Below are 144,179 nucleotides of genomic sequence, written 5' to 3' on the forward strand. Positions count from 1 at the left end.
GTAATCCGTCATGCCTGTTTTTCTCCCCACTGATTGATTGGTTGCCTGGACATTGTTGTTCCAGGAATTGTTTCGTTTGAGGTATTTTCTGCCTGCAAACAACGTGGAGTAGAAATATTCTATCTAGTCTTTGCAAGTAGTAAAGGGTAGGTTATGCCCCTTTGTGAATTCGTCAGTCCTACCCACTCCCCACTGATTGGTTATTTGGGGGGTAGCTCGCATGGTCCGCCCAGGAGACTACCCTTATGGAGGACATATGCTCCCCGCTCATGGGCCATTTAGTGGAAGTAGACCATCTGGTCCGTCCAGGAGGCTACCCTAGTAAGTGGAAGTACATCGCTTGGTCTGTCCAGGATGATACCCTAATGAAGGAATATATGTTCCCCTTTTGATCGATAATCTCGTTCCACCCCGGACCATTTATTGGAGGGAACTCGTCTGGTCCGTCCAGAAGTACCCCCTAGTGAAAAGGACACATAAAAATATGAAGTGATCACCGTTCCCTACTAACAGAAAACTTTAGCTCGAAACACGCTAAGGAAAAGAAGGAAAAATAAAACGAAATCAGGCTAAGTCAGTAACCCCCTGATGAGCTTTTGACTTCACTAAAAATAAGAAACATTAGAAACAGTTCGTAATAAGAAATATAAAATGGCGAAAAAATCGACAGCAAGATAGCCACGAGGTAGTTAGGCTCCACTGCCTACTCCTGCTCCAAACATGTCTGCCTCATTGCCCACCACGCCCAAATAACGGTCACATGAAATAGAAACAATTTAATAGGTACCTACCCCCATTCCGGAAGCTCCCGAAGTGCAGCGGGTCCGCGGTTACGCCCATCCGGAAGGCGAGGCCTCGAGGCATGCGGGGCTCGCCTGGCCGCGGTCAGTAGGAGATGCTGTTGGGCAGGCGGCCCAAAGAATGATAAGGACCTCTCCATCTCTCCTCTTCTGCTGCCCTGCAGGCCACGGGGGGAGGGGCTGTCTTGCCTCAGCCTCCGACCACCCCCCCCCCCCTCTCACTCTCGCCTGATCCGGTCCGCAAAGAAGGCCGAAGCCGAGGCGAGGATGGCGGCATTTCTTTGAGCTATAATGGCTGCAACTACACCCAACGCCTGACAGTTGCAGGTAGTCCCGCCACATGTCGGCGCCTGGACAATTACAGGTAGTCCCGCCACATGTCAAAAAGGGGGGGGGGGGTGTCTTGCCTCAGCCACCGACCCCCCCCCCCCCCCCCCCCCCCATCTTCATCGCCTGACACGGCCTTACCGAAACGCTGGAGCCGGAGAACGGCGCGGGGTCGCTGGAAGGGGGAGGCGGCGCAAACGAGCCTCCCCCAACTCCCTCCAGGTGGAGGCTTCCAGCGACACCCCAATGCTCTTACTTAAAGAGGGTCAACATCGAAAAGCGGTCTTCTGCCCAGGACGGGCACACGCCTCATGCCTTCTCTCCTCAACCTTGAAGATTCTATGAGAGCCGGGGGGCACCCCGATCCCTCCGCATGGGCGCCCCCGTCCCCCTCACTGGGAACCGCGACATCGGTGCACTCCTGCCGGCGCCAGCCTTGGTTTGGAAATGGCTAAAATGCAGCCACGGCACAGACTTGTTCAGTTCCGGTGGAACACCAGAATGACCCGGTAGGAAAATTGTTGCCGCCCTCCCCACTCTTTGACTAATGGTCCATATTGTTAGACTGTTACCACATTGCACAAAACTTTTTGAACTGCCAACGGAACGTTCTGGTCCAACCATGAGTCATTGGAAACATTCTGACTATACCGGAACCTGCCTGACCTCGCCCAAAATGGCGCCGATACACGAAACGAAAATTTCGAACTCTCTGTACACCCGGATTGCTCGAATCTTGATGCTCTGAGATACGTGTGCATTTTTGGAAAAAGAAAGTTGATAAAATGGATAGTGATTATGTGCTTAGAGAAGAAAACAATACAGATATTAATCATGTGTTTGGACAATGAACTGACTTAGGGTGGGTATTAATTATGATTTGAAAAATGAATTGGTGTAATTTAGACAGTGAATGAGCATTTGGATAATGAATTAACGAATCAATTGAAAAACTGAATTCTTGACATGCATCATGCTTGCTCTGTAGGAAAGCTTAACACGATTTTATTGCACTGCTGCACTTTATGCAATGAACTGCCACCAACTTCGTTCTTCTTATGTACAGTTTCAACCTACTCCGTGGCCGGTCCACTGGGTTGTAGGCCTGTATTTATACATCAACACTTTTTATTAAAAGTATTTTTACAAAGAAAGCATAGGTGTAGCGGTTGCATTAATGAGTTTTGGATGTTTTGCTACTGTGAGCGAAGAATAAGTATGATGAAAGCTGAAGGTTAAAAAGGACCAGATATTCAGCAGCTATATTATGTGTCACAAGCAGCCGGAAAAGTGTTTTAGACGCCCTTAAAACGACATCACAGAAATACCACCTGACCGCCACCCTTGCACCCAACAAAAGGGGTTGCGACCAAGTAACTCAAATAGATACGCGAATCGTCAATGATTATCTATCTGACATTACTGGTCCCTCTGGGCTTAAACGCCGAGATGGTAAAGAAATGCAGTACGTGGAGATAGGTCGAGTATGTGGTAGGTAAAAACGTTTTCGGACTACTGCATGCTGATGTGCTTTGAATGCTGCCCCCCACCCCTTCTTTCTCCTCCCTTCTGCAGGTCACGTCAGAACGTCGGCTGAAGTGTGGGAGAGCGATGGTCGAACCACCGACGAAAAGGGAAGGAGGGAATATGTGCATAGTCCTTATAACGATAAGTTTTTAAAAGACGTAGACTTAAACATGACTGTTCCTCCTTAGAACATAGCGACTGGGAGGATGGACTGACATAGAAACTTGACGGGTACTGTATGACGACAATTGACTAGAAATAACACATTAGACAATGTAACTAGACATTTGACTAGGTAGGGAAAGGACAAGGAAAAGTGTGTGGGTAAGGGTTACCACGGCACCACCCGTCTGGGAAGTTAGAAATGTTGCTGATGTTCAAAATGCACTGCCCCCTTTCTCACACTCTTATAGATATAGCCAAGCTGTCCGACTGTTCTCCCGATCAATACTTGCCGTTGCCTCAGCCTGGAGAACTTCCCACCAAAGGAAGGAACTGAAAAATGGTTTAAGATCCAACCATGGGTAAATAGCGCGACCAGGTTAATTTCTGATCGACTAACCAAGGCGTAAGTATTGGCAATTGAGAACGCTCGCAGAGATAACAAGCGAGAAGGAAAAGGAGGGAAGGGTAGAAAGAGCTAAGTACGTAGATAAATAGGATAGTAAAGATACGTAGGATATAATATGGATTTTGTTGGCCACCTGTTGTTTTCTGTTTTGTCATGAATGTCTTATATATATTTAATACATGTGCTGTCTTCCTTGTCTGAGTTTGTGTGTATGTGATGTACGGATTTATGTCTTCCCTCTGTCTGTATTTGCGTGTTACCTGACCTCTACTGTTCTGTGATTGTGAGCGCACTAAATGACCTATTTTCGTACACGTCTCTCTCTCTCTCTCTCTCTCTCACCACCCCCTTATCTCTCTCTCTCTCTCTCTCTCTCTCTCTCTCTCTCTCTCTCTACATGTCATACGTGTACCGAATGGCTCGTTTAGATTGCGGACGACTCTCACTCTCTATGAGAGTCTCCCTATTTTCTCTCCCTCTTTGTGGTAAAATTGTGCCCCACCGGCACCAGTTTGATTGGATATTTATTGAACGCGAAGGTGTTCAGCGAAATTGACCGAAACTAAAATGATTGTATCTCGCCATATTACTACCTCTCCTTTCTGCAAAATGAATGAACTCGAATTGGCTGAGAAGGAAAGGACAGGTAAGACGACTAAGGTCCCCCAGATCTGGCCATTTATGGGGGAACTGTATGTCAATGGCACCTCATTTCTGTTCATCAGAGACGAACGCCAACGTCTAGATTGACCCTCAATGCCCAGATTGCCCACCCCCTTTTGCACCCAAGCGCGAGCGCCCGAAGCATCCCTGCCCCATTTTGATAGATCCCAGCTGCCGTCCCGGATATAAAACATGATGACCATGAATAACTGTTGTCCCTCGAGAAAACCTTGTTTTACCTGACTCTCGATGATGGCACCCCCGCCCTGTTTGAAAAGGTTAGCCAGCCTTGAAGGAAAATGCTAGAACTGTTAAGGCTAAGGTTAGAAAGACGAGTCTCCCTGGAAGTTCCGAAATGTTGAATTTGATGGAATGAACAGTTGATAAGAGTCTGACTTTTCTCTATAGGTGGCATATATAGATGGTGAATAAACTTGGCATGAACTCAATAAGAATGCCGACATATGCACTGCCTGGTAATAGACCTCTGACTGTGACCGATGAGCGTATCTCCCAAGTATGTAGGATTGAGGGAGGAGTTCACATACGTAGATATCTTCTTCTGCCATTTCTCTAAAACCTTGTTTTGTACCTATTCAAAGATTCACGATCACCAGGAGAAGGGTCAGACGTGACGTACAGCCTGGCTGCAGATCTTGAGACACGTGTGACCTCGACCAAAGGTGGAGCTGCAGAGCAACAAGATACGGGACGAGACAGCAATTTCAACGTGGGAAATGAGAAATGGCGGGCCGCCCTGAAGCCCTCCGTCTGCTAACCCACGTGTGCCTGGAGTCTCCGTCCCCCTTCTTTGGGCCCGATTGATGGGCCTGCCTGCTTGTTATCCTTTGCTCCCTTGGTCCCTTTTGCGTGTCCCAGGAACTCTGACCCAACTCCGCTCTCTCTCCTATCGACTATTTGAACCACGCTCACCCTCTTTGCCACGTGACTTTTTGCCAAAAGGAAGAACTGCATTCAAATGGGAATAGGGTGTTGCCACGGAAACATAGGTGCCGAGCATAAGGCGCCACTAAACGAATTGTTTAGGGAACAGGACTGTGGTCTAACAGCAGAGGACTGACCGCACCCTGCAACGTGTAAGGATAGACCCGAGCTGGACCTATAGCTCCACCGACCGGTGCTCAACAGCGCCAACGAAAGTACCCGGACTAGAGCCTACCAGTGATGGCTCACTGATAAAAAGACACTGTGGCGAAGAAATCTTGTGTATTGAACTGAATTCCGCTCTCAACTACTTGGTCAAAACTGTTCATTGGTCACATTTTTACGTCAGAAACATTTATGCTATGTAGTGCACTTAATTGCTAGGAACTCAACGAAATGCAATTTCCTATGTGCTGCATTCTGCCAAACACATCAACTGTCCATGATTATATGCCATATGCTAATATTGACAATGCTAATTCTGCGACCGCGCCTGTTTATATGTACCATCATCGATTACGAAAATGAACTTTTGCTATGTAAAAAGGGGCGACTGTAGAAAATTAGAGATATTGATGTACATAAGCAACGTTCATTTCCCTTTCCCCCTCCCCCCCCCTGCGCGCACCATGAATACCGTAAAACATTGACTGCATCCCTCTGTCAGCAAAGGCCTGTGCCCATGCGTACATGACAGCCATTTTAGGCACCCTGGCCTTTTGCCCGCCTAAGATTAGAATCACCGGCTTCCCTTCTGCGTGTATTTGAAACCACCCCCCCCCCCATCTCCTCTTGAAGAGGCATCCTTCGCCTCAGCTGACACAGCCCTCCCCAGCTGCACCTGACTGCCCCCGCTCTCTCATGTACGGGTCATAAGATCTCTCTCTCTATGCGACTCTGCCCTTGTGTCCACTCTGGCTCCCCCCTCCCCCTCCCTTCTCCTCACACGGGCCAGTCATAAACCTTCTTCTGCAAGACCCTGTCCTTGAGAGTCACGGCCGCGCCTGACCAACACCTCCTTTCCTTCCATGAATGCCCCTCTGTTGACAAATCTTCCCTCCGCGCCCGATTGTCCACGCGGCATGAATACCACTCCTTTGATGACCCCTTCCCCCGAGTCCGGCTGACCACACATGTCCGAGGCCATCGCCTAAGCCAGGAGATCCCATTTACTGCCCTTATTGTATGAAGTCACTCCTCTTCAAAGGACCCACTATTGATCCTGGCCACCCCACCCCCTGGGCTATGATCAGGCGCACACATCCTAAACAGTTGACGGAACACTCAGCTGCGTGATTGCCCTCCCCTCTTATCAGCAGATCAAGGGTCCCTATTGTGAACATATGTGGGGTAGGATTGACACGAGGATTATAGGGATGTCTTTTCTTTTGCGTCACACTGTCCTGATTGTAATGTCAAGTGTTTTGTAAGGTATAAAAGAAGGAGTCTCAGCTCACTTGTTAGAGCACCTCCTGAAAGACACCGTGTTTCGTGTCCGAAATGACAGGCTCTCCTCATGAGAAATAAACTCTGTTCTTGATTCCTGCTTCCAGCGCCCGTCTCTTTATTTGGTAACTATTCAACATGGGAACTAAGAGGCGGTTTGCGCCAGCGGCCTGGGCATCGGTAGTAATCTGGGCTCCTGTTTTACAAGTGCAGGGGGAATCAACAACAGGAGTCTCAGAGTCTGGGGTTGAGATTCATCGAATTCCTCTGCATGAGGGGTAAACAGCTGGAACTTGGTCATTGGATAACACATTCATTAGACATTATCGTCTTAAAAGTGTTGATAATACAAGCACAAACTTAGGTTCTGATGTTTTGCTTTCTTCAACAATATACCTGTGTTCTTGCATGATGTGTATGAAATAGTAATGGGTTTGGGTTTTTGGTTCACATCTATGCATTTAATGCTATAGGTGTTGCAATATATAGTGTGCAGCTTCTTCTGAAATCAAAGGCAAGTTTTGCATTGTTATACCTCATGAAATAATGACTAGGACAGGGACGAGGGACTAGAGGTAATAGCCTAATTATTTACAGGTAATCTTCATTACTCTTAGTCATAATCATCCACATTCCAGTCAATATATAAACCCACTTTCTGGTTTCTAGTTCTTTGGTAGAACCAGGGAATACATGAAGATGCTGGAAAAGCTATTTCTTTATATAGAACCAGCTGAGGGTGTGTGGGACTTAAATTTAGCATCCCTGTCTGATTTACTATCTTTGGAGGTGGGTGTCACCTCAAGAAGTAATGACGTGATGAGTAGGATTAGGAATAATGAAAATTACTCGTAAGTTATCGGGCCATTTATTTCCCATGAGCACTTCTGGGCCAAAACATTGTCTTGTATAAAGTTATATGATTTTCTACGATGTCATCATCGGTCCAAAGGCCTGCCATTTTCTGATTACCTCACTATTATGTTATCAGTAGTTTTAAAATCTGAACATTTCTCTTTTTTTATTAGAGGGTGTTGGATAGCATGAAAGTGCAGTGACAATTTTAAAACTCCTGCAACAGTAACAAAGTTCTCAAGTTACCCAAATCTATGTGCGAGGAGCTCACCCAATACATTGCGTTTTCTGTGCATTTTAAGACTAGTAGTCTTGATTTTATATTGGAATCAACAGCAAATACATGCCAACATTTTAGAAAATGATAGTGGGAGATTTTGTTATGTTATGTTATGTTAAATTAAATTTATTAAGCGCACGTACGCCCGTAGGCTTCATGGCGCTGTGGAAGACTGGCAAAACATAACATGTAACAGAAAGAAACGGAGTTAACTAAGGGTAAGCTTGCTTAAAGAGCCAAGTTTTAAAAGCCTGTCTAAAGGCTAACAGATCTTCATGAAGCCATAGCGTCAGTGGCAGAGAGTTCCACAGGGAGGAGGCCAAGAAGTGGAAAAATCCGCCTCCTTGGCGTTCTTTCCTGATCCGAGGCACCACTAACAAGTTCTTTTGACCTGAGCGGAGAGCACGAGAGGGAGTGTAACTGACAAGCAGGCTGCTAATGAATCCAGGGCCCTTGCCTTGTAGAGCCCTGAAGATAATGCATCCCGCTTTAAATGCTGCTCTCTGCGCTACTGGCAGCCAGTGGAGACTGGCCAGTCCCGGTCTGATGGACTGCCACTTAGGAATCTTACAAATCAACCTGGCCGCTTGGTTCTGGACCAGTTGAAGTCTCTTGAGCTGCCCCGCTGGAAGACCCAAATACAAACTATTGGAATAGTCCAGACGGGACAGCACAAGAGCAATGATGACCTGAATCAGAGCAGGGTGGGTTAAAAGGTGGGCGATCTTCTTAATCTTACGAAGTTGGAAAAAACTTGCAGATACCACGGTCCCTACCTGACTTTTGAGCGAAAGATCTTGGTTGAAAGTGATTCCTAGGCTTTTAACTGTTTGGGACTTAGCTGGGGGGGTTCCCATTTCTGGAGGCCAAAAGTGTGGCCCCCAGTACAGTTCACTCTTCCCAGGCAAAATCAATTCAGTTTTGCCTGGGTTGAGTTTCAGGTGATTTAGGCCCATCCATCTCTGAATGTGGACCATGGCCTCCCGAAATTCGGTGGCCGCGCTAGGGGAGTCCAAACAGAAGATCAGTTGCAGATCATCTGCATAATTGAAAATTAAGGCTCTAAACTTTTTTAATGAAAATAGCAGGGGTCGTAAGTACAAATTAAATAAAAGTGGGGACAGGGACGAGCCCTGGGGGACTCCGCATTCGTTTTTGATTTTGGGGGCTGTAAAGGTTCCTAATCTCACTGCCTGGGTGCGTTCCGAGATAAATGACTTCAGCCATCTAAGTGCCGAGCCTCTCAGGCCTGCCTGTTCGACACGGTCGACCAAGATGGTATGGTCGACCGTGTCGAATGCGGCCGACAGGTCAAGAAGTACCAGTGCTTGGGGGATGTCCTTGTCTGCATTGCATCTTAGTACATTCTGGACCGCCAGTGTCACCATCTCAGTAGAATGCCCCGGTCGAAACCCTGCTTGATTGGGCTCCAGGTATTCAGTGGTTTCAACGAAGCTAGAGAGACAGCTAGCAATGTGTGCCTCCAGAATTTTTGAAAGGAATGGCAACAGGGATATCGGGCGATTGTTAGATGGATCGTGAGGATCAAGACCGGGTTTTTTGATCAAGGGAATCAGTAGAGCATGTTTAAACCCTGCAGGTACCTTTCCCTGATCAAGTGAGTCATTAAGCAGAGAAAGGATCCCATGAGGGATGGAGTGCCCTATCTCTGTGAAAATGTGGGGTGGGCAGATGTCGTCGGGTGAGCCAGACTTGACCCGTGCCAGGAGAGTGGAAAAGGTTTTAGGGTCTATAGCAGGAAGGGTGTCTAATGTAGTAGGGTTATTAAAAATATCATCCAAAGGAGACGATTTAGGAGAACTAGCAATGTTGCGTTTTATGGTTACAATTTTCTCTCTGAAGAATTCATTCAGAGAGTTACACAACTTCTGGGTGGGGGCTATTGAGGGAGCTGTCCTATCATCGTCACAGAGCTCATTAACTATGTTAAAAACATCTTTAGTTTTGTTGGAAGAGGTTAAAATTTTTTGGGAAAAGTAGTTGGTTTTGTGTTGGAGCAAGATTTTTTGGAACTCCTTTCTTGCGGTACAGTACACTTTCCTGGCTTGAGGGGAGTAACTTTGTCTCCATTTCCGTTCCTTTTGTCGAACCCCCAGTTTAAGTTCTTGGGAAAACCATTTGTGGGCTTCATTCCCTCTAATATTAGGGACCAGTACCAGGGGGGCTGAGAGGTCAGCTGCGTTGCGTAGCCAATTAGACAGCGCTCTCTCGCCAGTGTCCAGGTCATCGTGCGGTGGTGGTACGGTTTTACTTAAAACATCAATGAATCCCGGAAGGTCCATAAATTTCCATTTGCGGAATTCTTTGCTCTTGCAGGGTCTGGACTTGACATTTCCTCGTATTTCTAGTGTGAAGTAAATGATAAAATGATCCGACCATATACATGGACTGATTACAGGGTTGGGTAGAGATAAGTTATGCGTCCAGATCTGGTCCAGGCTGTGGCCTTTCTGGTGGGTAGGTGCATGAATGTGCTGGTTTAAATTGAGATCTGTAAGCAGGTCTTTTAGTTCAGCAGCTTGAGTGTCTGTGTCTGTGCTGTCGAACCAATAGTTTAGGTCCCCAATAAGGATGATTTTAGAGTAGCTGACTACGTATGAAGCCAGCTGCTCCGCCAGAAGAGAAGGATACTTGGCCATATATTGGGGAGGCCGGTAAATCAGGACCAGGATGAGGGACCCACTTTCAGTGTCAAGATTAATCACCAAGTTCTCGGTGTCCGGAAGGATCAGAGAAGGTAGTTCCCTAACATGAAGGGATTTCAAAATTATAGCTGCTACACCGCCTCCCGCCTTCCCGGGTGTACGGTTGGCTGTCAAAATATAATATTCAGCGGGAAGTGCTACAAGTACATCAGGGAGGGAGTGAGGGGTTAGCCAAGTTTCAGCCAATAAGAGAATGTCAGGTTTTGCCTCCTTCAAGAAAAGAAAAATGTCTATCTGGTTTTTAACCAGAGACCGAGTGTTAAGGTAGTAACAGCGTAAACTGTGCTTTGCAGAGGGTACAGTTTGAGGCTCAGAGATGGATGGTATGGGAGGCTGAGCGTGAGGCACAGGGTTGAGGAAGGGAGAGAGTCCTAGACGTTGAATGCAAGTCAATGTACGTGGAGCTAGTGAGTGCTTGCAGGGACCATGGGGAGTGTGAGGACATAGGTTTAAAAGTTCCAGAGACGAGTACTTGATAAAATGGCCAGGGGGAGTAGGCCCGGGTCCCGGTCGGCCGCGGACGGGCGCAGACGGGCTTAACTCAGGCGCAACTCCGGCGCCTGAGTTAAGAAAAAAAAAGAGTTGAAAAAAAATCAGGGGGATGTGTCTTCCCTGTTGACTTCTCTTCACGTAGAGGAAATTTCAGACATTAGACAGATTTAAAAAAGCAGTTTTTAGCTTAAAAATTAATTGGGAGTCTCCTGCTTGAATCCGGTCTTTTAGCATGTATGACACTACTACAAGTTTGATAAAAAAATTGACTGGATGTGCAACTGCCAGATAGTGGGACATGGAAACTTGGCAGCTCTACCTAAGATTTAGCCAACTTTGACAGGAAGGTAGCTGAGAACCTCCTGTGACCGCATACATGCCAACATTTTAGACTAAGAGCATAAGAGAGTTTGAAAAACTATATTTTCCCCGTTGACTTCTATTGGAGCAGATGCACTTTCAGGAAGTAGACAGCTAAAATAAAGCCATTCTTGGCTTGAAAAACTGGAAGTGTCCCGTCTGACTTGGCTCTGTTGCTATGTATGTGACCAGTCTTTTTTCCACTGATTTTGCTGCTGCTGTTCCTGCATCTGTACTTGCTTCGGTGTCTGTTCAAAACTTTCCATAAACCATACTTTATAAATAGCTGCCAATTTTTCTTCATACCAACACCTGGGTGAAGATCAAGCTTGGCGATGGTGCTCATTTTTCAAGGGATATTCCAACCTATGACAAGGGTGCGTGTTTGACCCTACCCACTTCAACCTTTTTCTTGCAGAACTGCCACCCAGCCTAGCAAAAGTGAATTTTCACACTACTACCGTGCTTGATGTACTCTGATGACTTGGTACTTCTTAGATTAACAAAAATTGGCTTCCAAAGGTTTCTGGAGGCCACAGCCTAATACTCAGACGCCAATGCTATGGCCATAAACTTAGAAAAGTCTAAAACAATGACCCTGGGAAAAACAAAGTGATGCCAAAATCGGTGGTACCTGGGTGGTGATACAATCGAAGAGGTGCAAGAATACAAGTAACTGGGAATTCTTGTGGACAGCAAAGACTCCTTTAAAACACACCTGGAGCTCTTTCGCCAGAAATCAGTCACCCTCACAGTTGCTTTTAAGAGCATCAAAGCAGCCAGAGGATCTTCCAATTATCTACCTCTGTTGAAAATAATCTAGGCAAAATGAATTCCCACCATTGCCTATGGAAGTGAAATCCTCAGGGGTAGAGAAGGTGCTCACCTGGACAAAGTCACCACCAGGCTCTTCAAAGCTGTGCCCTCCATGTCAGCATACTCTCCCCCAGCCCAGCTAGACTTTGAATTTGGCCTAGTCAAACAAGCGTTTACAAGGGAGAGGGCTTTTATTAAACTCTGCTACAAGCTAACGGAGGCCAGCACTGCAACACTATGTTCTCTGCTTTGGAATAAAATGAACGGAAGAGCCCACTCTCCAGCCAGATACTATCTAGAAAGCTCTCTGGCATCACTAGGCCAAACTGATCAATGGGATTTCTTTGGCACCTATCTTACAACTAAGATCACGGTCACCAAATGTGTTAAAGCTCATTTGCTGCGGGTTGACAAAGAGACATTCGCTAAGAGACTGACACTGGCCTTCTATACCAAACTAACACCTAAGCCATACTTGGCCATAGCCACCAAAACACAGTTCAAAACAGCTTTCATGAGGTACTGAATGGGCTGCTTGCCATCACACCACCATCTACCACCATGGAAGCGTGCAAACATGACACAGCTGTGCAGCATATGTTGAAAAGTCCCTGAGACACTGGTCCACCAGGTCTGCGTTTACAAAGCAACCATGGAAGAGCGGAAAAGCATTCTGTGGCCTGCCTGGAACCAGTGGGGCTGCGCCGCTGCAGGCCAGCAATTCTAGCCTGTTTCAATGGGATGGACATACATCTGCATGCTCACAAAATATCTGGTTAGGCTGGTCCAGAAAACTTTAAGCACATTGCAGTCCTGACTACCGCAGAAAGCAGAATATCAGAATAAGTACCTCGCGTTATCAGTGCAGCAGTGAATAGTAGCAGCCTGGAGCAGCACATGGACAGCTGAGATCAATTGGTCGGGTAGCCTCAAAATGATTTACAGACTCTTAGCACCTAGGGACTTTAAAGCGTTATCTTTTAAAACTATCTTTTTTTAATCTACTTCTTCTGTAGTCTTTTAAATAATGGCACTTCATGGAAAGGTTTTAACTATGTGCACTTAACAAAACAAACTTGAAACTACATGGCTGCCAAGCTTCCCAGGTCATGTGTAACTAAATAGGCCAGTCATGTTTTTCCTTCGAATTCTGGAACTTGCAGACTAATTTGAGCAGTATTAAAGTGCGACTACAATTGCCAGAATTCTAATTATATTTCTAGTCATACATGAACCTGAAAATGTTACCAGCTTTGTTCCGGAACAAAACTGAACTCGTTTTTAATTTATCCCAGATGTACTCACATATGCGACTTTAATCGTTTTTGTTTACATTATAAAGGGATTCATAATTTTAAACAGTGAATACTGAAATATTAGAAAAAAACAGTGTAAACAAGTTTAGGGTTTTCTCAGTTCAGACGCCCCTTTACTTTGAAAGTGCCACTGTTTTAAGATGGCCGTCCAGTTAGTTTTGCCCGGCCCTTCGTTACTGGGGCTTCCTGGAGTGCTTTCTCATCCGGGTTGTAGGTGTCAGCTTCCGGTGAGGCTTCGGCACATTACTTCTTGCATCGCAGTTGCTTTCTTCCTGCAGCATGACCGGGGGGAATCAACTGGAAAACGCCAACCCGCTCATCTACCAGCGCCAGGGCGATAGGCCGCTCACTGCCCGCGAACAGGACGAGGACCTGCCGGACCAGATAGACGAGCGAGAGATCTTCGATATCCTTTGATGCCGCCTGTAGGATCAGGGGTGCGTGGGAGCCTTCGCATCATTCCGATGCACCTAAGGAGTTTGCACGCTCCTGGTAGAGGTGGGATAGCCTGCAGATTAAGAGGGAGAGTTTAGCCAAAAGCCTGGCTTTGCTGTATGAGCCGGCACACGAGCCGGCAACATTTTTGGCACGTGCCTCGTGCAACAAATATCATAAAAATGTGATTAACTTTGCAAACTCAAAAAAGTGTTCTTTAAAATACAGAAATATTTCAACTTTAAAGCATTATATTATAGATGGATTGAGTGGCATTTCTTCGTAAAGAACAAAAAGACGAATTGGTAGTCAAGTTCACCCTATGTGTTCCTTTGACTTTTAATGGAGAAAAATATAGTTACAATAAAACAAGTGAGGTTTTTGATCGCCACGCACAGTGAAGTAATGTATTTCAAAGTGTTTTCAAACGTAATGATAATGGCAAAGCGGCTTAGGTGAATACGTTAATATCTAGGATCACATAGTATGTCTAGATGGGAAAGTAGGATTTTTCCAAGGTTTCCTGGTTGTGCAGTCCAGCCTCTGGATGGATATCAATTTCTCCTGTTTAAGGTTAATCCTTTTGGAAGCGACTTCACTAGATTGGTTTATGGAATTTCAGACACTAAAATTAAGTTTAAACAAAAATACTTTCTAGAAAACGGCGAGGGTGGGTGACAGAAACCACATGAAGACTCGGCTCATGTTTAATCTTCCAGTGAAGTCTTAAGTTACTTGTACAAGCATTCTGTCTAGTAATATGTAAATGTTGTTATAATGTAAAGTGCGCTGATATCATTTGGTGAAGCAGCTCTACAGAAAAACACAGTATAAATAAATACATTGCATACCTCCTGCTGAGCCGTACTACCCATTTGGCTGGAGCCTGTGGTTTGAGCTGCCAGTTTATCGCGCACCTCTAACTCTTGGGTGAAGTGATCATTGCTGGGTGACCGTTTGATATATACATTTAGCCTTATCTGTTCCCTCGTTAAGAGATAAACGTAGGATGTAAAGGTGGCGAGCCCAACGAGAAGCTTTTGAAACATTGTTTTTGCTCAAGGGTTGCACTGTTGCTCAAATCTTTGATGCACTATGAACATAGTGGTGGTTCTGTAAACTGTCAATATACTGCACTTAGTTCCCATAATCCATTTGTTAGTGCTACTTATTTCTTTTTAATATTTACAGAGAAAACAAATAGGAGCTTTTTCGGGAAATTGAATGTTTTGTGCATGGCTACCAAATGGTTTCATGTAATTTCACAATATTCTATATTTGAGCTTATAACTCATTGACATTTTTTTTTTTTTTAAGTTTTTGAAAACCTTTATTGTGCATAGTAAGCATACAGATACGGGCCTACAACCATACAGGCCGGCCTCGAAAGCAATCCGTAGCACAAAAAGTAAGGATAGGCCATCTCAGCGGTCCCTAAGAAAACCCAAACGATAAGTGTCCAAGGCATGTGAAATGAACAGGACCGCTAGGCTGAGGAGAAGTGAGGTTAATTTTTAAAAGTTTTGTAGGTAAGAAGGATCAGATGCATTCAATCCACCAGGAGCAATTGGCAGGCAACGAACCTGCGAGTTAGCAACAATACGAAGAAGAGACATGATATGCGACAAAGAATAACAATCATCAGAATATTTGCAAAATAAACAGTACATATTGGCCATCGCCCGCCCACGGACTCAGTACACCCGAATCCACTAAAATGACAGTATCAACAGCGGATAGAATAGGTATCACTACCCCAAGGCACCTGAAAACCCAAAGGGAAAGAAAGAAAAAGGAAGAAAGAGGAGATGAGAAAAAAGGGCCCATAGAAACTGAAACTAAGTCCCTACCCCCCACCCCCCACCCTGCACGTCTGCCGAGGCTACGGCCGACCCCCCCCCTAGCAACGTGCCTGTCGCCCACAAACCGAACCCGAAATTTAGAACAGAGAAGGGAAGAAAAGAAAAGCAGGAAAAAAGAGAAGAAAAGAGAAAAAAACCTGTTACACATAAGACCGGGGGAGGGCCATCGGATATTTCTAAGACTACCATCACATATCACTCCGGCCGCCCGATCCCAAACCCCGCGACCAATACAATACCAATATTCACTATCTCCGGCAGTCCATCAGTGTCCCAGCAGTGCAAGCAAAAACAGTCCGACCATATGAAGAGACAACCTCATCCCTCCCCTCTGCGGTGCGAAGCAACGACATAGTCCAGCCTCACGGTAGACATCTTGGGGGAGGCGAGCGAGCAAAGTGACCACATCCGAGCGGGGGGGTGTCCATCAAAGTACATCCAACACACAGCCGTGTTGATAACCACAGTACAGGAGGATGTAGCGCCCTTTAGTGAACCACCAGGATCGACAAGCCAAGTCAGTAGAAACCATTCCAGGATAGATGAGCAAGTCGTGTCAATAACCCCGCGAGGAGTCGCCAAACGTGGCACCCGGGTATCGTTCCTCAGCCACATTGCATCTCCAGAGATTTCAAACCTCCTCGAAGGAGTAACAGCTGGCACTTCAGCAGGATTAGGGTCTCGCACCCCAGGTGTGTCAGTAGCAACCGGAGAGGAGGGAAGGAAAGTAGAAGCCGGGTGTGGCACAATGTCCTGCTCCCGGAGGTGTTCAAGCAAGGATGTCGTCGATAGAATCTCATCCAGCCGATCCCCCAGTTCGCGGCCAGCAATACCAAAAGCTTCTCTTAAAGTACATAGGGCTACCAGGATGTCGCCAAGCAGTACCGGTTTATCGGGGAGAAAGGACATAGTATATCCACTGGGCAAATGGTCGCAGTACTGACCCGGGATATGGCCGCCATCCCCCTCCACAGTCAGCTGGTCCCTTAGCCGATATATATACCATGGCACCGCCCGACCGAGGGGACAGGGGAGGCAGACTCCATGGCCACTCAGTGCCGATGCAGTGTGGGCAGACGTCCGCGGTTTCAGGAGCAGCCCGGGAGCCGCCGTCCCGGGAGAGAAAGGCAAGCTGCAAAAATGGCGATCGGCACTACTCGCCAAGAAACAAAGTAGCAAGGAAGTCGTCCCCGGACTAAGGATGAAATACAATGTTGCCTCTGCGGCGGCGGCGCCCAAAGCCAGCAAAGCGATAGAGCAGGATCCAGGGGGCAAGACGCGCTTGCCACGCGTAGTTGGTCGATTCCGATCTGCCAGGAATGGCGGCCGTCGTTGTGGACAGGGCCGGTCAGCGGGAGAACAAAGAGCCGGCACAGCCGCGCAGCGTCAGGAGGAGGCAGAGGCGTCTCAGCACTTTCACAGCCGGGATCGGGCAGAGGAGCACATCGGCAGGTCCGGGTTCGCCTCCCGTTTCCACTACCGCCACTCGTGTGCAGGATGAGGTACAGGATGAGGCGGAAAACGGGAGAAAGGCGAGATGGTCGGCGGAGCCGAGAGATCAGGTTCATCATGGTTTCGAGCTAGGCTCCTCCTCCCTCATTGACATTTTAAAGCTTCAGGTCAGTTCCCCTGACCCAAGACCTCTACCCCTAGAATGCACTGGTAAATTCTCTGGGCTGGAACATGCTGTCCCTGATGACATGGCGTTATTTGGTAACCTTATTCTATGTCAGGACAGGAGGCTCCGATTTATGCTTTCTCATTTCTTTAATGAAATGCTCAGCAGCCAATAAAATTAACCAAAAAACTACATTTCCCATGAACACCAGGGAATGACCATAGAGAGTAACGTATAAAAGGTCCTAACATTAGTCCTTCTTCCTCTTTCTTTGCTGCTCCGCAGCCAGTTAAGTGCTTTATATCTTTCTGCTTATGACCTCCAGCTCGTCTTTGATCTTTCATCCCCAGCTGACTCTCTCCCTAAGTTTTGTTCCACTCTTGTTTTCATTTCCCAGTGGATGAGCTTCAATCACTTGAAGCTCAATCCCGATAAGACAAAGCTCGTCCTCACTGGTGGCTCGTCTAATCCCTGGTCCTCAGCTCACTTGCACCTTTCTTTTGGCCCTCCCCTGTTTCCTCTGTCCGGACCTTGGGCATCAAGATCAGCAATGATCTGTCCATGCATGCCCAAATCAGTTCCGTCGTGTCTTCTTGTTTTTCTTCCCTCCGTTTAATCCGTAAGATCTCCCGGTTCTTTTCTGTGGATGCTCTTAAAACCATTATCACGGCCCTCATTACATCCCGCCTGGATTATGGAAACTGCTTGTACGTAGGTATTCCTGCCTACGAAACTCGCCGTCTCCAGGCCATCCAGAACCAGGCGGCCCGCCTTATTCTTCGTCTCCCCAAATTTTCCCACATCACCCCTGCCCTCAAAACCCTCCATTGGCTCCCGGTTCATTTCAGGTCTCATTTCAAACTAGCTTGCTTGGCCTTTCGGGCGCACGCTCGCTCTGCCCCGTTTTTCATCAACTCACTTATCTCTTCTCACGCCCCCAGCCGTACCCTCCGCTCTTCTTCACTTTCTCTCCTTCACGTCCCCCGCTTCCGCAAATCTCGCACCGGGGGCACCCGATTCTCTCTGCTGGCCCCCCAGATTTGGAACAATCTCCCTCTTTCCATTCGCTCTATCCCTATTTTTTTCTCACTTTCGTAAAGCTCTTAAAACTTTTCTTTTCCTTCAGGCATTCCCCGGCTAATCTCCTTGGGTTTCCTCTGTAGATTCTGATGTGCTCCTCAGCGCCAGGAAGCCGCTTGGCCGCAGTGCGCTTTAGAAATTTCTTTTTCATTTCATATTGCTACTTGCTTACTGTTTTGCTTTGTTGAATTGTTTGTATATCGCGCCTTGCCATTGCGCGTTGTATTCCGCGTCTTTGGAGCTCGGTCTCCGTCTCTTCGCGTGTGTCTTTGCTTCGCTGTCGGTGCGCAGCTTGCATTTTGCTCGGAGCGTGTGTCTCACCTCCGTTGTTGGTCCGGGCGCTTCCTAGCTGCTCGCGGACTTTTGTGGAGCGGGAGCAGGGGTTTCCGTCTTGTTAGGGGAGCGCGAGCGCTCTCGAGACGGTCTTTGGCTGACAGGCGGCGGTCGCGCATGTGCGCTGCCTTCTTTCTGGTTTCTGGGGTTTCCTCAGCGCTGGTTGAGTGATGACGGTCGTTTTTGGCGTCCCTGCCAACAGCCTGTCTCCAAATATTTAACCCCGTCAGACACTGGAGTCTGGTGAAGGCTTCGGTTGCAACATTGTCGCATAGGCTCTGCCTAGAGTGTTTTGAGCTGCGCAGGCTTTGGCTCCCTCCACGCTTGAACTCTTTTGAAGTCAGGTTTGTTCCTGCTTCTTTTCAAAGCCTGCTTTGGGGTTATAACACTCCCCCTTGACTTGTGTTTTGACACTCCATATTGCTGTGGTCGTCTTGTGGGCATTAAATTCCTACCCTTGTGTAGAATGGCTGATTACTACGACGCAGATGACGACTATTACTATGATGATGAGGAGGAAGGCTCCTTGGAACATAACTTGGTGGAGCAATTAGATAAAGGTGTGCAACAGTCGGTTAACAAAGCACTGGTTCGTGCAATTAACCCTCTAAAGCGTCATTTAAATCTCTATGCACAGCAACAGGGTTGGCTGCCTGCTTCTAAGAAAAATGCAAAGTCTCCTGTTAATCCTCATAAGACTGACTTTCAGCGACTGGCTAAAACATTGGCGGCTGCGCCTTCCACTGCTTCTACATTGCATGATACCGAGTCAGACAACGCTCAGTCTTCCGCTTCTTCGGACCATGCTTCTCCTCCCCCGAAAAAGCGTGTCTGTAAGGAGCATTTTGTGGACGCCCCAGAACGCCCTCCTGTACTCAATTTTGAACCCGCGGATATTGTTCATCCAAATTCTTCATCATGGCTACCTTCGCCTGCTGTGGCCGCCTATATTCAGGCGCACATTAGGCAACCTTTTGAGGCATCGGTTCGTGCTAGGTTGCGTTCAGAGTGCCCGAGGCCTGATCTATCTGACCATTTGGCCGAGACTCCGGAGGTTGACCCCATGATGGTCACGTATTTGAAAAAATATGCAACGGACCCGAAGAAGGGCCTTGACAGATCTTGGCGGTCCTGTCAAGATAAATTGCTGGACCTACTTGGACCTCTCACCAAGATTTTGGATCTGGGCTTTAAGGCGAAAGAGGCCTCAGCCCTTGTGAACCCAAATGAGTTAATTGAGTGGGCCCAACGGGCGATCTGCCAATTGGGGAACGCCAATTGCGCTATGTCTGCGGAACGTCGCAGGTCAATCCTTTTGAAACTTGATCCTAAACTGTCCAAATTGGCAACTTCGGAGTCTGGGCCCGAGGAGCAGGGTCTTTTATTTGGTCAGCCTTTTCTAAAAGAACTCACACGGTTTGTCTCCACCTTCAGTGGTATTGACAAGGCGCAAGGAGCTATGCGTCCGGTTTCGGCCGTGGTTCCGCTCACCAGTCCCAGAGAGGCAACACCTCTCAGCGAGGAGGAACATACGACGCCGGATATTCCACCAGGGCCAACTTTTATCCCCCACGAAAAGGAAAGGGCCAGTATGGCAAGGGCCGTTCCGGTGGACAACAAGGACACTTCCAGGATTCCAACTCTGCAGGTGAGCCTGATTCGTGCATGCAATGTGATGTTGGGGGGTCGCATTCAATTTTTCCTCAAAAATTGGCGCATGATCTCCAGCGATGCATGGGTGCTACAAACAGTTCAAGGGTTCAGGATAGAGTTTTATCACCCTATGCATCAGACCCGTCCTCCCCCTTGTTTGCATTTTTCCCTTCAGGATCAGGCTTGTCTCTCCGGCGAAATAGACGCCCTTCTCAAGAAGGGGGCGATTCTTCCAACCGTCCGTCATCCGACGGGGTTTGCCAGCTCAGTCTTTCTGGTCGAGGAAAAAAGGAGGCGGGTCCCGCCTGGTTCTCAACCTGAAAGACTTCAACGGAGGGGTAGTCTATCGGCATTTCAAAATGGAGGGTCTCCATCTCTTGAGGGATCTCCTGCGCGAAGGGGACTGGATGGTCCGCCTAGATCTCAAGGATGCGTACCTGTCGATTCCAATCTACAGGCCTCATCGTCGTTTTCTCCAGTTTCAATGGCAGGGAGTTTGGTATGAGTATCAGGTTCTCCCGTTCGGTCTCTCGTCGGCACCATGGTGCTTCACGAAACTGTTGAGACCGGTTGTGGAACGTCTGCTGTCTCGGGGAGTCAGGTTGATTATTTATCTGGACTATATTCTCCTTATGGCGGATTGTCCTCTCACACTTCTGCAACATCTGGAGTGGTCCATCGATCTTTTACAGTCTCTCGGTTTTCTGATCAACGTTCAGAAATCGGTTTTGGTTCCGACCCAATCTATAGATTTCCTGGGTTTCCAGATCGACTCGGTTGCTTGCCAACTTATCTTACCCGGTCAGAAGATGCGTTCCATCAAGAGGGAATTGACATCTGTTATTTCCAGACAGACTGTGTCGTTGAGGTCGTTGGCACGTGTAGTAGGTCTGTTAGCATCTTCCATTCAGGCGATCTTTCCAGGCCCTCTACATTACAGAGCGATGCAACGGCTAAAAATCCAGCATCTCCGGAAAGGTCTCAGGTACTCGGACCAGATTCCTCTTACGGAGGAAGTGCGATGGGAGATGCAGTGGTGGTTGGACCACATGGAGGCCTGGAATGGTCGAGCCCTGTTCGGTGCGTCGCCGGAACTGGTGATAGAATCCGATGCCAGTCGGTGGGGTTGGGGAGCCCGCTGCGGGTCTGTCTCGACGGGGGGTCGTTGGTCCCCTCAGGAATTGTCTCTCCACATAAACTGCTTGGAACTCCTAGCGGGTTCGTTTGCGATCAAGTGTTTCTCTCGCCTTCAACCAAGTTGCTGCATTCTTCTCCGGATGGACAACGTGTCCGCGGTCCGCTATGTCAACAAGCTGGGCGGGACTCGGTCCAAGGTGTTGGCGGAGATAGCCAAGGATTTTTGGCACTTTTGTCTTCAACGGAAGATCACTGTTATTGCGGAGTATCTTCCGGGTTGCAACAATCAGATTGCGGATTGGCACTCCAGACATCTTCGGGATTTCAGCGACTGGAGGCTTCACCCTCGAGTATTCCGTGCCCTCCTTCGGCGTTGGGGTCAGTGTCATTTAGATCTGTTTGCCTCTCGCCTCAACGCGCAACTCCCGCGCTTTTACAGTTGGAGACCGGGCCCTCAAGCTCTGGCCACGGATGCTTTTCGTCAACAGTGGCGATCGACCCTGTGCTATGCCTTTCCACCATTCCTAATGATCCCCAGAGTTCTGGCTTACACCAAACGTTTTCGAGCGGATCTGATTCTGATTGCTCCTCTCTGGAGGGCTCAAGCGTGGTTCCCGGTTCTCCTGGAAATGTGTTGCGCTCCACCGCTCCTTCTTCCCCAGCAATGGAATCTCTTGCTGGATCCTCTCGGAGATCCACATCCCCTGATCCTATCCGGCTCTCTTCAGCTGCTGGCGTGGCGGATCTCTGGGATCGCTGGACGATCCCAGGCATTTCTAGCGACGCTTCCAAATTCCTTAGTGAGGCATGGTCTCCCAATACTCACAAACGATATAAAGGGGCTTGGAAGCGATGGTGTGATTGGTGTGCTCAACGGGAAGTTGATCCCGTTTCAGCGGATATCAGTCTGATCATTAAATTTTTGGCATCCTTGGCCACCTCAGGTCTGGCCTATACGACGGTCAATAGTTTTCGTTCTGCAATTTCAGCTGGCCACATCCACATCGATGGGAAACCTGCGGGTGAACATCCCTTTATTTCCAGATTACTTAAGGGAATTCGTTTTGCGAAACCTCCCACACCTAAATATGTTTCTTTATGGGATGTTTCTGTTGTTCTCAGGTTCTTGGAGGCTTGGCCTTCGAATCTTTTGTTATCCCGTAAACAGTTATCTGCCAAGTTGATGATGTTACTTTGCCTGGTTTCTTGCAAGCGTGTGTCGGATGTCCGCGCTTTGGATCTTGCAGGTCGCAGTTTCACTCCTGAGGGAGTTACTTTTCGTCTTTCCAGACGTACTAAATCTAATACACCTTCCATTACATATCCTTCTTTTCCTGCTCGTCCCAACCTTTGTGTTGTACAATGCCTTAAGGATTATGAGGTGAGTACTGCTTCTTTCCGCTCAGACATGCAGGGTCAACTGTTGATTGCCTTAAAGAAACCTTTTCGCCCTGTCACTCCAACTACTCTGGCGCGCTGGGTGCGGTGGCTTATGTCTGAGGCAGGCATTGATGTATCTGTGTTTGGCGCGCATTCTGCACGAGGGGCAATGGCCTCTAAAGCTTTTTCCATGGGTGTTACTCTGTTCGACATTATGAAGGCTGCAGACTGGTCATCTGATTCTGTTTTCAAGACGTTTTATTATAAACCTTTTGATAGTGTTGCTTCTGTGGTGGTGGATCAGCTTTAAAAAAACATAATCGGAGCCTCCTGTCCTGACATAGAATTCAAAATTTGCAAACATTCGTGACAAGAATTTTCAATTCTATTAAGGACTAGGAGGCGAGGATTATCCCACCCATTGTTCTTATTTGCATGCTAATGTATTGTAATCTGTTTACATGACATTGCAAATATATCACTCCTTGGTTTTTTTCCCCCCCCGGATTGCTTTTGCTTCTCTTGCAATATTTGGATGTTACGGCTCTGTATCTTTTTCAGGTTCAGATCCGAAGTGATGTTATTCGTCCTCCTCCGGAGTGTCGTTCTCCTCCTGGCTTCTGGACCCACAGTTCTTCTGCTGCCTACTTCAGGATTCTTTGGATTTCTGCAGCGTGTTTGGAGTTATTGTTGTTAATTTACTTGGGATTTTATTTTGAACTGGACATGTTTCCCCAAAGAAAGATGAAGAAGGACTAATGTTAAGACCTTTTATACGTTACTCTCTATGGTCATTACCTGGTGTTCATGAGAAATGTAGTTTTTTGGTTAATTTTATTGGCTGCTGAGCATTTCATTAAAGAAATGAGAAAGCATAATCCTCGCCTCCTAGCTCTTAATAGAATTGAAAATTCTTGTCACGAATGTTTGCAAATTTTGAATTCATGGTCAGCCTAACTTCTACCTTCTTTATGTTTTTCTGCTTCTATATTTGATTTTAGCAGTTTGAATTTGCAGCATATGTTAATCGCTAACCTCCCCGATTTTAACCCTAAAGTATAGTATTGTATCTTAATGCTTTTTTTCTGTACATGAAAGTTACATAATGTTACAAACATAGGTTGGCATGGTTTTCTATTTGCTGGTTTTTAGATTTAGTAAGCAATCCATGACTTATTTTTGATGTATTTTTGTAGAACATAGTTTGTCTGTGTGGTAATGGAGTTCTTTAGATGCATTAATGTGTTCTTTCCACAATAGTGGGGAGAAAACAAGAATAGAATCATGGCATCTTCATTAACCCTAGGCGTAGGACTATGCTACGCTCGCCTAGTTTGCGTAAGTACACGCTACGCGAATTGCACGTAGCACAGTGCAAGGCATTTTTTTGCTTGCTCGTGGCCCTCCACGTCAAGTTGGCGACTGCGAGCGAGCAAAATAACATCCCGGCGAGACTTTTTCCTCGTTCGCGATCAGCAACATCAAATTGCCGATCGCGAGCGGGAAAATAAACCTCCTGGCGAGAATCTCAACGCGGGGAGGTCAGGTTTCTCATTGCGAGTGGTTGCGTATGCTCGCGACCGCTCGCAATAAGAAACTACCAGTCCGCTTTGAGAAAGCTGCTGCTCAAGTACAACGACTGCTTGCACTGTGCAAGATGCGATTTGCAATAATTGCACAGTGCGGACAAGCATCCGGAACTGTGCAATCAGTGCGAACAGCATTTTGCACAGCGCACTACGCAGTTCGCGTAGCTCGCGAAGTGCACTTCGCGTAGCTATGCGTAGCTCTAGTACGTGAACTACGCTCAGGGTTGATCTTCATAAGTCATACTTTCAAATTGCAGCATACAAGCAAGCCTACATTTCCCACCTACGGTCCCCCACATTTATCTAGTAGTAATCACGCAGACCGTTACATCCACCCATTATATGATTTATTTTCCTTCCTGAAAGACCAGTGCATAACAACAACAAAAGTCTTTCGCTGTAACATACATAGAAAAACAAAGATAGAAGCACATCAGTACAGCCCTGCACCCTAGCATCTAACATTAACACAAGCATCCAATCAAGCAATATTTGCCTTGTCATCTCATAACAACACTTCCACCATCTGAAGACATATCGCAGTTGAGTATACTCCCAGATAAAACAACCACATGAATGATTGCTCCCATATGGTGGAACATTCAGTTTCCCTTCATCATGATATATACTGTGCTTCCCGTGTATCATCCTGGGTATCTGTTTTTACTACAATATCAAAGGGACTTTCCTTCCGAAACCCACTGGAACCATTCTAATTATAGTACAAAACCGGGGCTGACTCAGCACAAGTAACAGTTAACCTCATCGCTGCTGCACATATTCCCCTCCGGTGCTAAAGGATAATGATAATGGGTGTGGTCATGACGGAACGGTTCCGTCATCGGCACAGCTCCACTGTGCCTCATGACAGAACCGTTCCGTCATGAGCATCGAAGGGGTTAAACCTTCCTCTTATTGTGCAGCAAATATAAAACAATACAGCCACTCTTGTGTAAATAACTAAACGTAAACAATGCACATTGCCACTCCACTTCAGTTTCCCTCCTCTATATAAAGAAACAGACATCCGTTTGCTGTGTAGCAGAAATAAGCAACTGAAGCAGCATTCATGCTGTGTTCACCTAGCTAATCAAAAGCAATTCTTTGGTCCGTGGTTGTGGGGGTAATTGATCTGTGAGCAAGACTTGTAACAAGAGGTCATAAACCTAAAGATTTACATTATTCAGAATTGAAAAGTGACTCTGACTGTCTGCTTACCCATATGGCTGTTTATTTTTGTCCCACTTATGCTCAGTTAGATTTTTCAGTTTTCTGCATCTATCTTGCTAGCCAGATAGTGAGTTAAGAGTTCTCTTCTTAGCAGCACTGTTTGATTAAAATCATGCCTCGTCCATGTCCAAAAATTAGATGTTTTAAGAGACAGAACATTGGATACACAGCCAGGCAAAATAAATTTGCCCCCAGTCATAAGTGATATTTTTCTCAACCCCTTGCATAAATAATCCCTTTCAGAGGCTCTCTGGTTGCAATTTGAGTGCTACAGATATTTTGATCTGGCTGACATTGTATCTCCTGGGACTGTATTTACAATGGCATACATCACTGGTACAGAATGGACGGTAATACAAACTTTACTAAATTAAGCATCACATTTTTAAACTTGGCTGTGTTGGTAATGGCCGTAATGTTGGTTGTGTTGGTAATAGCAGCCTAAAGGAATATGTATCTTTCAGAATATGTATCTTGCATACGTTACTATCTACCTCAACAAATAGATACCTTTCTGGTTGCCTATTTAAAAATCCAAGTATTCCTCATTCCAACAGACATGTTTAAGGGTTTGGTTTTAGACTTCTTAGGACTAAATGTATTAACCCCTTCCATGCTCATGACGGAACGGTTCGGTAATGAGCGTAAGGTGGCCTGTGCTTATGACGGAACCGTTCCGTCATGGTTCCATAGGCCCAATGGAACGTTCAGCACCGCAGCAAAATTCGCGCAGCACAGAAGGGGTTAAGAAAGAACCACTGTCTCGCTGCATAATCACTTTTGTGGACATTGATTAAGTTATTTTCTATATAGGCTTGGCGTTTTTTGCGGGGGCCGGTTCATCTGTCGTCTTTACGTGAGATTCATTAAACTGTGCAGCTTATCAAGGACTGCTTTTTTCCGTGACATTCGTTATAATAGTCGATATGAATATAAAATAAATGTGACATCCATAGGAACTTGCATACTATTGCCTTTTGACTGTCATTTACCTCGGCCCCTGTGACGCTCATTGGACTTACAAGTGGAGAATTTAGTTATTTCTTCCTTTGCTTCTCTGAGTAATATCCTTGTTCATCTGGATTCCACTCGAATCAACATACTGATTTTGCGCCTATCAAGCCATATTATTTTGACCCAAAAACCCACACAGGCTTCAGATCACTTGACCTTGCCCTGACGAAGCTCCCAAGTTTCGGGAGCGAAACGCGTTGGCTGTCTTGTGCACCTTCAAAAAGAAAAAATCAATAAAGAAAAATATATTTTTTACATGACTCATTGCTTCTGGAATTTACTTTGATTTTGGTGCTGCCTCCACGTGTCTTTGAACTTTTCTCTGGAAATCCAGTGGGACCCAACCACAGCAGGTCTCGGAGGTTGAACAGCACAAGAGACTTAAGATTACATGGGATTTTGAAGTTTGAGGTGCTTTCTTTGTTGGTCCGCAGTGGAAAATTGTTTCCTATAGAGGGCTGATTATGAAGTACTAAAATACACGGACAGTGCTTTTAGAGCTGATTCATGCACTTGATAATATCTTTATTCCTCAGTTAATGGCTCGTGCAGGGTTTAATGCTACCCACCTGTGGTAGTCTGCAATATATGTCATGTCTGACATAATGTCACTTAAAGCACACAATGTGAGTAGTAATGTATGAAAGACTGCATTGATGGTTAAGAGTTATGGTTGTAGGTTTTGACTCTTGAGCGCTAGAAAAAAAATGTAGGAGAGAGGAATCTTACTGGTAAGGATATTTAGTTATCCAGAAACAGCTATACAACATATAAATGGAGTGTAGACCAAATTTTCGTTATCCAACTGCTCTCACCCACTTCTAATTACATGCAAGTTAACCAGAGTACAATAGTAGATCCTTAATACTTTCCTTTGTCCTACAGTACTGTACATTTTACATTGGTCTTCTCCTGAATTGTTTCCTTAATTTGGGTGCTTCTGTATACTACGTTGTAATTATTTTTTTTTAAGGCAATGTCCTCTAATATTGTACCATGGTCTGCCTGGGATATTTGCATTAATGTGCTAATTTATATGAGACTACTTGGAGTTCTTTCTCTTAGTCATTCGCCTAATAGTTTCCATTTGGGGAGGTGCTTTCATGCCACATTTTCATGACATAAATATTCTTATTGAACATATTTTTTTTTTGATTAAAGTGAATAAATGTGTATTTCCAGCATGGGAAAGATGATCATTGCCTTCACAGGTTTCCAGCCGACAAATATTTAACACCTATTGACTTCTAGTAAATGGCTGGCTTCATATTTCTTATCTTATATTGAGAAATGTTAGCCTGGGTATTACTGAAACATTGTAAAATATTGATTTATGTTACATTGAAAAGGTGTACATTTTATTATCACTGATGCAAGGAGGTACTGTTCCTATAGTAGAAAGGGAGAAAAACATGTTATTATAATATTCGATCAAAGCTCTTCACCATAGTTCAACACTTACTTCCCTTCCCGCCTCTTTATTCCATTAAGTGAATGCGTCTTCTGTTTTGTTTACAGGAATTAGATTGATTGTGACACATGCTTAATCACTTGTTCCTGCATATTTGCTACTATTGTATTTTCTTGCTGTATGATAGATGTCAGTTTCTGACCAACAACAGAGTAAACTTGCATGGGTGTTAATTCATTTTTGCAAAGTCCTCTCTATCTGGATGAAGCTTTCATCTGCACATAATATTCCACTTTAGTTAATTCTTCCTTCTTTTTCTATAGTCCATTATCCTTACTCTTTAAGACATTTGGTAAGTGCTCATTTTCCTATATTGGTATATATTGCACCAGATTTAAACCTTTTAAGACCTCTGTTTTTATTAGCCAAAACTTCGGCTGCACTTTGCCTTGATAATTAAAAAAGCTTGGGTGCCCAACCGGATGGAGGCATCCCTGAGATTCTCTTCCTCGAGTTAATGGTAAGTGTTATCATTAACACCAGTGATTAAATGGTAAATCAATTTAATAGTGGAATACTCTTTGCAAATTTGTATTCAGTCTTTCCCAGCCACCTTTTGGTTTCCATCTAGTCAGTTCTTACAAATCAACCACTGGATCTTTTGTCATTCAGTTAAAAAAAATGTTTTTAATCTTCAGCGTAACATAATATTTACGTAACAAAATATTTACGTACAATAGGCAATGCCACCAATTTCATTATGAAACGGAATTGGGGTAAAATTGACAGGCTTATACTATTAACTAGGCCTAACTAAGACATTTGTAAATTGCCTACTCCTTGTTTATTTCGATTTAATGTTAGTCTACTTAGTTGTGCAATCACCTCCCTTTTTGCCATCCTTCACTGAGATTCCAAAATATTACATTTTTATCAGACTTTGAACATTTCTTGTTTATATGTCTATATTAGTTACCGTAGTTATTTATATTTTCTTAGTTTTCAGGTTCTCCAAATCCTATTGCAATTTGGTATTTTCCTGTTAGAAATTTTATAACGTGCAACGTTCACCTCACAGGTGTTATGGCGCCAGCAAACCACCTATACACAGAGCAACCTTCCTAACTATAAACTGCAAACAGAGAGGGTGCTGGTTTAGAAAGTCTCTACTTAGGAAGAGCCAGCCACGTTTTTAGGTTCTTCCTAAAGCTCATAATATTTTTTTATTAGCTCTAAGGGAGTTTGCCAGACTGTTCCACAGCTGAGCTGCCTTGATTTGGAAGGACCTTCCTCCAGACCATGCTTTCTTGAAGCTTGGAGCACAAACAAGGATGGTTGATTAAGACCATAAGGGTCGTTGAGGTCTACAAGAATACAATTTCTTTTGCATTAACATTGACCCTGTGCCATTCACAACTTTATAAACCAAGCACCTAGCTTCAAAAGTCGTTCTTTCTCTGGCTGGTAACCAGTGGAGCTCCTTCAGAGTACCTGAGACAGAGTTGGGTCTAGATTTGTTCTGAGCCAATTTGGCCACCAGCACCTGTACCATGTCTAGCCTTTTGAGTAAATAGTCTTGACCTCCCAGTAGCAGAGCATTGGAATAGTCCATTTTGCTTAGATTTGTTCATTGCACCACCAGTTTTCTAGTTCGATGTGCTAAAAATTGAACGATTTTTATTGAATTCCTCAACTGTCCATGGCACGTAGCCGCTGATTTGTTTGTGGGTTTCCATAAATAGTTTCTCATCCATATGAACCCCTAGGTTTCGAACCGTCCGAGCTGTAGTAAGAACCTCGGTACTGGTCCAGGGCTAAAAACTATCTGGAATAGAATGTGGCACTTTGGAAGGGGAGCAGCATATAAACTCTGTTTTACTTACATTAAATGTTAATGTGTTCCTCCTGAGCCAGTTTGCCATCTCCATTAAAAAGGAGCATAGTCTGTCTGATTCGTGCTATTATCTAGTGCCAGTGTTATATAGGTGATCATCTGCATAATTTATAAATGACATCCCAAATGATTTATTATATTGTTAGCAGTGGGCGTAGATAGACCTAAAAAATAATAGGGCTCTAAGCAGAGTCCTGAGGTACCCCATTTACAATTTCCTTAAATTCTGACCGAAAAGGAGGCAAGGAGATTGCTTGGAATCTGTCCGACAAATATGACTTGACCCATTTCGGGAAGGTACCTTCCACCCCTATCTCCTTCAATCTACTAAGTAGTATTTGGTGGTTGACTGTGTCAAAATCAGATGATAGATCTAGTAATATCATTACTGCAACCTGACCTATGTCATCCTCAGCGCATCCATCACTAAGATTAAGGCTGTTTCGGTCCCGTAGACTGGTCTAAAGCCCATTTGTTCCGGTTCTAGTGGTCTCTAGTTTTCTAAAAGTTTGCTGCCACATTTCTCTACAGTTTTTACCAGGTAGGGAAGCTGAGAGATTTACTTGACAGTAGTTACCGGGGTCATTGGCATCCACCAATGTTTTTTTCAGTAGAGGGGCGACTAGAGCTTTTTTCCACATGGACGGTACCATGGACAGGGATTGATTACACACTTGGGTCGGGGTACAGTTCATCTGCTCTGTCTTTCCATAAAGTGGGAGAGATTTGGTCCAGCAGAGAACCTGAAGAAATTGACATGGTCAAAAATCTAAAGTCCTCTTCATTCAGTCACAATTTTTTCTAATTTACAGCAGGCTTCTAGTGTTGCTATATTGCTGGGCGCAAGAGTAATGCTAGTTAAATCATTGACACCACCAGAATCACTTCCCAACTGGCAATTATTGTCCTTTTTGTATATCATTATTGATCAGATCAACTTTGTTATTAAAAAAAAGTCAGATAACTTATTGCACAGTTCTACCTTTTTGTTTTATGCAGTCTGGATTTGCTAGCTCTATCACTATCTCAAATACTTTCTTTGATCTATTGACAGCTTCAGTGTTGCACCTAGTATTGTAGTTTTTTTTAGCCTTCCTAATTTCCTCTTCATAGTTATTTAATGCAGATTTTAACTGCATCTTATCATGTTCTAGATAGGTCTTGTACCATAGCCTCTCCATCTTCCTACAATTGGTTTTATTGTAAACCAAGACGCTGAGGGTCTTCATCTTGGTTTCAATTGTTTTTACTGGTATTCGTTTTTCTAGTGTGTCTGTAATTGACTTGTATGTTCTCATCATTCACATCCACTGTTTTGCTCTTGTGATAAGTTTGAGGTGTCAAATAGCCTCCCCCCCCCCCCCCTTTGGTTTCATTAGTTTGGCCCATGCTCTTCCTTGTACTATTTTCTTGATGTTTTTACCATCTTCCTGTAATTTGGCCCTGTCTAAATCAAAGATCATTAATGCGTGGTCCGACCAGCTTACTGGGGTCGGTTCCCTGACTTCAGTAATACCTGGTGGGAAAAGATTATATCAGGGGTGGGGCCTCCCTGATGTGTTGGGCCTTTAATCTTTTAATGTAGAGCTAAAGCTTATCAGGAGCTCAAAAACTCTCTACTTTGGTAGTGTAAGCTATCCTCAGTCCAAATATTGAAATCCCCCTAAAACCAGAAAGATAGTGGCTCGGGTCAGATTTGAGACTGGTTTAAAAAAATGGTTTCAAAAAATCCTGGAACGTCCCTGGCAGCCTGTGGCATAGCATTCTTGATAGGGCTCTCCCACTTCTTTCTTTCAGGGAGAAGCCCAACAGTTCTGCTCTCCTGGAGTTGGTCAATTTGGAGAGTCTCCAATCTCCAGGTTTCTTTGAAAATAATTGCCACCCCCATCTCCTCCTCCTCTTCTTTTTTTTTTTTTCTCCTATTCTAGATTGGTGTTCGACTTTATATCCAAGTCGGCATGTAAAGCCCACGTTTGTGCCAGAGTCCAGCGGAATCCATGTTTCTGTGATGAAAAGAATATCACTTTAATTAGAATCCAGCAACAAGTTAATTTCTTGCGTGTGTTTTACCAACGAGCGTGCCTTAATTAGCTTACACTTAAGTGCTTCACTTCCCATCTTTCCCCTCCATGTCAGCCCCTGTGGAGGGTATCATGTTGGGTACTTTCTTCCCCTCTTGGTTCTGTCACACTCATTTCCTTGATTGAAGTAGGTCTAGGCTTCCAGAGTTCTTTACTGGAGTATGTTAGTCTGGGGGCTGATTGCTGCCTACCTGAATCAAAATTAGCCGCATGGCTGGCACTGGCCGCTTCCGGGATGTTGGTGGGTGCAGGCGAGCTTGCCTTTGGTGTGCCTTCAGCTTGCCAGTGGAGCAGTCACGCCATGTTGCTGCTTAATTAGCCCTCCAACTAAATCAACTACCCTCTGTGCCCGAAAAATGGCAGTCTTAAAGCGGTTTTGTCAAAACAAAGGGATGGCAATGGTTGAAAATTATGTCTTAACTAGCAGCACTCTGTGAGCAGTAAAAAAATGTTTCGGAACAATGATCTTCCACTAGTTAAAAACAATACTCTAGGCTCTGTGCAAAATTTCAATTAAAGTTTCCCACTAGTTAAAACAGTTCCCCAGGCTCTGTGCAAAATATTTCAGTAAAAAAAACAACCTACCACTGATTAAAAAAAACAACATTAACCCATCATGAGATTGATCAGAATATTTTTTAATGCACAATCAGATCTGCATAGAATTCTTGTGTTTATTCCTATTTGTGCAAGATGAGTTGTAAATTATGGTTGAAAAGGAGGAAGATGCATTGAGGTATAGAGGAAAAGTGTCTGCACCATCGAGGGTGAAATTGTAAGGAGTTAGGCCAGTAATAACTTAAATCAGGAGGAGTATGATATATATTTATACAAGACAACCTACATTGAAAAATGCAAACCAGAATGTAGGATATTGTTCATATATAATTAACATTTTACTCTTTACATATAAGATCAAAGCATGTTGCAAATTAGACATCACCAAGCACCTCCCTTGAAGGATCTTGCAGGTTTGAATATTGACACATTTGTTTTAACTTTACATTCTACGAACATTGTTAAAATGAGGTCCCTTGATTTGGGTAATCATAATCATAATATTCAAATACTCCAATGCAATCTAGTTTGTGATATGTGCGAACTGCAAAAATGTGATATATTACAACGATTTTACCACTGAGGAGGAAACTTCGAAGCAAGCATGGGAAAGTAATTGAGGGAGGCCAATACAATCTTACAAGTGAGTTGTCTATTAAAACTAAATATTTAATCAATTTGCTTGTTTTCCTAGATATTTGTACATACATTGCTCTTACCCCTACAGGTCAAACGGTTGTTCAGGCTCACATAAGTACAGCATTACTTCTGAGCAAATACTTTTTTTATTTCGTTTTATGTTCGGCACCCTGCCACGTAGCAATCTGGACAGACATATCCTTGTTGACATATAAATACATATAGGTATTTGGGTGTCTGCTGAGCATTTATAACATGCGATGTAAGCAATGTACACACTTATCCGATGGTCACAATCTGACCTATTACAGTTTTTGATGGACACTTTATAACTTTAGCACATGTAGCTGGTACTCAATGTTTTTTGTAAAGCTTGCTAATGTTGTGAGCATTTTATTGTGATCCTGGTTTCATTTCATTGATACTTTAGTTTGTAGGAATAAATATTTTATTTGGATGTTTTAATGTTTTTATGATATCCTGGTGCATTTGTTTTCCGCAGCCAAACATTCTACACCTGCCATTCTAAGGTATGACTTCACAGATGCTGAAAGGAATGTATGTCACACCTATCACTAAATTTGTCAACTGCAACAGTACCTGGAAAAAATAGCCACTAGCTGGAATGAGGCATCACAAGCAAGGCCGCTTCATAAACAGTTGATGCAAGAAGTGTGTGTGCGTGTAAACAAGGTATGAGTTGCATCCATATATAGGTGTTAAGGGTATACAAAGGATGAAATATTAGACCCACAGAGATTGCATGTATGAAGAAAAACGAGGGGCGAACATAGAGACTAGATCCTAGGACCTGGGTGTTCAACAGGAGGACACAAGTGAATTGAGCGCAATATGTCCAGAGCAGAACGCTTATTGAAAGTTGTGGCTGACCAGCATGTCTAATGAGGCAGATTGAGCAGGTTTAATATTGAGTACCTTTTGGAGTGTTGCTTAGATGTGAAGAATGAGCAAGGATGGTTTTTGCAATTGTTTTGATACTTGTGGAAGTGGATGTTAAAGTGAACTGTAAGTGATCATGCAATGAGGAAACTAATTATTTTTGGAATATCTTTATGCTCCTCATTTGTATATGGTTCATTTGTGAACTAGGCTTTAATGGTTTTTTTTCTTGTTTCCTTTTCTGTAAAAAAAAAATCGAGCCCAGTGGTTGAGAGAAAAGTAGTGAGATCTGGGGTTGAGTTTACTTCATTCATTGGCAAATTGTTTTTTTTTTTACTTCTGAAGTGGTAGCAGCAAGAGCACTTCCCACTCTATTGCCTTACCTTCTCCAGTGTTAATTAGGTATTATTCAGCTCTAGCAGAAAAAGTGTTTAAGTATCACAGTAGTGGCACAAGCTAATTATGTTTTTCCAAGTGTAAAAAGTTAGAAAGTGGGAAAAGTGCACTAATGCCAAATATAATTTTTCAGGAATTCAGAAAACAAACTTTATGATTTGCTCTAGTGTCAGACTATAATCCCTCTTTCCCCCCTGACTGTTTGAGCAAACCTGACAGCAGTTAGGCTCAGAACACCAAACCAGAGACAGTACATTTCTAATCGCCTCTTTTGGCCATAATCGGTGCATCAGTTAGTATTTTCACTTGGGGCAGAGTTTAGGGGAGTGTGTACAGATGTTAAGTAGTTTTAGGAGACTGCACAGAAAACCTTAATTACAAATGAGCAGTTGTGCGTCTCGCTGTTAAAGTGAATTCCTAGGATGTGGGTAAAGAGGAACATATAACTTGTAAGGAGGAGGCAGAGTTTTGATGCTGTATGTATTGATGGTTTTAGCTTAAGGAACCCCAAACCCACCCAATTCTAAATAGTTGGTAATTGGATGATGCTGTAGAGGTTCAGTGTGTGGTAAGAGGTGTGATTGTGGTGTCCTCTCTCACGAAGAGAAGCCATAGTAAGAGATTGTATAGCCATGGAAGGTGGTGTGTAGCAGAAGAGGATTGGTGGGATAAAAAAGAGCCTTATTGACTACAAAGTAAGGTGTGGGTCTTAAAGTAATCTTAAACCAGGAATGTGGCATGGTTTGTGGGTGGTTCGACTTGGATTAAATTAGTTTTAAAGCTATATTACCTGGCTTAAAACAGTTTTAAGATAGTCGGGCCTGATGTACAAAGTTTTCCATGATCTACTGTAGTCTTAAAAAGTTAGGAAAAGGGAACACTGTTGTAAATCATGCCCTTTCTATACTTGCATAAGATGATCAATTTGGGGTCTCAGGAAACCTTTTGTTAATTGTTACATATGACTTTTTCTTATGGGTCATGATTCTGTTTTTGTGGAGTGGAAATGTGCCTAAATCAACATTATTTGGAGGAGGAGCTTAGCGCGCATCCAAGATGGTCGCGTGAGCTGTGATCTCCCGAAACCCTCGCTGCCTTCACCGTCTATCCTGGTGTAAATCCTGTTTCTGACGACAGGTTCTACTAGCCACGACTCTCCTGATCTGAAAGGCCTTTTTCAGATTTTGATTCGGATGCCGGACGCCCGACTTACTCCTTCCTGAAGCCTAGAGGCCTACACCGTGGCTCATCCCGGGACTTGGTCATCAGGAGCAACCCGAAAGTAGTTGAATAACAACGGCCTGTGGTAGGGGACGGCTACCCGGGGTCTACTTTCGGTTTCGTTTTCTCTGGTTACGAAGATTGGAGGTGGCTGCCCAGTGCTCGAGCCGGCCTGTGAATGCAGTCACTTGATTGATCTTCACCGACGCCCAACATTTCAACCTCTCGTGGTTTTCCTTCGGGGGAGCCATTTACACCAGGTCCCAAACGCCTCTGAGGGGCGGCGCAACCCACCATGGCGGCCAAGTCTGAGAGTGACAAGCGGTCCCTCAAGAATGCAGCTCGTGGTGGCGGGACTCAAACCACCATTATGGATAGATTTGCGCGCAATAAGAGCTCGCCCAGCGGGACTGGTAAAACCCCGGAGGACCTTGGTGGTGGCCCCCCGGAATCGGAGGAACCAACACTTCGAGATGTGATGGGCGCCATCGCCAGCATACAATCGTCGATGGGCCAACAATACGAGACCTTGGCAGCCAAGATCGACACAGTGGCGGTGGATGTGGGCCTGATCAGGGCGGACTTGGCCAAAACCAACGAGAGAGTTAAGTCGTTGGATATCAAGACAGCCAGTCTCACCACAGATGTCTCCGAACTCCAGACTGAGATTCGGACTCTTCGATCCTCTAGTGACCAGTTTGCCCGCCGGCTTGAGGATTTCGAAAGTCGCGCTAGGCGCAATAATATACGCATAGTCGGAGTTCCGGAGTCATCTGCCGATCAATCGACGGACCTGCTCGTTGAAGATCTGATCGTCAACCACCTTGCCCCAATGGGCCTGAGTAACTTATTTGCGGTGGAGCGCGCCCACTGAATTCCGGGCGGCAGACTCAAGCAGGGCACGGCTCCGCGACCCATCATTGCGCTGATCTTTAACTTCAGAGACAGGGACCCCATTTTGAAAGCCTCGAGGACTAGCGGTCCCACTATATTCGAGAATGCATCCATCAACTTTTACCCTGATTTTACCCCTTCGGTGCAGAAGCGGAGACTGTGATTTACTGGAGTGCAGCGGAGATTAAGAGATCTGGGCATGAACTATGCTATGCTTTTCCCCGCCCGTCTGCGCATCGAACATAATGAGCGGGTGCTCTTCTTTGACATGCCAGAGGTGGTCAGTGACTGCTTGGACACGTTATCTATGCCACGGGACAATGCGGAACAATCCAGAGGTGCTGAAGGCAGCCAACAGGACCAGGAGGAGTAGGGGCACCGGTGTTTGCTACCATCGTATTGTGCTACGGTGGATTGTTCTCCTTTTTTTGGGTCGATAACTTTTTTACTTCAAGACAAGCTCTGGGGCGGCGGGCAGTTTGGGGACTTTTCCTCCTCCGGAGGTTTTTGCCTTTTCTTCTTGTAGTTTAGTATCTGGGGTAGGGCGACAGGCACACTGCTGAATGGGGTGTTTTTTTGATTTATTGCAGGGGTGCAGGGTGGGGGGTTGTTGTTTTGGTGTTCAGAGGGAGGGGGGATGGGTCTTCTTATTTCTTGTTTGCATTGTTCTTGAGGCTACGTATTGTTGCTTATTTGGTGTTTCCTTCGTGGGGTTTGGGGGACCCGACTACTTACTTTCGGTATGGGGGGTAGGGGTTGAGAGTCTTGAGTTGGAACGTCAACGGTTTGGGGGACAAAATTAAACGGGGAATTGTACTCCAATATGTGAAGCGCCACTCTCCCGACATTGTGTTGCTGCAAGAAACGCATCTGGTGGGGAACATGTTCCATGCAATGAATCGTAGGGGCTACAGGTTGGTGGCACACTCGGGGTTCACTTCGGGCTCTAGAGGGACTGGTGTTATGATCCGTAGTTCCCTTCCCTTGGAGATTGATGAAACGATATTGGATGACAGGGGTAGGTATGCAGCGATTGTTGGGAGGTGGGAGGGGAGAACGGTAGCCATCCTCTCGGTATATGTCCCCCCGGGTTTGCAGGCCACCACGTTTGTCGACCTGGGGAAATTGGTACTGAGACTTCCTGAGGGGCTTCTGGTGGTTGGTGGAGACTTCCACTCGGTGGTTGATGGCCTGGTAGATCAACATCCTCCCAGGGCTCTTACACCATTGCAGTCCTGCCTTAGTGGTTTCTTGGAAACGTTTGGTATGGTGGACTGTTGGCGGATACTTCACCCAGGACAGGCCCAATATACTTTCCACTCCGGGGCCCATGGGAGCTTGGCCAGACTTGATTATCTCCTTGTGCCCGCAGCCCAGGCCACGACGGTGCAAGAGGCCCGACATTTGCCTAGAGGCATTTCGAATCACTCCCCGCTATGGACCCATATAGATCTCCATTTGGACGCAGAGGGCCGGGTCGCCCCAATTAATCCCTGGCATCTCCGTGTTCCAGAGACTAGGGCGGGGGTGATTAAAGCTATAGATCACTACTTCGCTGACAATGTGGGATCCGTGTCATCATCCGTGTCCCTTTGGGAAGCTTTTAAAACTGTGATACGGAGCCAGACACTGTCGCTGATCGCCAGCTCTAAGAAGCGCCACAATGGGGAGGTTGAACAGTTGGAGGCTGATATAGTGGCTTTTGAGAGGGATCTTGAGAGTGGGGTCACGCGTGAAAAAGTGCATGTTTTGCAACTGAAGCAGTCTGATTATAAAGCCTTGGTTACGAATGCTGCGAAAGCTATGAGTCGAGAACAACAGGGCCGTCTGTATGATGTGGGCGACAAGGCGGGGAAGTTGATAGCTTGGTTGGACAAAAGGGAGAGATTGAATCGTGTGGTGCCTGTGATCGAGCGAGTGGATGGTGTACGTGTGACAGACCCGCTGGAGATTGTGGAAGAGTTTGCTTGTCACTTTCAAACGGTGTATGCGTCGGTCTCAGACCGGCCAGAGGAAGACTACCATCTTTTGATTAGAGATATTGCTTTGCCTTGCCTGTCCGATTCTGATAGAGAGCTAATGGAGGCGGTTTTTTCCACTGATGAAGTAGCGCTCGCTATTCGCTCCATCCGCTCTGGAAAAGCTACGGGCCCAAATGGTATACCCATCGAGCTGTACAAGTTGTGTCCGGACAAAATGGCGTCGTATCTTCGCTCGTTGTTCTTGGAGTCCAGGGAGAGGGGCTCGCTTCCCCGTGATCAGCGCTTAGCGTCTATCGTGGTGATCCCTAAAGAGGGTAAACCCCCGTGAATTCTGTACCTCCTATAGACCTATTTCACTTCTGAATATGGAACCTAAAGTCTTGGCGAAAATATTAGCTAACCGTCTGATTAAAGTGATCGGAGATTTGGTGCACCCGAACCAATCTGGCTTTATTCCAGCCCGTAATACCGCGTTGAATTTACGCCGTCTTCATGGCGTGCTGGCAAGGGCGGAGAAGTTGCGTGAGCCGGCCATTTTGGTTTCGTTAGATGCCACCATGGCATTTGATACAGTGGAATGGCCATATCTGTGGGCGGCTCTGGCGAAGTTTGGCTTCGGACCGGTGTTTATCGGCTGGGTCCGACTACTGTATGAGGAGCCCTTGCCCAGGTGGTCGTCAACGGTAGAGTGTCGGCTCCCTTTGTTCTGGGAAGGGGTACGCGGCAGGGATGCCCCCTTTCTCCGCTGCTTTTTGCCTTGGCTCTCGAGCCCTTGGCAGCTTGGTTGCGATGGGAGCCATCCCTCAAGGGTATTAGGTGGGCCCCCGGTTTTGAAGATCGCATTTCACTTTATGCGGAAGCTATTCTCCTTTACCTCACCTCCCCTCGGAAATCTTTGGGGGTACTGTTTGACGTCCTTAATTCCTTTGGAAGGAACTCTGGACTGGTCACCAATTGGGCCAAGTCTTGTGTGTATTCGCTCACGGACGATACACCACTCGTGCCGCGCAACTGTCCTATACTGACGTAAATAATTAATTTACTCTCTTAATTTCTATGCAGGTAAGTACTTAATCAATAATAACTCAATCGGAATGAAAGAAAACAGAGTCCGTGGTGTTAGAGTTTCTAAGGGTTTTTATTCCTCATAAAGGAATCAAGATATCATGTTCTGACCACCACAGGGGTGTCAGAAGGGATAGAGCGCTCGATTTTATTCATAATACATAGCTTATATACTTGATTTATACCATGAGAATCAATGTAAGAGGCGTAACAGCTGAGAAAAGACAAGATAACAGTATACACGTGGTACTAGTACATCATCAAGAGGCGTAACTAGGCGTGAACTAGAGGCGTGTGCTAGAAACGTCACTGATAGGTGACGCAAGTGGGTGGCACCAAGGGGTGGTGCTAACAGAATGTTGCAATGTCAGCAGAAAACGGAAGCTTGGATGCGCGCGCAGCTGCATGACGTGTGATTGACGGGGTGCAGGGGACTTGACATTTACACTGACGGAAAGAGACAGAAGTCTGGCATGTCAGATCAACTTGTACTTCTATCATATCTGATATCTGGTGTTTAGGAACTATACTATCTGGGCGGAAAGGTCTCTAGGGCAGAAGCTGTTCTACGCTAACTGTGGATGCGTGTATAAGCGCCTGAGTGTCTACAAGTGAAGCGTGGGGGCACGGGGCCTTCCATGGAAGCATGGCAACAGAGGCTATGAATTACTTGCATTAAGACAGATCGGCCCTTTTGGCTCTGCAGCTGGAGAGGATGTTTACAGGATCTAGTAGGCAGGAATGTATTCTCGGGGAGCGGAACAGATAACTCGAAGGTTATAGTCAGTCTTGGCAGAAAACAGGCTTGAGCTGAGCGCGAGGGGCCGCGCTGAAAGTAGGACAGAGTTCACGAGTACAGAGGTAGCCTGGGCAGAGTCAGGAGCCACAAAAGAGGTTCAGATGGCAGGAATTCAGGGCCTACTCTTGCTAGAGCAGGAATACATGAAAAGTGTACTACAAAAAGACGGTGGCATAGCATACTTAGGAACGGACTACATAATCCATTCAAGGTGGATCTGAAAGAGGACAAGTTAACGGTGGACGCAAATGTATTTGCGTCTTCATAGCTGGCACAGGAGGGAAGTTACATGCACTTTAAGCTGGTACATGGAGTCGGTGGGGTACGCGCTAGGGAACACAACATGGCCAAAATTTAATTTTCCTCAATACAAATATCATCCACCGGGTTTAAATATTTAGGAATCCATATTTCGCGTGAATCGGCTGTCCGGTATCGACTCAACTTACTCCCCTCGCTTACTTGCCTAAAAGCAGATGTGAAAGCCTGGAGCAGACTGCCTCTGTCCCTGGTGGCTAGGGCAGCCTTATTCAAAATGATGTCCCTTCCCAGATTTTTGTATGTCCTTCAGAATATTTTAGATCTAGTGCCTTCCAGCTATTTTCACGAGATCGAGTGCCTACAAAGGAAACTGTTGTGGGCCGGACGTCCCCGGATTGCCTTGGCCAAGCTTACGCTGCTTTGGTATGATGGCGGTATTGCGTTGCCGGATATACGACGAAATTACTGGGCCTCTCAACTGAGCTCCGTTAATCATGCGATGTATGGTCCGGCTTCTAACCCGGCTTTTGCTATGAATAAATGGCTGCTTCCGGGCGGAGATTATATAGGGCGCTTTATTCAAAACGGTCCGATGTGACATTGACTGGGCCTACCAGAGTTGCGGTGCGGGTCTGGTACAACGCTAATGCTGCTATGGGCTGGTCGGATACCCTCACTCGTGCGACTCCACTCTACGCTGCTGAGAGGTTGGGCAATTTGTGGACGACTAAGGGGTTCGATAAATGGGACCTTATTGGGATCAGTAAGGTGGGAGACCTTTGGCAGAAGGGCAAGATAAAATCCTTTGAGGAGTTGCAGCTAGAATTTAAACTTGGTCCTCGAATATTTTCGATACCTACAAGTCCGACACGCCCTTTCCTCTGCTTTACCGGCTGGCAGAGGAAAAGAATCCAGAATCCTCACCCCTGGAGGACAGAGTACTCGATGGACGCGTCCCAGACAGTACGATCTCTCTAATATACAAAAAGTTGATAAACGACCGAGCGGACCTTCTTCTACAGCTACACATGGCCTGGACCGGCGATGGACTGGAACTTGATGATGAGGACTGCCAGGCGGCGATATCCTCCCCGAAGGAGGTGGCAATCTCGGCCCGGCCGAGATTGGTGCAGTTAAAAATCCTACACCGAGTGTACATGACGGGTCCTTGCTTGTTGCGTATGGGGTATGTCTCAGATGATTTGTGTAAACGTGGCTGTGGTATGGTGGGTACGTTCCTTCATATAATGTGGGAATGTCCTGCGGTAGCGTCATTTTGGACTCGTGTGCATGGTGTTATGTCTGAGGTGACGGGTGTCTCGCTTTTGCCGGAGGCCCGAAGGTGTCTCTTAAATGTGTGGGAGCCCAATGATTATAATGTGGCCCAGACGCAGTGGGCCACTTTGGGTAACATGATTGCCAAGCGTGACATTGCGCAATTGTGAGGGTCGCCTAGGCACCGAGTCCGTCAGCCTGGTCTAGGAACATGGACTGGTGCATGTTCCGTGAAAAAACTGTTTACATTGCTCGGGGCAGGCCCAAGAAATGGGGGAGGATATGGAGTCAGTGGAACCAATATCGTGGTGAAATTTGTACCCCTCCTTTTGAGCCTCCACCGGCGGTGCTACAATCCCCTTAGCATGACTTTACTTCTAGTCTGGATTTTGTCTATGTGTTGCTGGCTACCTCTTGTTCCCTCTTTCTCCCCCTCCCAGATGCTCTTACTGTTGACTATGTACAGTTGTGGATGTGGTATCCCCTCCCCAGAAGGATCACTTATGTTTCTGCCTTTTCGTTTAGCCTCTGCAGTTATTTCCTTTATTTTTTTGGTTGGTGGGTTTTTTCAAAATACAAAATTAAAACCTTATTCCTCCTGTACAGTGAAGTATGACAATATGATTGGTTAATTGCCGCCGGGCCCTAGGGTTGTCGGCTGAAGGGCTGTGTATTCTTTCATCCTGATATGATATTGGAATTGCTGCCAGCCGACCCGAAGTGGCTATATGACTGCTATTGTATTTTCATGTTTATCAATAAAGGTTTAAAAAAAAAATCAACATTATTTGGGGAACTTTGCTGTTCTGTGAATGTGGTAAAGCTCTGGCTACATGGTGGATCTTTTTCCTTAACATTTCTACATCTTATTCGTTCAATCAATGATCCGGAGCATCCCCTGAGTTTAGAAGAATTGAATGTCGTCGAACAAGTTCGGGTCAAAGTAAGTGGGATTTTATATTTTCTTTCTTCCTTAGTCTCTTCAGACTTTTACATGTGTTCCTGAACTCCATAGTTATCCAGAGAAGTTCTTTGCCTCTACTTTGCTTTATCCTCCCATGCTTTCACTTGTATCAAAATATTTGTAAACAAGGAAGATGGAGAACAAAGCTATTGGGTTCTTTTTTTGGGGTAGGGGTGGTTGTTTTTAGGTTGAGCCTAGCGCGCAAGCGCTGCTCTATGAGATGACCTTTAGGAATCGGTCTGCACTTTTGTTACACTCATGCTTGCGCTGGCATCCACCTTGCGGGAGCGAGCAGCGGCACGCAGGCCCCAACTGTTTTCAATTTGCTTGGCCGCGAGCGCTTGTTTACATTTGTCTGTACAGCAACCAGTTCAGCGGAGCAGGTAAGACGCAGACCTTACTCTTTCTAACCTTTTAGGGAAACATACCTCCACTAAAATCTTCATAGGATAGCACATTTAAGAAAACATTTGACCAAGTTATGGCCCTGTTGTTGTAAAAATGTTTTTGCAAATAATGAGTCTTTGAATTGTTATTAACTGTTTAGCTTTACTTGTCATGGGCCTCCTTCAAACCTGAAAGGTTGCGCAAGCCTCATCAGGACCTCAGATTGTGAGATACGTTTGTTTTCTTGCGGATATCTGTTGAGGTGCATTAACTGGGCTTAATCTCAATAGCTAGCCAGACTTGCTTTAAAGCGATGGTACCATTGCACAAGCTGAGGGGGTGCTTGTGAACATTTCCTACATCAAGTATACTCCACCGGAGTATCTGCTAAGCAGATGGTCTCCTAAAGTACACATGGTGGACAAGGCAGTACGTCTGAAAATGTACATTTTGCAAAGGCTTTTTAAAATATATCCTCCTTAGATTTTCTTGCATTCGCAAGATTGTATAAAATATTCTCTAATTGTACACGGAAAAATATAATTCAAACAATTTGACTTTAAAAAATACTTTTTGGGCAAATTTATCTCTATCCTATAAACAGAATTGTCCGTTGCATTCCGATTTGGAAGTGGTAAAGCAGACTCCAGTATTTTAATAAGGAAGCAGTACATTACACTGTGATAAACGTTGGCTCCATGATGCTCCCTTTAATGCATTTTTCAATGTTGCTCTAATAATGCAGCAATTCAGAAACAGGACTCGAGAAATCTGAAAAATGATAATAGTCCTGCAGGTCTAGTACTTTAAAAAAAACTCTTCGAGCTAACAGTAACCAGTAAAAGCTTTATTTTGAGGAATTCTAATATTAACAATCAATTTACATCGATATCCTAAAATATGGTTTAGATCCCCGGAGAGGATGAGGTTGGAAGTGCTGTGTGAGCTTATGATTGAGAGCAGATATTCAATTAAGGGTTTTGACTTGTTTTTTCAGTTTCGGGTTTATATATGTGTTGGCCAATAAAACGTTGTCCTTGGAGCCATTGAGGTTCAGGTGGATCTTGACTGAGTGTACTAATGGTAGTGGAGATAGAATTTTGTTATGGCAATGTAGGTGGCTAGGCCCCCTAGTAGGTGACCATATTTGGATTTCCTCAATGCTGGAGTGTGGAAGCAAATGTACCCCTGTAGTTTTGTATTTGTTTATTAACTGATCAATTAATTAAAATCATTATAGGAAAAAACGATCGACATATACAAACTAAAAACATAATACTAAAAGCAACTATTTATCTTGCGTAAAATTGAGCACAGCACCCCTGTGCCAGCATGATCGTCCCTCCCGGGGGTTATAGTCAATGCCGTGGTCCCTTGCACGATTTCATGAAGTCCCCTTTTTAAGCCTCACTGGGTAAACAGCTGTACAGAATAAAGGACAACACCTCTTACAATCCTTGTGGCCCTCGCTGATGTTGACATGGTCATAGACTGGCGGGCTAGGGGTGTTTTAGGGCCACTGAGCCTGCTTTTCCAGGTTTGCAGTACCCTTTGCCAGATTTTTGTAGTTTTCCTTAGCTGCTTTTAGAGCGATCCTGATTTGATGAGTGAATTTTGCCAATCTTGCTAGTGTTGTTGTGTCAGTAATGGAAAAGCACAAGGCTGACGCTCCGCTGCAAGACTTTATTCCATTCGCAATACAGATTGGATGCAGGAGTCGCCAACGATCATAGTTAAAATTCAGACAGCAACATAGGAGATGCTGACAGGATTTCCTCGTGTAGGGGCATAGTCTGCAGTTTGTACCCCTGTAGTTGGTATCGAAGGTTTTTGTTAGAACTGGCTATTTCTGGTTGGCTAAGGCTGACGCCAAAGCTAGGCAGAAACCACCATTCTAGTCAGGGCAAGGAAGTCACATGCCAAGATAACCCCTGCTCACCCCCTTGGTACCTTGGCACGAGCAGTAAGGCTAAACCCGGAGGCAATGTGTAAAGCATTTGCGCCAGCACACAACAGCAACAACATACTAGGCACACCACAAAAGGAACTCCACACAAGGTTATTGTAAAATAACTTTTGTATTTTAAAAACACATCAGATAGTATCACACAAAATACATGGTGCCAACTGGCACGGGCAATAATCATAAGGGATTATTTACAGGACAGGGCCACATGGGCCACTGTCAGAATCAGCACTTAGTAGAAATTAGAATATAGGATATAAAATCACTTCTAGAACTTAGAATAAGTATAGCACAAAATAACAGTTATAAATCACATCCAGTAACTACTGGGAACAGGACCTCACTAGGACCACCTGTACTAAAAAGAACAACCACCTACGAATAAAATACATTTAGGGGTATAAACAAGAACACATTACCCATGATGCATGAAACGCATTCAGAGGAGTAGTAAAGAGAAACACATGATGCCTAAAACATTCAGAGGTGTAAGGACAACCACCTAAGTATCACACAGCGTTTAGGGGTCTAGGAAAGAACACATTACCCATGATGCATAAATATACATTCAGAGGAGTAGTAAAGAAAGAAAACACATGATGCTTAAAAACATTCAGAGGTGTAAGACAAGAGAAACACATGATGCATAAACCTACACATTCAGCGGTGTAAAGGACAAGCACATGATGCAATAAAATACATTCAGAGGTGCAGCGCAAGAAGACACATGATGCCTAAAACATTCAGAGGTGCAGTACAACCACATTGCGCAAAACTTACATAAGCCACCACCGGTGGCAGTCCTAGGCCAACTGGCCTTGTTTGGGCTAAGACGCCCTGTGTCCAAATGTCGGGGCACGCTGCCATGCAGCGCCAGTCCAAGCACAAGCCTAAACGTAGCAGGTGCCCACTACTTGCTGGGTACCTGAGGACATCCCAAGACCTAAACGGTGCAGCTGCCCACTAATTGCTGGGCAGCTGTGAGTCCAAACTGCGACAGAGTCCTCATTGACCCATAGAAGCAAACTGCGTCAACTGTTGGAGCCACACAGGCTCTAAAACAAAATAGGCTCCCTGGAGCCCTCGAGGCTCTGAACAGATCCCTCGCAGGCAGGAGGGGGCGGGCACCGGCAATGTACCCCGACGCTCCCTCTAACTACCATGACCCCCGAAGCCTTCTCGGGGCTCTACACAAGCATGGCCCCAAGCCCCTCACAGGGACCTTTGAGACAATTACAGGCCCTCGGTGGAGCCTTTGGGGCTCTAGAACAACGTGCCCCTCGGAGCATTCTGGCTCCCCAAAGCAATCAGGCCCTCGATGCAGCTGACCCCTGCCAACACGGGGGCAGCTGAATACCGAGAATGCGGGCACTGAGAATGGGGGGGGGGGCCAGCCCACTGCCCTCCGGGGCTGCCCTGCATGTCTTTCCTGCTATGCCCGTCCCACACACCAACCGTAGCCACCTCGGAGCCCGCCCCAGCCTGTCTCACTCACCGGCTGCTCTCTTCGGGCGGGGGCTCCTCTCGGACTCTTCGTCGGTCGGGCTCAGCTCCTCCTCGGGCGTCCTCACACGCAGGTCTCTTTAGGGCAGCGCGGGGCTCTCCTCAACCACCGGAGCCCCGCCTGCCTCAGCCGCCATCCTCCTTCCTACCCGGCACTCCTCTCTCACGGAGCACAGCGAGGCGAGGCTCACTTCCAGTCACCAGGCGGGACTTCCCTGAGGCCTTGCGAAGCCCCACTTCTGTCCCTACGAAGATCGCCTGACTTCCTGTGCTGAGGGCCGCCAATGGCAGCGCGGCCCTTGGCAGGGGGGCGGGCGCTGCGCCTCTATATCGATCTCCGGGCAGCGGCGGTGATTCAAAGAGGCACAGCGAGGGGTGGGCACCCTCGGTTGAAAAGATAAGAGTAGAAACGGGGTGAGCACCCGTTAGACAATTAGATAAATGGGGTGGCACCCATCAATAAAACAATATGCAAATGAGCATCAAGGGGCAGGAGAGCTTCCCTCTAAGGGAAAATAACAGCGCTCTGCCCAGTAAGTGAAAGAAAGCGCTCCCTGGCGCTAGAGCAATATAAAGCGCTCCCAGGCGCTTAGAATACAAAATAAAGCGCTCCCAGGCGCTTGGGGGAATCGGGGAAAAGTCCAGCAAAGTCCTGGGGGGATAGGAAGAAGGTCCAAAGGATCCCAGGGCAAAGAAAAGTTCCCCCCGCCCCCCATCAGCCCAGGCAAGGCAGAGGGGTCCCCCAGAAGTCCTCCAGGCATCCAGGGGCTGGGCAGCACCCGTCCCTGGTAGATTCAAGTCAGAAACGAGAACAAATTGGAAGGGGACACAGCCCCTTCTTATACAGGGAAAAGTCTTTGAAGTCTTTGTGCAGGCAGTGTGAGAACCAGCTAGAACTGGTTATAGGGAAGTCCCTTCAGTATCAGGGACAGAGGTGGCAGTCGCCCAGTGGGGGGTGGAGCCAGCATTGTGGTCAGGCAGGCACAGCCCTTCACTATCAGGTGCCATCTCCTCCCACTTCCCTGGCAGCAGATGCTGCCTTTCATCCATGGGCTGACTCAGACAACCTCCTGGGCTCTCCAGCCCCTGTCACCCTCAAACCAGACAGTATATCCACAAGCAGGCCCAGGCACTCCTGGACTAGGCTCACCAGCCAATCACACGCCAGACACAAATTACACAAATATGCCAACTTCTAAAAGTGGCACTTCTAGACTAGACACAATCATGCCGCATATACCATTAAGCAGCATTCAATCTCACGAGTTCTCTCATACCAAACTCGTCCCTGCACTCCCCACACATCAGGAACTACCATGGGCATACATATTCCCCATTCATTCCTATGGGAGGGCAGGTCACTCACCACACATACACAGAGAGCTCAAGCACTTTACACTGTACCACAGTGAAAAAGTGTGCAGAGGCCTAAAATCGCCACCACCAGGTTCCAGAAACAGGCTAGGAAAAAGCAAAAAAGTCTCGGGGTGAACCTGCCAAAAGGGCCGGTCCAACAGTTTTTAAATATGCAAGGAATTCGGCATACTTACTTAATAGGGCCAATCTTTGTATCTAAAGATGGCAATCTGTTTTAGTGCTTCTGTGCTAATAGGCAGTCCTAACACATTGAATAATGCTTTTATTGTTAGTTCGACTTCTAGGCAATTGGAAATACATTCTCAGTGTAAGTCTCATACTCCCTCTGTTCCGTAAGGCTACCCTATATATAGGTTTGTCCCATGTCTGTTCTGGTATGGCAAGCTTAATCAGCTTGCATTGGGTATTCTCTGATGTTTGAAGACTCTGCAAAATTGGTAGTCTGTTAAGACAAGGTGGTCAGTTGCTAGACCTTTAGTTCACTTCTGGCATCTGGATACATCACTTCTACTGTAGGAAATTGTAATGGTGTCACCCAGCCTCTCCAAGCACTAGTGTTTCTAGCTGATTGTGTACAGTTTTACGCCTTTCACTAAAATACTTCTTCAGTGGATTTTCTGGTTTTATACTATGATGGGTCGTCTGGTAGCTGGCTTATGACCTATATGTTTAAAACAAAGGCAGCAGCACAGGGCTCTGTGGAGTTTGCCTCGTTAATATTAATAATATCGCCATCCCCTGTAGGATTTTTGGACCGCATTGTGCCTTCACAACTACCTGCCTTCTACTGCACCCACTGTCTGTGAGGGGTCTTGTTCCACTGCTCTACCTTACTGTCTTCATCTCTCAAGAACCCACCTCACGTTGGGAGAAATGTAGGAGACCCAACAAGCATCTAACTATTTTTCGCTAGTTGGAACCCAAGACTGCACAGTTACATTGAGAATGTAAATATGTGGTTTAGATAACGATCTGTATACAGTCTCTCTCCTTCACCAAACTGTTTGTTGGTTTACTTCTGGGCCAAAGCAACAACACAAGAAGGATTTCAGTTAAACTAATAAGACTTGTTCTACTACCCTCTTCACTTACACCACTCTGTCATTTTCTCTGAATAATTGATTAAAACTAGATAAACCTGAATGATACTCCTTGATAAGGTACATAGTTATCCTTTATGAATACGTCGCCTATGCACACCCCCATTCCTTCTCATTTATCTGTTGCTCCCCTCTTCCACCAGTCTGCCACAAGTGTGTATTGACCAGGAGACCATCTGTGGTTAACTTCTCTATTTATCCCTTCCTACCTTCTTGCTTCTCTCTGTGCTTTGCGTCCCATCACTTCTCTTCTCCTGCCCTTCTCTCCATTTCAGAGTGAAGGCGTAGAGCTGAAGGTGCCAGATTTGATGTGTTGGGATGGCAGTCACCAACATTGCAGACCTCATTAGCCTGATGGTCTTCACTTGCATTCACGTTCATAGTCAAACTTAGATGCTACGTTGCAGGTTATATTAAAATAAAAAAAAGCACAGGCATGGCTTTCTTTCTCTTTCTCTTTCTCTTTCTCTCTTTCTCTCTTCCCCCAACCCCCCCCCTTTTTAGGTTTCGCCTATTATCAATTGCTTGCGAATGTAATAGGCGAGAATTCAAGTGCTCCATCGACTCGTCAAACCACTGCGTTTTTTTCACAGTGCATGTGAGTCACGTGACCACAAAAACGGGTCACGTGACTACACAAGCACGCGCATCTCCCTAATCCGCCTGCCACACTTCTCCTCCCCTCGCTCGCATTCCCGCCCCCCCCCCCCCCACCAGGCTCTCCCGCCCCCATCCGGCTTCCCTCCGCGCATCTCCCTAATCCGCCTGCCATACTTCTCCTCCCCTCGCTCGCATTCTCGCGCCCCCGCCAGGCTCTCCCGCCCCCATCCGGCTTTCCTCCGGCCATTTGCCAGCATTGCGAGGCCATTTGCCTTTACATGGACGAGAAAGCGCAATAACGTGCCAGAAAAGACTAGCTAAAACCACTCGTAGCAAATGCTACCCATTCACAACGGCTACAGAGGCGCTTCGAAGCCAATGCGATTCACTTTAACCATGAACAAGCACTGGCGTTGCCAATAGGTTTCGCATTTGGAAAGTTGGAGCTATTGGTTTTGTAAATGACATTTTATATTTATATATTGTTATTGACAATGCCAATAACGATATATAAATATAAAATGTCATTTACAAAACCAATAGCTCCTACTTTCCTAATGTGAAACCTATTGGCAACGCCAGTGCTTGTTTTCTTGGAGCTCGCTTTACTATTTTAATTGCTTTGGTAATCCGTTAAAGAGCAAGCACAATTTAAAGTGGTTATTATATCAAAAAAAGCAGAATGTGAGGCAACATTTCCACCGACCTCTCATGACACTGGATCTTTCTTTACCAGTTAGCGTGCCTACATAGACCACCCTAGGTTGAGCAGATCAAGAGAGAAGAGGCATTTGGAGGCAGGTCACAGAGATCCAGGGAGTGAGGCTTTGGAATGCATTACCAATATTTCTTTTGTTTATTTCTCATAGTGGAGCACAGCAAAAGAGGACGCATTTTCTCTGTTGAATTGAGAGACACGCTACCTTATCATGCTGGAAACCATCAGTATATAAACACTTCTTGTCTCCAAATAACGTGCAGGGAGGGAGGAAGAGAATGGCAGATAGAATATGCCTTTCAAATTCATAAAAACTGAGATCAGATAAATCTTAACCACGTAATGGCTTAAACTCCTTCTGCCTCTCTATTTAAATAAAGTGTGTTCTTGGCCTTCATTGTGAGATGCCTATATTAGCTGGTGAACGAGGATCTTGTTGAAAAGAATATAAGCGAGAGAGTTCATATTTTAGATGTGTCCCAGTAGCTGAACTGATTAGAGTATCCATAGCGCAAATGCTGAACAGAACTACCCAAGTGTCTTTGAGCCCTGACTGCATTACCAGTGTTTCATAATTAAAAAAAAAAAAATCCTTGCAGGTCACCAAAACTTACCAAACTCTTTGGGGCCGTCACAGCTTCTCCACCTCTCCCTGGCACCCAAGAGGGTAGCTCCTCAGAATTGTTTTTTTTACCCATATGTTTAGGGAGCTTCTTTATTTCATCAACCACACATCCATATTAAAACTCTTTTGTTGGTGTTTTAGTCTTAAATGTTTATCTTGTGGCGAACATCTCTGCTTATCTTTACCTCTCTGGCAGGTGAATGATGATGAAAATTCGGTATCGGTGGCTTTTACTCCCACCATCCCTCACTGCAGCATGGCGACATTAATTGGTCTGTCCATTAAAGTGAAACTTTTGAGATCGCTCCCAGAGCGGTTCAAGGTGAGTTTTTTTTAACAACAAAGTAATTGACTGTGGAGTATGCGTGATGAAATAAACTGTATGGCTCTCACTGGCATCTTTTATTGTAATGAACTTGCTGGTCTCCTTGTTGCAGGACAGGTTATAAGGCGAACTGTCACTGTCTTCCATTGGTATGGCATTGCAGTGCTTTCGTTAATATGGGGCAACTACCAAATAATTTGCATTGTATATAACTGGGTGCTTGACTTGACATTCTCGAGCAAGGGGGACATGGTAATAACAGTACAGTTGCACATATTCTGGTTAGTGCCTTTAGGGTCCCCTACACAGGCAGAGTACAGAGTGCTTCTGCAGAAGCACTGACCATATGATTACCGACAGTGTCAGTATTTTTGAAGGAGCAACCAGGCTTGATTTAGAAGGGGACAAGGCACACCTAGTGGATGGTATAGTCTGGAATGGAACCCCGTGTCAGAACGGGTTTGCTGATGGTTTCTCCTAAGTCATCATATGCCCCGTCACAGAAGGCAATAGGAGTGAAGGCGGCACTCTCCATTTGCTCTTTCAGATGGTGCAGAGTTTGTGTGTGTGTCTTGTGAATTTTTGCTGTTGCATCTGTAATGTAGCACAGAAAAAGTTGCTAAATCATTCCCTCATTTCTAAATGGCATATCCCCCTATTCATGATGAAAAATGGCCAATCTATATTGAACTGGCCAAAAATGTGCACTTGTGTTCAGTGTTTTATAGAAGGTCGTGATCAAGCGTTTGTCATCACTTGCGTAATACGGATGTGCCCTACACAATGGGGGACCAAACTCAGTTCTCTCGTTGAGAGCACTTATGTACTGAGGCCCTTTGTGTCTCAAATGGCATAGTTGGTGGAAGATTTTATTAAGTTCCCATGGATGCTGCTCGTTTTTGATTGTGGTATCCATTATGCACATGCCCCATTCTTTATGGCTTCTTGACGTTGTTGGGATATTAGTTATTAACCCCTTAGCTGCCTGTCCTCCAAACCCCTCCCCCCCCCTCGCCCCCCACCCCCACCCATGCCCCCATGCTAAGACCTTTTTTGGCTGTTTACGATGGTTCGGGCTTAGGGCTCTATTATCCATCTGATCCACCAGTTGAAGACAATGCTTTAGCTGTAGTAGTCGAAGAGAAGCAGCAGTGCTAGATTTGCAATTGCCTACTCTGGCAACTAAAGCCAGTTTAATGGCAGTAATTCTTCAGTCTGGCCTGTCTTCATCTGAGGCAATGCTACTGTTTTAATGTACTTTCTGAGGGCCACTCGGTCTAAGCCTTACTTAGCCCTTCTTGTCAGTCAACCTGGGAGCAGGTGGCACAAACCCGCCGTTGGAGAGACTAAACACCTTACACCTAAAAACCTTTTGGTCCAGGCATCTCGGCATCCACCTTCTCAGTCAGTGCTACAGCAAACTGTCTTTTTGGGGCAGCATGTGTGGTGAAGGCTAAGGCTGTTTATTCCAGCAGGGATAGCAGTTTTCTGCTCTTCTCTTCCCCTTACTGCAGCTGTTCCCAAACGGCTTTAATTTACGCTCCCGGGTCCATGATCAGCGGGTTGGAGAAAGGATATGGTATTAAAGGTCAATCTGATGGGTTTTTACAAATTGTTCAAAGGGTCTGCCATTGAACAAGTGCTGAACTTGGATAGAGGTGAGGAGGGGATATTCCTGCTACTTTCTTGTGCTGAAGAAGGATGGAGGCCTTGGGCGTATGCAGGACTTCCAGCCCCCGAAATTCTTTCTGAGAGAGGACATGTTCAGAATGCTCGTGTCCTCTCTCAGAAAGGGGTCTTGCCACAGTCTGTAACAGACCATCTCTGTAAAACAGCCAGTGGGCTCTTGATCTTACTAGAGTTTACTGTCAATGGGTTAAAGTCCCAACTTAGCTCTTTGCAGAGTATTTCTTTGTGGACTATCCTGGGTACCATACTGTTGAAAGCCTTGCTACCACTCCAGCGATTCTGGGACATTCAGGATATGGTGCTGACGTTTCTGGCTCGGTCCTGGGTTTTGGTGAGGATAGTTCTGAGGCATCTGGTGCTCCTGGGCTTCTCATTCTACACATCAGATTGCACATGTGGACCCTGCTGTGTAACCTAACTTTTCATTGGTTGCAACACTGGGATTGCCTCTCCAACTTTGCCCATTTCTCAGGACCTCCTGCAGTGACAGAAAAGTGTCAACCTGACAGTTGAAGGGTGACTGTCCGTTCCCAGCCAGGATGTCAGAGTTGTAACTAATGTGTTGTTACTGGGTTGGGGAGGCCATTTGAGTAGGTGGAGATCTTGCGCCTCTGGTCTCCAGCAGTGATCCAGCCCCACATCAACCATTTGGAGCCTTTGACAATCACCCTAGCTCTGAAAGCCTTCCTACTGGCCATCAAGGGAAGATTGATACAGGTCGAGTCTGACAACCCAACCACAATTTGGTACTGCAACAGGCAGGGTGGCCTGAGGTCCTCTATCTTGTGCCAGTAGACTGTACGTCTCTGGAGGTGGCTTCACCAGTAGAAATTATTTCTGGTAGCCAACCACCTAGCTGGGTCCGTGAATGCCAGAGTAGGTTAGCTCAACAGGCACCAGCTTGCACACTACAAGTAGTGTCCCCATTCTCCGGTTCCTTGAACATTGTGGCATGGCAAAATCTGTTCACCAATGTTTAAAGCATGCAGTGTCAAAAATCCTGCACCATGGCGTTTCCTCAAAAAAGATCATTGGGAGGGAGGTGTGGCTTTACCACCATGCAGTAGAGTCGTGCTGTGCTACAGCTCTTTTGGCCTGGCTTGATACTCTGCACAAATCTGCATCCAACCGAAGACATTGCATCGTTTTTTTTGCCTCCTAATATCCCAAAATAGTCGCAGTGTATGGAGATTTAAAAATCTCCTCTCTGTTGCCATAGCACCAGAGAGCTTGGATGTATGTGCCTGAGGCCTCTGCTGTTGTGGATCTGAGCATAGTGCAGCGGAGGAGACCCTGGGTGTGTTCCTGGTAGACGATGCTGATGTGCTGCTAGGGCCCGGGACAAAGACCAGGGTAGGCCGTTGTCTGTGACCTTAGTGAGAGCTGCACTGCCGCTTGAGAGCTGAGCGGCCGTTGGACAGAGGCACTGTGACCTTCACTACACCAGAACTGTGCAGTGAGTGGCTAGATAGAAGGAGCTGGGGCCTGCGCTGCACTAGAACTGGGTGGCTGGCATGGGGATGAGCGTCGCCGCAGAGTGCATAAATGCATAATAAGAGATGGCAACCTTCTGAGAATTATTGCAGCTGGGGCCAAGAGTATCTGCAGTCCCGGACCACAGGGGGTAGACTCCACTCAGAAAAGTGTGAGTTTGTGGAGAGCGGTCTAGCCGGTCCCCTTCAGCTCCTCCCTCATTGTGAACAGGCGTGAGGTCTGCAAGAGGGATCCCGATGCAGGATGTACGCTGAGGGCCCCTGGGAGGCCTGAAAGTAAAGGGGTGGCTGCCTGAGGTGGTGAGCAGGTGGGCACATAAGTACCTCCACCCTAAGGCCATTATGGACTGGTACCATTGTGCATGGAGACACAGGAGTGCGTGGTGGACCACTGCTACAAATACTTTACCCTTAAGCCTCAAAAGAGTTTGCTGTCTCACGCTCTAAGAACATTTGCCAGCTCAGCACCGGGAAGCCCAGCGCAAACGCACCGGTTCTGGCTCCACAAAAGTAACCGCCCTGATGAAGGGGACCAAAAGAGCAGCAGTGCCGCAAGAAGTTCGCCGGGCGGACTAGAAGCATGACATCGACGGTCCCTCTTTGTTGGACGTGCTCCAGGCAGCTCAACTAACAAGAACGTCACTGGAATACAAAGTTGATGTGATGTGTTCAACCTGAATCTAGAATAAACTGATTTGCATGGAATCATGGATCGGGTAGCGCATGCGGTGCAACAGGTTGCAGATACAGTGAAAGACCTCTGCAACACAACCAAGGTAACAAACAGCTTTTCATGCAGGATGAAAACCCGCATGGAAGATGCAGCGGGCAGGTCATGCAGAAATAACCTGTGCCTGGTGTGTCTCCCAGAGCGTGCAGAAGACGACTGTTTAGAACTTTATGTAAATTGATACTTGTATAGCGCACTACTCACCCGCAAGGGTCTCAAGGCGCTTGTACGAATACCGCTGTGGAACCCATCCTGGCTTTCCCTGTGAGGCGTCCACTCCTGGGCACCCCCAAGGTGGAGGCCAGGCATCCTTAGCGTTGTGGGGGCCGTTGTGGAGATTAAGCAAGCTATTGCCCAGAGTTGCAGAGTGGGACTCCATGATTGGAATAGGCAAAGAGGCGATAATTATCAGGTCCGTAGAATTTTGAGCCCAAGACCCGCCGAGGCGGGGAATTGAACCCTGGTCCCGGGCCAGACCTCTGCATCAGGGTCTGCCGCTCTAACCATTGAGCCACACTTCTCCACCTCTGCCGCTCTAACCATTGAGCCACACTTCTCCACCTGTCGAGAAATGGATCCTGGCCATCGGACCCCTTGTTGCCAGGGGCTCAAAGGAACCATCATCTTCCACCTACTTAACTATAGGGACCGAGAAGTACTGCTGCAGGTGGCAAGAAAAGCTGGTAATCTGCACATTAAAGAGGCACATGTCATGCTATTTCCGGACTTTACGTAGCATTTACAAAAGCTCTGGCAATCTTTCAAAGCATTGAACCGGCGATGCAAAGACTACAACATGAAAGACATGATGTTCTACCTGGCCTAACTGAAAATCCTGCATAAGTGTAAAGCTCACTTCTTTACAGAACTGGCCCTAGCGTTCAATTTGCTGGACACAAGTAGTGGCACTGCAGAAGGTAGAGAACGTCAGGCGTGTCCAGTCACACCACCCAGATGTTACTGAATCCCCCCTGCCACACAAAACGTTGATTCTGCTGACTACACCACCCATTACACTGTGAACAATGGTTGAAAGACTGGCTTCAGTTGGGTTACATATGGGATCATACATAATAGCACTACCACTTCCCCCTATACGAGTGGGACCTGCTAATTGCAGTGGGATCTTGAGCAAAGCCCCACGCAATCCAAACCGACAAAGCAACATATAAGCGTTAATTTTCTTTACTTGCTATGCAATGAAGGCTATTGCCAGTTGGTATGTTCTCTTTTCTTTGTTCTCCAAGTTTGCACTGTTTTACATTGTTGTTGCCTACTCAAACACTGGCCGCATCAGTATCTGTAAGCCACAGGCAAGGATATACGATACGGTTGGAAAGTAGAGGCTTGGACGCTCCCAAGGGCACCCAGATGCAGCAATTCTTATTCATACACTTAGCTGGCACTCACAAGGCGACACAGTACGAAGGAGGCTGAGACCCTCACGATGCCTGGACACACTATGATTGTGCATACCTTTCCATAGCTGATGGGCGAGATCAAACTGTTAACATTGAATGTTTAGGCCTTAATCACTACTGCAAGAGATTGAGGGTGTTAGCATATTTGCGCAGACATGGTGTACAAGTGGCCTTCCTGCAAGAGACACTTCTGCTGCTGGTGGAAGCACACAAACTGACAAGTGAATGGAAGAGTGATTCCTTCATTCCTGTTACAGCACACGGAAGAGGGTGGGCATATGGCTTTCCCCGAGCCTGCTGGTGAGAATTCATGCCCTGAACATAGACAATGGTGTGTTATTTCCACAGTCTGGGACAAATGCTCGCACCATATATATGCATGCCACTAATACGGCTAGGCAACCTTAACTGTTCTGTGTGCACAGCAATATAGATCGCACACCTCCAAATCCACCATATAAACCTAGAATGTCTGCCTCGCGTTGCCAAGTGACAGAAGACCTAAATTTGGTGGATACCTGGAGACAAAGTAACCAACACAAGTAGGAGTTCACACACTACGCGGCCCCCAGCCATATATTCTCCAGACTAGAATACATATAGGTAGATTGAGACCAATCATGGTATGTGACACAGGTAACTCATATGGGGAAAGCACTCTCTAACCACTCTCCGGTGTGCCTGTCCTACTCCATAGCTGGATATAGAATACTTATACCTACATGGCGGCTGCCAGGGTCAGCTTTACATGATGCAGATTTCAAACAGACTATGCACAATACAGTCGCAGAGTATTTTAACTTGAACGACAATACAGCCAGCAGCAGAGCAATAGAATAGAATGCCCTTGAGGTGGTGGTACGCGGCTTTGCCAGCTCAAAGGGTTTCTTCAATAATTAGGACTCAGGACAAGGAATTCCAGAATATGGATGGTGTACTTACGCACCAACTAGACCATGCCAGGCAGACTCCTAGGCCATAGCTCGGTTAGAAACCATATGCGCAGATATAACAAAGAAAAAAAAAATGGAGGTGGAACTGCTACAGAACAGTAGGTTCCACCAGGGGCCACATAGCGAAGGAGCAAAGGCAGGTAGATTACTATCCTGGCTATTAAGATTACTATCCTGGCTATTAAGAAGGGAAAAGACACCAGCATGCATTACAGCTATTGGAGGCAGTAATAACATGATAGAAGATAGGAGGGAATAAACAATACCTTCCATGGATACAATCCGCGATTTTACAAAAATCCACAACCTATAAACACAGAGACTGCATATCTAATACTGGAGGTAGAGGGTCTGCACAGATTGTCGTAGGAACAGGCAATGCAGTTAAGGAGCCGCTTACTATAGATTAACTCAAAGAAACCATGAAAGAACTGAACACCAATAAAACCCTGGGGCCAGACGGGCTGCCAATGGAATCGTAACATACATACAGTGATCAGCTGGCTGAAAAACAAACTACTACAGATGCATCAGGAGGTGATGGAAAGGGGCTCTTTCCCATGCTCTGTTAATGAGGCTGTGATGGTACTCTTCCTAAAACCAGGAAACTGTCCACTAAATTGCAAAGCGTATCAACCACTTTTGTTGTTATATACTGTTAAAAAATATTGGGCAAAACTCTGGCCCGATGACTACAACTTGTAATAGTCTGACAAAAATGGGGTGACCCTGTGTCCCTCAGAACCTAGATATATCGTAATAAACAAAAAGTGGTTCTGGCCCAACAGAACCACTTTTTGTTTATTACAACGTGTAATAGGCACACTACTTTGGCAACGACCAATGACTTTTTATACCAGATAGGCGCGCGCCACTTAATCTTAAAATACTAAGTCATTTTTTTGCTGAAACACAAGATGAATGAGCCCATGGCCTTCGTGTCCCAGGATGTGGAAAAAGCATTTGGCACACTGTCCTGACATTAAATTCTTGCAACACTAAGAGCCATGAATGTTGGCCCAGCGCTCATAGCAATGGCCGAGCTACTATACACTAACCCTGTCTCTAAAGTGAAAACAAATTGATACATATCGGCAGAATGGAAGTTGAAACACAGCATGCAGTAGGGATGCCTGCTGTACCCTCTGCTCTACGTGTTAGTAGCCAAACCACTGGCCTGTCTGCTCAGGATCTCTGACAGACTGGGACATTGAAGTGGGAACTGTGAAGCACCTATTATCCTTATACACAGACAATCTGCTTACGTAGCTGTGAAACCCTGTGGATCTTTTGCCATGCCTACTTGCTATAATGGACGACTTTGGTCGACAGTCAGGACTGCGCATCAACACACACAAGTGGTTGTTGTATCCAATAGCCGGTCTCTTAACGATACCTAGAAAACTGTTCTCTCCCTTGGACATTCCGTGGGAGACAGCCATTCCGATATCTGGGGGTAATTGTGGCTACCTCAGAGTGCACCTGAACACACATAGGCTGATCCAAGGACTTCAGTTCCCTTGTCATTGGCTGGGCGCATTGCAGTCTCTAAAATGATTATTACCTCAGTTTTTCCACCTTTTTAGGGCAAGCATTCAAGACCTCTTGTATATACTTTAGTATATACTTATATGTGTATGTGCTTTGTGGCCTCTGGAGATCAGCCCTAGGACTTGTCTGCTTCCGCTTAGGGACTTTTTTTCTGTTCAACTGCCTCTATTTAACTGTCTTGATAGAAAATGACCAGTAGAGGTCAATAGAATACCAAATTGCTTTCGGCTGAGGGACTTTATATATTTTTTTTTTCTGGCAACTGCCTCTATTTAACTTTCTTGATAGGAAACGACCGGCAGAGGTCAGTAAAATACCAGAATCACTTTAGATTCCAGTCCATAGAAATTCTCCTCCACGAGCACCTGTTGACAATAATATTTTTTTCAAATCTTGTATTTTCAGTGATATGACAACTGAATGCCCTGATTTTATATTAAAAACCGAGCTTTGGACTATATCATTTCCAGCGGAAAGGCACTATTTTTCTCCATGTGTTCCCATACCTGGCGTGTCACGCAGTTTGGTGCTTATTTTCCCTCCATGTTAAAGAACAGTAGATGTTTCAGCACCCAGGCTAATGTGCTGCATAGCTAAATACATATAAGGTCCCAAAGGCGAGACCGATTGCATTGCAAGTGCTTGCTTAATGCAGCCTCTACACATTACCCCAAAAATACATTAAGAGATTCCACTACCTTTTTAAACACACTTGTATGGGGGAAGAAAAGGCGCAGGATAAAATGGGCACACTAGTCTGTACGTATGAGGAGAGGGAATGTAGTTTCCAGGGGTGGAGGCATATTACCTGGCCACGCAGCAGCAATTTTATTCTGGCTGCCAGCACGGATGGGAGGCTATTGCAGGGCTGCACTGGGAAAGATTCTGCCTAAACAGCACCTTATGTTGCCGGATGCCCTGAATGAGGTACACCTATATTGCGGGGCACAGCACTCCTATGGCAGACCTACTACAGGTGATTGGGCAACCACATGCTGCAGAACCATTGTGAAGGTGGATGCCGAAATGTGTCCTTCTGGACTACAACATGGACAATGTCTGAATGGAAAAGGGGAGGTTGCCTCATACTAGCAGACATGTGGGAAACCGAAGCAATGACCTCTTTCAAAACTGCCATGACACATTTTTAGGTGTTGCATGAGAGATACTTAAAATATAACGCCATGAAAGGTGTGATGTCCAAGCTTTGGGAGTGGGGTACTCTGCCTGGATCACTAGGTCCAGTGTGGCAGATCATGTCGGGTCCATCAGACTGCAGAATCATCACACAGCTATTTGCAGCCATCCAATAAACCACACACAAACACCTCTGCACTCACATGTGACCTGGGATGCAGACTGCAACCCAGCATTTTCGGACACGCAATTGAGAACACTCTACTGCTGATAAAAGAAGTAGTGAGCAATGCTAGATTTTGCTTACTCCATTTCCACTATGTGCACTGCACATACATAACGCCTACAGTGGCACCACTTAAACCGTGACGTTCCAAGCCGATGCCCCAATTGTAGTGTGTAGGAAGCTACATATCACCAGAGTGTCCTAAAATTGTTGAGTATTCTGGGGAGGTGGAAGATTGACGCTTGAAACATATGTCATTAACTGTACCGCTGACCCCACCAGCGTGCCTACAAGGTACTGATGTCATAATTGCCCCGACAGGGCCATCACAGTGTACAAAGAACTCATGAGCCTGGGCATTTGCCCTCTCATTCAGCTGCCACTTCTGGAGGATCTGCTGCCTCAGCAACACGGGGAGGTTCCCACATCCTCATTTCTATGCAGGACATCTCCATCTTCATCCATCCACGTTAAGAAGCGACGGTTGACTTCTTTTGACTTCCATCCTGATAACGGCCTTTTTAATTCTTGCAGCAAGATGCCAGTCCATGAAATCCGTCTACGCTGCATTATGGGAAATGTTTGTGGCCTGGTGTGGGGTCCATCACCTCGTCCCTCTGCAGACCAATCTTAGTATTGTTACTCCCTATGGCTTCTGACAATCAAGACCGTCTTTATCGCCATCACTTCTGTGCGACACATGCACCCTCTACTACATACACCACTTTTTTCCACTGAACAAATTGATGCTGAGGACTTAGTATGCCTTCATACCAGGTCAGTCAGTTGATCACTCTGACAACATTTTTCACTCCATCATACCTCTCGAAAGAAGATGCGAGGCTCCATCAGCTTGGCCATAATTGTGCTTCACGTTTTTACTATCACCGTGCAATAGGTCATCATGTGAGCAGTTAGTTGTGGGGTTCAGTGCAGCCATGAAAGGCAAGGCAGTTTCCAGATGTTTAGTGTACTGAATTAAAATCTGCTACACGCTAGCTAAAAACCCAATGAAGGCCTGCGGGCTCATTCTGCCAGGGCCATTATGGCTGCATTAGCAAGGGGACTATTTGTTCTGGAAGTCTGCCAAGCTGTGGCATGGGCTCCAGTGCACACTTTCATGAAAGACTAATGCCTTGACAATTTTCTCTGCTTGTCCTTTTGAGGTAATGTTGTGGTATTTGTTTTCAATGTAAGGAACCTTCGGTTAGAAGTATGCATCAATGGAACATGTTACTTGGGGTATTAACCAGAAAGAGCATTAAGGGAGAAAAGTTAACTTACTTCCCATTCCACCTGAAGGCTTACAGATGAAAATGCCACACCTACTTTTGTTAAGAAAATTCAGACATTTTTGTGTTTGCCAACTATTATAGTAGATTCATTCATCAGTTTTAGAACTAGTAAGACCAAGTTACTAAGGAAGGAGTTAGCCTTTGTCTGATCAATAAAGCAGATCAAGTATTTTGCGTTTTTAGGGAATGTTTTTTCTAGTGCCCCATTGTTGCAACTTCCCATCCCATCGTGGAGTGTCCATTCGTTGGTGAGACAGATGTATCTTGTGCAGTGTGAGGTGTTTTGTCTCGGAGAAATACAAAGACTGATCAGGTTTATGCAACAACTTACTTTTCCAAGAACGCTTCACCAACAGAGTTTAATTAAACCATTACAGATATGGAACTTTTGGCCCTCAAGATCTTTCGAAGAATAAAGGGAGGCTGTGATAGGGTAAAACACACTATAGAGGTACATACAGACAAATGATGTATTATTTTTTAAGACAACCCAAGTACTTACTCCTAGGCATCTCAGATGTACTCTGTTTCTCTCTTAATGATTTTGTGCTAAACTATATACCAGGATTGTACATCAGGAGACCAATGATCCACCACTAATTTCACCCCAAAAGGGGATTACTGCTCATTCCATTGCTTGGATTAATATAGATTTATTTCTAAGGAACATGCAAAAAAGTAAGTCTTTAGATGAGGCAAGCTTGTTAATGAAAACGATTAGACATGAAAACGAATGCTTGGGATATCATGAAAGGGCTCGGTATTAGATCATTTAAGACAACAGGCTATGGATTGTGTACAGGAGATTTGATTCTGAGATGGCTCGGCATCCTAAAATTGCTACCACTTTGTCAGCATTAAACATATGTTTGTTGGCCGGAATGATTTTCTGATATTGAAAATGTTAGTACAGAACGATTATTCTGTACTAACATTTTCAATCTGTGCCCAAATCAATAGATAGCTTGGTAAGCCTTTAGTGTTTTTTTTAGACCCTTGTCTGTTCTTCCTAGACCCTGACATATTTTGGTCAATGAATGTTTTTACTTCTCTAGAGTCCATGGTTATACAGTAATTGTAGTAGTTCTGGATCATGTGACTAAGATGGGACATTTCATTTCTTTTCCTAGTTGATGTTGGCACAGTTTATTTTCACTACATATTTGTTTGCAAGGTGTTCCACGTGCGGTAATTACTAATAGAGGGGTTCAGTTTATTTTAAGAGTCTGGTGTGCTTCATGTAAGGAAGTAGACAAGAATTTTCACCTGGCCACTGGTTAATACCCTCAAACAGATTGCCCTGTGGAAAGATTGTATATAGACTATGTGGTTGGCACAGTTAACAGACAACCCAGGGCTTACATCTTTCATTCCCCTTTCTTTTGTACTTGGGCCATGATTCCTCTGATATTTCCTCTCAATCAGTTTGTCTATATTCGTTCCAGCTGTGCAAGCATATTTAGCCAAGTTAATTGGCCTTCAGAAATATGAATAATAATTTGCTTTAGAAAAAGCTGAACGGCATATACATTTTATGCAGATCTTTAGAGAAACTCTCCGTCTCAGTTTCTGTGAATGAGTTGGTTTGGTTGCTTGCAAAAAAATTGCACTTGAAAAAATCCTGTTGATGTCAACCCAAGTGTGTGGGCTCATTTGTGATCTAACCGAATGTGAATCTAGTTTCTGTTAAATTCAAGTTGCCTCAGTTTATGAAAACACACCCAGTTTTTCGTATTTTGGTTAAAACCTTGCTCTGCAAAGACACTTTGTGCTTCATATCGTATGCTAGTCAAATTGAATTCAGAAAGTGAATATGCGGTCACAGAATTTTGGATGCTAGAATTATAAGAGGAATATTACAATACACGGTAGATTGAAAGGGATTTGCTCATGAGGAGTGGCCATGGAAACCTGCTTCCAACCTTTATGCTTCAGACTTGTTGAAAGACCTTCATGTTGGGTAACCTGGCAATCCAGGAGCCCAAACAGTGGTCTTTAGGTGGTGGGCACCATCAGGAAGTGGAGCTGCAGGTGCCGTGTACTGCTCTGTGTGATTCATGCGCGTAGAGACGTTGGGTCGAGCCTGTTCATGTGGATTTCTTGTAGTCTGGAAGACCAGTGGCCATCACAGAGTTCTAGCGCCATTGTGGGTTGTAGCGTCCTGTGTATGGAAAACATGCTGTGCTGCAGCTCAATAGCTGGGAACTACAGTTCCCAGCAGGCTGGACTCTTGCTTGTTCCAGAGAGACGCCAACCATCTTAGGTTATTTGGTATTGCTTCCCATATAATTGACGGCATAGACAATATTGCTGCAGCCAGGATTTACTACTTGGATGTTGAACCTCATTTACTAGAAACTCGTTTTCTATTGAGGAGGGTTTGTAACTAGACTAGTGGTTCACAGAGAAGTATCCTGAAATCATATTGTTGCTGAAAACGACATTTTGAACTAATATCAAGGAGTTAAAACTGGGATTTAATTTACTATGGAGTAAAGCCAACAATCTAAAGCCGTATTTTGGATGGAAACAAACTTTGAACTTGAACTAATACAAGGAGTATAGTAAATATTTTACATTTGTGGTGTTGGTGGAAACAAACTTTATCTAGAACTGTTTGTGGCTTATTGTGTGTGTGTGTGTGTGTGTGTGTGTGTGTGTGTGTATATAGCATCACAAATACAACGCATAAAGTATTAGAGTTTTAATAAGATATTCGTTATCTATGATACAGAATTCGAGTAGACTCATTTTTCACCGCAAGAGTATGTGGTGACGACATGTGGTAGTTTTATAAGCATAGAAACGTGCGTTGATTTTTGACATACTTATTGTTTGTGTGTTTATTTTTCTGCATTTACCACACCCTGTACTAAAAATGGTTCTCTTCCTGCACCCGCCCCTGTCCTCTGCATCCCCCGTTGTCATCCTTCAAACGCCTCACTCTCACTGAATCCCTGAAAGTGTCCTACTGTGAAGATAATGGACACTATTCTCAAAGGTAGATTTGGTTTATGCATAGGTTTATTTCCAAATGTACCCGAGTTACGCCTGACCGGACTAAACACATTTAGTTGTGTGGAGATCTCTGCCACAAATGTGTAAATCCACTCAAGAAGTGGGAAAATTGGTGTTCCAAGGTATGGTTACACTTATAAGTCTGAACAACCACAAGCTCACTTTTGTGAGTATTCACATACACCTCTTAATACCATTCCTGGAGACTGTAGGATTTTTACTCCAACTGCTGCTGTTAATGCCTTTCCACAATGGGAATGGGAATGAAGCTCCCCTCGATTTGGTGGGAGTGTAGAAGAAAGGCTTTCCCCATGATGAAAAATATTTTCCATGGGGAACAAAAAAGTGTTGTCGCAGACGCTCTAATTTCCACAGTGCTGAGTTCTCCACCATAGAACATGTACAGTGGGAATACGCTTCTGGTGGGAATATCGTATGATCTTCTGAAAAGCACGCCTGAAAACCTGCGCCAGGTGCAGCTAAACATGCGCATTTCTGTGAACGTTTGTGACTCCCAGAAAGTTGGAAAATGATGTCCAGCCAGAGATTTCTCCCTATAATTGTCCACCTTTCTTTGTGAATCTTGTCCAATATTTTATTCTCATTGTTCATCAAAGTTCTCTCAGGACAAGCTCTTTCATTGTTGCTCAACATTGTTAATGTCCAGGTGTGTTACCAAAAACTCCTAAGACAGGCTGATACTTCCTCCCTTGCAGAAACCTGCAGTAGAATCTGATGACCTCACCAAAGACTAACCCTTTATCACTAATTATTAAGCAGCCCACACACAGTGAACACATCAATCACAGCCATTCCGTGCATGACTTCCAATCCTGCCTCATCATGCTGCAGCACAGAAGCAGCGACCTTGCAAATTATCGACAACACCCTCCTATCCATAGATAAGGAGGCTATCTGCTTCCTGATACAAAATAGTGTTACTATTGGGTACATTTAACCTTGACTTCAGTTGAAAATGTTAACATATTTTATTGGAACTCGAATGGTCCCAAATGTTTGTCAGTAACATATTTTTCCATGCGTTGGACCTGAATGAATAAGTGGAAGAATACAATGGGCATCCGTCAGTACTTATCCTAGCTGAACTTGAAGAGAAGGACTTGCAAGGTGACAGCTAGAGAATGTTTCTAATGTGGGTTTTCAACTGCCTACATATAGATTGGTTGTTGAAACCTGCCTCCAGTCTGTTCCAGAATGCCGCCCTATTTTACAAAGTAGTTCTAGAAAGAAAGATTGGTTGGGGGACAAGGAAAGATGACCTTGAAGCAGGATGTCTCTCGTATTGGTTTGGAACTGGCGTTGGAGATAAAAACCTCCACTATCCACGCCAGCGTTGTGAACTATTCACAAGTTGTTGAAGATGGTTTGTAGACCGGTACCCATTGGAGGGATTCAAGGTGAGCTTTGACGGGAGGGAACCCAGAGATGCAGATTTAAAAACGGGAGAACTGGGAGCATTTTTAATTACCTCTGGTTTAGAAACCTTCTCAGTCCCAAAAGAGTGGCATTGCCATAGCTGAGTTGGGAGGAAATTACTATCTGGGCATCTCCCCATTTAGCAGTTCAATAAGAGGAAAATGTGTTCATACTCCTGAAATGGCAGCGCGGCTCCAGTTGTACCTCTCAATTGTCTTCTGATTCAAAAGGACAGGGCCATGAATAGACCGCCACCAATCAGAAGCCTGTACTGGGCTGCTTGCTTAGGTATAGGACCTCGGTTTTAGAATTGGGTTGCAGCACACCCATGGTCCTAATGATGCCACTGCAGTGAAACAACTGTGCTGGGCGATGGGGGTGCAGGAAGGGGCCCTACTAGCTGCATAAGCAGGTGTCTCGTCCACAAAGGTAAATAGAGAAAAAAAGAAAACATGAGGGATTTTAACGGTGTGGCACTGAGGGCAGCATGAATGTTGAACGGCTTCAGGGTCGGATATGATCCCTGGAGCTTATGCAAATGGGCTCAAGGGCAATCCCAGAGGGACTAATGTTTGATATCTCCGAGGAACGTACAGCATTAAGAGCCAGTGCATTTTGAGGCACGCTTGCTATCCGATAAGAACGCGAGTATAAGAGTGTACAGTAGAGGGCAGCAGAAGACCACATTTCTTCAAATGCAGGTGTTAACTTGCTGCTGCTTACACCGGCAACTGAACAACTTCCTATTTGAGGAAGTTGTGTTTTAGATGGCCTTTCTTGCTGTTATGGGATGATGAATCCCGTGTGGGGGAAGAATACTTTGTGTTTTGATTGCTTTCGAATATATTGCCGGAAATATCCCTAAGATTTGTATTTTACAGTTTACTCCTCAGATTGCAGTAATCGGTGGATCGAGGGTCACTTTTAGTTTCCAAACTTTCGTGAAATTTGTTAGCGAATTTAGTTGGTGTCTGTTGCAGTCCAATTTTTTTGTCAAATGTTCAGTTTTATTACTGTTTTGTAATTTGAGTGTCTTTATATACTTTTGCTTTTTGTTTGAATTGTAGGTGGACGTTCACATAACACCGGGAACTCATGCCTCAGAAAATGCAGGTAGGCAGCCGGCGTGGGGCTAAAACTGTTTGGAGACTTGTTATTCAGCTAAACCGGAACTATCAGCAGCTTCCATTTTGACAATCTCACACTTTTGTTTCGGCAAAACTCTGCTCATCGGACATCTGTGCTCATGAGGGCTCCAAAACTCTTATTTTACAAAGATGAAACCTGTGTCCATCATAGAACAGGAATAGCACCGACGTCCTTTTACAAAAATACCCATGTGGAAATAAATGACCCCTCCAGTTATACTGGAATACACGCTTTTATGGGCTAACACATGCAATATTCGCAGTAATCTGCAGTCTTACTAACTGCGAGCGAGCTCACACCTTTACTTCGATGTTTTCACCTCTGATGGCTGGTGCTAAATTTTTAAACTCTGTAATGGGTTATTGCTTTTAAGTGAATAGCACTGCTTCTAATCGCAAATATTAAGTGCGTCAATCAAGGTGTCCTAAATTGGGCTCTAGGAGGAATATTTAATTATTGGCTGTGATTTCTCCTTGTAAATGACACATTCCTGTACTATTTACACATTAATGTAGTGATCCTGTTCATGGCTTTCTGAGGGTGGCTGAAAGGCGGTGTGCTGTATTCCACATCCGTCATCAGCCCAGAGGCTTCATGTTGTTTTGTACTACTGTGGTAGGATCCAATGTGCCTGCTTCAGCCCCAGCATGTATAGGAAAAGGTTCCTCTTGACTAGCGACGGGCACAATAGCTCATTGATACTTCTGGTGGTGGTGCACATTTTTAGTGGTGGGCGGAGCTCATGGAGATACATAATTACGTAAAGTTACACGAGCAGGCGGAAAATGGCATGCTGCGCTGCTGTTTTGAGCCAGGTAGCTTGTTCCTCGCTGTAAAATTAGCACAAACTGCTCCACGCGGTGCGCCAGAGAGAGCTGCTGCTTTTTGCTGTTGAGTAGATTTTCTACTCCAGTGACGGGTTTCTCAACTCAAATGCTCACGACCACCACGTTGAGAAATCTCTACGGGAGGCATACTAGCACCCGACAATTACGTTATGGGATGTAAATTCTCACTCACCAACTTACCGTTAGCGAGCTGCATGCAAAAAAAATCTCTGCCAAGCAGTGGTTGGTGAGGTTTTAATGCAGCGTCGCATTCCAAGCGAAACATAGAGTGGGTAAAACTCTACCGGCAGAGCGGAATTATTCGTCCACCCCTACACATTTTCCCTAGTTTCAGCAGTACATAGCAGCAATTTGCAAACAGTCTTCCTGAAAATGTTAGGTGGTTTTAAGACTTTCCTTTTCTGTTGATAGTCTGCCTCAATTGCATTCACTGTAGTCTAAGGTGCTCCAGGGAGTGCATTTCAGATAATAAATAAGTAAAATAAATGCTTCAAGAGCGCGATCACTTAGTGAGAGCATTGTTACAAGCAAAAAAGTTATTTAACCCCTGCATTAGTTACTAATGAACTTTGTGCATCATTTTGTTCGATTCTGCAGCCCACTGTACCAGACTGATCTGGACATAAAGTATGAAATACTCGTGTTAAACAGTGCTGTTTTGAGAGAAACCTCCACGTGTGTGTTCAGATTTTTACTGCAGCAGTGCCGAACCGCTGGTTGATGGAGAATTAGTTGTATTTTGCTTGCTTTTGTATTGAAACTTCTGCATTCTTAAGGGAATAAACACCGGTCAAGTAGAAAGATTATTTTAAGTGAACAGGAATTCTAGATCTTGAGAGTGGAGAAATGAAGGAGCAGCATAAGGATAAAAACAAGCATCACTGTGATGCATACTACATGTTCCATTGCTGAGAGGTGATGTTTATGGTCCTCGAGAGGTAGAGCCTCGTGTGAGTCAGGAGTTCTTTCCACTCTCAGAAATGGCATTGAATGATATTTTACACCTCTCACTGACGCATGTATGGTTTCGGCCCGGCAGCTTAGTCTATGTATTACCTTTAGTCCTCGGTGTAAGCCAACTCTCAACCTCTAAGCGATTCATCTGAGAAACTCCCCATCTTTCCCTTTGAATAGACATCCCAATTTTAAGAGCTATACATTGCTTATTTTACCCCTCACATAAGTATGGTCCGTGCTTATCAGGGTAGTGGTATCAGTCTGTTTTGCTTTTTGGCTATGGTTGCTTGTTTGTGAGAAGTGTTGTGGGTCAGATGGAGTTGTTTGAGAGGAAGATCTTAAATAGTACAAGAGATGAATGCAAAACATTTTGGCACAGAGTAGATGCAGTAGTGACGTTATGATAGATACTGACTGTCCGAAGCAGTTCTTCCTGAACAAAATTATCCCTCCACCCTCTCAGATATGGTAATCTGCAATGATTTGTGAACATAATAATGCAAGTGCAATACATTAGAAAGATTAGAAAATGTGTTCTGTATCTCCACCCAGCCCCATAGGAAAGATTTTTACCTCAGTCAGGACTAAAGGATACTGATTACTCAATGAGGAATGCACACTCTTCCAGCCCGTTACTTCCTGGTAAATGCTAGGAATAATTAAGGCTGTTGAGGCAATATCACTTTAAATCATTATTATCCAGCCTCTTAAGAGACTGAAACATACCTGCAATTGTTTAGTGTCATTCAGAGAGATTGGTCTTTGTTCTACAGTCGTATTGCCTTAGTATTGTGGCATTGTAACAAATTCTAGCACCCCTAACTAGAACCAACTAATTGATTGCAGGATGGACCGTAAGGTTGTATGACACCTGCTAGGGGTCTGCAGTGCCTTCCAGAATTGGCATTGCTTTGTGGTCAGTCGCAGAGTGTTTAGATTGGCTGAAATTCTGCCTACTTTATAGAACTGTTTAGTAGTCCAGAAAGCAATTTCAGAACTGCTGTCTAAGCCCACGTGCCCTCACATGTAAATGGTGCGAGCCGTATCCTCCATTGTCTTAGACTTCACACTAGCACCCCCTCCCGGATCCAACATGCCACAGCACATCTCATCCAGGGCCTGAAGAAACATGATACCATAATTTTTTTTTTTTTTTTTTAATTATTGCGATTTTATATAGCGCGAACATTACCCGAAGGTGTCAGAGCGCTTTACAAAAGAACCAGTTGCGATACATAAGGACTTAGGATTACATGAGTTACATAAAAGACACAAACAGAAAAAAATTGTAAATGTACAAGTTGTAAAGTCACACAAGGAAGAGATACAAACAGAAAAAAATATGTACAAGTTGTAGTCACACAAGGTGGAGATACAAACAGACTCAAGGAAGAGATGAAAATGGATAAACTCTAAGAATCACATAGGAATGGTAGAGCGAGTACAACGGTCTACTACATATACTAGTAGTTAGAGTTATATATATATATATATATATCGGCTCAGTAATCCCTCCCCACAATGATACAGGAAAACAGGAAGCAGCACTCCCAGGGTAAGTTCACAATAGTTTTAATTCTCAAAAAAACGCGCTTTCGGCACTCGGCCTTCCTCAGTAATGAGACAGAGAGCCATGGCAAACACAATCCATTTAAACCATCACGTGTCATAGACGCTGAACATAAAGATAGGACACAAGGGAAATCAGTGTCCGCCATCTTGGAATGGGTCTGTATCTTAGTAAATAGTGGCAAAATATGCAAAATACAAGATTGTTTACAAATCACAATCGATAGGATACCCACAATCAGTGAGAATTCAAGGATTAATAAATCAAGTTGGTGAACATTCTATCAAGCCCTGAATGGGCTATGACACCGCATAACGCCGCTACCAGATCCACACACAACGTTGTACTATATCGCCCTGGATGGGCTACTAGTCATCTCAATATAGCTGACGTGGTGGTATAATAAAACAACCCAATAAATCACATTAAAATACATTATACTCAAATGTAACATGGAATCCATTGAAGGAAATAGAAGCAATGATATGGCTAATCAATAACGGTCACAGTGCATATTATTCATCATTCATATTAGATGGACAGCCAAGTCTTCATGCATATTCAATCCCATAGGCATTTTGCTTTGTAGATCGATAATATATCGCGATTCCAGTCGCCTGAGCTTTTGTAATCTGTCCCCTCCTCTTACACTGAATGGGACAGAGTCTAAACAGAAGTAGGCTAACAGATCCCTGTTGCGTGCATGCTCTTTATCAAAATGTCTGGCTACAGGGTAGCTCACATCCGCATTCTGAATTGCTCTTTGGTGTTCTAAAATTCTTAGTTTTACCGGATTCGTTGTGCTTCCAACATACCTTCTGCCACAAGGACATGTCAGACAATACACAACGTATGGCGTGGTACATGTGAGAAATTTCTGTATTCTCCTAGGCTGTTTCACTCCTGGTACACTGTATTGTATGGTACGTTTGCTCGCTTTACACGCCTTGCAGCGTCCACAAGGAAAAAAGCCTTTCATGGGTTCTGACTTGGGTTTGGGTTTGAACTCTTCATGGTGACTATGGACTAAGTAGTCTTTCAGTGCTCTCGCTTTCCTAAAAGTCACCAAAGGATATGAGGGTAAGTCCTGTTTGATGACATTATCTGTCATCAGGATGTTCCAATGTTTACGCATGATGCGTTTGATGTCTGAAGCATTTCTAGAATAGGTAGTTATGAGTCTAAACGACCCACCATCAGCTTTCTTATTGTCTGTTTTATCTTCTAGTAGTTTTTTCCTTTCTAGATTCTGAACTTTACTTAAAGCTTGCCCGAGTACTCCATCTTTGTACCCCCTAGCTTTAAATCTCTGTATGCTGTTACTTGCTGCTTTTCGGAACTCCTGCTCTTTAGTGTTGTTTCTCTTTATCCGTAATAGTTCCCCATAGGGTATACTATTAACTAAGCTCTTCGGATGCCCACTGGTCGCAAATAAGGTGGAATTCCCAGCGGTCGCTTTCCGAAAGAGCTTAGTATGGAGACTGCCATCTTCAACAAAAACTGTGAGATCAAGATAATTAACTTCCCTTTGACTGATTTCTCCTGAGAACCTCAAATTGTTGTGGTTGTTGTTGAGTACCTCTATGTATTCATTCGCCAACTCGACAGACCCTTCTATAATAATGAAAAGGTCGTCGATATACCGGTACCAACATTTCACAAGATCGTTCCATTTCTGATTGACAGGAGACCAGGCCACCTGCTCCTCCCAACACCCCACGGATAAATTCGCGAAGCTTGGGGCAGAGCAGGTGCCCATCGCTACTCCTGTTAGCTGTTTAAAAAGGTCCTTGCCAAAGAGAAAGATATTGTTGTTTAGGCAGAATCTTAAGAATTCGATCAGCATTTTATTGTGCTCAAAGTATTTCACTGGTCTACTCTCCAGAAACCAGGAAATAGCTGATAGTCCTTCATCGTGCTCAATGCACGTGTATAAACTGGTGATATCAATAACCAACATAGTATACCCTTCACACCAATTTATTTTTTCAATGCAATTCAGAAAGTGTTTTGTGTCCTTCAAATATGATTTTAGATTAACCACATGTGGAGAGAGAAAAGAGTCAATGTACATTGACAAATGTTCTGTTAAGCTGCCTTGGGAAGCTACAATAGGCCTCCCAGGGGGATTCAATAGGTCCTTGTGTATCTTAGGTAGATAATAGAAAGTCGGAGTTACGGGATTCAAACATCTTAGAAATAAATGCTCATCGCAACTCAGCATATTCTTGTTATACCACTTAAGGATCATTTCATGATAATCCTTGATGCTGGTGTTGTACATAGATTCCGTCACTCTCATATATGTGCTCGGATCATTCAGTTGACGTAGCGCCTCCTTTTCATATTGTGTCTTTGTCAGCAACACAATGTTACCCCCCTTGTCCGAGGGTTTGCATACCAAGAACACACAACTGGCTACTCACATGGAAGTGCAACAGAAAGGGGGAGCCACGAATTTTAAACCTACCTCAACTTTCATGCCTGTAATAGGGACTGATGCTATAGACACTTTCTCGGAAGCTGTTATCCAGGACTTACGAAATCTAAGAAGCACCACGAAATCTAACAATGACAAGCTTAACTTTACTAATAAACAACAATTGGCACTTAAAAAGCTATGTGAGGATTCGTCCTTGGTATGCAAACCCTCGGACAAGGGGGGTAACATTGTATTGCTGACAAAGACACAATATGAAAAGGAGGCGCTACGTCAACTGAATGATCCGAGCACATATATGAGAGTAACGGAATCTGTGTACAACACCAGCATCAAGGATTATCATGAAATGATCCTTAAGTGGTACAACAAGAATATGCTGAGTTGCGATGAGCATTTATTTCTAAGATGTTTGAATCCCGTAACTCCGACTTTCTATTATCTACCTAAGATACACAAGGACCTATTGAATCCCCCTGGGAGGCCTATTGTAGCTTCCCAAGGCAGCTTAACAGAACATTTGTCAATGTACATTGACTCTTTTCTCTCTCCACATGTGGTTAATCTAAAATCATATTTGAAGGACACAAAACACTTTCTGAATTGCATTGAAAAAATAAATTGGTGTGAAGGGTATACTATGTTGGTTATTGATATCACCAGTTTATATACGTGCATTGAGCACGATGAAGGACTATCAGCTATTTCCTGGTTTCTGGAGAGTAGACCAGTGAAATACTTTGAGCACAATAAAATGCTGATTGAATTCTTAAGATTCTGCCTAAACAACAATATCTTTCTCTTTGGCAAGGACCTTTTTAAACAGCTAACAGGAGTAGCGATGGGCACCTGCTCTGCCCCAAGTTTCGCGAATTTATCCGTGGGGTGTTGGGAGGAGCAGGTGGCCTGGTCTCCTGTCAATCAGAAATGGAACGATCTTGTGAAATGTTGGTACCGGTATATCGACGACCTTTTCATTATTATAGAAGGGTCTGTCGAGTTGGCTAATGAATACATAGAGGTACTCAACAACAACCACAACAATTTGAGGTTCTCAGGAGAAATCAGTCAAAGGGAAGTTAATTATCTTGATCTCACAGTTTTTGTTGAAGATGGCAGTCTCCATACTAAGCTCTTTCGGAAAGCGACCGCTGGGAATTCCACCTTATTTGCGACCAGTGGGCATCCGAAGAGCTTAGTTAATAGTATACCCTATGGGGAACTATTACGGATAAAGAGAAACAACACTAAAGAGCAGGAGTTCCGAAAAGCAGCAAGTAACAGCATACAGAGATTTAAAGCTAGGGGGTACAAAGATGGAGTACTCAGGCAAGCTTTAAGTAAAGTTCAGAATCTAGAAAGGAAAAAACTACTAGAAGATAAAACCGACAATAAGAAAGCTGATGGTGGGTCGTTTAGACTCGTAACTACCTATTCTAGAAATGCTTCAGACATCAAACGCATCATGCGTAAACATTGGAACATCCTGATGACAGATAATGTCATCAAACAGGACTTACCCTCATATCCTTTGGTGACTTTTAGGAAAGCGAGAGCACTGAAAGACTACTTAGTCCATAGTCACCATGAAGAGTTCAAACCCAAACCCAAGTCAGAACCCATGAAAGGCTTTTTTCCTTGTGGACGCTGCAAGGCGTGTAAAGCGAGCAAACGTACCATACAATACAGTGTACCAGGAGTGAAACAGCCTAGGAGAATACAGAAATTTCTCACATGTACCACGCCATACGTTGTGTATTGTCTGACATGTCCTTGTGGCAGAAGGTATGTTGGAAGCACAACGAATCCGGTAAAACTAAGAATTTTAGAACACCAAAGAGCAATTCAGAATGCGGATGTGAGCTACCCTGTAGCCAGACATTTTGATAAAGAGCATGCACGCAACAGGGATCTGTTAGCCTACTTCTGTTTAGACTCTGTCCCATTCAGTGTAAGAGGAGGGGACAGATTACAAAAGCTCAGGCGACTGGAATCGCGATATATTACCGATCTACAAAGCAAAATGTCTATGGGATTGAATATGCATGAAGACTTGGCTGTCCATCTAATATGAATGATGAATAATATGTACTGTGACTGTTATTGATTCCCCATATCATTGCTTCTATTTCCTTCAATGGATTCCATGTTACATTTGAGTATAATGTATTTTAATGTGATTTATTGGGTTGTTTTATTATACCACCACGTCAGCTATATTGAGATGACTAGTAGCCCATCCAGGGCGATATAGTACAACGTTGTGTGTGGATCTGGTAGCGGCGTTATGCGGTGTCATAGCCCATTCAGGGCTTGATAGAATGTTCACCAACTTGATTTATTAATCCTTGAATTCTCACTGATTGTGGGTATCCTATCGATTGTGATTTGTAAACAATCTTGTATTTTGCATATTTTGCCACTATTTACTAAGATACAGACCCATTCCAAGATGGCGGACACTGATTTCCCTTGTGTCCTATCTTTATGTTTAGCGTCTATGACACGTGATGGTTTAAATGGATTGTGTTTGCCATGGCTCTCTGCCTCATTACTGAGGAAGGCCGAGTGCTGAAAGCGCGTTTTTTTGAGAATTAAAACTATTGTGAACTTACCCTGGGAGTGCTGCTTCCTGTTTTCCCGTATCATTGCGGGGAGGGATTACTGAGCCGATATTGTTGTCTGGTGCACCCCCGACTGGCAGGCACCAGCCAAGGAGTGCGACAGGCAGGTGCAAGTGGAGTGTATATATATATATATATTTAGATATATAGATATATAGATATATAGATATATAGATATATAGATATAGATATAGATATATAGATATAGATATATATATATATATATATATATTATATATAGATATATATATTATATATAGATATATATATTATATATAGATATAGATATATATCCTTCCTACTGGCGGTCGCCAGTAGGTATATATAGTTAGAATTTTCAAAAATCCCATAGAGAAAAAATCCTATGTCTAATAACTTTGGCGTTTGTGGACGGAATTGGCTGAAATTTTCAGGAAAATGGAACATTTTGTGTCTGAGCAGCCCCTGACAATTTAGGGGGGTTTCATCAAGGGGGGGCCGAGAAAAAAGGGGGGTCCCAAAACGCGTTTTTCCCATGTTAATTTCCATAGGGCGGTTGGCCTCACTTTTAGCTCGAACGGCTGAATGGATTTGCACGAAACTTGGCAAAATTGTAGGGACTGTTAGCCCGATGTGCCTTTGCTAGGTCTCAATATATGTGCTCCAGTGGATTTTGAGTAATTTAGGTTCAAAAAAAGATATATATCTGGGCGGAGCCTAACCACACATCTGAGCTGATTGGCTGTCAGCACTTCATCCAAGAAGTGTTGGCAGCCATCTTGGGACCAATATACATGATAGCACCTCATTAAAAAGCAATGTAGTTAATAGAGGGTTTTAGGACTTTAGTTACATTATAAATCATTTGTTGATGGTACCATACTCGTTTTAGGAATTGTGGTGGGTTCTAAGGTGATTTTGCCATGTGAAAAAAACTTCTGCTGTGATATAATGAATATTGTTTGAAAGAAAACAAATATCTCATGATTTTCCCACAGTGGTTTGGAAGGGGATCTATAAGCTAAACTGAAAGCATATTTTCTGTAAATTCACATTATCTTTCTCAGTCATGTGAAAATGAAGTCTGACATTCTCAGTAAAACATGTACATCCAACAAGGACAGAGACTGTCAGTTGATTCCTTTGTGTTCTACTGCAGCCTCCTAGAGTGTTCTAAAGAACAACTAGAGCGCTAACAGTCCCACTTATTACAAAGGTATGGCACACCTGAAGCCATCTTGATTGGAATAAAGTGGTAACTCTTAAAACATTTAATTTAAAAAGAAACAACATGAGGGGGTCTATTTTGCCATAGAAAGTATGATTAGTGCTGCAGAATGAAAAATTAGGGCACATTTTGAGTGACTTCTCAAATCCTTTTCTATTTCATTAAAACATTCTGACATGCAGTCTCCCAAAATGGCCACCAGAGACAAAAGAGCCCAAATGTAGCCCAAATATCACCCAGATGTAGCCCAAGTATAGCCCAATGACAGAATGTCCCAGAGTGTTCTAAAGAACAACTAGAGCGCTAACAGTCCTACTTATTACAAAGGTATAGCACACCTGGAGCCATCGTGATGGGAATAAAGTGGTAACTCTTAAAACATTTAATTTAAAAAGGAACAAAATGAGGGGGTATATTATGCAATAGAAAGTATTATTAGTGCTGCAGAAAGCAAAATTAGGGCACATTTTGAGTGACTTTTCAAATCCTCTTATATTTCATTAAAAAATTCTGACATGCAGTCTCCCAAAATGGCCACCAGAGACAAAAGAGCCCAAATGTAGCCCAAATATCACCCAGATGTAGCCCAAGTATAGCCCAATGACAGAATGTCCCAGAGTGTTCTAAAGAACAACTAGAGCGCTAACAGTCTTACTTATGACAAAAGTATGGCACACCAGAAGCCATCTTGATTGGAATGAAGTGGTAAGTCTGAAAACACTCAATTTAAAAAGGAACAACATGAGGGGGTTAATTTTGCCATAGAAAGTATGATTAGTGCTTCAGAAAGAAAAATTAGGGATCATTTTGAGTGACTTCTCAAATCCTCTTCTATTTCATTAAAAAAATTCTGACATGCAGACTGAAACATGCACTTTGAATACCAGCAGCAGACGTCCCTGGTGAGCAGTAGCTTTACTACAGTGATCTAATGTGCAACTAGAGTGCTAACATTCAGAATTTATGGCAAATGTGTGACACATCTGAATGCCTTCTTGATGGAACCAAAGTAAACGAGCATTGAAAATGCAATAGATCTCGCCCTCGTTTAAGTTAAAGCCATTCTGTTTGTAATGAGGTGGCTTTTTAGCTTTGCTTTTATTAGTGTTTTTTCAACTTTCATGTAAATAACATGCATCTGTATGCATATAAGTATATGTATGCATGCATTTATGTTTGTATTTATAAAGATATACAGATGATATATGTTTATATATGTATGTATATATATATATATATATATATATATTCACTGAAAAAACCATAGGCTATAGACCATATATAGTTAGGAATTAGCATTTACAAAACCTTGAAAATTCACTGAAAAAACCATAGGTTATAGACCATATATAGTTAGGAATTAGCATTTACAAAACCTTGAAAATTCACTGAAAAAACCATAGGTTATAGACCATATATAGTTAGGAATTCGCATTTACAAAACCTTATTTTACTCACACAAAACCATTGAAATTCCATATATAGTTAGTTGCACTAACTATATATCGCGCACCCGCAATCCACTGCTGATGATGTCACATATTACATCATACATGACATGGTCAGTGACATCACTGATGACATCACTGATGACATCACTGATGACATCACTGATGACATCACTGATGACATCACTGATGACAACATCCAGTGACTGTATGTTTCTGTAAAGTTAAAATATGTCTTACATATTGAAGAATGAGTGGATGTATAAGTGTCTGGATGAAGGATTTAGTAGGTGCATGACTGACTGTATGAGTGAGTGATTAAATGTGTCTCACTGAGTGCATGGGTTAGTGACTAAACTGTCTTAATTTGTGCATCATTATGTCTGTTCTGTAAACTGTTGCATGTGTTGATAAGTAGCTATATGAGTAACTATATGGGTTATTGATTGGTTGCCCAAGTATTTGTATGGGAGACTGAGTGTGTGTGTGGGTGGCTGGGAGGTGTATGACTCTGTGCATAGATGTGCGAGCAGTTGATTCACTAGATGTATGGTTTCAAAAGTGCATGTGGAAACCGCTGTATGGGCGGTTGACTGTGTGCATGAGTGTATTGGTGAGTGAATGGATATCTCAGTGCTACATGTCAAAGTAAGTACATATGTAAAACACAGTACATGTGAGAGTTGACATATATAAATAACTGTGCATAAGAGCCAGTGAATGTGTGAGTGGCTGTATGGATCATTGTGAACTTGTATCAGGGATTGTATAAGAGAGTAAATATGTGTTGGTATATGTTTGAATAAGTAAAGTTTGTATAACTGTATAGTTGAGGAAATGGAGGTGTGATTGATTGCATGACTGACTAGGTGTGTGAGTAACTCCATGGATGAGTGACAGTCTGTGAGTGTCTGTTTACACTGATTGTATCTAAGGTTATATTAGAGTCTGAAGAGGTTCATCGTATTATCACATGAATGATATCATCAGTGATGTGATCAGTAATGTCAAATGAGATGTCATCAGTGATGTCATCAGTGATGTCACTGACCATGTCATGAATGATGTAATATGTGACATCATCAGCAGTGGATTGTGGGTGCGCGATATATAGTTAGTGCAACTAACTATATATGGAATTTCAATGGTTTTGTGTGAGTAAAATAAGGTTTTGTAAATGCGAATTCCTAACTATATATGGTCTATAACCTATGGTTTTTTCAGTGAATATATATATATATATATATATATATATATATATATATATATATATATATATATATATATATATTTCAGGCCAAAAAACCATGAGAGCAGAGTTCTTTTAAGTGGGGACGCAGTCACAGCACCAAGGGAGGGCAGTAGAATGTCTGCTGTTTCGCAAGATGGTGGACCAAGGACAAGAGCGACAACAGGAGATTGTCTCAAAATGGCACACGTGTTTCCAGTCCAAAAGTTACGAGTGCCAAATCCAAAGAAAACCAGGGAGCCGTACCAACGGAGGAAGAACAAGAAGGGGAAAGGAGCCAGACAGACAAAAGGGGGACAGGCGGTCTCCGAAGCACAGCCGTGCTGTCCATGTGCACAGGACCCGGACAGCGGTGGGAACAGTGTCCAATCCATTCTCCCAGGTTGAAAGGAGATTGACACAGGCTCCAGGGCAGCAGTCTAGAGAACGGGACGCCGCAGTCCGAACCAGCGGGTGTGCCTCACTGGCAGGGATGGAAACAGACCGGCTCAGAGAATCCCGGAGAGCAGCGCCGCAGTTCCCACCCCCGCCAAAGCCTCCAGCGAGGCAGGTGTGCCAGCGGTAGCGAAGAGCAGCAGCCGTAGAATCAGGAGGGTCAGGAGGAGAGAGCCCCCAGCTTAGCAGAGAGCCCCAGCCAGTCACAGGGCAGGGATGATTTCAGAATTCAGAATGATGACATCTCTTAACCCCCACCCCCCTCCCCCCCCTGAGCCGGGGCCGCTCTGGTTGCTGCGAAGTGTTGTTTTTATGCTCCGTAAGGGCTGAGGATGCGTTTTCAAGGAAGATGTAACTGTATTTGCTCCTCTTGCGCCATCTTCAAATCCAGCCACATAATTTACATTGTGACCTGCCTGGTACTTATTTTGTGTAAAGAAAAAAGTGGCAAGGCCTTATCATGACGCAACTGAATCTTGCACCACTCATTGCCCATGCCAGTACCAACACAATTTCTAACATCACACTTTTACAAGTGTGACAATTCAGACTAGTCCAGACTATTCTAGGCAACCAAACATATAAGATAGGCTTGGTGCGGCAGGTATGTCATTTTTAATGCATATCAAATTAATAAAAAGCGTCACCATGTGGCAGACTGTCACAAGTACTGGTGTTGGCATTTAAGTGCTGGTGCCGAGCACTGGAACCCACTGGCTCAAATTAAGCACTGCCTTCTGCACTCCCCCCCCACACCCCCCTCACCCCCAAATCCGACTGGCAGACAAATAAGGATAACAAAAGGGAAAACAACTAGGCAACAGGTTTTTTGCCATTTATACACCCAGTATCGGGAACCACATCCTTTATCCATCAAGAATGCCCAAACCTGCTCCAGTTTAGGGAAGCATTAAAGACGCACCGTTTAAAGAACACGACATCAAGATGAAGTGACAGTGCAATTCTGCTCCCAGAAACCAGCTAAGTCTCCAATGACTCATTGGCTGTATCCTTGCCTCTGACCACAGACAGTGATGCACAGCATTTTGGCTAGTTTAGTTTCGTACAAATAAAACATAATTGTATACATAGAAAGACACACCTTAAATCCTCCTGGGAAAAGGATCAGATCATCTACGGTCCACTATGATGACGTATCTTTGGATACTCTTACATGGGGACACTTGATGACACCAGTTCCTCTGAAGACTATGATTGGATGTTAAGTGAAATGTAATTTTGTAACCCCACATGAAGATGGTTGTTCAATCGCTCAAAAAAGTAAATTAATCAATAAAGCGGATTTAAAAGGATTAACAACCACAAATCTCTATTTGCAGACTTTAATAAACAGGCAAAATCATTAAGTGCAGTTCGAAAGCAGCGTGATACAAGCAGCTACTTCATAGTGCAATAATAACGTAATTTTCAATTTAAGCTTCTAAGAATACACCCTGACAATTATGGTATAAATAATAATTAAAGTAAGAGCGCAGTGCCGGCTTGCTGAACAGACGGCAACGAGGACGGTGATTTATTTGTGTCCGGGTAATACATGGTTATTTGGACAAATCACTCCTACATGTATAAACTTGTATCCTAATCAGCTACACTGGAGTACTGAACGATGCGTCTTTGTCATTTGAAAGTTGGCATTTACCCAAACCATGCACAGTCCAATTTGTCTCAAAAGGATAATCAGCCATTAACCTGCAGGGACAATAGGTAAGATGAGAATAAATGTCATGTTTCAGTTTTGACATCGCCACCCCTGCTGGCTGCTGTCTTTATTTTATCGTCTGGCTTTCAGAAAGTGCAGTAAAACAATTCAGAAGTGCAACAAATAGTCCAGGGAGAGCATAAATAACCTTCTAGTCCACAGTCCTCATTTATTTACAAACGCGTAGACCGACATTTAATGTGTGTATTTTGAAGGCTTTTGGCAAAGGTTGTTTAAAATTTTCATGTTAATCAAACAATTAATTGAGTTGCCTTTCTTATTCACTGATATGCATTTGCCTTTGGAACACACGCAAAAAAAGAGGTGTTCTGCATTAAATTGGTGTCACAAAACCCTTCCACTCTACAAACAAGTTGTTTGTTTTGTTTGCACAGTCAACCAAATTAGGCTTGGCATTATTGGTAGTAAGTTGGAGAGATATGTGATTCACAATTTAAAATGACAACTTCAGGGGCACTTAGACCACAATCTATGGTCCATTGTGGCTTCTTTAGGTATTGTACTCCTTATGTACATGCAGAGAGGTAACACTGTCCTCTTTACAAGTCTACACTAAACAATACTGAGTGGATATTCAACCTGGAAGAATCTGTGGTGTGTTCCGAACTCTCATGTTCCATCCCTCCTCTTTCACTCTCCGACCCCCACTTTCTGGAACTGAAAATTGATACATGCTGCAAATAGAAAATCGTACATACCCGCACTCACTTGTTTGCTGCTCTTTGTGTGGTAGGTTCATCGCGATCATCCTGGGAGGAGCAGGCCAAAGATAACCCATGCATACAGATTTCAAAGGAACGCACACAAATGTCAGACCAGGGAAGAAAATATAGTGAGGTGAAGTCTGCCTCGAAATATATTGTGGGCTTGTATGGAGTTTTGTCTGGAGCCAAAATATAGATTTTGAGGAAAACGAGTTGTAATTTTCCAGGCACAATACTAGAAGGCAAGAGAAGAGTGTGCATGTTATTTGGGTGTCCAGCATACTCTGCCCCGCGCAGGGTATGGCTGCGACCCATGTGCAAGCTACTAGGCACCAGGAGCGGAATGGTAGCAGTTAGGATTATTTGTACGAGTACCAATCCTTTTGTTTATTTATCAGTGGCAAAGTTTCTAGGGTGGTCCTGGACTCTAAGGAGTAAAATGATTAGTGGCTGACTTGGAAAGACTTGGTTTTAAATTTGGTTTTGTATCATATTTTGTATTTATTTATCATGAAATTATGCACCTGCAATTTTAAACCCTTCGATGCTCATGACGGAACGGTTCCGTCATGAGCGTCGGTTGGCCTGTTCTTATGACTGAACCGTTCCGTCATGAGTCCATAAGCCCAATAGAACGTTCAGCACAGCGCAGGAATTTGCACCTCGCTGAAGAGGTTAAACCATGTAATTTTTTTATTGAAAAATATCATAGATTTTCTGATAATGTGAGGACAAAAACTTACTTTTTTAAATCGAATAAAGCTTGCTTGAATTGAATTGTGTGCATAGCATCTTGAACCAACAACAAATCACGCCACAAACCGATAGTTTCAGGCAAATAAAAATTTCCCTAAAGAGTTTATTCAGTAACCGTGCAATTGAATAATCTGCTTCATTTGCACAATCGAAAGACAGGAATGCTAATAAATTTGTTGGTACAAATTTAAATATCCTGTGCAATTTGTTAATGAATCTAGGAAGTTAAAAGTAATTTAGCAATGGAGATTTCCTTTTGACCGGAATTTGCAACGTTGCCACCATCTAATTTATGGAAGCAATGTGAATCGCACCAACACTGTTTATATCCTGAAACACTAAAGACTGTTCTTGGCATTGGTGTAGCATACAGTCTGCCATTAGTGTGACCTCACAAGGTTATTAGTCAGCCAGGATTACTCCACACATTTAAGTGTTCAATTGCAGACCCGAGTTTGTGCTTGTGATGGGCTTAGGTTGGGTGGTACTATGTAACTGAACAAACTGAGGGTCTATGTATGATATTAGTACCAAGGAGTTGTATGGAATGCCTCTATTGCCTAAGCATATAAAAGCAGGGGTGGGTGGGTGTGTATTTGTCATAGGGGACTGGGGTGGGGCAATAGGGGCCAAAAACCCTGTTTTTGTCGACGTGTTGCAGAGCTGGTATATGTTTTAATTGATCCTTCTTTCAGCCTCACCACTCCTTTGTGGGCACTCGCCTTTATCATTGCTCTGAAATTGTGAAATACGCTGTTAACCGTTGTGTATGACTGCAGTTGAATTATCAATGTGTCTTGTTTGGTGTATAAGATATACATTTGACATTGCGTGATAATGCTTAAATTGATGTATGGTCTGTATAAAACCAATTTAATCAGACACAGCATTTATGGTCACTTTCAATATCATGTGGTCAGCTCAGGCTTATTATTTAATGCAACCTATTGCATTTCCTGAGTATCCAGGCGCTTTACAAATTATTATTTTTTAACTACTAATTTGTTTACTTCAAAAGCATAAATGGCTGGGCCAATATGGTAATATTTGCGTAATGTATACATGCAGGTTTCTGTAGTACTTCCATTCACAGCTGACCTCTGTTGTGGTCTGCAGATCAAGTTTTTTAAATTTCTACAGGCTCAACTCTTTTATTGTTCCAGGGTTGTTACATTGAACACCATTAAAATGGTTAATGTTGACACATCCGTTTAGGTTACTTAACCACATCGCTGCAGCTGCTATTCCGCCGCAGCGCTAATTGGGCGGGGTGGCCGCATGCTGATGCCGGAACCGCTCCGTCATCAGCCGCGGTTGGGCTGTGCTCATGACGGAGCGGTTCCTTCATGGTCCCGCCCGCTCAATAGAACGTGCCGCGCAGGCGGCAGGGCCATGACGGAACTGATCAGTCATCAGCACAGCGCCACCACAGCTGATGACGGAGCGGTTCCGTCATCAGCATAGAAAGGGTTAAAAGAGACTGCTGTATTAAGCATTATAAAAAATAATTAGGCAAATTATTTAATGATTATTGCAAATGGAGTGTATCTAATTAACTTGACTATTGTTACTATAATAAATGTTTATTAGCGTCACTTGTAAGCTGAAAAGAGTGCATTGGTTGTCGACATATAGATAAAAATAAAATTGTGTACTAAACTGTTCTTTGTTTTGTATATATCGTTACTTGCACATGTGAGTACGACCCAACGTTAGAAAGGCGGTTTAACCCATGTTTCCTGGTTTTGACCAGGTTCCTAGTTGTTTGATAGCAAGAATTTAGTATATTGTTTTATTTTCATCCCTTCTAACAGTGAATAAACAGCTGGCTGACAAGGAGCGGGTCGCTGCAGCTTTGGAAAATGCTCATTTGTTGGAAGTCGTGAACCAGTGTTTGGCATCTCGGTCCTAACTGGAAGGAAGGTTTCGCAACAAGATGCACCTCACAACAATTGTGTTTAACTTATCTGCATATTCACATTGGCTCTTTCATAAAACTATTGCACTTGGCAGAATCTGCCAATTTACACCCAATATCACAACCAACAATCATCACTGTTATTCTTTTGTTATGTATATTTTTATTTTAACAAAGTCAGGGGTAAACTTTACTTGGGGAGACTTAAAATAAAATGTTTAGTTGCAAGAATTTGTAAATAAACTGTTATCTAACATAAACATGAGGGTTCTGAGATTCTTTTACTGTATCGTATAAAATATAAATGCTTTAGCATTGCCAGTAGGTTTATTTTTTTCTCTCCGAACGTTTCCCTGTTTAGCTGTGTATACCTGTGGGTAACAACTAAGTATTTAACTTTATGGTAACTAATGTGGTTTCCTCTCCAATAATCATAATCCTAACTGGCATGTTTGCAAGATGGCCTACCATCTACAGAACAGCCTTAGTCCAGGGTTTTGTCAGGTTAGTGATTAAAAAAAATCTTCACTCATTTTATGTGCATAAATAGGGCAGAAGCATGTGAGGCATGTGGTACATATTCAGGTGTGGATTAAACCAATAGGAAAAGTGGGATGTTGGAGGCAGGGGGGCGGAGCCGGATGGCCATTCTGTCTGTCTGTGTCTGAGAATGGATGGATGGAAGTGAGAGGACAAAAGCTCGAATGATTACAGATAATTAAATCAAGGAGTATGGATGGGCTACAATATTTCATTTCAAGACATAACAGCAATATTTCTCTCAATGAATGAAACCAGGGCCAGGTGTATTTGTAGCTGAGACTTCTGCCCTGAAATAAAGTCAAGAAACTAGATTTAGCAATTCACTCTAGAATAAAGGTATTAATCATGATGCAGCAAGAAGTGTTGACAAGCATAAAACCATGTAACTCTTCCGTCTTCTCAGAGTAATCGCCAGTCCCAAAAAATGACATGACTCAAATTGTTTGGCAGTATTTGTAAAGACCCTAAATAAACTCTAGTGGTCCATTGCCGTTCTACACTTGGCCACTGGGCGAGGGCTATAGACACTAAGGGAGTATGAGCGATTTAACTGCCAAGGTTAATATACCACATTTAAAAAAAAAAATGAAAAGCGACATCAACGTGTTCATCTCGGACTACCAATACCGAATGTGTTGATATTTCCTGAGTTTTGACCTAGATGTATGTAAAGATGTGAAGACAAAAGGTAACTGAAGAGACCACAACAAACCAGATCTGCCTTAGTAGAGTGGATCGAACTGTTGGAGAGCTCGGGGAACATTTGGGGAAACAAGACAAGTTAAATAAATAAATAAATGAAACTGCAACCTTACACCAGAAATTGTAGCACCCAAAAGAGATCACTGAAATGCAGAACTGGTAATATCACAATTTAAACCAATTCTAAATTCAAATTTGCCATCTCTCTAGCTAAAATCATATTCACGCATTACCCTGAGTGGGGATACACGAATCTGCTCTTCTGAACACATTCTTAGTATACTCTGTGTACTACTCAATTGCACTCCAATTAATTTTGTTATCTCTAACTGTCCTTTACTACCCACAGTAAATTCAACAATCCTCTTTCTGTATCTGCCCTGCAGATGTACACCTTTATCACTTAGCATAGTTTATAGAACGTAGGCAATCCATTTTAACCCACGGAAGTTTTCAGAGCCTTCACAAATTGCCAACATGAAAACAAGACTCAGTGTACTGTATTCCTATGACTAAAACACACTTTTCCTCCATTGTTCTCATTGTTTTCCTTATTGGAAAAATACGTTCTGCTTCATACCACGTATATGATCACTTTTGTATCCACCTAGGATTAAAAACATCTGAAATGGAGAACATCTATATGTATTGTGTTGATTACAAAGGCACCAACCACGTGTTCTCCCTCAAATGATCACAAACACCAAAAACGTATTCTAACACTGTATGTGGTACTCCACACACAATCTTCTTCACACATCCCATTGAATTGCTGGTTGCAGAGAAACACAGTTTTTTTCCAAAATCCCACTTTAATTTAGAAACCATGTAATTTTATATGAAGTAAATTTCTCACACGTCTCTTTGAAAACACACCTGTTAAATTCCAAAATATGGTCTGTGGTGGGCGAGTATAAGAACAATTAAGCTCCCCTCTACGTTTGCACCCAGATTCTGCAAGGATTACTACATAGGTTTTACTGAACCCTAAGATCAGATGTCCCTGAAAGACTTTTGAGTAGATGTCTCGAGCGGAGCTCTGCACTCCCTTCTTGCCAGAATGACCACATTAAATGTGCAGCCTTTTATGTTTATTAATCATGTTTTTGAAGTATGGGTCACAAATGAATTGTCATGACAAGTTTCTCAGCTGTTACCCCTAAATTGCCTTGATGAGCTTCTTTGACAATCTTTGACCTCCAAGAACTGTGAAACACATACCTACCCTGTCTCGACAAAAAATATCTTCTGAAGTCCTTCTTTCATCTTTTAGAAAAAGAACAACCGCTGCTCCAAATCTTTTATTTTTTATTATTATTTTTTTTACATTTTGATCTTCAACCAAGCCCTTTTCACAAATGCCGAAACCCTATCAAATTAGGAACATCCTTGACCTTGGCCAAAAAGTACTTCCCCCTTGGCCACAGTGGCTCTCCTGCTTGTTTAGTCTCTCCACTAAAAATCTAGAAAAACTATCCACACAGATCTTCCTTCTACCCATAATGTAATTAATTTAAAAAGTATACTCCTCCTATTTTGCCAATATCCTAAACCTTCTCACTAAAGCTCTCTGGTCACAAGCCAATCGTAGTTATCTTGGAAAGTAACAAGACCGAGGGAAACAAACGTGTTTCTCTACTCCAGAGGAAAGTTTTAAAATACTCCACATCCCACAAGCAGGTCAGTGTGGATGCGAAGACAACTGTACTTTCTTCTTCCTTTACCAGTTGTGGCTGCAATGCTCCAATGACGAACTCACTTGCATCTAATGTAAACACACACTCTATCCCATTGCAAAAACCTTTTTCAGTACAGGTACTTTCAGGGACCTTTTTAGCTTTCACAAAAGACTTGTTTTCGTACTTTATCTACTCTTCATCGGGTAAGGCTCTCATCATTTGAGTGAGAATTGAAAAGCCAGATGTAAACTATGAGTAGCACTCACACAGAGTTAATGTTTTGACAGTAATAAACATCCTTAGACTTGATTCTCTTGGTGGGTAATTTGTGACCTAAATTTTGAACTTCTCTTTTAAATCTTGCACTTTAACAATTTGCAAAGTCATTCTTCTTATACACCATACTTTATATATGATGTTATGTATGTTCCTCAGTCCTCTCACCTAACATCAAAATGTCGTCCTAAAATGCTGTAACACTTGCTGTTGCCTTAAATGGTAGATCCATACTTTTTTTCCCCATTTCCCCAAACACTGTAGCAACTAATGCAGCACCCAGTGGTAGTATCAAATACTAAAACGCATCATTGCTCATATGCTGCTGGAAGATCCTGTCCAGGAAAGTATTTGGCATTGCAACCAATGTCAAAAAGCTCATTAATTATATGCACTGTCTAAAATAGGCTCATTAAGGCTGTGTAGACCTTCAAACGTTCTCGAGTCCTCTTTTTTCTATTTTTGAGCTATTCATTAAATCCACTCCTAGGAGTAACAGCCTCTATCAGCATTCTCACTTATTTGCTTCAGGCGCTCGCCCAGGTCAAACACTCCAGGGATTAATATTTAGTTCAAGTATTAACCCATGCATCTTCTAGCCTGTTTTTAAATACAGCTATTAATACTTGGTACTCTCTGTCTGTGCAGGATAGACATGGTCCTCCAAACAGTGATATACATTGATGCTTATTAGAAGTGCTCCAATGCAGTGGTACTTATCCTTTTCACTTCAGTAGACACCCCCCTCCACCCCCCCAACCCGACCGTAATCAATACTGGAACCTAAGGACCCTCACCTCATTATTGGAATCCGGGGAACCCCAATGAGTCGTTACTGGTAGCTGAGGACCCAGGCCTGAACATTTTCGAATATTTGAACCTCGAAACCATACACAAATTATACAGAAAGAAGCATTCATCAAATAAATACACAAATGATTAAATATTTTGTGTAATTCACAAACTAATATAAACAAATTAATGTTTTAATAGGAAGTTTGAAGCTTTTCTAAATTCAGTTGAGACCACTCATTGTTCATTGCAAATTTTTAAAACTCCAATTTCAAAATCCTCCACATTTTTTGGGGTCTTTATTTATATGTGCATTCTTAATCTGTGTAGGAAACTGGGCTTTTATTGCAGTAGTCTCCCCACTTTTTGCCTGGTATTTGATGCAACTTTGACTGGAATGCGCAGGGTTCCTGCTAACCAGGTCCCCAGTGCTAGTGTTCTCTAGCACTGCATGTAATATTAGTCAGTCACCCCTACAGCAGGCCTTACTGCCCAAAAGCAGGATGCATTATATTACTTTTGAGGAAATATCTGCATGTGCAGATATGCCCCTGTGCTGGTCAGTTCAATTACTGATAGTACTGGCACACAGGGAACTAGTCTTAAGGTATGTATTGGGCACTGGTCAAATCGAGTTTCCCAGCTACATAATGGCTTCACTAAAACCTATGGTGTTTGGTATCCACTGATTCCAGAGATGGATTTATTAATACAAGCACCCAAAGAGTATTTTAGAGGTGCCCCTGAAAACCTACTGACCTGTATTGTTTTGGGTGGATGTTCCTGTCCAGCCTACCACCACAGATTTCTGACCCCCTGAGGTGAGAGCCCACACCATCTGAGGTCAGAAACAATGCCTGCTCTGGAAAGAGGTGTTATCACCTCCCCCCAAGCAGGATTGCTAGTGAATCCACATATCCAGGCAGGAGGATTCCAAGAACTCCACCACCTTTGGCTTACAACAGGCAGGGAAAATATCACCCCCTCCCCAGGGCCCATTTGGCACCAGGTCAGGAGGGGAAATTAGCTAGTCAGTAGTCCTGTTCACCCTCTGGATACTACTACCCATAAGGTGGACTACATGAAGTAAACACGACTAGGAAAATTCAAATATTTTGGGTTTTTGTGTAATTGGGTCCTCTGGGTCAAGGTTATACCCACTTCCTGTGGGAAGTGGGCATAGAGAGGGTGTAGTTTTCCTAAAGGTAGGAAGCTCATTGCCTACTACCTGACACTCCCTGTAATGCCCCTAAATACAGTTTTTAGGTGGCACTCCTGATGCCAGGCATTTAGAATTCGACTGACACAAAGAAGTGGACAAAGAATACTGCTGACCTGAGAACAGACTTGACGCCAACATTGCCAGTCTTCCTGCTGCATCCAACCCTTGTGGGGCAATTAACTCATCCTGCCATTGTGCAGACTCTAAGAAACCGGAAGGGCGGACCCAGGCACCAAAGAAGCAAGGTCAGGTTCACTGTCCTGCCATTTACCAGGACCACCGATACCGAAGCTGCCCAGGAAGAGATCACTATACTTCCACAGCTCAGATCCATCCTCCCTTCAAGTGTGGAACACCAGGACCAAACAGAGCAGCACAACGCCAATACCTGGCGTACCGGACCCCTTGCAGTTACCAAGGCTGGTTGTGTCCAGAACGGACACCAACACAGGAAAACCGACCTGCACATCATGGGATTCCAGGGACTGTGAGACCCACGTAAGTGGCCCAGCTGACCTGTTTACCCACCCCTTCTGCAGAAACCAAAGATAAAGAGTGAGTCCTCAACTGCTGCCATCTCAAAGCACCTTTGCACCTGAGCCCCACAGTCAGAGTCCAAGGGAGGTGATGGTGGCCACAGGGTTGTGAGACCCACAAGAGCAGAGCTCATCCTTGGGTCTGACCAGACTGGACTCCTAGTCGCTGCCTGCAGCCTCTTTATGCAGGCCTCCTTCCAACCGCAAGTGACTCCAGCACGCGGCCAGACGGCAAAAGACACCACTGCACCCGAGCCCTATATCCCGAGAAATGAACCACCAGTGACTCTACACCCCGCCCCCGTGGGATCACCCAGACTGACCCCCTTTCCGAGCTCTCAGCCTCTTTCTGACCAGATCGTTCCCTATTGAAGAGAAAGGGGCACCGATACCGTAATGCACCTCTGCACCCGGACGCCACAGAACCCCCCCTCCGTCCCCCAAGGTGACCTGTTGGTGTGGCCTTGGACCTAGCCCCCTATACACCTTATGTCCAGGGAAAGGGTCCGGTAAGTTGCTGACAACTTTTGAAACTTATTAAGATACATAACTCAAAAAGTACTTGCCTGATTCGGATGATCTTGATATCTAAATTCATATAAAAAGAAGTGTTATTTTTACAATTGGTGTTGGAATTCTTTCAATGTGTGTCTCACTTACTCTCTTTGTGTGTGCAATAAATGCTTGGTAATACCCTCTGATAAGCCTGCCTGCTTGCCCACACTCCCACAAAAGGTAACATTTAGGTTATAATTGTTGCCTCTCAGCCCATTGGGGTTTTCTCTTTTCACAGTGTATCTCATTTTGGTCCACTAAATAAAGAGGCAGCTTCCTACATTGACGATTCAGTGGTGGGATACAGGACTTTGCATTTCATGTACCACTCTCCGTATTGTGATTCCACTAAATCCTCAATTCACTTTAGTTGCTAAAAATATTTCTCGCTTTTTGCCAAATTTTGAATTTGAACTGTTGGTACCTTGGTTAAGTCTCCCAGTCCTATGTATTAGAAATTTAAAAAGTATATTAGTAGTTTGGCCTTAAAGGTGTACAGAATCTTTTTTGTAATTTAAAAAGGTCCCAACTACTTTAAAACCATGTCTGAGATGAGTGTAATAGCCTGGTGCTCAACCTAGCTCCTTACATAAAACTTAAGTTGGCTCAATTTAGGGACTTCTGCAAAGCATGGAACCTTGCCACGGGGTCTAAACCTAACCGGGCTTATTTACAGACCTTGCTTGCTGAGCATTATGGAGCCATGGCAATGGAAGAAACCCCTGAAGATGGAGGGAATGGAAATGCAAGTGAGTATGAGGAAGGTTCCAATGCCCCTACTGACCGTATTGAGAGTAACTAGTAGTGGCCCAGATGAAGTTTAGGAGAATCCTGACCTTCAAAAATTTGCTAGGAGACTAGATTTAAAAGCAAAGCTCTTAGCTAACAAAAAATAAAGAATTGAGACGGGCCTAGGATCCATTGCTGGTAGCAGCAACAACTTAAATAGGGAGAAAGTCGCTTTTGACCCTAAAATCCCCAAAGGGATATTCCTTAAATATAGAGAACGTGATGATATCGCAAAACGGTTTACAGCCTTTGAAAAGGCCTGTAAGATGATGAAACTCAAGCAAAAGTGTTGGGGCTCACTACTCTGTGAGCTTTTTTTAGGAAAATGAAAGGATAGATTCCTGACACTTGATGAGACAGATTCCGAGTCCTATGACCTCCTAAGGGAACCCTGATTGAGCGCTTTGGACTCGCTACTGAGGAGTATAGAATTATGTTCAGGGAGACTCCTGAGGTAATAGAAATTTTCAGGTAGCTAATGTGTCCCCCACTCGCACCCTATCCATGCACCCATGATCCTTGTATGTCGTGTAACGTCTGTTCTGTACATGCTAGAAAGACGCAAATACATTTGCGTCTATCCTTAATATGTCAGCTATCCAGTCATGCAAAGAAATCCCGTTAATTAGGCTTCTAGGCCTATGGTGCCAACGTCTTTACATGGTGCACTTCTGAATCTCGCACACTTTTTCTCCATGTTTCCTGGCCCAGTCGAGCTAGGCCCTTAAACGAGGCCTCTTTGCCTCATCTCTCCTGTCTCCGAAAGCTGTACGCATCCCTGACCCCTGCCTTACTTCCTGCCAGCGAAGCGGTGCCCGGCTCGGCCTGGACTGCCTGCCAAATTCATGTTTTACCTACAGTTATCTGCTCAGCCTCCTCAAACCCATTCCAGTCTAGTGAAATAGGTAAACATATTCCCGGCTGCAGAGCAAAGGGCCCGGCCTTCCTGTCCTCCTTGCAAGTGATTTACTGAACCCGTTACCATGGTAGGCCCATGGCTCCGCACGTTGCACCAAGACACGTATGCACGCACTAGCATTCAGTATTGAATGGCCTCTGCCAGAGAGACCTTTTACTTCAGACACTACATCCTCCAAACATGAGATACCAGATATGCTATAGGTACAGGTTGCCCTGACTTTCCAGACACCAGTCTCCTCCACTAGTGCTAAAGTTAAAGCCCCCAGTTCTCCCCAGTTCCGCGTCATGCTAGTTGCGCGCGCATGCAGGTCATAGGTTTCTGCTGATCCTGCAACTTTCTTTATGCATCCACCCACATGTGACGTTTCTTATGACGTTTCTCTGACATGTACAGTGCACGACCATGTGTACGCCTTTTTACACGCCTCCTGTTACGCACATGTGTTCTTATCTCTCTCTTTCCACCTGTTACGCCTACTGTATTGGTTTCAATTGTAACATTTTACTATATATACTGTGTAATGCTAATAAAACGTTGAATGTCCCTTCCTGAACCTTAGAGGTGATGGAACATGATGTCCCATCCTCGAGGATTTTCCATTAAAGCCCGTATGACTCAGATTCCACGGACTTTGCCTCTCATTTGAATGAGCTGTCTTTTATTGATAATTATATGGAAAAATGATTTGGTAAAATTAATTTACCACATAATTTGGCGCCCGAACAGGGACCCCCCCCCCTTCCCCACTCGCCGGTGAAGTCACGCAGGCTTTGACCCCTTCTACAGCCGCGACGGAAACCGTGCACGTTTGCGGGTTTTCCTGCTATCTTCCCTCGGGCCCACGGGGGAGACGGAGACTGCGGTCCGACGTCCAGACGAGGCGGTGAGGAATGCGGAGGATCCCGACCAGAGCCCTAGTCGAGAGAGCAAGGTCCGAGGTGTCCGGAGGCCCACCTGTTCCGAAGCGCATGCGTGGTAGCGTGATGCGTGGCAGTCAGATGTTGTAGCAGTCCAGTCCAGTCCAGTTCGAGGCCTTCAGTTTCTTGCTTCCCGGTGAGTACCGTTGTTGGGAACGCATCTAGACGGGTTCATTAATTTGTGCCCGGTCCAGACAGGTTTGGGTACACAGACCTGGTCCTGACGTGTTCACTTAGGTGAATACGGTCCGACGTGTCTCTTTATGGGACCGGTATTGTCTGTACTGTTTTAGCAGTGCATCTAGTTATTCAGTATTATCTCGAGATTTTCAGAATATGTGTTTTCTGTGTAAATCAGTCTGAAATGTTTTAATGTGTTTTAATGTCGTGGGGTGAATGGTTGTTTACTGTTTATTACTGTGTTTGTGTTCACGTTCGAATCACTCCAATCATGCCACTGTTCTTGAAATTACGTCAGATAGGTACTAGGAAAGGGATACTCGAAGAAGCAGTTCCTGTCCCGCCTAGGGACACTCCAGGATATTTTATGTACCACAAGCATGGCTTAGATGCCGTGCTGTATTTAGACTTATGGGTGGATTACACCAAGGATCTGGAAGAAAAGTTTAGATGGCCTGTCTCAGGAACATGGGATGCTGAATGCATCATGAGAGTAGAAGAAGCATTGTGGAAAAAGAAAGCCAGACAATCTCAGAAAGATGCCATAGAATTGTGGCGTAAAGAATCGCATAGAAGGACAGAAAAAGCAATCAGAAAAACAGAGAAAAGTAGAGGAATCCGAAAAAGCTAGAGAAAAAGAGTTACTAGAAGAAGGAGAACAGGTCAGATTAGAACAATTAGACCGCCAAAGAAATGCACTCATTACAGGCATGTATCCAGTTCTTGCTGAGGGCCTGCCCAAGGCGACCCCGGAAGTACCCCGTAACTTGCCACCACCATTGGTTCCGACTAAACTCCGTCACAAACAGACCGCAGCAGACATTTTCCTTTCTTCCTATTTAGACGGCGTGGCTCCAGCATATACCAATGTACCCGTACCACCCGTTAATAATGTACAGCAGCCTGTTCCATCTGTTCAAGCCACGACCCCTCCACGTCTCCAAGACTCGCTTCCCGCGCCCGTTGTCACTTCCCCTACTGCTACTGCTACTGTTCCCCCTACTATTGGTCCTCTCAATCCTTTTGCGACAGCTGTAACCCAGAGTCCGCCCCCGTTACATATACCTCTTCTACCCGCCATGACGTCAGGCCATGCCCTCGCTTCTGCCTCAGGAGGTGCCGTAGGAGGCCACCTCCGCACCCCGCCACAAGTGAAACTAACGACAATCAGAGAATTAGCAATGCAACGTACACCGAAAGCTATCACATATGAAAACCTTAGAGAGTATATTACAGATTGTAGATATGATCCAGTACCTGGCAAGGAAGGAGACATGATGTTAGCCTCGTTACGTCTACGACGTGTTACAGATTATTTGATGCTATTACCAGAAATGCCAAACCATCTAGACAAAATATATCATTTTATTCGAACGGGGGAGAGACCAGAATGTATTCGTGAGGCCATGGCATATCAGAAAGCTGAGACACAAGGGTTAATATTACGATTCTTAATTAATTGTTTGATAAGGGAACAAGACCGGCCAGGTGTTGTCAAAGAAGAGATGGATGTACTGACAAAATGGGGTCAGAATATTGCAGATTGTAAACATGATGAACAGAATTGTATAGATGCCATGTCCAGAAAGATCCGTAAAGAAATAGTAACAATACATAACAGACAGAAGGCTGATAGGGAAGCCGAGTCAGACAAGAATGAATCCTCGGAGGAGGAAGAAATAGAGAATCAGGATAAAATAGCGTACGTAGGTAGAGTGAAACTCCCTGAACAGTATTCTTTTGATCGACCTTTTGACAGACCCATTCGTCTAGAAAACAAGAAACGTTTCCTTTCCCCCATACCAGAGCAATGTTCTCTTGAACATGTATTTCAAGATACTGATAAAATACTGAAAGAAAGAATAGGTTATCATGAACTTAACACCATGCGCGATCAGGAACTAGCCCGGTCAGCAGTTCAATGGGCTGGAAATGACAGTATATATAAAGATGATTCAGTAGAGCAAACATTTTTGAGCCTTACTCCAGAAGAACAGCGACTAGCTGGTATATACATGATCCAACATCTCATTACATTATATGAAAATCAGCAATCCGATCCAGGTCCATTGTATAATATATTGCAAGACTTACTCCTGAGAAGATGGAGAGGCCTAGGTACCGATTTAATTAATACCATTCTAGAACAACGTCACAAATACAGAACTTTCCTGACTCCACATTTTGTTTCTGTTCCACCCCCAGTAAGACCGCCATATCACCTAGACAGACAGAATCCCTTACGAGAAGTTCATCCCGTTCAGACTACAGGGGGTACGCTTCAACGCGTATTCGTATACACCCCTTTGACCAAAATGGAATTATTGGAGATGAAGAAAATAGTACCTTGTCACGATAAAGATCCTGCAGGGTTCCACCGTGAATTAAAAGACATGTTACTTATGGGAGATTACACGTATTCCGACATTCTTAAAATGTTAAAAGTATTGTTGCCAGCAGGGATTTACGAAAAACTGAAAGAAAAAGAATGGGAGGTGGGAGATAAAAAGATTATCTGGACTGAATTAGAAGACGAGGAAAAGGGACGTACCCCAGGTTTAGGTCTTGGGGACAAAACTAAAGCATTACCAGGATTATTAGTACAGGTCTTGCCTAGATTATTGACAGTTAAAAAGGAAGACTGGGATGCAATCTCAGCCTGCAAACAGAAACAAGACGAAGACACTAGTGATTTTTATTCCAGATTCGAGAAATGTTTCATTATTAATAGTGGCCTGAAAACAAGTAGCGAATCATATCCACATCTTTTTGTGACCAAATTAGTCGAGAATTCCTTACCACAGGTTAAAAACAGAGTATTGAAAGTCGAAAGCACATGGAAAGCAAATACGCTTTCCCAAATGTTACAGATGTTACAGTACCACCAGAACAGAATTAGAGAGGAACATGATCATGAACAGAGACATATGAAAGACACGAAAATGAAAGTACTAGTTGCCCAGTCCGTTCCAGCAGATGGTCAGAAGAGGGGTAACACGCAGAACACACAGACTAGTCATTCAGCAGCTCCTGTTAAAGGGAATTGCAATTACTGCAAACAGCCAGGTCACTTCATAAATGAATGTGCCGTTCTCAGACACAATATTGCTACAGGCAAAACGAAAGAAAGACCACGTCCGCCTAGACCAGAACACGTTCCACAGAATATTCCACAGAATCCGCAACCTCCACAGAATGCACAGCAACAAACAGTAGCTGTACCCCAACCCCAACCCATTGCTGCAACGCAACATGTCACACAGCAAATGTACCAGTATGCACAGTCCGATTACCCCGATTATCAGCAATACACATGAAACAGCCTAGAGAGGGAGGTTGGCTTGCCCCTTATCGAGGTTCCTGTAGATCAAGATGGTCCCTATGTACATAGTCAGGTATTAGGGAAAGACAGAAAATTTTTGATTGACACAGGGGCGAGCAGAACTACCATTAGTCATGACGAGGTACCAGGGGCACCCCTCTCAGGCTCACAGAACGTATCCCTTGGATTTTCAGGAAAGCCTATTGTTAACGAAGTATCAAAGCCAGTTCCCCTTGCAGTTGGTCCATTATCCCGTACTACAGATCTGTTACTCACGAAAGCGTGTCCCGAAAACTTGCTTGGTATTAAAACGCTGAAAGCTCTAGGAGCTGTTATATGTTGTTCTCCGGAAGGAGTGAGATTATTCTTACGTGACTTTAAGGGTCATTATGTGTTGAGAGATTTTGATGCAAGATTGAAAAATGTTCCACAGCATTTATGGGCGCAAGGTCCAACTGATGTAGGTTGTATGCACATTACTCCTTATCGTGTCACACTCAAGCAAGGTGTTGTACTGCCCCGAATCCGACAATACAGATTGCCCCCCGAGGCTGTAACAGCCTTACTGAAAATTATTGACGAACTCATTGCCCAAGGAGTAGTTGTAGAAACTGACTCCAATGTATGTAATTCTCCTATCATTCCGATTCTTAAACGAACTGACCCAAATGCACCTCCAGTCTATCGACTGGTGATCGATCTTCGAGAACTCAATAAATGCATAGTACCACAGTACCCAGTGGTCCCAGACATTTCGTCACTATTGACTGCCATTGATTGCGTTCTTTACTGTAATTGATCTTAAGAACGCCTTCTTTAGCGTCCCCATTCATCCCGATAGCCAATACCTTTTCGGATTCTGTTTAAATGGCCGTAGCTTCAAATTTGCACGTGCACCTCAAGGGTTCACGGAAAGTCCTAGTATTTACAGCCAAGCATTGAAAAGACAACTGGACAGTATTCACATGCCTACTGACACTGCTCTACTGCAATATGTTGATGATCTGTTGATCACAGCACGGACTGAACGTGACTGCGAGCGCGCGTCACTGACAGTCTTGTATTTTCTGGCCGAAAAGGGGCACAAAGTGTCCCCTTCGAAGCTCCAATTCTGTGCCCAGCAAGTGGTATACCTTGGACACTTGCTGTCCAAGAGGGGTAGACAGTTGACACCAGATCGTATCCAGTTAATTGCACATCTGCCACAACCCAAGACACAAAAGGAAGTACGGGCCTTTATTGGCCTCACTTCGTACTGCAGACAATGGATTCCCCAGTATGCTTTTCTAGCCAAGCCACTCATACAGTTGACAACACAGGAGGCAGCAACTTCGACTGTCCTCCCTTGGACTCAGGAACATACACAAGCTTTTAATGACTTGAAGAAAGCTTTATGTCAAGCACCAGTTTTAGCGACACCATGTTACAGCAAACCTTTTACACTTTTTGTCACAGAACGCGATGGCGCAGCATTATCTGTTCTCACACAAGATCAAGCAGGACACCATAAGCCTTGTGCTTATTTTTCTAGTACATTGGATCCAGTAGCCCAGGCTCTGCCTGCGTGCTTGAAATCAGTTGCAGCAACAGCTCTAGCTATCAGACAAAGCGATTCAATAGTGTTAGGACATCCCTTGACAGTACAGGTTCCACATTCCGTGGAAGTTCTTCTGAACCGTACCCAGACTCTACACTTGACCATAGCACGACTGACAGGTTATGAACTGGCACTGTTCCAGCCACACATAGAAATCAGACGCTGCAACATACTCAACCCTGCCACATTGTTACCTTCGAGTACAACAGATCCAGCACCACATGACTGTGTAGAAGTCATTAATACGGTGACAAAGCCCCGACAAGACTTGACAGATATTGCATTGACCGACCCAGACCTGACACTTTACGTGGATGGTTCATGTATGAGAACAAGCACAGGAGAGTTAGTGGCTGCATATGCAGTGACCACTGAAACTGAAGTCATAGAAACACACCGTATTGACACACTATCTGCTCAAGCTGCAGAGCTCATTGCTCTGACCCAAGCTTGTATACTAGCCAAGAACAAGAAAGTTAACATATACACAGATTCACAGTATGCATTCGGAGTCGTTCACGACTTCGGAGTCCTTTGGGAAGAGAGAGGTTTTTTAACTTCTCACGGTACCAAGATCCAGCATGGTCCCCTCATTCAAGCCCTGTTAGAAGCAATACACTTGCCTACAGCCATAGCCATTATGAAATGCAAAGCACATACTAAAGTCACCGACACTATTTCCCAGGGTAACGACCTGGCAGATCGTACAGCCAAACTCACAGCTCAGACAGACATTCCGACTGACATGACAAAGACTGATGTAACTACACCGACACATTGCCTGACAGTTAAGGATCCCACTCTAGATGTACTCAACATACAGGCACATGCAACCCCAGATGAAATCAAGAAATGGACTGAGCAAGGAGGGATCCAAACAGATCAGGGATGGATGACGAAGGGAAGAGCCACATGGTTCCTCCCCGACTCTATGGTTCAAATCATAATTAACACAGCACATAGTCCAGCACACTTAGGAGAGAAAGCCATGTTAGACAGTTTACAGAATCTCTGGTTCAACAAACATTTACGAGCAGCAGCGAAACAGAAAGTGCGTACTTGCATGATCTGTTGTCCGTTTAATCCAGGAAAAGGTGTCCCCGTGGAACAAGGTGGATTTCATCCTCCTGACCATCCTTTTGAAGTCCTCCAGATGGATTATATCCAGATGGACAGATGCCGAGGATTCAAGTATGTCCTCGTAGTTGTATGTGCTCTTTCCCGATGGACAGAAGCATATCCAGTCCCCGATTACACTGCTGCAACCACTGCCAAACAGCTGGTACGTGAGTTCTTCCCACGATATGGTTTGCCCCGTGTCGTGTACTCTGATAATGGACAGCCATTCTCGTCCGAGCTTATGAAACAGGTATCACTCCTGTTAGGTTACCAGTGGAAGTTCCACTGCGTCCGACATCCCGAAGCCGCAGGTCTCGTAGAGAGACATAATCAGACCCTGAAAACACGCCTAGCCAAAATATGTGCCGAGAAAGGTGTAGATTGGATAGTTGCCTTGCCAGTTGCACTCTTTTACATGCGAATGGTAGCCCATTCTAGGACAGGATTGTCTCCATACGAAGTTATTTTTGGTCGTCCCCCGAACATGTGGGGTACGCCTATGCCAAGACGCATTACTGATGTTGAAAGCACTATGTTGACAGATTACTTGGCTTCCTTGATGTCTGCACTACAATCTTGTCGTTCACAGGTCGCGGCTGCCTTTCCGGACAACACCCAAGTAAAACCGCATGACGTCGTTCCGGGTGACCATGTCTTCGTGAGAAACTTCGATAGGAAAAGTCCGCTGGAACCCAGATGGAAACAGCCAAAATTGGTATTGATGTCAACGAGGACTGCAGTCAAGCTGGAAGGAAGGAAAGGCTGGCTGCACTCAAGCCACGTTAAAAAAGTTCACGGACTGTGTCCAGAAATCCCGATTAAGGACTGCCCACTTTCTGACTCTAAACTCCCCCTGCTAGAGAAAACTCCCCAAGAGGAGTACCGTTCAAAGTTAAGGTCTAGTAAGTCAGACAGCGTTTAATTGTTTAAGTCCCCCTCGGGTGAAGCGGTTAGACAGGTTTCTGACATGTATAAGATGGACCCAAGTAGTCAGAGAGATAGGCGTGACGAGAAAAGGAAAAAGTACTGTAAAGTTTTGCACAGCAGATGCATCATCGCCTTAATTTCTATGTTTCTCCTGAGTCTTACGATTATCTGCATTAGTCTAATGTTACACGTTTTCTTCCCTCTTGATTCACATGTACATGCTTCTTCTAATGATACTGTAGAGCACACTTTTAGTGACCTGCCTCCCCATGAATTGTCCTATCGTTTAGCCATGCGCAACAATACATTCATCCGTATGTTACACCATTCTCACCAGACCAGCAATGCCACTAATTGCTGGGTATGTGGCCGACTCCCTCCCTACCAGAAGTACAAGGGAGCTCTGCCCCTCTTTCCTTATCCGTTCACACATAATGGTTCGTGTGGTGCATGGTTTACTTTAATGTCCTCCCTAGATAGTAAGTCCACGGTTTCCCAAGGCAATTGGATATGGGGGAACCTGAATACAGTCATGAATAAAATATGTTTCCCAGACAAAGAAGGTCTTCCCCAAAGGACAGGGACCGATCTAGAAAATGAAGTGTATGGATTAGATAATTTTACACTTAACCTCATGATCCTGAATGTGCAGTCTGAGACTAATTCGGACTTGCCGTTTATTAGTTTTGCCAGTGAAAGGTGAATTATGCGTCAGAAAGAATGGTTCAGTACATCTAGGACACAGTGATTGTAATACTGTTGTCGAATTCAGTGATAAAGGAAAGTCTACTTTCAAAGCTTCCCGCCATTCTTATTTTATATGTGGTCAGACAGCCTATGTACGTCTGCCATTGGATTGGGATGGGACGTGCTATATTGCGTTCCTATTGCCACCTGTTTTCCTAGCCCCGCCTGATTATCACAGAAACCCAAACCTTGTACATGTGAGACAGAAGAGAGACCTTCCTCCCGTTATCGACTATTCTGAATCATCATGGGATCAGTATAAAGATTACATTAAAGGATATTTTTGGTTTATAGGTCCTGTCCAAAATAGTAAGATAATTCGAAGATTGACTAGAACTTTAGAAGCAGTAGTGAACGAGACTACTTTTGCTTTAGGTAACCTGACTGAGGAACAGTCTGCTATGAGACTTGTTGTTCTTCAAAATCGCCTTGTCCTTGACGTCATCCTGGCAGATAGGGGCGGGGCTTGTAGAGTCATCGGATCCAGTTGTTGCGTGTTTATTCCTAATAACGCGCCATCCGTGTATAAAGCCATAGCGAGGCTCCATACCATAGCTCATCAGATGCACCAGAATCCAGACACCTGGACTTGGTCCGGTTGGCTCTGGAGTGTAATATCCGCCTGGGGATGGAAATTGTTATCATTCCTAGGAATAATATTGGTCATAGTATTCAGTTGTTGTCTCTGTCTGCAATGTGGGCCAGCGATTTGCGGCTTGTACGCCACAGCTTGTATTCCCCGTCCCAGTACACGTTCCCGTTCCCGAATAAAGAAAGAAGAACAAATGATGCTTTACGAACAGATAGATGGTCTCATGAATATAGATATATCCTAAAGGGTGTAGTAGGGTCCAAGGAGGGAATGAGGTAATAGAAATTTTCAGGTAGCTAATGTGTCCCCCACTCGCACCCTATCCATGCACCCATGATCCTTGTATGTCGTGTAACGTCTGTTCTGTACATGCTAGAAAGACGCAAATACATTTGCGTCCATCCTTAATATGTCAGCTATCCAGTCATGCAAAGAAATCCCGTTAATTAGGCTTCTAGGCCTATGGTGCCAACGTCTTTACATGGTGCACTTCTGAATCTCGCACACGTTTTCTCCATGTTTCCTGGCCCAGTCGAGCTAGGCCCTTAAACGAGGCCTCTTTGCCTCATCTCTCCTGTCTCCGAAAGCTGTACGCATCCCTGACCCCTGCCTTACTTCCTGCCAGCGAAGCGGTGCCGGGCTCGGCCTGGACTGCCTGCCAAATTCATGTTTTTCCTACAGTTATCTGCTCAGCCTCCTCGAAAACACATTCCAGTCTAGTGAAATAGGTAAACATATTCCCGGCTGCAGAGCAAAGGGCCCGGCCTTCCTGTCCTCCTTGCAAGTGATTTACTGAACCCGTTACCATGGTAGGCTCATGGCTCCGCACGTTGCACCAAGACACGTATGCACGCACTAGCATTCAGTATTGAACGGCCTCTGCCCGAGAGACCTTTTACTTCAGACACTACATCCTCCAAACATGAGATACCAGATATGCTATAGGTACAGGTTGCCCTGACTTTCCAGACACCAGTCTCCTCCACTAGTGCTAAAGTTAAAGCCCCCAGTTCTCCCCAGTTCCGCGTCATGCTAGTTGCGCGCGCATGCAGGTCATAGGTTTCTGCTGATCCTGCAACTTTCTCTATGCATCCACCCACATGTGACGTTTCTTATGACGTTTCTCTGACATGTACAGTGCACGCCCATGTGTACGCCTTTTTACACGCCTCCTGTTACGCACATGTGTTCTTATCTCTCTCTTTCCACCTGTTACGCCTACTGTATTGGTTTCAATTGTAACATTTTACTATATATAATGTGTAATGCTAATAAAACGTTGAATGTCCCTTCCTGAACCTTAGAGGTGATGGAACATGATGTCCCATCCTCGAGGATTTTCCATTAAAGCCCGTATGACTCAGATTCCACGGACTTTGCCTCTCATTTGAATGAGCTGTCTTTTATTGATAATTATATGGAAAAATGATTCGGTAAAATTAATTTACCACACTCCGAAAACCTTGAGTCAGTCCTGGGTTGATCTCGTAGATTTTTCAGTTAAAACACTAGCTGGTTGGGTAGAGGGTAGTCAGGTGCAAGATCATCATGGCCTTTATAATATGCTTATGAAGGAACATCTGTTAAGTAACTGTACCTCCTGAAAAGTTGCATCAATACCTGATGGACCTAGGCTTGGTCTCTCCCTACGAGTTTGAGAAGGCTTACCATTGGATCAAGACAAGAGTATGTAAAAAAGGGTTCCAAAGACAACCGGTAACCAAAAACCCTTTTATGTTGCCCGGCGGTATCGCCTCTATGACCCACCAATATTAATCAATGAAGAAGCAGGCGCTGGAGACTGGAAGGCGGGAAACGAGGATTTTATTCTCTCCGGAGGAGAACACATCAATTCAGACAGCAAGTATCGTCACGAGGTGCTCTAACCACATCTCTGAGGCCTGGCCTCTTATACTAGGGTTTATGACCTTTATTGCACATAACACATTCTTGCAACATTTTAGTATTAGAAAGAACATCCTCGGAATCTCCCCTGCAGGCCCGTTCCCACACACATTTACAGTTGGATTCCCCACCCCGGTCACAACAGGTGATGGTTGTCGCACAGCGGGGCATTCCGCCGATTCACGGAATGCATGGGGTTTGATCGGATCTCATGGGGTGGGGGCTTTGATCGGTTCGGGGATCTTTTGATGGGGAGGGGGAAGCTTCCTACTGTACGGGGTAATAAACAGTATCCGCAGAGCCAGGTGGCGGCCTGGGAACAGGAAAGACAGACGGGGACACAGGAAAAGGGGGTTTGCATCAAAAGGGTTTGAGGCCATGAAAGGAGCGAAGGGAGGTGTCGCGCTGGGAACAGGATGGGATTCCGTGGTGAAGCTGCGCTGAAGAGGGGTTTATGACCCAAGGCATGAGAGAGCGGGGGTTGTCAGCATGTGGGGGAATGCTTGCGAGGTTAAGAGAGAGAGAGACGCGCTGGCTATTAGCGAGGGGCAGGGAGGCCATGGTGCTCAAAATGGCTGCCGCTTACGCGCACGAATGGGCTTGGAAAAGGGGGCAAGATGGCGCTGATAATGTTCACCAAGTTTGTATTTATTTTTCACAGTCCTCCCTTTAACATTTCCAAGACATCTTGCTGGCCTATTTCCTATCTACACCTATATGCAGTGATCATAAGTAAGGGAGAGGGGACTTAGGCGAAAGAACTGTACGTAAACATCACATTATAAACATCATATTGAAAAATCTCATCAGTTAGTAGGCGGGTTCATCGTTAAGTTGGTTGCAGGAAAAGTCATCGTAGTGCAATATCAGACTAGAATTACGTAGCGAGGGCGTTGGGTACAGATCATAGAATAAGAACTGGTAAGTTATCATATAAGTAAGTCCTTTTTGTATACGGCGGGTGCATAGTCAGTCCAATGGTGATTGGGAGAGAAAGGAGATATAGTAAAAATATCAGAGTTCTCGTTGTCCTTTTGTCGTCTTCTGTCGGCACTGTTGAACACCTGGATTACCTATCAACAGAAATGTTCATGTGGATTGAGTCGTTGGGGGTAATTGTGAGATCAGTTCGTTTCTTGAGTCTCTGTGGTGGGCATTTCCTGTTGCTTCCATCATCTTCAAGGTGCTTGGTAGCGGGCAGAACCACAGACTTTGTTTATCTTTTCTTCGGGGGCGACCCTTGGTGGAGTTCTAGGTCACCGTTCTGGGATTTAACACAGTTCGTGGTCTACTTAGTCGGAGCTCCCTCCCTTCTGACGTAGGGAGTACTCTTCTCTGGGTAGCTCAGTAGGATTTGGAGGAACTTGGGAGTTCGGGTGGAAAGGTGCGGGTGTGAACAGTCCTTATGGTAGGTCGGAGGAAGAGGGGATGGAGCAAGGCCAAGTCGGGAACAGATCAGGGGGAGGCGGAGAGTTTTGCGTCAGGCGAGTCCGTGACCATGTTCAGAGAGCGGGGGCTTTTTGGCACACGTTGATCATAGAGCAGGGGCTTCAGGTCAGCCCTTTCCTTTAGCCTTGTCTGAAACAGTGCCCCGTCCGGCGTCTCCATACTGCTGTGGTCTCGCCTCGGCCTCCGTCGCTGATGTTCCACAATCCGCAGTCAGGCCGTGTGCTCCCACATCCGGTCTCTTTCTCCTCCGACAGTGATACCCTTAAATGAGTTTTGAAAAGACAGTCTTTAGAGATTTTGCAGAAGAAGGTAATTACATAAATCTATTTCTCTCCCAACACCAAGCAACTGGGGTAAGCACTCGCTACATTTGAGATTTTCGCGGCTTACGTATAAACAATTGATGATGGATTTGCTGGATTCCTTACAACTTCCTTTTGTTGGCTAATTCTTTGACGCTTTGATGATTATTACGTTCATTTGTCATATGTCTATTATAGTAGATGTCAGTTCTTCTGGCAGAGACCCATTTCCCTAGTACGAGTCTTGCAAGGCTAGGCTAGTCTTCAGGGCCTTGTATTTTACAAAAAGTGCAACGTGCTATTCACCATAGTCTGATAGGCAACCTTCTGAGGGATGAACATAGGCTAAACAAGTCTTCATTACATCAAAACATTTTATTTTCAGCAAGGCTTACAGCAACGAGGTCTTTCGATTTTCGGTCTAATTTTTAACTTTGCATACATCTTTCTAACTTTCTATATAAATCCTCGCAACCTGGTTACTACAAAAACTCGGGGGGGGGGGTGGTTTGCTATAATTATTAAACTTATCCTCGGGGAAGGTGGGATCTTATGAAAAACGATTAAGGACACAGTGAATCGGAGCAAGGGGCGTTTTTCAAGTTCTCGTTCAAGGCAGCTGATACCAAACTAGGGGCATTTTGGGTAGATGGGGGTGTCTCGATTATTTCTTACAGCTTGGGGTACGGAGACAATTTTCAATGGGGATGGTCGTATTACCACAGACATATTTTATCATAGAAGCCACTGACAAATAGTTCCCTGAGAGTGGGTCAAATTTAGGGAACCTTAGTCGTCTTACCTGTCCTTTTCCTATCGGTCAATTTAAATTTCATCCATATTTTAGTAGAAAAGGAGAGGTAGTAACGTGGTACCGATACAATTTTATTTAGGACAAATTTGTGCAAATACTTGTGGTATTTGGGGCCAATCAGGAGGTGCACCAGGTTCGCCAATTAGGTGCCAGTTGCTAGGAAGAGGGAAAGTGTGGAGGAGTGGAAGAGTGAGTGAGAGAGAGAGAGAGAGAGAGAGAGAGAGAGAGAGAGAGAGAGAGAGAGAGAGAGAGTAAGAGAGAGAGAGAGAGACAATAGGCCAAACAGTACACGTGTGACATGGGGAATGACCGTGTATTGTTTGGGCTATTCAGTGCGTTACCCATCGTTAGACGTTTCGGGTCTGTGTTAGGAGGTAGAAAGCATGCAGTTTTGGGACAGAAGAGTATTAGATCAGGTAAAAAGGTCGCATTGGGTAGAGCATCCTTGTTGTGCCGTTTTGCAGCGCTAGTCCGTCTTCATGCATCGGGCGTGACGTGGTTCCAGATCCCTTATGATACTCTAATCGGGATTCTAATGTAGTCTGCAGAGGGAAAAAGGGGAAAAAAGGGGAGGTAGGGGGACAACATTCGAACACATCAAATGTATGGGCACGAAAGTCCTTTACTTACCACATACTCGTACTTATCTCTTCGGGATATAATCCCTTAGGGTTTTGGTTTCCTAAAGTCATGGGGGCAGGCAATGTGATAGGTGGTTCATGGGGAGGTCCGAGGATGGTATTAAGGATCGTGTGTAGTGAAAACGCTAAAAAGAGGAATCAGAGGTGCCTAGCGCGAGGTACCCGGTTTCGTAGATGTATCCGGTCATCAGGATCCCTAAATCATTCCCAAAGCTGTGATGTTCTTAAGGCATACCAGTTCTTCGTTCAACCCTGCACCTTAGTACCTTCGACCACCATATCCTTATAACAATTTATCAATCACACCATTTTACTTTACCCATTCTCTGAAGTCGAGGTCCTTCTTCATACGTCAGTTCCTGAGCTTAGTCGCATATCTTGGAGGCAGCGTATCATACCTTCGATTTGACCATCAACCCAGGGCCGAACAACCATTTCTCGGATAACCTTAAAAAAAGAGCAGAGCAGTTGCGCACAGAAAAACACTCCCACCGATACCCGCATTTACAAAAAGTACGCGATGCCTATCCTTAACTTTTTAAGACCTTTATTTGTAGAATTATTCAGTACGAAAAATGTGAGAGCGCAATTCATATTTTGGCCTGACATGTCGTCGATGGAAGCACATACAGTAGGTGTTATTTTATCACACAAGAACATGAAAAAAATGGTCTAATTAATTATTTGCAAGTAACCAGAAACATTTCATTGCGTGACGAAGGAATCAGGGGCATTTCAGTTCATAAATGGAAACATAGTCAAGCTCATCATAATCACATTTCCAAGATGTACACCGCGGGTGTGCATCGTAAGCGGCGTTATGTATCAGTTACTACGAATACCAAAAATAATTTGTTCATTGAAATCAACATTTTACGGAATCCTTCTTAAATGTTTGCCAAGTGAACCCTCCTCCCTTTAACATCGAGTGCGCAATGGTTCATATATATACATATATATCTTAGTACATCAAGTTTCATTAGCTAAGGAACACCACGAGGCATCCGTTAGTTTCCATTGATACCAGCGCCATTTTGGACGAGGCCGGTTTAGTCCGGAAGTAGCATCAGGGGCAAAATATCCCCGACAATTGGCGGTTGGACCAGAGTCCCTTTCGGTAGTCCAAAAGAAAACTGTGCTAACAAAGGGGCTGGTGGTGTGGACCGTCAATCAAGAGAGGGAGGGTGTAAAGTCTCTCTTACCGGGTCATGTTGATGTTCAGCCGGAACTTGCTCGAGTTCGTTGGCCCATAATGTTCCTGGGTGGTTCAGACGGAAGCTGATGCAGACACGAGAGCACCGCCATCTTGTTGCTGTGCCGTTGTTATTTCATTTGAGATCAATGCAACTGTTCCTCACCGGAAGCCTGAAGGGGCCGAGGGCTCTTGGGACTTTGGTAGAATCTTCAAAGTCGAGGGGATGTTTTGTCGATGGTGGGGGCTTGCGCCCAGGTGGGCGAGTGCCCGAGTTGCAATTTCGGACAAAGTTACTCCAGCGGCCTAGACCCGCCTTTTGAGGGCCCAGACGCCATTTTTTAGACCCTGTGGCAGCCACCTTTGCCGTATCCATCAGGAGTGGAAGAAGACTTCTTGTGATGGCGAAAGACAGAGCATCATGTTGCTGGAGCAGGACATTTTGGTTCGGGGCGCCAGGGTGCAGCAGTGGAGCCTTCATCTGGGGAGGTGAGGGAGTCTCACCCGTGCTGTCTCCCTCTCCCGGCGCATCCTACACCGTCCCTTGGAATCAGGGGCGCACATGATGACCACCCTACACCCCTGATTCCGACTCTTGGGGGACCACTGTACATCCGGTGCTCCGTAAATATGCCCATCGGACATTGTGTGTCCTGTACTACGCAAGTATACCAGCCGGGTCTTGTATATCCTGTACTGAGAAAATATACGAGTCGGGCATTGTGTGTCCTGTGTTGCGGAAATTTGGCCGTCGCCCGGCTGGAGGACATCGGCGTCGGGCCAGGGCAGGGAAGCCTCCTACCTGTGGAGGTGGAAGAGGCTCGTCCGCGTCGCCTCTTCCTCCCTGCCCACCCTGCATCCGTTCGATGGAGGAATTCGTGATGGCCGGACCAGGAGATACAAGGGAGGGGGTCACCTTCATCCGCCCCCTCCCTATTCGCGGTCCGGGGGACGCCATCCCTGGAAGGGCAATATGGGAAGACCATTTCATTGCCCGCTGTGTGGGGTCTCCAGTACCTTCTCGCCAGCAATCTCTTTTTGGGCTCATGGTTGCTAGCAGGCCCCGCCCCACACGTGCTATGTGTTTCGGATGGGCGGGACCATCAAACTGTTACATTGGAAGACTTCCGGAGTGAGCATAATATGTTTTGTATTTTTCCTATTAGTAAAGTTTGTTTTCTAGAGAGTTCTACTAGTTATTCTATTTACTGTTGGTTGTGTGTTTTACCGTAATTAAATCCTGAGTTATATAATAGACGCTTGGCTTTCTCGAGTCTTTTCTCTAACGGGGGGTTGTTTACACTGACCTGCAGTTGTGTTTGTTTTTCAGAGTGGGGGAGCAACAGAGAGCAATCAGTCCCAGAACTCTAACATGTCGTTAAAATTGGTCTGACGAAATCTGTGCCATCGAGCATAATCAAACGGGGTGGTCCTGTCTGTTCTGTCTGCACTAGTCTGATTGGTTTTTATCTCACGTCCTTTTCCTTTCTGTCGGTCCGTCCTTTCTGTCAACCCTCCATTCTTACCTATGCTTTGCAGAGTCGGGCATTGGGCTTTCCAGTGTCCAAGACATTTACAGAAAGCACATTGGTTTTGTTTTAAATCTGTCCGTCCTGTGCGTAATGTCGGGGGATTACCTTCGGGTCGTTGTGTTCCGGGGTTGGCTTGTCGGCACATCCCTTTACACCGTTCGCTTTTCATGTCTACTCCTTGGGACTGTGCCATCGCTGGCCCTTCCCTTTGCCTACTAGACGTTTGGAGGGTTGTCCGTCGTGTCCCCTCACCTTTTCTGAATTCGTCGCCTTCCCTTCGTCGCGTGGCTTCTTTGCGCCACATACCGAGACTATCGAGCATAATAGGTGTTGTTTCATTCCTACGAAGGGCTATTTCTACTGTTTCTATCTTGTCGAGATCAAAGGATCCTCTCAGTGGCCACTGTCTTTCTCGATCCTTTTTCGTATATTTATGCCACAGCTCACTATAGGCTATAGCAATTAATCCATGCTTCATGAACATGTCCTTATTAGGGGTGCCTTCCAGCGGAGCCGGATGGTTCATCTCTAATAGGCGGTCCGGGTAAAACAGGCTACTAACCAGTGGGGAGAAGACAGGCATGACGGATCACAATGGGATAATAGTCAGCACTACCTATCTTATCACTGCGCGCAAAGACTAGACAGAATATTTCTATTCTACGTTGTTTGCACGTAGTGAATACCTCATAAACCAATTCTGAGCAATCAATCAATGTTAGGCCAAAAATAAAAAATCAATATGGTCAATGGGGAGAATAGGTAGGCTCGCTAAGGTTCGCGTCACCTACCCTTTCACTATCTGCAAAGAGGGGGGCCTATTTTTCCCTGTTTGCAGACAGAGAATCTCCAGAAAACAATCTATAACAGTTAATCAATGGGGGGAAGGGGCAATTGTTCAGTGGGGGAGAAAGATAGGTCCGACGGGTGCGTACCTATCCTTCGCTGTTTATAAAGGGAGAGCCTGTTGTTTCTCCGTTTGTAGACAGTGAATCTCCAATAAATTAACACAAAGTAATACTAGTATTTTCTCAACAATTATCAATCACTTTCAACTATCTATCACTTTCGCAATTCGTCGTGTTTACACGACCTTACCCGGACCGCATGGACAGTTTCTCGTCTTCCGAATCCAGCGCCCGATCGTCCTCTTCTCTTCGTAATTCTTGTGGCACTCCTGATGGTTCCCAGTCAGGACCGTAGATCACTCGAGAGAGGTCTGTTCGGAACCAGTGAAGTTCGGATGATCGGCTGTCAGACGAGGGTCTATCGGACAGGGTACCTTCCGATCGTTGCAGTCGTTCACTCTGTCGTCGGGACCTCTCCCACTGGATCCACGAGTCGCTGATGGGCCCCACGTTTGGGACGCCAATTGTAAAAAAGGGTTCCAAAGACAACCGGTAACCAAAAACCCTTTTATGTTGCCCGGCGGTATCGCCTCTATGACCCACCAATATTAATCAATGAAGAAGCAGGCGCTGGAGACTGGAAGGCGGGAAACGAGGATTTTATTCTCTCCGGAGGAGAACACATCAATTCAGACAGCAAGTATCGTCACGAGGTGCTCTAACCACATCTCTGAGGCCTGGCCTCTTATACTAGGGTTTATGACCTTTATTGCACATAACACATTCTTGCAACATTTTAGTATTAGAAAGAACATCCTCGGAATCTCCCCTGCAGGCCCGTTCCCACACACATTTACAGTTGGATTCCCCACCCCGGTCACAACAGGTGATGGTTGTCGCACAGCGGGGCATTCCGCCGATTCACGGAATGCATGGGGTTTGATCGGATCTCATGGGGTGGGGGCTTTGATCGGTTCGGGGATCTTTTGATGGGGAGGGGGAAGCTTCCTACTGTACGGGGTAATAAACAGTATCCGCAGAGCCAGGTGGCGGCCTGGGAACAGGAAAGACAGACGGGGACACAGGAAAAGGGGGTTTGCATCAAAAGGGTTTGAGGCCATGAAAGGAGCGAAGGGAGGTGTCGCGCTGGGAACAGGATGGGATTCCGTGGTGAAGCTGCGCTGAAGAGGGGTTTATGACCCAAGGCATGAGAGAGCGGGGGTTGTCAGCATGTGGGGGAATGCTTGCGAGGTTAAGAGAGAGAGAGACGCGCTGGCTATTAGCGAGGGGCAGGGAGGCCATGGTGCTCAAAATGGCTGCCGCTTACGCGCACGAATGGGCTTGGAAAAGGGGGCAAGATGGCGCCGATAATGTTCACCAAGTTTGTATTTATTTTTCACAAGTATACAAAAAGGGTCATGGGAAGGGGGAACCAAAAGAAAGGGGTTGTGAAGCATCACCACTCCCTTAGGAGAAAAAGGGGGACCACTCTATAAATAAAGGTAAGGAGTCCTCTGTAGGCCTCCAAAAACCTGTCCAGGAGGTTGGGCCGCTAGAGACCACCCAAAAAAAATGGCTACTAGGGTAAGGCCTGTGATCCCAAAAAGGGTTGGTGCTTTGACTGGAAACAGACAGGGCACCAAACCAAGACCCACTAGTATACCTCCAGGGGTTGCAGTGTAGCCTTTGAGGGGGATTCCTCAGATGAGGACATCCTAGTAGCTGTAAACTGGCAAGAGGGGCCTGAAGGTGAATTGGTGGTTCCAAAGGGAAGAAGACCTTCTGCTGAGTGGAATCCTAGCCACTGCTTTGAGAGAGATCTGTGCCGGTCACACCATTGTGCATGACCGGTTGGTATCCTCAGACCAGTGTATCCCAGGTGAGACTAGAAGAGTAAGGGCTATCCCAGGAAAGGTTACTGACTGGTCTGAGTCTTTAGTATCCCTAGAAATAGTGTGTTCCCTTAGTTGAAGACCTGCCCCTCGATTATCTCCTTGGATATGACCACCCAAGGGTTGGTCTAAGCCCAAAGGAGAAACTGTTCTAGTGCCAGTCCTCTCCCAAGGATTCTGGAAGTCCTGGAACTACAATTAGTACAAGTACGCCTCAGAAGAAAAGAAAAAGAAGGTGGTGTAGGAAAGGTGGACAACTTTTAGCCAAAGTTCCAGTGAGTAAAGGAGATCCTACTCCAGCAGGGGAGGAGTCCACAGTTGGCACTAGTGAAGCCCTGTTCTCACACAAGGACTGCAAGAGACTACATATCCAGTTGCAGTCTCCCAAATAATCATTATTCTCACAGTCGGGCATTTGGGCAAGAAGGAGATTGATGGAGTCTGAAAAGGACGCTACTTTCTATGTCTGCCAAGATATCCAAAGATATTGAGTAGACGCCTCACTTGCTTTAATGTGACACGCTTCATCATTTGAGTGTATCCACACCACTAGGGCGTACTCCACTAAAAAGATGGGAGTTCTTAGATAATGTCTTACTGGATAAGCAGGGATCCAGATAAAGAGAAGAGTTAAAATACCTTGTGGTATAATCAAACAAATTCTTTATTAGTAGGGTACCAGCGGTATGGGTAAAAAGTGTTATAGGGTTTCTATTGAGTTTGAATCTTATCAGTTAACTCTAGTGTGTCTCTGCCAACATGTTTTGGCCCACACCGAGAACCCAACCGTTTCTGAGGCAGTCGTGAGGGCTAAATTACGTATCCCTGCCTAACTACACATGGATTCCATTCACATACTTGAGGTCTAAGGCACCTGAATCAGTATTCTGTCGGTGGAGGGTACCTAAGAAACGAAAAGGCATGTCAACAAGGAAGAGAACGGGTTAATGTACAAGTTATGTTATACAGGAGCCAGTAACATATCCATCACACTTTAAATTCAGGAGACCTTTTATTGTTCCCATATCATTATGGATACCTGTCCTGGCTGCAGACACCTTCCCTAACCATATGGTGCATATGATCTTATTCTAGGTGAGAGTGCTGTCCCATATGAACAGCTCTAGTTTTGGCCAGTTACCTATCACCCTCTATGTGGGTGGTAGTTCAAATACTGTGCAAACAGTTGTTTAACGCCAATTCTAAATTAGCAAAATATGCAATTCTCTCATGTGCAATACATGTATAATAGTTAAGTTTTCAATACACAATCATCAATCAGGATTTATAAAGTGTGACTAATCACCCTATAGGATATCCAGGTGCTTGCAGAGGCTTATTCGAACAGCAAGGTCTTGAGGGCCATTCTAAATTCCGGAAGAGAGGTGTGATGGCCCGGAGGTGCGTGGGGAGGCTGTTCCAGGTATTTGCTGCGATGTGATAAAAGAAGCACCTCCACCTCCACTTCTGCTTCGTTAGATGCTGGGATTAGGGGCAAATGAAAGAGAAGCGGAGCGGAGTTTTCTCGGCAGTCGGTGGTAATTCAGTTGGTGGTTAATGTATGCGGTGCCTTGGTTGTGTAGAGCCTTGTGTGCGTGGGTCAGCACCTTGAATTAGTATCTCTTCTGTACGGGGAGCCAGTAGAGTTGCCTGGGGTGGAGTGTGATGTGGGTTCATTGAGGAAGGCTGACAATGAGTCTGGCTGCGGTGTTCTGTATGGCCTGAAAGCTCTGTGTGAGGTGTGGGACTATTCCAACGTAAAGGGTGTTGCTGTAGTCCAGTTGGCTGGCAATGAGGGCCTGTGTCATGGTGCCTCACGTGTTTAGGGTTAGCCATGTGAAGATCTTGCGTAGCATGCTCTGAGTTTGGAAACCGGCGGTGGAGACCACTGCTGGTATCAAACGGAACGGTGCTTGGTCCTGCCTGACTTTCTTCAGCATAAGTGTGTTCAGAGGCCGAGATAAAAACGCAGAGAGCAGGCCGAAATCCTATTGGAAATGGAACGTGTACCCTAGAAACCTCAGAAAAGAAAACTCATTTTTGATTCCCTATCTGGTGCAGTGGAAGGAGAAGAGTTAAGAATGACATTACATGTGAAGGCCTGAACCCCGAGGCTCTTCGAAGTAGAATGTTGTGTCAGGAATTTAGGATCACCTAAACAAAAAAAATCCACACACAATTTTTTTAAGAGTGGTCCCCACTGTGGTGGAGAGCACTCAGTGTTCTTTCAATACCCCCTCACACACCAAAAGGACCCTTGGTGTCATTGGGGTCTTTGCACCCCTCTACGGGGTGCGGCGTGCTACTAACAGACGGAATACGTGGGAGCACTTAGTTTATGACCATGTGTGGTGTGTCGACGGAGCCACGGTCAGGAGCAGTCAAGGACAGGGATTCTCCTGCTTTTTGTTGCTATTTAAGCACAACACCCCTACCATCTCGGAGGCTAATAATGCTAACATTTGTTTGGCAGCAAGTATACATTGCAGATATCTACGAATTAAAAATTAGGCACACATTAGCCTCGGATATCCAAATTAAACTAAAGTAAGTTTAACAGTGATGTTCAGTGACCTCTAGACGTGAGTAAGGTGGGGATTGGGCAACCCCGTCCTGAAGAAGAAGCTCTGCTTCGAAACATGTTGACGCACTCATGAGGTGGTGTACATTATCATACATATACACTTCAACACCACCCTTTTAACAGTGCCAGCACGGAAGCCCATTAAAATTTATTAGACCCCATGTGCCAGGCCCTTTTTAATTTTTCCCCCATCCTCACTTTTTCGAACCCTCCACTCACTTAATGACATAACCCCCCCACACACACTACACATAGTCCTAAACTAAGTGCTCCCATGTATTCCATCGGTTAGTAGCACGCCGCACCCCGTAGAGGGGTGCGAAGACCCCAATAATGAAGCATGACACCAAGGGTCCTTTTGGTGTGTGAGGGGTATTGAAAGAACACTGAGTGCTCTCCACCACAGTTGGGACCACTCTAGAAACATTTGTGTGTGGATTCTTTTTGTTTAGGTAATTGTATTTGGGGAGACTGAATCCACCCCACTTAATCTCTCCTCTCCCTTTTTGTTGTATTTATTAGGAATTTAGGATCTACAGGCACTGGCCTACGGTACAAAGACGTGATTCACTGCTGGAATAGAAAAACTGTTTTGACCAGGCTGCCATGATTTGTTTCACCAAAGCTTTATTAAATGATAACAGAGGCTCTGAGGTGGAAGTTCCAATTTGTAGAATCTGTCGGGCCTTAATCTCTTCAGTGGGCGAGTGACCGGTCCATACCTTCTGTTAGCCTCCGAACCAAAACTGCAAAAGTTGCATTCCCTTTAATTGAGGGCAGCAAGGATGAATCTGTGCTGGAGGGGTGTTCATGGGAGGTATCTAGGCCACTGTTATTCTGTAAGTAAGGGACATATCATCAGTATAATGTAGGGTGAGTAAATGATCTGCCTTCTTCACATCATCCTCATGCTGAAGCACTTGTACAGTATCAGAGTCTGACACAAAAATAGCCTCTATCTTCTGGAAGTGCTTCTGCTGAGACATAGGAACTGGAGCCGAGTCAGCCTCTGTTTGGCTGTGTCTTGGTTATGGTACATAGAGCAAACTCTGGCCAAGGTTGGATAAGAATCTGGGACGGAGCCAAAAATGGATCTGGGCTTGGCACTATGGGATCTGACGGCAGTGCGGATGGATGAGTAACTGGCATGACCTGCAGAAGAGGAGTAGAGGCATGGCTTGGAGCTGCAGGTTGTATAGGCTAACTTTGCCCGAGGTCAGTCGGCACTGGTGAAGGACGTACTGGTTGATGTTAGACTAGAGACCCCTATTAATCCATTGGGCTGGAACGCATACCAGAGGGCGATGGAATAAATGTAAAGATATACAGCATAGTCTCCTGGAAGGTTTCAATGATGGTCCGGGGCTCTCAGGACTCATCAGCTCCAGATTCAGCATCAGGGCTGAAGAAGAAAGCAAAGACAAAGTCTGGTTTCTAGAACACTGACTCCAGGTGATTTCACAAGAGCAAAGAGTCTCATTTGCTCTGCCTATGTTTCTTACTTGTCTTGTCTTTTGAATTCGACTTACCTGACATGGGGAATCTCGGACAGAGTCAGCCTGGCCATCTAGGGCGGCATAAGTCCAGTTTCTTGTGTTCTGTGATGCAAAACTTGGCTTTTTACTCCTTCATGGCTGTGAGGTGCATGAGGGTACATTCGTCACAGGACATGGAGTTGTGTGGTTTTGCACCACAGGCAGCCGTTGTGCAGGTCAATAACCAACATCTGTTTCCAGCATGTGTGACAAAGTTTCAAGACAAATGCAAAAAGCTTGACTGATACCCCGAAACGCGTCCCAGGCTGCTTGTTTCCAGTACAGGAAGGACCTAGCCTGGCAGTTCGTGCTGGACTTTTCACACGAAGAGCAGGGTCCAGGCTGATTTGTATTTGGCTTAGTCCAAACTGGGGTGGCATGGTGTGCAATAGAAAGATGAAGTTTCAGCACTCTGTCCATCATCTTGTTGTTTTTGCTATGTTTACCCTAAGTGACCAAGGGAATTCCTAGACATGGCCCGGGCTCACTTTGCCACTGGATTTAAGCTAGTCTGGCTGATATAGGGTGATACCCCAAAACCGGTCCCAGGGTGCTTGTTTCCGGTCCACAGAGGACCTGGCCTGGCAGTTCGGGCTGGACTGTTCCCATGAGGATCAGGGTCAAGACTGATTAGCATACGGCTGGGTCCAAACTGGGGTGGCATAGTGAGCAAAAGAAGGATGGAATCAATTCAGATCTATGACTGGCGGTGAGTGCTTGAAAGGTTTTTCAGCGCTCCTTCCATCATCTTGTTGTGATACACAGTTTCAAGATAGTCATTTTGAGGGGTGACGTTCCTACACACTGCAAAAATAATTTTGAGAAAGCAAACGGGCTTCGTTAAAAAGTACTGAAATCGGTTCAAATGAAGCTGTATATGTATTAAGGAACATGGGGGGGGGGGCAGATGGCAGCCTGGAGGTGGGTACGGGGGTGCGTGTGGGGGTGCCTCAATGGCTGCAAGCCGTCCTCTCCTGAGGGGGGGGGCGGAGTTGTGGTGGAGGCCTATAATAGCAACTGATGGCCTACAGGACCTCATGCAGAGGTTTCTGGGTGCAGTCTGGTGCCAGGGGAGGGTCCTACAGTGAATAATCTGCAGTCAGAAGTATCCATCAGCTGTCTGCTATGGCAGGGCAAGGAAGAGACCAGGCTAAACCCCACACAGTCTGGATGATTGAATTATGATCCTTCTTGACACCAAATAGCACCTGCAGTGCTTAAGTGCTTATTTCAGCTGATGTTGTCATATTTTTAGTATGCTGCTCCACTCGCCTAAATGCACACTTTAAAAAAAAGGCCTCCTCTACACAAGTGCGTGCATTCTGAGATCCTCAACTACAATGCAGTGCTAGATCTGTGTGTGGCATGCCTTCTTTGCTGCTAGGCATACGCGAAAAGCTCTCTGTCTGCTGCAGTCACACAGGAAGAGCCCCCTTCATTCTGTCTTGTTCTTTGGGGGCCACTCTTTACCGCTTGCAGGTGCAGCTGTGCTCTGCACCCACCCTCTTCCCTCAACCAGACACTCCACTTTTCCAGGAAACATAAGCAAGCGGGCTCTGGCTGAGTCACCAGTGAAGCGATTAGCCGCCATACTGCAGTGATCACCCCTCAGGCGGTGTGCACAGCTCTATCCAAGCAGCAGTTAGGAGTACAATGGATGAATTTGTGTTACCATGTATTTTTTATAACACTTCTGAAATAGCTGGGTGGTACCCGCTGCCAAGTCTGTCAGCCCTCGGCGGTTTCTCCAGCTACAACATAACACATTGGCTTTTCACTTTCTTTCCTCACTGGCTCCTGGATTCTAGACACAAGTTAGAACACACAGAGATAACAGTCTAAGAAATAAACCTGACTCAGTACAAAGCAGAAACTAGAAACAAACGAGAACGCCACCCCCCACCACCACCACCACCACCACCACCACCTCCACCTCCACCTCCAAACCAATTCCACCAGCTGTCATTAACAAAACAATCACACACAATATATATATGTATTCCATTTCTTGTACACCAGTCTGCAATGTGCACCCCCGACAGCTGGCTCAAGTTAAACCACTACCTGCTACAATCCTACAGGCTGACTACATTGCCCCCACTGCAATCCAAGATGCCCCTATCTGCTCCAGTGACCAATCAGGAACGTGCTGTCAGTCATGACAATTGCAAGCCTTGAATGAGCGCCAGTACCAAACTCAAAACATCTGTTTTGCCACTAGCTCGTGTAGTGGTACATATTCCCTCTTGTACATGCATTATGATGTCAGGAGGAGCTGAGGTCCTTGTTAGACAGACCGGAAACAGACATTCAGAGGGACAGTTCTAGCCCCGCCTCCTGATCTGCCAGACACTTTGAGGCATATTTACAAGGAGCTAGCACCGACGCAGTCATTTTTTTAGTCGAATCAGTGCTCCACACTGCTCTATATTTACAAATTGACGCATTGGGCCCAATGCGTCAGTTTGTAGTGGCCTGCATCACATTTTACTTGCACCAGGTATAATGTATGCAGGGTAGGCATTTCCACGCTAAAAGCCACGTAGAACTGACACACTTAAATTTACAACTTTTTAATGCATCAGTCTACAACTTGACTGCATCAAAATCCCTACGCCGCCTTAAGCCAACCATAAAGATTGACTTGGGGCCTTTAATCAGTGGTTTGACACAGACCCCCGCAGCCCCCACGGTGCAGGGGATCCCAAAGTTTCAGGGGGCCCCTCACCACAGCACTCTGCCCGGAGAGCTCCTTAATGAGTCAGACGGGGGCCCTCCACGTGCCTTACAAGGGGCCCCCCTCAAGTTTCGTTATGCCTGGCCCTTTAACATATGACTTGCCTCTGTGTTTTGATGCATTGCCGGAATTGCGTCAGTCTTACGACCAACTCCAGCAATCCGTCACTTTAGTGGCCAAAAATGCATTTGGACGCATCTGTGAATCCTTACTCCATGGATGCCTGTATTGTACATACTGTGCATCCATGGTGTCGTAAGTGCATTTGCGTGGAAAACAACACTGGGTGTGGGCTCCCCACAGTAAGGCCAAGCCTCTGTTTAACTACAAAACTCAATAGTTGCCAATACTGTGATCCTCAGTAAATCACCTCTATTTCTTCGGCATTGGAATTAAACTCAATGTGCGAGCAAGACTTACAGTTCAGTCTGAATGAATCACTTTTTATTAGTACATTTTTAGTTCATTTGTTGGTTCTAATTCACCAATTACACATTAATAAGCTGCAACAATACATACAAAAAGAACAAATTTGTGATAAAAACTACTAAACTAACACGAATTCATACTCTGCTTTCATCCTCTGTTGATCAACAATCCAATGTACATTCTCACACATACCCAACTGACATACTTTATATACAATTTAATATACAATAGAACATTTAGTCATCACCATAGATAACAATATTTCTGTTCTGAAAAACTTTTCGAATGATAATATAAGTTTTAGAGATCTTATGGTGCAGAAATAGCATTTGCAGCAGGCGCAAGAAATCTGACGCATCGATACCGATGCATCATTGCTTTTAAATATACCACTTTGTTTTTGAGCAGTCGTAAAACTGTCAATTATTTCCTCACTGTCATGTTTTACAGTTGACCATTGTCTGTAACTCTTATTCTCCCACCCTGCAGTTCCAGCCTCATCATATGCACAAGGCGGAGTCTTACTTTGCAGAAATTTGCAAAGTCAATGAGAATGGGTTCCTTTGTTTATTGAACTTTATTGGACTGTATTCGCCGAGGGAACTGAAGGACAGTATGGAATAACAGCATCTGGGAATTGTGTTAGTCTAGAAACGCACAAAGTACTTTGAAGAATTAAGAATATATGAGAATAAAGTGCCCCCCACCACTGACCCACTCCACTGATTTTTCAATTTAAATAAACTCTTGCCTTTGCTGGTTTTTTACAATATATTTTTCTAAAAATGCGAGCTATTTTACACCACCAGACCTCGCTGCCAAAACTGCAGGTTGCACAACGGATGGGAGAGTGGTTTATTTTTCTACATAACAGCGTTAATCCTGTGAAGACAGAATTCCTTAATGTCCTCATATTTCATGCAATAAATACAAATCCGCAGTGGGAGACTCACAGCTTTTTGGCTTCAACATCTGTACCTAATTCAAAGTAAAAGGATTTTGTGGTTAACATAGATGGAGCCCTGGCGCTCCAACCACCCGCTCGTGCACTTCTATTATCACAGTTTTCTATCTTACAATTTCTACGCAGAGAAAGATTGTACTTGACTCAATGACATCTAAGAACTGTGCTCCATATCTTTATCTTGGCATCACTGAACACTTTCATGCCTTTTATGAAAGTAGAATTAAGTTACTGCAAAGGAGACTGCAAATATCGCAAAGTTCAGCTGCTCCTTCCAGATTTGGCTCACTCCTGTCATAGCATGCCAAATCTGAACTAATGACACTGGAGCATTAAGGTTTATTTCGATCTATTGTATAGCGCCAAAATGTCTGCCTTAAGGCGACATTGGAGACACTTGTGCGCAATCAATTATAGAGTTGGAGGGTGTTTGGTAGGTATCTCATGGTTCTGAGGTCAGTATTAAGGTTTTTATTGGCTAGCATCAGTGGTCATCAGAGTGATATAGGTCTTCGGGATGTATTTTGGTAGCCCCCGGCATGGGCATGTGTACAAAATGGAGGTGTGGTTGCTTTTCCCAGTGTATTGCTGAGAGGGTAGCACCAGACTCTGAAGTGAGGGAAGTGGAGAGATGATTAGAGGTTGTTAAGGTACTTTCTAATCCAATGGACTATTACTGATTAAATAGTCTTCCTGTTCTATCATTTGATAGTTGATAAGGGGGTGAAGTGCGAGGAGTGCAGCCTCTGTTGTCATTGATGAAGGGTTCCTTTGAAGGGGCGTCAGACTTTCTTTTCCTGAGCTCTGTCTGCCTTGGTCGCACCTCTTTTGTATGTCTGTGGTGGGTGCTCCAACTGAAGACTGCCCACCGCGAACGCTGTAAAGGGTGGGTCAGGAAGTCTGGGTTAGGAAGAAGGCCGAGAGTCGAATCTGAAGGAGGAATTGTTGAACTTGTCCTGAGAACCAAGGAGTCATGCCTGTGCGAGAGGGAAGGAAGCATCAACCCTGCAGGAGGAGCTGACCGAGGAAGGGACTCTATCAAATATGATGAACGACATGGGGCGTGCTGATCTTTCTGTGCAGTTGTGCTGGTGGAACCGCCATACTGCTGAAGTATGTTGCGCGTTACCCCCATGGTCTCCGTCAAGAGGTAGACCCAACTCAAGCTGGAATAAGTGCTGGTTTTGGTGCCCACTATGCGTGTGCCCGCAGCACTGCCAAGCTGTGCTGCACGGTCCCGACCCATCCCTCAGAAGTAAAAACTACCGAACCGTAGGTGCCCCTACGTTCTATGTCACAAATAGGAGACCCTGCAACACTCAGAAGTGTCCCAAGGATGCTCTGCTCAGAATATCTGACCCTGTCGCCTGAAGGTACTACATGCAGAAGAAAGAGCATAGCAGGCAAGGGACCAAAAAAAAAGTAGCACCTTATCGGATGACTATTGTCCCATCCCAGGACAACCCCTGGAAGGGTTCCATGAGTGTGAACCGATATCTGAGGTTCTTAGAAGGGGCAACTGGTGTGGCTAAAGGCTGCAGTGGGGGGGTGGGAGATGTACCAAAGGCTGCAAATGCAAGAGATCTTTCACTAATATCAGCGCTTGAACCAGAGCGTTATGACTTTAACCATTTATTCTCCTCATAGAATGCAGCCCAAAGCTTACCTCCACTTGGTTTTAAAATGTTGTCGTTTTGGGTCATTTATAAGGTCATCTGCCTCTTAAAACCTGGAAAGCTGACTATAATTTATAATCGGTAAAATGCATGTTAAATGTTCATTACATTTTTATTTATGATGTAGCTTATTTTGGGTTTTGTACAGTGCCAACACATTCAGGGAGCTATTAAAGAGCACTGATAAAAACACAAGATTACAGTCCTCTGATATAACTGCCTTGTAAATCTGCACTCGCATCCCCTGGGGCATTTTTCATGACGTATCACAAATAAGTGTATTGGCATGATACATCATCTTTGCTTTTAATTTGAGTTCCAAATATGAAGAATGCCAGATGTGCTTAACTTCTTAAAGCAAAACTTCCAATTCTTAGTTTGTGTTTTATCTTTTTAGGGATAACTGAGGGTTTTAAAAAATGCATAGACATTTTTTAAATGTTGCTACATGCATTTCCTAATATATCGACATAAATGTGTAGTTTATATATGTAGACATACTATATATGTCATACATTGGGATGGGACTGTCCGCTTCATGGTCATCAAGTGTGTTCCCCTGCCCTGAGTGCCTGTCTGTGTGTATCTGGTACCCTGACTTTTTATTTTTGGCCTTGACATCACGCCAATCTAGTTTGTGCTCAGAGGCCTCGGTCTGTTTGACTGTCCTTTTCTTGTCCTCTGACCTGAAGGGGTGAACAAGTGTTCCCTTATTTGAGACAGGACTACTGCCTTTTCATTGCGATTAGAATATATAGAGCGGTGGCGACAGCATACCGTGTTTTAAGGATCAGTAGTGTGACTAGACCTTTTTATCTGGATCACGGGAGTCAAAAACTACTGGATCACTCAAGTAAAGTTCAGTTTCTCTGCTCCTGTAATAACATCTCAAGTGCATGTTAAGCATGGTATTGTTGTGGCCTGTGTGGTACATACAGGGTGTATGTGTAAGAGCCAGAATAATGAAAGCAATTGGGAACCATTTTTAATGTCCTTTGCCTTTCTCCCAGACAGTGGACGTGTATTGCTTGCATTCCTGTACCTAGAGGGAGGAGACCTAGACACTGAAGTGAAGGGACTGGGGTGATGGACTCCTTTTGATATTCTTTCAGGCTTATTGTTTAGCAAAGAGCTGCTGCTTAGTCTTCATGCACGCTGCCATTTAGTGGATGTAGGTTTGATGGATGGGAATGCATACCCTGTTGTGAAAGGTGAGGAAGCCTTTAGGCGAGGCCTGGCTTTCTGTCTTTCCCTGATTACTGCTGCAGTAGGGCTGATGATAGCCTTTTTGTGGACCACACACTTCTTATTTTAAGAACTCTTACTGGTCTTCAGAACTTAGTGGGTAAGTGCCTAGACTTCTGCAATTTACGCGGTCTGGAGATTAACATCTCAAACGCTAAATACATATAAGGAAAGTAGAGGGATTAAGCTTCAGAAGGTTGATAATTTTGATTACCTAAGTGTTAGATGTCATAATTGTATGAGGTTGAAACCCCATATTCATAAGTGTGGCACAATTTTGCTTCACAGATCTGCTGCAGTCATTAAGAAGTTTAAATCTATGACCTCCAGACCTCTATCCATGGCAATCAAAGTATATCAAAACAATGCCTAAACAGCATGTTTATATGGGACAGAGACTAGTACTGACTGGAGGATGGTAAAGATCTGTCCAGGAGAGGGTCAAACTTCCTTAAGTCTTTGTTCAGTTAGTCACAAAGCACCCCAGACCTACCACTTTACATGGACGTGGCTCTCAAAACTATAGGAGACATAGCTGTATTAAGACCCCTAATCTTATGGACAACCCCAGAGCTTTTTTCTCACAGCAATGGCCCTTCTGAAGTCACGAAGCTCGACTTGGGCCATTGCATACTATGGTTGAGACATGTTAAATCTTGGTTAACAGCATTGGGCCTTGAAAACATTTGGTATAACCCCTACTTAAAGTTAAAGGAGTGCCATGGGACACCATAGAATCTGCTTATTGTCATCATATTTTAGAACAATGGCATAGAATTGGTAAACAAGATAGTCCTACAGATAACCTCCTAGCCATCAAGCCTAATCCCTCCTTAGAGCTGTACATGGATGAGACTGTTCCCGAACAGGCAGAACATTATACATCAGATACAGAATTGGAAACCTATGCGCTAACAGCTTCATATACAAGTGGAAGCCCAATTTAATTGATAATGGATTCTGCAAAACCTGTAACAATGTTCTTGAAATCATTGATGAGGTCTTATTGTTCTGTCCAGCATATAGAAAAGCATGAAGAAGGTGGATAAGACCTCTATGTTTGAATCTGGGCATTAGGCATTAGATGTATCAAGAATATTTAAGTCTGACTCAAGTAGATTGATTGTTTTTGGTCCGATGAAATTCTTGCACATAGTGTGCCCCATAAGGAAAAGTCAAGGGCTTTTATTTTGAAGAACTGATTTCAAGTACGGTGCTAACATCATATACATGATTCTATATGTACATATTTGACCCTGTATCATCGTACAACTTCTTTAACTATTGTTGTCATTGTGTATAGACTGTATCATGTGTTTTTATGTGGTTTATAGAGGTTATACTTAATTACCAAATAACACTAACAACTGAACCACAAAATGTATTTGTAATTTGTAGATGGTGTCTATTGTTTAATGAGTTCTCCTTGGCCTTGTAGATGTTTCACTGGGTTTCTATGCATTATATTTTCTTTGCATGTCAGGCAGTCATAATATTTTTGATTGCAAGTGTCGTAGGTGCACATAAAAGATCCTTTTGTGGAAAGCACTCTATGTTTCAAAACAGAGTGCTCCTTTGAATGGAGTCAGAGGTGTCCCCCCCCATCCTGGAGGAGTTCTTTGACAATGGTGATGTGCAGGTGAGGGGGCACTCGTTTGCCAAATTTTCCCCCACCCGATCGCAGGGCTTCAAATTGACGCAGGCACCTCATTGGGCTGGCAGCTCCCACGGATGGCTGGATGCCTCACCTACTAAGTGCCTTTACTTGAATAACAGAGGCATCTCGTGGCTCTATCAATATATACTACAATTGACCCCTCATAAAACAAAAACATGCTTATATGTTACAGTGAGAAAGGGATTTGGCTTCAGAAATATCTGATGACACTTGGGGGCCATTTGGCAGAGAACGGCCTGTGTCTGTAATAAAGAGAATGCCTATAAAATACTGACCCGTTGGTACCTAACACCTGTTCACTTGGCCAAGATGTTTGAGGGTTCTGGTTTGTGGTCTAAGGGCTGCGGTAAGTGGGAAATCTTTTTACATACATGGTGGTCATGCCCCGTGATTCAGTCTTTCATTGTGGAGCTCCAGAGCAAAGTGCGGACCATCACCCATGTCCACCTCCCACGTGAGCCCCAAACGTTTCTGTTGGGCAACCCAGGGGGCGATTGAATTTTTCCCTTGATGACCCCTCAGGGCCGCCTTCAATCCCAACTACTACTGGAAGCATGACTCTGAGTGGCACAATTATGGAAACAGCCACTCTCGCCTTCTGCAAATGTGGTGGGGGAAGGTTTGGTCTATGCCATGGAAAAATTAACCGCTGACATCCGTGATAGGATGGCCAAATTCGATGCTACTTGGCGCCCCTTCACCACCTATGTTAAGCGACTGCAAAGGGCAGGAGGTCTTCATATGTCGAGGTCTAAGACACTGCACGCTTCTGACATCCACATCCTGTCTTCCTCTTAACCAGATGACAGGTCCATAGAAATGTGAACACTAAGTGAGGGATTGGGGTTGCAGTTGTTTTAGCTAATGATTCCCTTTGTATACGGATGTATATGCTGTGTTCTTCTCATTATGTGTGCGGGTGTATTTGATTTGTTTTTCCCGTTATGTGTGAGTCTGATTTGTTATCGCCAGCGACTCTGTGTTATGTGTCATGTTTACCTGTTTTGATCTGAAAATGGAATATATATATAATATATATATATATATATATATATATATATATATTTATTTTTATTTTTTTTAAACAGAGTGCTGTAATGTGCTTGTGTTGGATGCTAGCTGGAAGGCTAACTCATTGTCTACTTAGTAAGGGACATTAGACCATAGATACTAAACACAGAGTTTGTGAAGTGCACCACTTTGTATGGATGCTAGGTAATAGGACAATTAACCTGCAAAGACAATAAATATTCCAGTATTTCACCGACAACACAGGATCAGTTGAATCCTCTTTATTACTATGGAAGGCTCTTAAATTCAGTAGTAAGAGACATGGCGATGAAGACCTTCTTTCATCTCAAATGCCAAATTGCAGCGGAAGCTAGTCGCTTATGTCAAACTATACATGAGCTTGAAGGGTGATTTTTCAATGAGGAATCAGAAGGCACCCTTCAGGAACTGAAACTCACCAGAATTCAATACCAACAAAGTATTTTCGATGAAGCTATAAAGTTGTGGAGAGACTCACAAAGCAGACAATATCAACAATCAAACAAACTGAGAAGTTGTCCTAGTTTGGCTTTAGAGGTGATGTTAATAGACAGGTCAGAGGAATTGAGGATCAAACTTTGCTTGGTTTTACCAAAAAAGATATGGTCCCCTTGACCTATTGTCACTTAACCCTAGAGAGCCCTTCATTTATTTATTTCTGACATTTATAAGGTGCACAATCATCTCGGAGACAACTATCCTGGCCCACACAACACTTCAACAACCAAATACTATGAAATTCAGAAAGAAAACAGACACGTTTTCACAACTTGTGAAGTGTAATAGGATTAGAAGTAGAGTGCAAATAAAAAGAGAAGGAATTCCAGTAAAAGGCAGAAAGATAAATGAAGGAGCGACCACCCATATGTCACCTCCTGGTTTGACTGCAGACCCTTCTTCTACCCTGCATATTGTACGATGACCAAAACTTCCTAGATGATGTGATTTACTTTAGAGGATGTGTCTGAAACTACCAGCAAACTAGCACACTAGAAAACCTCTGGTCTCAATGAATTCCTGGGGAGTTCTTTGAAGCCTATGCAGGAGTGTTTGTTCAACCATTACATGCACTGCTTGTTACCACTCGGGGCGAAGGCACCTTCTCACAAGGTATGTGCGAAACAACCATTACACTACTTGTAAAATCCAACCATCCCACTACTAAATGCTCATCATTTAGACCTATTTCTTAATAGACATCAAAGCCAAAATACTTACAAAAATACTGAAACTGCCTGATAACAAAGTGGCTTCATGCCCTGACTCAACATTAGGGTAATAGTAAATGTCATTGCCGTTGCACACAAACTTCGAGGTCCCCTAGCATTGCTTTTAGTCTACTTCGAAAAGGAATTCGCCAACTTGAATTGGAGAGATTTGTTTGTTTTATTTTATTTTATTTTACAGACTTTACTAAAGTGCAAATATGACCTAAAGGTATTAGAGCACTGTACAAGGCATAAAAACATGTACAAAACAAATTACGGAAGAATATAAAAATACAAACCAATTAAATACTGTCAAAGAGCTCCAAGAAGAACTGCCGAGCCCTCGAGAGAACCTGGCGCAGAGGCCCAACACCGGACAACATGACTGCCCTCAAGCTCGCCACCCGAAAACACCACCAACTCATCCGCGCCACCAAGAAAACTGCATTCAAGGAACGACTGGACAACAACGCACACAACAGCAAAGAACTCTTCACCATCGTCAAAGAGCTCTCCAACCCCAACGCCGGAAACAACAACATCACCCCTTCGCAAGACCTCTGCAACTCCCTCGCCTCCTACTTCCACAACAAGATCGCGGACATACACAACAGCTTCAGCGCTCAACCGACGAACACCACGACCGAACCACCGCCCCCCACCACCACCCTCCGCGCCTGGACTCCGATCAGCACTGAAGTCACCGTCCGCACGATGAACTCCATCCACTCCGGATCTCCGACCGACCCCTGCCCTCACCACGTCTTCAACAAGGCCGACGCTGTCATCGCACCCCACCTGCGGGACATCATCAACACCTCCTTCGACACCGCTACCTTCCCGGAGAGCTGGAAGCACGCCGAACTCAGCGCTCTACTCAAGAAGCCATCCGCTGACCCCACCGACCTTAAAAACTACCGCCCCATCTCGCTGCTCCCGTTTCCTGCAAAAGTCATCGAGAAGACCGTCAACAAGCAGCTGGCCGCCTTCCTCGAGACGTACGGATCCCTCGACCCCTCGCAGTCTGGCTTCCGGGCCAACCACAGCACAGAGACCGCCCTGATCGCAGTCACCGATGACATCCGCGCGCTGCTCGACAACGGAGAAACAGCGGCCCTCATCCTCCTCGACCTCTCCGCGGCCTTCGACACTGTCTGCCATCGTACCCTAGTACAACGCCTCAGCAACGTCGGAGTCCAGGAAAAGGCACTGAAGTGGATCATCTCCTTCCTCGCCGGAAGGACACAGAGAGTCCGCCTCCCTCCGTTCACATCTGAAGCCACCGAAGTCATCTGCGGCGTCCCTCAAGGCTCCTCGCTCAGTCCAACCCTCTTCAACATCTACATGAGACCCCTCGCAGACATCGCACGCCAGCACAACCTCAACATCATCTCCTACGCCGACGACACCCAGCTGATCCTCTCCCTTACCAACGACCCCGCCACCGCCAGAGCCAACCTTCACGAAGGGATGAAAGAGGTAGCCGAATGGATGAAGAACAGCCGCCTGAAACTGAACTCAGATAAGACGGAAGTCCTCATCCTGGGATCCTCACCCGCCGCTTGGGATGACTCCTGGTGGCCCCCCGCCCTAGGCAGCGCACCCAAACCAACAGACCACGCACGCAACCTAGGCTTCATCCTGGACTCCTCCCTCTCCATGACCAGACAAGTCAACGCCGTCTCCTCGTCGTGCTTCAACATCCTGCGCATGCTACGTAAGATCTTCCGGTGGATCCCCACCGAGACCAGGAAGACGGTCACCCAGGCCCTCGTCACCAGCCGTCTGGACTACGGCAACACCCTCTACGCCGGAACCACCGCCAAACTCCAGAAGAGACTCCAGCGGATCCAGAACGCCTCAGCACGACTCATCCTGGACATCCCCCGTCGCAGCCACATCTCCGGACACCTGAGAGACCTGCACTGGCTCCCGGTCAACAAGAGAATCACCTACCGTCTCCTCACCCACGCACACAAAGCCCTACACAGCCAAGGCCCAGGATACCTCAACAGCCGCCTCAACTTCTACGCTCCCAAACGCCAGCTTCGATCGACCAGCCACGCCCTCGCCACCGTCCCCCGCATCCGTAGAGCCACCACAGGGGGACGGTCCTTCTCCTACCTCGTCGCCAAGACATGGAACTCCCTCCCCACCCACCTCCGCCTGACCCAGGACCACCTCGCCTTCAGGAAGCAACTCAAGACCTGGTTGTTCGAGCAGTAGCAAATCCCCCTCCCCCAGCGCCTTGAGACCCTCTGGGTAAGTAGTGCGCTATATAAATGCGATGATTGATTGATTGATTGAAAATCTGTTAGCTGGATAGGTTATGGGCCCCGGCTGTGCTGTAAGTTGGAATAGAACTGATGAGTAAATTTCTGATTCGATCATGGATCTTAGCTGGGGAGCAATGTCACTTTCATATTGCATGTAAGAGGAGACCGGTGCGGTGATCCCAATCCGGATTCCGCAACAACCACAGCACAGAGACCGCCCTCCTCGCCGTCACAGATGACATACATGCTGTCCTCGACCAAGGCCAAACAGTAGCCCTCATCCTCCTGGACCTTTCAGCAGTCTTTGACACGGTCTCCCACCTCACACTAGCCACCAGTATCCACGACGCCGGCATCCAAGGAAAGGCGATAGACTGGATAGGCTCATTCTCATCGATAGAAATCAGAGAATAAGACTCCCACCCTTCCTCTCAGAACAGAGACCAGATGCTGAGTACCCCAAGGATCCTCCCTAAGCCGCACCCTCTTCAACGTCTACATGGCCCCCCTCGCAACCATCACCAGACACCATGGGTTCAACATTGTGTCCTACGCAGATGATACTCAGCTCATCCTCTACCTCACCAAGGAACCCAACATCAGCAGGCACAACTTCTAAGAAGGGATGAAAGCCATCACAACCTGGATGAAGACCAGCAGCCTGAAACTCAACTCAGAGAAAACAGAAGTACTGATCCTCTGCTCCAGCCCCACAGCATGGGAAAACACCTGGTGGCCCCCCGCACTCGGAAACCCACCGACTCAGACAGACCATGTACGTAACCTTGGCATCATACTGGACTTATTGATTCATTGTTTAATTGATTGAGCTTTTATTGTTCAAATACTTAAAATCATTACAATATACTATCAATATTAAAAGAAAGAGAGTTAAAATCCCACACATGTTACCACAACCTGGTAGGGCATAAAACCTTAAAACTAATATCACAATCTGGTTATCAAGTAAAAGTGCAAATACATTAGACTTTAAAGGGAGGTTTGTCCGAGACTCTCTTGCTTGCTAGCCGACTGGTTACTTTTTGTGGCTCTATTTTCAGCGACAATGCGGCTCAAATTGATTCTATAAATTTCCCCAGCCGCGCAACTATTTAAGCTGTATTAGAAGAGAAACACAAGTCTGAGACTTCTCTGCATCATACAATGCCCTGGGCTCTGCAGATAGGAAGAACTAGTCGTGCCTCTCGCTGGCTAACTTGGAACAACAGCACAGCAGATGGAGCCAGGATTCCTGATGGTAATTACAGAGTCGACATGCGGCTAAATTGTCCTGCCGGGCCCAACTTTGATTAAATTCCACAATGGGCAATGCAAGAAGTCTCATGTAGATGATATTTTTTCCGGCTTGGACTGTCAGTGCTTTATAGAAATAAGGCTGTGGTTTTCCCACTATGTAGGAGGCATCATGTGATGAGAAATTGGGTTGATGTGTAAGCTTTCCAGATCTCTTTCGTGTGATATTTTCTTAGCCTGTCTGTTCCCTGCTCTTTTCCATGCAGCTACTGGAATGTTTGAATTGTCCAAGTTTTGCACATCAATTTCTAACAATTTTGTGGCTGCTGTCAATTGTACCTGCCATGGGGATCCACTTTCTTCGAAGATTGTTTTAATTAGCACTTTCAAAGATGTTTCTGGAGCTCGCAGGATGCTAATATAGTATTTTAAAGTGTCCCCAAAGCAGGTAATATCCGGACGAGTGAGACCCAATACCAGCCTTACTCTTGCTCTCCTAGCCTGTCGTGGGAAGCCTGATACTTTCTTGTATACTGAGATTTGGTGGCTCATGAGAAAGTTAGTAAGGGCACCAGGGAAGATTAGGTGGCCGTAGTCGGTGGAGGGCACTACTTTTGTTTTTAAGACTTTCAAGATAGGTACAGCGGACGGGCTGTGTAGTCTTCGATTGAGACTTCTGAGGTTGCAGATGAGACCGGCCCTCTTGCTTCTTAAATGTTTCAAATGTGCCGACGGTTTAGCCCCTTCCGAAAGCCTGAGACCCAAATAATTATAGCTTTTGCAAGTTCTAATTTGCAGGTCATCTAGGCCCCATTGAGCTGTCTTCTTTCGATGGTACTTCCCAAAGATTATTATCCTGCTCTTCTCCTGATTTACCAGCAGGTTATTCTTTTGATGAAATCTGTGCAGCGCTTCTAAGGCTTTCTGTAGGCCTGTCCCAGTGTGATCCATGATAACAAGGTCATCGGCATATTGGAGAATTTGGAGCCGCACGTTCCCCAGCTTTGGAATAAGTAGATTTGCCCCCTCCAGGGCTTGTCCCAAGTCGGCTGTGTCGATATTGAAAAGTAAAGGAGCAAGAATGCACCCTTGTTTGAGGTCATTGTTGGTTGGAACCTTAGTTGTTACTGACGTTTGGCTGGTTTTAATACGCACCCAGGTCCCTTCATAGAGAGCAATTATTGCCTTTAACAGCTTTTGAGGAATGCCCAGTTGATAAGTTTTCCCCGTAGCTTCCCCCGGTCGACTCGGTCAAAAGCTGCACTGTAATCCATGAAACAGCGAAACAAAGGTGGTTGTGGTGGCTGGATCGCGCGTAGGGACAAGTGTCCCAGTGCTAGGATGTTGTCTATAGTGGAGCTTTGGGACCTGAAACCAGTTTGGAAGAATGGAAGAATATTGTGATCATTTACCCAGGTTTCTAGTTCCTTCAGCAACACTCTGGCATATGCTTTTGCTTCTATGTCTAAAAGAGCCACAAGCCGGTAATTTTCGGGTTTTGTGCGGTCCCTTTTTTGTGAATTGGGAAGAGTATTGAGCCTTTCCATGATGATGGAATGGTGGAAGTTTCAAATGCATACTTAAAAAATTGAGTTAGCTGATCCACCCAGAATATGTGTGCCGCTTTAAACACTGCCGCTGGAATTCCATTGGGACCCGGCGCGCCGTCTGACCTCATTTTTTTAATCAGGTTGGTTATCTCAACCTTGGTGATAGCTGGAGTTTTGCCATCTTTATGGGTGTATTTGGGTGTCAGTCATGTTCTGCTGTGTTGTATACAGTAGCTTTGCATATTTGACCCACTCGGAGGCTGCCACCCCGTTTTCCTTGCCTTGCTGTGACCGGTGTGGCTCTGTTGTCTGATATATCTCCAAAGTTGGATGTGACCTTTTTCTTTGAAAAGGTTAAATATTTTCAGCCACTCTGCCTCGATTTTTTTTGATCAAATTTCCCATATTTTCTTCCTGTGTTCCCTGCGAAGCACTTTTATTTCCAATATGTGGGGATTTGTAGCTCCTTTTCTTCTCGCCTTGAAGGCCTTTGAAAGACTCCGCTTGGTTTGCGCTAGGGCCCTTGTTTTTAGTTGTAATGAAAGGTTTTGTGGCTGGGAGTCCTGTGCTTTAGGGTTACCAGTGACCCGTCTGAGAACGGTTTTTAGTTCCTCAAGTAGTGCTTTCCAGAGCTCCAAGGGGGATGCCAAACTTCTAACTGTTTGGCTCAACTCTTTGTGTGTAATCTACTCCAAAAGTTTTAGACCTAGATTTATGATCCATTTTATTCTGCTCAATACTTCATGGTGTTCTTCACCAATTGAGGTACTCAATGTTCCCGAATGTTTTGCAGATTTCCCATTTAAATCAAGGGATACCCTCAATGGTCTGTGATCACTCTCATCCCTGTTTCCCACTTCAAAGTCGTTAAAGTATGTTAGCAGGTTCCCATAGATAAAGATGTAATCGATTGTTGCCTTATCCCTGAAGGTGGGCAAAGGATGCCGGAGAGGGTCCACTGCTTTTTTGGTGGAGTGGGCGGAAACCATATTTTACGAGAAAAGAAGCTGTTGTAGAGGAACCGATTCTGTTTTGTTTTGATGATCCCTTGTTACGTATCCAACTCCCTGGTGTTCATGCCCCCTACGATGAGTGGAAGATGTGAGGCATATTTATTTATAAGGTGGTCCATTTTTGTAGTTTAAGTTTTTAGTACTTGCTTTTTTTGCTGTTTGGCAGGGTTAACATAACAATTAATTATCGAAAGACGGATTGAAATATTGTTACTTTTAAATCCACAGATCAGTACTGCTTGCAAGTTGGGATTGTAAGTTGTTGATGATGTTACCTCTATTTTGCAGGCATGAATGATAAAAATTGAGATCCCACCAGCTGCTCTCCCAAAGATGTTGCGTTTAATCGCTGCAGTGTGAAACTCATAAAAGCCTGTGAGAATTAGGGGTTCAGTGGCCCACGTCTCTTGTAGGCACAGAATGTCATTTGCTCTGAGGTACATACATGCTGCATTGCAGCTAAGCAATCTTTTTAGTCCTGCGACGTTCCACAATATGATGGACAGATGTGTGTTGTTACCCGATGTTCTATTCTTGTTCAGGTAACAAGCCACATTTATTCTGTTAGAAATGCCGCAGTGGGGACAGGCCACCAGGTCTGTTCTGCGTCCCTTGCGTTGCACTGTGCTTTGTCCCACTGTAGTGGACTGACCTTTGATCGAGTGATTTTATTATCTTGTAAGCGTTATAAGGTCTTAGTTCCATGGCTGAGCTTTTCCCTGGTTGATTGCACGCTGTCCCCCTTAACACCAAGTAAACCTCCTTTGTTGGCGATGTTACTGCTAATACGTGTGGGTATTTCTCGGGTATGGGGAATACTATGTCAATGCCCCAGTCAGCCATTTTTGCTATTTCTTCTGTTGTAAGACCCACCTGGGTATGGCGACTCAGCCCTATTGAAGTTGATTCCCCATGGGAATCGCTGGAAGGACTCAGGAACTTAACCCAGACTAGGTCGTTTGAGTGTATTTCAGTGAGTGGCGGAATGTGCTTGAATAGTCTGAGTAAATTGCCCTTATTTAAAATATCATGTTGACCTTTGATGAAGTATCTGGGGGTGAGAATCACCTCATGCGTAGTTTTACTAACTTGGTTTGCTTTATGCTGGGTATTGAGATATGCTTCCAGAATACTTATGTTGTGGCTAGAGCCGGGGTTCCGTCAGCGTGGTTCTAATTGCTGAATCAGGCTTTGGGAAGGCTGAGCTGCTTGATCACCGGGTCTCTGCAAGCCCGGGAATATGCATCCCTGAAGTGTGTTGTCCCCGGTATCGGGTCCTTGTTCCTTGATTGAACCTACTGGTCTTCTTTGCTCTACCTTCTTGATGTTTGGTAAATGAGGTAGTTGCGCTGTTGTTGCCGGGCCTGATGGACTGTGCAAGACCCCCATGTGGGAAATTGGCTGTGTGGGGCTATCAGACTCTTTTGTAGTACCCAAAGAAGCTGGTGGTATGAGTGTTAAATTATTTGGGACGTGATTTTTGGTGAAAATCGGAAAGAGCCGTATTTTCTCTTTATTAATTTGTGAATTTTGATTATAAGTTGGTAATAGGAGGGCACGTTTTTTTGATGCCTTAGCTTTTTTTTCTTGTTTCTTTAATTTTTTCATAGCCCTCCTTGAAAAAGGTTCCTCCTTCCTTTTCTGGTTGGAGTTGTTGCCCTCTATATGCCTCCCTGGATTTAAGATTTGAGAGCTGGAATTGCAACTGGATGGACTGGTAAAAAGTTTAGTGAATACTAAAAGTCCTTGAGTCTCGGGTTTTGTTGGAGGGTTACCCGTATTGCTTCCAGCTGAGTTGCCCAGAGGGCTGTCGGGGTTTAAAGCAGCTAAGAGACTGCTATTATTCATCGGGCCCGTTGTGCTTCCTGTTTGAGTTTTTAATGACTCTACCAAGCCTTTTTAGGATTTCTGGCAGAGTTGCCCATTTGTCCATGAGAGCTGCACACAAACAGGTGCAATTGCGGTAATTCAGGGTTTCACTGAGCTTGTTCTCTATGAAGTCCACCTTATTGTTCAGTTCCACTAGTCGTTGTGCAATGGTGGATAAAAGATCGATTTGTAACTCCATTTTCTTTGATTGCCAGAGCAGTGACCTGGCCATGGTTTGAACTGTTTTACCGGGTGGGGTTGCTCCTGGATCGTAAATGACACTACTATCATAAGGACTGTGACTTTGAGTACTTTGTGTAGGGGAGGGAGAGCGCTGGGTACCGTTGGAATTTCTGAAGAGATTTGGGGTCAGCTCCAGTGTACTTTGTATCTTTGATTCAAGGTTTTGGAGGAATATCAGTAATAGATATCCCAGGTTTTGCAGCCGCTCTGACACACCTGTTTTAGTTGGGCCGGATCCTGTGGATACAAGCAACGGTGACTGCACGGGAGAGTGCAGGATAGGTTGTTGCTGACATTGTATTTGGGCTGTCACTACCTGCTCTAGGTTTCTACGAGTTGATACAGTACTGTCAGCGACTGGGTCACTTGCATGTCGGTGTTTCTTTCCTGAGGGGCCGCACAGCCCCGAACAAGATTGAGAGCGACGTCTTTCGATGTTTGTGCTTCCTATGTTTGCACTTTGTACTTGTGTTGCAGGGAGCTTATTGTTGGACTGGCTCCCTGAAAAGTGGTCCATCCCATTGCTGGTCGTGGCTCTTCTTAGTTGGTCTGTCGGAAGACTCGGAACAGAGGCGCTCTCGTCATTGGGAGGACGTTTGTATAAAAATTGGGTTATGAGACCTGCCGATGGGGACTTTAAAAAGGAATTTTTGTCGTGGACTACTGGACTTATCGCTTACAATGGATTACCAGATTAACCCTGTCTGTTTCAACACCCTCCGCGTTCTAAGGAAAACATTCAAATGGATACCCGCCAACTCCAGGAAAATGGTCACTCACACCCTCATCACCAGCAGACTGGACTAAGGCAATGCCCCCCATGCCGGAATCAACAAGAAACTCCCCCTCAAACTCCAGTCCATCCAGAACACAGCAGCCAGACTAATCCTCGATATAGACTCAACCATAAGCTGCACACAACACCTCTGCAACATCCACTGGCTCCCTGTCAAAAGAAGGATAACTTTCAAGCTGCTCTCACATGCATACAAGGCCCTCCAAAACATCGGACCTCAATACCTCAACAACCGTCTCTCCTTCAACGCACCCAAGAGACACCTACGATCAGCCGACCTTCCATGACCTCCGTCCCATGCTTCTACAGGATCAGAGCGGGTTGAAGGTCCATCTCCCACCTTGCAGCCAAGACATGGAACGAGCTTCTCCTCCTCCTCCGGCGAAGCCCAACACTGGGCCAATTCAGGAAAAACCTCAAGACCTGGCTCTTCGAATGACTCAACGGCGCTACACTCCTTCCCCCAGCACCTTGAGACCCTTACGGGTGAGTCGTGTGCTCTACAAAACACTGATTGATGATCTCAGAGTCTTCAGCTGTCACCTAGTATAAGGAGGCTCGGCATGGCAGGAATCTGTTCAGAATCTATTTGACATCCTTCTTGAACATAATAACAAATGGGTTCATACATATCTCAAGGTGGAAGGGAGTTCTATATGTTGGGCACTGAGTCTGAAAAGATGCAAGTATATGCCCTTTTTTTCCTTACATCTTGGTGGTTCCAGTAGCAAGGAGTTACAGCTGCATAGGGAACAACTGCCATGGGAGATGGTGGGACTGGATGCTAAGGGATACCAGAGTCTAGTGCTTTGTACGTGAAACAGGCTATTTTGATAATGCTTCTGGCTTTGACAGGGGAACCTGGAGCAATAAAGGAAGCATTTTGTCCTGTGACTGGCCTTGCTGCAGCATTGAGACTTGCTCTAGGAGGGTGCGGTGTTTTTGGTATCCCAATTAGGGTAGCGATTTTATTTTCTAGACTAGGTACTACCGTGGTCTGCACTGCATTCATGTTATCTGGGGGCGGGATGAATGGTTTAATCTTCTTGAGGAGGCTGAGTTGGTATAGAGCAATGTGTGTGGATGCACAGATGTGGGCATGCATTTTAGAAATGTTGTCCAGTGTTATCCCTAGAGATTTTATTGTTTCAAGGATTATGAGTTTGCCATTGAAAGTATCCAATTGCATAAGCCACTCATGTCTCTGTGGGAAGCTGTGTGGGGAAGAGAAGAGGAAAAATTCAGTCTTCAGAGAGTTTAGTTTGAGGTGGTTTTGGTTAAGCCAATTGTGGACTTTTGTGAGTGTGTTGTTGAGCTGAATAATGTCATCGGCGGGGTTACTTTTAAGTATATTTGGTTGTTGTCTGCACACATGTGGTACACAAGATTTAATTGATAGCCTCTCCTCCGCTGAATACATGGGAGTCGAACTTCTCTCAGTGGGAAATCCTTTACTAAATTGCACCTATTCTACCACCCACCTGGAAAAAAACAGCTTTTCGGGGAACACCTAAAACAGATCAGCACAGTGCACTCTCTTGTCCACCCCAACACCATTTTTCTAGGGGATTTCAACCTCCACTGGAACGATGAGGATGACAAACCAGTAGCAATTCTAAAACTTTTCTGTACAAATCGTAAACTTGTACAAGTTGTGCTGGTCGGACCAACATCAAAGGGGCAGCGCTCATTCTCATTATATTCAAAGAAGGAGCACTGAGCATTTACTCCATTCTACGGAGTAACTGGTCAGATCATCAGCAAATCCTGTTCCACATCTCCACACTAAAACAAAGGGCCAAAGGCCAAAGGCATGAACCCCAAACGGTGGGTAAGAAATACCAAATATTTTAACAGGAATTAACTATCTTTATTCTGCCAAATCAGGGGGGTCTCCAAACATTTCTGTAGTGAGAGCTACTTCTGATCCATGAAAACCATTTTGATCTACAGAACGCCAAGTCACTTGTGCATTGTTTTCAGATAACCCCCGACCAGCTACATTACCTTTAAGGCTAATGTCCATAGAGCCAGATACTATAGTCTTAAGAAAACACATTGGACTAAAGGCTCTATGATAGGGCTGCAATGTGTGTTAGTGAGAGTATGGTTTTTGGGGATGTATGAACATGGGGCCATATGAGTGGCGGATATATGTGTATGGGTGAATGAGAGCATGTGTCATATGTATGTGTGGCACAGGACATACCTTTCTCCACATGTAGCACTGTTACATGTATAACACAAACACAACCTTTTTTTTTAATTTGTGAAATTTAAAATGTAGAAAAATGTTCTGCAAAAAAAGTCCAAAATATGGAAAGTTGTTCTACACGTTTAATTTCTCCCACTTACAAAATGTCTGAATTTTTCAGTTAGAAATAGGATACCATGTCTACCAACCACTGAGAGCAAGATGCTTGCTGTGTGTAAATGCAACACTTTGAAATGGAAGAAATTAAACTCAAGAGTTAACCTTATGTTTATGGTTTCCATAAAACTCATCCTTTAAATCTTCTCCCATTTGAAAATGTTGCACTTACAAACAGCAAACATCTTGCACCCAGTGGCCTTGATCATTAAGTTAGCTCTTCAAATTAATTTTCTCTCATTTAAAAGCATTCAGAAAAAACACTTGTGTTCTCATGCTCCAATATTGAGTTGACAAGGACGTTTATTTAATAGTTAAATAACTCAGTGTGTCAGTTATTCACCCCTGTGCCCCACCCTGGGTCATAAATCTGAACGCAAGGCTGAGAACTACTCCGAAGGTGTCTGCGAGCTACTGGTAGCCCACGATCCACCAGTTTGAGACACCTGTGCCAGATCAACTTCATAACCCCTAAGGAGATGCATAATGTACACAAGCTAATCACACACTACAACCACACAATGACTGACATCATGGACAAATTTGCTCCACTATGTCTTAAAAGAAAGAAAAACAAATTGTACATCCCTGGTACAGCCAAAACTACAATAAAGAAAGAAGGAAATTCAGACTGGCAGAAAGAAAATGAAGACAAGATCCCTCCCCATAGATATATTCCACCTCAGAACCATAACAAACAACTACACAAACCTAATATGTAACGCAAAAGCATCATTCTTCAGATCTCAACTCGACAATGCCATGAACCACTCATGCAAACTCTTAGAAATCATCAAACAGTAATCAAGCCCAAACTCAAACACTAAGCTTAAGGAATTTTCCCTTCCAGCTAGCGAACCGTTTGCATCTTTCTTTGAATAGAAAATAATGAAAATCAAACGCTCCATCTCGATGGACCCTGAGATCTCCCAGACTTGGCAGATGGCCTATCCAGATGAATCCTGGGTCACAAAATGGGTCCTTCTTCTCAACCATACAACACAGCCCAAGAACGCTCCAATAGGGAAAGAATTCAAAACCTTCAACAGATTATATATCCAGATGAAAATAGCATTGCCGAAACCCACTTTACACTTCACTTACCCAATTTCTTCATATCTTACTAAGTACTTCAGTCACCTCCTCTCCACCCTATGGACTAGGAGAAACACTGCATCTCCCACCCAAAGCACAATCTCAGACAGCCTAAAAATTGGACAAGTGACACCTCCCTTGAAAAAGAAAAATGCTGAACCGATGCATCTAAACAGCCTTCCCCCAGTACCCAACAGCCCCTTCCTGCCCATAGTGTCCACAACCAACTCTGTAAACACATCACACAATTTGACCAGCTTGACAATTTCCAATCTGGCTTCAGGCCATGATACAGTAGAGAAATGACAATCTTACACATCAAGGATGAGGCGGTCAGAATCATGGACAAAAACAACTCATACCTTCACATTCTCCTTGACCTCTCTGCGGCTCTTGACATAGTCAACCATGCCACTCCCCTCTAGATACTTGCGCAAAGGATTGGGCTCACAGGAAATGTACTCAACTGGTTCTCCTCCTGTCTAAATAACCGCTCACAACTCAACAAAGTGGAAGGATACAAATCCAACCAATCAGTGATCAGGCTTGGAGTACTCCACGGCTCAATCCTTTCTCCCACACTCTTCAAACTCTACATGGAAGCACTGAGGATGATCCTCCATTCATCAAATCTGTGTTTAGTCTTTTAGGCGAGATGAACTTCAGGCCAAAATTTACAGTTAACTCTTGTTTACTATGTACCAATTAAAAGGCCAGAGTGCAAATAAACAGAATGCTGTCGACTCCATGCCCAATAGGCAGGATAATCACGAGGGATGTCCCCTCTTACCACTTCTCTTCACATTGGCTGTCAAACCCTTGGTGGCATGGCTCCGGCCAGTTGACGACATTGAGGGTTATTGGTGGACACTGGGGCAAAGGACAACTTTTTGATATCTTATCAAACCTGAGCATCTAAGGCTCATGGGTGGCACGAGTCCTGAGGAAATTTGGGACATACTCCAGACCGAGGGTTAACTGGGACACATCAAATGTATTCCTTGTGAAGTCATGCAACACACGGTAAGGTGGGCTTCAAAATCTCAGAATGAAGTGGCTCACCAGGGCATTAAATACTTAGGCCTGTAGATATATATCCCCAAGGCATCAGTAGCATGGGCGACTAATATCACTCATATGATAGACAGACTACAAAGATATCTCCAGGACTCACTACCCCTCTCTCAAATGGGTAGAATTCTGTGGATCAAAATATTGATGCTTCCACAGAGCCTTTACATCATGCAAAATTACCATTTTACTCCTTCTGTTTCCCTGTTTAAGCAATGTATATCCTTAATACGCACTTTTCTACAACAAAATAAAAGACCCAGAGTTTCTATGACCAAGTATTACAAATCATCATATAATAGCAAGCTGAATATGGCAGACTTTCTCTCGTACCACGGAGCGGCACACCACATTGTGGTAAATGGCAGGTTATATGACGCTGATAGAGACCCTTCCTATAGAATGAAACTATAGGCGCTGAGAGATAAAGTCCCATTAGACTTCCAGTATGGGGAGAGCACGGGTGAGACATCCTACAACAACTTTAACAGTCTTCAAAGTTTGGAAAGACGCAATTTAATAGGTGTAATGGCAAGGGAAACGGGTCTTTGCTTTGGGTTGGCAGATTACTTCTCCAGGTGGCCACCTACCAGACTTCGAGGGATGACGGAGATTGGGAATATCGACTGTGGTAACTACACATAGAACATTAAATCCGTAGTGGAACTTCAAGAAGAATTCAGACTCCTGAAGCCACAATTTTAAAGATACTTATAATTCTGACTCTAAATATCCCCTTATATTGCCCAGTTAGATACACTTGCCAATTTCAGTCCCTTTGATGCAAAGGTCACCCTGGTGAAGATGGATATTCCATAGTCACCATAGTGTAAAATATTGAATTATGCAATTCAAATACTGGGTGAAAGGATGGCACATGCGTTGTAACTCCTCACCCACGTGTCTCCGGTGTCACACAGATGAGGAGGACCTGTGCCATACAGTTTGGAACTGTAGAGTCCTTTTCTGGAGTGGTTGGAAATAGTTTTGCTGAGATTGTGGGTAGCCACATCACCTTCACTCGCCAAACAGCGTTGCTGAATATCCTCGGGGAAACTGGGTTAACTAGATATCAAAAAGCATTTCTGGGTCTGGGGCTGGTCAAGGTGAAGCAAGGCTTTGCCCCAAATTGGGGAACACCAAAGAACCAAACCACTGCTAAATGGAAAAACTGACGACGGGTGCAAAAAACTGGAGGTGCCTATGTATGAGGTTGGAGAGAGTCCACGAAAACACGAGAAAATTTAAGAAGGCAGGCGGAGGGCTCAATACCGTCGCCTCATAGAGGGAAGGTCAGGATGCGAAAAATTGACTTTGCTGAGAAGTGGTAGATATCTTACTAATTAAATGACATTCATATCATTTTTGTCCCTTTAACATCATACAGTGACAATGAATACCTGATACTGTTGTTAGTAATTTGAAAACGATCACAAACAAAATTATCAAACTAAATAAAACAAGCACTCAAAGCCAAGATGCACCAACAGGAGGGAATTCAAATTGCGAGGAGTGGTCGAATGAAAGTGAGGCAACAGGACAGAGTAGTGGCAACCTCCTGCTTCTACCTGCTAGAATAGTTCCCGAGGCGCCCTACACATTGGACAGTGGTGCACACATTGGGTAGGATGCACACTTATACCGTGAGCTATGTACAACCCTGCGCAAGGACCACATGCACAGTTTATTGCCTACATTCAGCAATTATCCGAACTGATATTGTGTACATGTCCTGAGATGTGTACACATATTACACATAGTTTACATGTATGTTTTCACAAAGAATAACAAAATTACCTACATCATGTGATATTCTTTTTTTCACATGGATTCTCTTTGATGGGGAATGTTCACGTTTTCCACACATACATGTATACAAATGCAAATGGCACATTTTACATAAAATAACATTTCTTTGCCAATCAGTCTCTGTTGCCCAGGGTACCTTAGGAAGTAGGTTTATTACAATACTTTAAATATTGCAGGAGAACTGAATGTGCTCGAAACGTAGTGAACACTTTGTAAAAATATTGCAACAAGGAGACTGAGAAAGCTGCAGTGACTGGAATGAACAGTAAGTATGTCTCGAAAGCCAAAGCAAACGTTGCTGCCAAACAGTGAATGATTTGAAACACACCGTTAAATGTCGTA

At 44.7% G+C, this 144,179-nt stretch overlaps 1 protein-coding gene across 1 annotated transcript; it reads left to right on the top strand.

Annotated features, from left to right (window-relative positions):
* The first annotated feature begins 13,327 nt into the window (after positions 1–13,327).
* On the top strand, positions 13,328–85,652 carry CIAO2B (cytosolic iron-sulfur assembly component 2B). Its single transcript, XM_086925478.1, has 5 exons — positions 13,328–13,530; positions 42,695–42,774; positions 51,268–51,393; positions 67,414–67,459; positions 85,289–85,652. The coding sequence occupies exons 1-5, from the start codon at positions 13,404–13,406 to the stop codon at positions 85,384–85,386; spliced, it is 477 nt and encodes a 158-aa protein (XP_086781604.1). The 5' UTR covers positions 13,328–13,403; the 3' UTR covers positions 85,387–85,652.
* The last annotated feature ends 58,527 nt before the right edge of the window (positions 85,653–144,179 follow it).

The sequence above is a fragment of the Lissotriton vulgaris genome, chromosome 6 (assembly GCF_964263255.1).
Source record: "Lissotriton vulgaris chromosome 6, aLisVul1.2, whole genome shotgun sequence".
NCBI classification, from domain to species: domain Eukaryota; kingdom Metazoa; phylum Chordata; class Amphibia; order Caudata; family Salamandridae; genus Lissotriton; species Lissotriton vulgaris.

What these genes read in the sequence shown, in the direction of transcription:
- CIAO2B (XM_086925478.1), top strand. Translation starts at nt 13,404, where the DNA reads ATGACCGGGGGGAATCAACTGGAAAACGCCAACCCGCTCATCTACCAG. An exon ending in CGCTCCCAGAGCGGTTCAAG is followed by an intron (nt 51,394 to 67,413) that starts GTGAGTTTTTTT and finishes TTTGAATTGTAG; the next exon opens with GTGGACGTTCACATAACACC. An exon ending in TCATGCCTCAGAAAATGCAG is followed by an intron (nt 67,460 to 85,288) that starts GTAGGCAGCCGG and finishes CCCTTCTAACAG; the next exon opens with TGAATAAACAGCTGGCTGAC.